Source organism: Coccinella septempunctata, chromosome 1 (genome assembly GCF_907165205.1).
Source record: "Coccinella septempunctata chromosome 1, icCocSept1.1, whole genome shotgun sequence".
Classification (NCBI taxonomy): Eukaryota; Metazoa; Arthropoda; class Insecta; order Coleoptera; family Coccinellidae; genus Coccinella; species Coccinella septempunctata.
In genome coordinates this window covers 5,618,864-5,738,472 of record NC_058189.1, presented here as the reverse complement: position 1 = coordinate 5,738,472, position 119,609 = coordinate 5,618,864, and the positions used below count along the sequence as shown (strand labels likewise).

Here is a 119,609-nt window from a genome sequence, read left to right as displayed (position 1 = left end):
AGATTGAATTTATTTTCCATTTAATGTGTCTTGTTTCGTTCAAAACCTTCCCGAGAGAACATAAAAAATAAGTTATAAAGGCAATGTAGAGTTAACTTTTTCAGAATGTGCGTTAATTTTTTTGCGCAGTGTAGATAAATTTGTCGAATTTCACAGAAAAGGATTTGTTTTATTTGCCTAGTCCTGAAGCCACAAACCAATCATTCCAATATAAATCATTACTTTATCGAAGAACACGAAGAAGACAACACACGTAATGATTTACACTTTTTTCTAGCACAATGGAGTAAATCCTGATAATAAATAATGATTGTGAGTGTTGAATTCAAACGTTACTTTTCTGCCAGTACAATGAAACCGAAGTGAAACTTATATAGCTATTTCCGCTACCAAAATTATTATGTATAACAGTTTCTAACTACTTCCTACTTTAAAATTTTCTCCAAGTTCCCCGAAACTTTGCACTTCCCCACTTTTCCTCATATTCGAATCGATTCCGAAACAAACTTCGAACGTTTCGTGCTGAAATTTTTGCGTGCTATATGCAAAGGTTGCGAGCTTGCGCCCAACAAACCCCAACAGTTGTTATCGGACTCCCGTTATGCCTCAGACGCTGAATTTCTGAGTTGATCAGTTGTTATCAGTACGCGATCGCGAGGACTGCCTGTATCGTTGTCAGATGTATCAGGAAGTAGACTGTCTCGATGACATCACGTCCGTGTTTGACAAATGATGGTCTATGACGTTTGCCACGTGGCTCTGATGATGGTGGGATTAAGGAGAAACGTTGTTTTGGTCCTGATGTTGGGCGCCTTCTGCGTTCAAATTTTAGGCGAATTTGTCACAGACGCAGATGGTGAGTTGTGTACTCGTAGCTCTGTTCGAGGTTTTTCATTCATACATGGATGTACACAAAGATTAGAGAGTTAGATTAGAGAGTTAACTCTCTAATCTTTGGATGTACATAGATAGGTGCTCGCCAAATTGTCAATTCTCAGTGATAAAATAGAATTTTACTCATCCTAACCTATGCTGACCTTTCTTCGATTTGTGTTTCTGAGTTTTGGAGGTTTTGTTGTAGAAATTGGGTTTGGGTATACGTTGTCGAAAAACATACAGTGTGAAGGATATTATCACAATGAATGGTAGATAATATATAATGAATATTATAAGCTTATCTTTAAGAGAAGATGATTATCAACTATAAGAAGAATGAAGTGCTCTCCGGAATCGAAAAAATATATTCGAATATCATTAAAATTTTACAGCATTAACGAAATATACTTGAATGTCAGCCTAATGATTTTTCTAGTAGATAGAAACAGACTGAAGGTTTTTTCCTTCTCAATTACTTTAATCGACAATTTACATCCTTCATATCTCTTTATTCTTAGTTCAGGACTTTTTATTTATTATTATTTAGTGTTTATTTCTTCATCATTGTTTTCATGATATTAAGCTTCAATCTATAATAGTCTGTGCATAACAACATAAATCAGATTAGACAATAATTATTGTTTTAATTGTATCAAATGCTACCTGAACGAAGTTATTTGAATTTAAATTGAGATGAATCTCCATTTAACTACCTGGACCAAGATATTCAAATTTAAGTTAAAATCAATGGCCAAAAATGGGAGCTCTCTACCCTGTTAGTGTTATCAACCGATTTCGACTAATTATTATTTTCAGTGATGAAAAAAAGTAGGTTAGTAAGATCAAATCAGATTTCCTGAATTATTGGACCTTATTATATTGGTTCAAATAGCTTCTTCGAACCTTGTGTGGTCCATTTGCAGGTCTCAAAACTTGTTGAGTACATAAATCTTGTGCGGTGAAAGACTTTTTCATCGAATGTTCATAATAACAGTTGAATTGAGCCTTGATCTGGAAAAATTTCCTAAGTATTCGTTTCAACAATTGTTCCAAGAGGAACAGGATATTATTGAATCAATTGTATTCATGCGTTCTTGAGTCTTGATCTGAAAGTCCGATTGATGAAGTGTTATATGTTAAATTTCTACTTTATTATGGAAGGGAGACAAGGGCACTACAGATTTATGAAAAGAAGATGGAAGCTCTACAGTTTACTACTATGAAATGATTCTGTCTAATCCATTCATTCTGAAACAGCCTGTATATGATATTCTATAGTCTGCAAACTCACTTAAAACATACTGAACTTAAAACAAGCTAAGAGGGGATTGTTTCTTTAGATATGGGTTGCTTAAAAAGAGTCTGAACCCAGAATATTATTGTGCACACTGCACACACTTTTACCTTTACTATATTAAAAAAAATTTCATGAAAGAGACACGCATTCTGGTTGTTGTTGAATGATAGTTTCACAGAGACGAACTAAAAAAATTCGAGCCTTTTAAGCATCGCAAAAGTGAACAATTCAATTTGTAACGTGGACCTGAAAAATATATTTTGATAATTGCTTGTATAGGTGCACTCATGCTTCCATAATTTCAACTCAAAGAGGAATTGGTTGAATCAACTTTTATGTGATCAACATCAGTCGCTCAGAGTCCCTGATCGATAATATAAATTTATATAGAAGTAATTAGTTTTATTTGTATTGCGTTATATTGCCAATGATATTATCTCATATTTCATCACAAAATATTTTGTTCTTTTTACTATCTACCCGTTCTCCGAAAGACCAAAATTTGATTTTCAATAGTAGGACAAATTGTCCCTGTGCAACGGTGCAGCATGAAACTTTGTATCACGAAAAAAATACGGAATTGATATGTATAGACTGAATAATTAGTATGGATCATAAAATCGATGAAATGTATGTGTATAAAAACATATATAATCATTTTTTTCTCCTCCAATTCAAGAAAGGTTCATAATTACACATTCAATTAAACAAAATAAATCAATGTAGTAGGAGGAATTTTCTTCCTTTACTATAACTATTTCGCAATCCAATTAACAAGTTCCGATTCTGTAAAATTAGAGTTGTCCGGGGGACCTCATTATGGAAAATATTGTGAAATTTCGCGAGATATCTGCCATATATAAAGATAAAAATGAAACTGTATTATTTAGGGAATGTAAGTATTATAATTGTTTCAACAATAATATATATGTATAGTCGGTTTAAAAATACTTTCCAATAGTGGTCCACGGGACATCAGGTCAGATTTGGGCTGTTTTTCAGTAAAATTCACTTATTTTTTTGAAGAAAAAGCTCTGCTCTATACAGAATCGTAAACAGTAGAAAATTATCAGTTTTCTATAAAAATAAATTTCAAATGGAATCTATTTGGGGAATCGAAGTTATAACAGCATTAAACCAACCAATATTCTTCTGATCCCTCACGAACCAACGTAATAGAAACGAATTAAACCGAGGGCTGCCATTAGCAAACAGAATGACATCAATAACAAGGCAAGCCGACCTAATTAGAACGAATGTAGGGCTATATTCCGTAGAATTTAGCACGAAAATGCCCATTTCAGCAGTACAGTGCTGAATATAAAAAGTTGAAAGAGTTCATCGGCGTCATCGCCAGCTTTTTCATTCCAATAAGAAAAATAGATGCATTATTTTCAGTACCTTGTGACAAATTCAAACTTCCAAGCATTCTTTTTCAGATTTCACCCTTCTATTTTTCGATGTTTTGTAAGCAAAATATTTTATGGCTAGACTTCCTTTCCTAGAGTATATAGGATACCTACCAAACACATACAAATTGTAGAGGGCCTTTATAGATTGTAACTCGTCAATTTTGAAATTCTTTGATATTTAGTTCAAGTCCCGTAAAAAAACTTTAGCACCACGAAATAATTCAAAACGATGAAAATGCAGAGAAATCAATTTTTACGGCTAAAGATAGGTTAGAGCATAAACTTAAGATAAGCCCGCTAAACTTAGGTTTATTATCGAGGATCGGCTAAAGTTCTATAAAATTTTCATCTGCGTCAGGGCATTTCATCTTTAGCCGGCTAAGGTGCACATTACCCAAGACGGAACGGCTAAAAATGTATTCGATGGACACGCGGACATGTGATGTGTCATGAATGGTCGGATAGGAGAGGACGAACGCACAAGGCCACTTTTTTCTTTGAATTTTTAGAATTGAAATATGCAAAAGAGCATCTAATGTATCATCTAATGTAAGGGTTGTATTACATAACGCCCATGGGTTTTCAATTTAACATTTAACAATTTATATTCATGTGTTTAGGAGATTAATGCTCTTCAAATCGAGCCTAATTTGTGAAAAACCATAATATGACCCCACAAGTAAATGAGATATTATACATAGAAACTTTTTTCTGTGAACAAAAGTATATTTTCCCTACCATTCAATAATTGGGTTTATGGAAAAATTACGAAATAGTTTCTAACGTTGCAATTTCTTTCCAACTAATTCTTTCGCAAAAAAGAACAAAAAAAGCCATGAACATGAACATAGTTGAAAACACTTTCTCTAGCTGATTTTGTTAAAAATTTCTTCCCGAGTCATTGAACATACGGGTTCCACAATACGGCCTGTCGCCACTCTTGATGAATCATCCCGGGGGATACAAGTGCATTCATATTCATCGTAAAGCTTATCAGCCAAATAGTCCGGTTAACAAACAAAATTATATTTTCCCAGAATTTGACCTTCGGTATTTTGATGAAGAGATTCGCGGCATCATTCTTGTCTTCATTATCTCCTTTTGCTCATTCAATTCCCCACAAATTATGAATAATAACAAGATGAAAAATAATCATTAACACTACAGTTTTCCCTCACACTCAAAATAGCATGTCTCGAATTTTGTCATCAAGCGTTTAGATTTTTAGATTCGTCAATAAGAATTCGTCGAGACACAGTTGAAACAAATATATGTTCATTCTTCAATTTCTCAACTGCTTGACAGAATTGTTTTCTGCTATTAAAAAATGTTAAATTCATACAAAAATGGGATGTGGATACACTTAAGTTTAGCCGGCTTAAGATAGAAGAAACAGGCACATGTTGTAACATCCATTTGACTGACCGCAGCATTTTATTGTATATTATGACTAGCTGACCCGGCAAACGTTGTTTTGCCATATAAATAATTTCCTTTTGTATGTTGTATTATGTATGTATCATAAAAAAATAGAAATTAAAAATTTTGTCTAAAAAATAAAATAAAAAATTTAGGGGTGGACTACCCCTAACATTTAGGGGGATGAAAAATAGATGTTGGCCGATTCTCATAGATACCGGATAAGCACAAAAAATTTCATCAAAATCGGTCAAGCCGTTTCGGAGGAGTATGGCAACGAAAACTGTGACACGAGAATTTTATATATTAGATTGTAATCACCTGAGAAAAAACCAAGCTTAATAAATTCGGAGACTTTTTTGGCTCCGCCTCTCCGTCTATTAGAGAAAAACGCTAATAAAAAACCCTTTCCCCCCGTGAGTGTAGTGGATTGTAAGAGATGAAACTGTTTACAAAATAAGCTGAAATATTTCATAATGAAGAGCATCTCGCACTGCAAAAATTGATGCTTTCCTGGAAGAAAATGAAAATCCAGGGAGTCTTTTCCAAGTTATGAGAAAATTTTATCTGAAATAAAGAAACGAAAGCAGAAAAATGTGAGATAATAAATTAAATTTTACATATCAAATTCACCCAAAATTCACAACCCAATTGAAAAAAGATTTGGAAACTGCCTGAATAGCTCTAAGACCATCCTGGAATTTATAAATCGGATAATGATTAATCAAATGATTTATGGTTTATTCTGGTTCCCCACATTCACAACTAGGGCTTTCAACATAATTCCACCTGAAGCATACTATAGGTCCTTTCTTTTGCATAAAAAGTGTAGCACCTTTTTGCACTCGATTTGATTACCACTGTAGAGGAATTGTAGTTTATCTACACATAGTCAAAAGGAGATATAGATAAACTATACCTCCTCTACACTGGTGTAAATTCAATCAGCAAACGAATACTGAAATCGAGCGTAGAAAAGTGCTACACTTTTTATGCAAACGAGAAGACCTTATTGCAACGTCCGTGACCTGTTCTTTTATACGATTCAAAATACACAAAAATTTTCTGGGAAGATCAAAACCAGGAACTCTATTCGAGGGATCACTAACTAATTCTTTGTTGAAAATAGTGCACGTATTCCATTCGGAATGCCAAATGTCCTTGTCACCCACTTCATCCAGTTTTCTCATTATGATATTTATGATATTACGTACCATAAAAATACCAAAAATTAAAAGAACCCAACTCTTGAAACTAAGTTGGACGCTATCTAATGAATATTTGAACGTTTCGTAAATTAGAAGTATGTATTCCCCATATTTCCTCGTTTAATGCGCCGTTTTCTAGTAATTTGAGGTCCCAAAATTAAAAAGTATCTCTGAAATTTTAAAAATTGGGTTCTTTTAGGCTGAATACAACTTTGTTTAAAAGATGCACAGATATGTAGTGTCATACATTTAGCTTGTTATTCTGAAGGGAATCTTGTTTCTTCAGGGATGGCATAGATCATTATGGAAACTTAAAATGGCTATTTATTTTTATTAAGGCCGAATCGGAAAAAATGCTACAGGAAGAAAATGTCCGTCTTGACCTCAAGAATCTACTGTTGAAATATTTGTACGAGTCAAAGACTCACCCTGTATGACTCGACACCTCAAAAAATTGTCCGACACTATACCAGGAAATATTTCTAAATAATTCAAAAGCTCAACTGTCTGCGACGCGAATTTAAGTGATAACACGAAATTGCTACCCCTCAAGCGAAAGCTGAAAAAAAGTTCGACTCATTAAAGGGAAGATCGCATCTATATGATTTCCTGCGTTCGTCGCCGATAAAAAAACAGCAGCTTTACGTTTCCGCTGTTGACTACCCGGGCATGGTCCAGTTTTTCCGGTTTCCGGTCCAATTTTCTTCACAATTTTTTCATTTGGGAATATGAAGAGTTGGCGTTTTTAAGTATACTTCATTCAAATTTATTTTAGCAGTCGGTTGGCCATGAAATAATTTTCTCAAGTTTTCGTAACTAGAACGAAGTTAGGTTGGCACTCATGAAATTTCGTTAATATCGCCGTTGCCATAACTAATATCAATTTTTATTACGAGAATGCCCAAAGTGATTGAAAAAAGAGACAGGGTTTCAGGAAGTGCTATTTAGAATTCAGGTCCGCTCATTTAAATAATTATACCCTGATATTCTAAAATCCACAATACGTCAGACGGTCAGACGGTAGCGAACATATTCAATGTAAGAGAATTTATATACTGTTTCATCTGAATCTAAACGACATATATTTCAGCTGGATATTTTCACAATCAGAATGATTGTGAATGAAGAGGATGACAAAGAATTTTCTTCTATTGAGAGACCCAAAGAAGTGGTGGCATTTGAGAATTTTATGTTTGAGTGAATTAATGCGAAAAGTTTACTACAGGATTTTCGATAAATGTCATCGGAGAATAAGTTCCCTCTAAAATGGATTTTTCTATTTTTCATTTGACTTGTCCTTTACAATGTAAATGTCTTAAGGTACTAATAAATACCTATAATTATTATTATTACATCAATGTATTAAGATGAATAGCCACAAATACGCGCAAGTTGCCCTGTTACTTGTTTATTCATGTGAAATTTTTATTCAAAGGTGAAGTTCATCTTAACTTGAAACTTCCTTCAATTCCTTTTACTTATATTAATGCAAGATGATTTTTGTTGAAGAATTCAACATTGTTGTAATTATCTGTTTATTCCATTCCACTGCATCATATGCATTTCATCTTCGGATTAATATTTTTGAAATCTACAAATGATGTAAGCCAAAGAAAATAACGAACATTAACTCTCCTCAAGCTAGTGCATATTATGATATTATACTGATCTCTTGTATTTTCCATGCAAATAACTGGATTTGGTATGACTTCAATCAGTTTGTATAAACTTCAATTATGTTCGTCACATATTTTCCGAAGAGATTCGACATTGTGATAAAATACGTAATAACAGAAACTTTTACGTAGAACGTGCAACATAGCGTTGATTTAAAACCCAAAAATGTTTTGACAAGCTTCATAACCCCACATTTTCGTACTATACAGAGTGAAATGTGTCAAATTTCCATGGCCAACCGACTGCTAAAATAAAAGTGAATGAAGTATAGTTCTATAGATTTTTTCAATGCTTTTGTTACTCGCGTAAGCTATTTTTTGTCATTGATATATTACACTTCGAAGATGTATGGAAGTTATCTCGAGAATTGTGAGTTTGTGGTAAATTTCCTCAGGCAAAATTCATTTATGCAAATTGAATCAACCTCAGTTGAGGCATTTCAGGAACGGACTGATATAGCATGTATAGAATTTCTGGAATTCCAACCTGAACATATAGGTGTCTGATACAGTGTAATAGGTTCCTATTTCCAATTTGATGTGGAACAAAATTCCATTGGAAATTCAAAATATTTCGAATCCTTTCAGATGTAGAATTGATTTATTGAACTAAAAACAGAATAACATGATATTCACAAGGGTGTTTTCAGACACTACACGTGGAGGAAAATTGCTGATATGATCGCCCCCTGAGATTTATTTCCGTTGGCGCTCATGGTTTTACGCAATTCATTTGACGAATTTGAACGGAAAAACAACGGATATCAAAGTTATTTATTGCATTGTCAACGTTCGCAAGTTTAATGGGCTTATGCAACATAATTTATTCTCCACGATTCAGAGTTTTCCTCATTTCCTGCTGTCGAAATTCGCAAACGGCTATACGTTTTCCACGCAACTATTCAATTGTATTTTCACTTCAGAGCGAAACTGATGTTAATTCACGGGTAGAATACCTTCGAGAAATAATAATGGTTGCATACTGGGGGCTGGTCTAAAATCAAATCTATACTTCATTCACTTTTATTTTAGCAGTCGGTTGGCCATGGAAATTTGACACATTTCACTCTGTATAGTACGAAAATGTGGGGTTATGAAGCTTGTCAAAACATTTTTGGGTTTTAAATCAACGCTATGTTGCCCGTTCTACGTAAAAGTTTCTGTTATTACGTAGTTTATCACAATGTCGAATCTCTTCGGAAAATATGTGACGAACATAATTGAAGTTTATACAAACTGATTGAAGGCATACCAAATCCAGTTATTTGTTAATGTTCGTTATCTTCTTTGGCTAACATCATTTGTAGATTTCAAAAATATTAACCCGAAGATGAAATGCATATGATGCAGTGGTTGAGAATGGGTATCTCCCGAAGGAATTAACAGATAACAAGAATGTTAAATTCTTCGACAAAAATCATCTTGCATTAATATGAGTAAAAGGAATTTAAGTTAAGATGAACTTCACCTTTGAACATAAATTTGAAAAATTTCACATGAATAATCAATTAACAGGACAACTGGCGCGTATTTGTGGCTATTCATCTTGATACATTGATACAATTATAATAATTAGGTATTTATTGGTACCTTAAGACATTTACAATGTATAGGACAAATCAAATGAAAAATAGAAAAATCCATTTTAGGAAACTTATTCTCCTATGACATTTATCGAAAATCCTATAGTAAACTTTTCGCATTAATTCACTCAAACATAAAATTCTCAAATGCCACCACGTTTTTGGGTCTTCCAATAGAAGGAAATTCTTCGTCATCCTCTTCATTCACAATCTCTCTGATTGTGGAAATATTGAGCTGAAATATAAGTCGTTCAGATTCAGATGAAACATTATATAAATTCTCTTACATTGAATAATGTTCGCTACCGTCTGACGTATTGTGGATTTTAGAATATCAGGGTATAACTATTTGAATGAGCGGACCTGACTTCTAAATAGCACTTCCTGAAACCCTGTCTCTTTTTTCAATCACTTTCGGCATTTTCGTAATAAAAATTTATATTAGTTGTGGCAATGGCGTTATGACATTAACGACATTTCATGAGTGCCAACCTAACTTCGTTCTAGTTACAAAAACTTGAGAAAATTATTTCATGGCCAACCGACTGCTAAAATAAATTTGAATGAAGTATAGATAATCTAAGAAAACAACAGCTTGCGATCTCTTCGCAAGACGAATTTTCTTTATTTCTCTCACTTTTTCCAAGATGGCGGCGGGATGATGGGGGGTTAAGAAGTAAAATGCAGACTTCCTTGGAGATACTTCTCTCCAACAGACAAGCTCCCATAGAAATCGGTTGCAGACAGATAGACAGAAATTTTAAGAACAGTTTATTAGGTTCAAATAACCGAAAACTAAAAAGAGGCAGATATTCGAAAATTATAGACAGTAGAATTGTATCATTGGTATAAAATAATTAAGAGTACAAAAGCAAATTGGAGAATGCGCTTCAATGGACAAGTTCCGAAACGTTTGCCAACCTTGTAAATATTCGACTACACTCTTATAATGGAAATTATATTTGTGCCTAAAGCAACCGAACTTTAAGCATTTTACAATCCTTGGAATGTCGCCCGCTCTCAAATCCAAGGGATATGAAGGATAATTTCAAGGAGATATAGGAATATCTCCTTGGGATAATTTATATTGTATTTTCAAGGTAAGTTTTGAAATTATTCAGACGTTTTTTTCGTGTTTCGTGCATTATATTTATGGTTTCATCCATATACTAATAATTTATTCATTATTAGAATATGATTTCATCACAGAACACATTAGTAGTTTAGGCGTTCTGTGATGAAACATAGTCAATAACTAAATGACGTAGATCTACGATAAATTATTTATCAGTCTATCGATGAAACCATAAGTATAATGCAGGAAACACGAAAAAAACCTGAATAATGTAACCTTGAGAATACTTGCAACCGAAAGGAACACATAATTTTTCCGCCGACCTCTTCATAATAGCACTGTTTAACGTACACGGAATTAGCCGTTAATGAACCCTTTTAATGGCTAATTTCCTATTATTGTTATGGGCATTATTGTCATGGGCAATCGAACATAGAAGTGTTTAGCAGCTACCCAAATAATTCTTTTATTTGTATGTCGCATTGATTTTCGTAGTAGCTAGCGGGTGAATTGAGAAGAGATGAATTGTGGAGGTTGCTGAAAAATAATTATGGTTAGAGAGTAATCAATATATCTATGTACTACAACTCCAGCTTCCACCAGCTCCACACATTCTTCACCAGATATTTTATATTATAGAAAATTTAATAAAGTGTCAAATTGGACTAGGTGTCGGTAGAAAATTTTTGCAATCAAGAATTCACATTCAATTCAAAATGTGGTCGAAAAATCTTGTAATCAACTCGTTTATTAATTGAGCGATTAATGATCTCGAACTCTAACGTGCTCCCTTCAATCGCACGTTAAAATATCTCAATCATTAATCGCTGTCATTAATAACCTAGTTGATTAAATAACTATTAAAAAAATACGCTTCCATTGTAAGAGTGTAGACGAATAATAACAAGGTTGACAAATGTCAAACGTTTCTGAACTCGTCCATTGTCTTGATTTTTATTAACTTCGTTTATAACTCAAAAGTAAAATGTGTTCTTTTCAAAACACCGTTCGTTGTTAATTTATGTTTAATTCGGGTTTTTTTCAATTCATGAAAAGTATGCCTTCGAATTCGAATATCAGAAAAATGTTATGTGCTCTGTGGCTGAATGTTCTTTTCACGTGAATTATTTCTGCTGTGACATTATAATTTATTGTCGTTCAACTTTAACATTCTGTATGTTTTTTCCACAGCAAAAGCTTTTCAAGGCATATTTGTTCCTATAGCTATATTTCTATCCTTAGTGTCCCAATAGTTATGAATCAACATGTTTATTACCAATGAATGCTAACTAACAATATTTCCTCAAAAATGATGCGAATAACGAACCCTGGAAAATGAGAATGAGAATTCAATTTATTGAAGGCTCCAAAACGCAAGATCCCTATTGGTTAAATCATATTATTAGTTGTTTAGGCCACAGCTGCTTCACTCTTCACTTTGCGATTTATTCAGTTTTCAGTAGGGCTTTTCACTTATTTGGAAGCTAATGATTCAAGAATATTATGAAAAAAATATAATTTGACAGTTTCAGCAAGCCGAAACAATAAAAATTGGCTGTATAGGTCACAAAAATGAGTTTTTTTGAATTATCTCCTCTCCTGGGCTTCAAATTGTTTTCGCATTCATTATAATAGTTGTAGGGCATGACATTTTCTACAAATTTTGTCCGAAGGAATTTTTTCTACGTTTGAACGTTTTTGAGATATTTGGCGATGAAGACTGGTTTTATACATTGACCTTGGCCTTAAGCATGACTGGCTAAGCTTCTCCCCCTTATCGCCCTCTAACTCGGAAACGGTTAAGAGTATGTAATATTACTTCAGACGAAAGTATGGAATTTTATTATCTACTACTTTCATAATTACATTACATTAATACAGACACGATTAGAGGTACGGGAAGGGAGATATTTGAAAAAAAATTCCCTGTTGTCATCTTCAAACTGTCAGATTAAGAAAACCTGACTGATTGGTGACAGATTAATGGATTAACACGTCTGCAACACCGAGATTAACCATTTATATGAAAATCTGACACGCTCGAGTATGTACAAGTAACGACTTTTTTGTATTTTCAAAGGACCGCTGTGACCTTGCGTCACGTCCGAATTATCAGTCTCTTGAAATGTAGCTTCCTTTGGGTCCAATCAACATATCCTCTGAAAATCTGCCACGCTCGAAAAAATTTTTTTTACCATTTTCAAATCTTTCCTACGGCCAGCCCCATCACGCAAACTGTCAGATTAAAATGAATTCATTATCAGAGACACGTAGGCAGTACACTGAGAAAAATCTTGAGGTTACAATGTGAAATTACCCACATATTAGCTGGACAGGTTACAGTTACACGGTTGGATTATTTTTTTCACAACTAATATCTGGATGTTTCTACAAGGGTGTTGCGAAATTTCATGAAAAATGTAAAACTATCATGTATATTTACAGTGAATATGAAATTTACAGAAAATATGTGTTAATTCTCTGTGATATCACAAGGGTTGTAATATTCACCTGAAAAATTACAACTGCAATGCAATATTACAATAAATTTGCGAATTTCAACATGAAACGGTAATTTCACAACATTATTGTGATCTAAATTTTTTTGAATCACAATAATTTTGTGAATTATCACATGAAAATGTGATTTCACAACGTTATTTCACAAAGTTATTGTGATTTGAGAATTTTTCTTGTGAATTTGCGAAGAAAAAAATGTTGTGTTGTAGAATTACAATGCAGAACCCTTTTAATTTTTAAATTCCTTCACAAATGTGCTTATACAATGTGTTATTATGGCGGTTGTGAAATTACCACGAAAAAATATAATTGTACAACATGATATAGCGGCACAATTTCCTTCAAGGATAGAACACTTTTTATTTACATGTCTACAGCAAGAGAAAAATCTTACGCGAAATTGTTGAAATTTATTATGGTCAAAATATTTCTCTCGAATATGAAAACAGAATAAAAAAAATAGATCAATCGGTTTCCATTAGAGCGTTCCAAAGATGCCGCTTGAAATTTAATAAACAACTGATGATCTTACGGCCAAAATTCTTTTTCCGATCTACGAAGAGTCTCATCTGAAGCTGACTTTTCAGAAGCTCATCTAGTGGCAGCTCCAGGAGCTTTCCGGTGTAGATCGGTGAAGGAAAGAATTTTTTTGTTGTTATAACTATTATGTGCATGTCTAGGAGTTTGTGTACAGGATTTTTTTTTTAATGCTTCCTCCCCTCCTCATTTTGGACTGCTGCCTTATATTGATCTGTGTCCACACACCCCAATGCCTGTACCTCTTTCTAATTTTGATCCATCAGTACAACATAGAGTCCATACAGATAACTTTTTGTCTAATTTATTCATCGCATTGAGACAGTCCACAATGACGTTTTTTGTAGAAATTTTTTTCTCGACTTGTTCTTTATATGAATAAATTTCTGGAGATATAAATAAAATATATTTTATTCTATTCTTTGTATAATTCATATAGGAGATTAAAGGTTCCTGCATTCCTCCTCAACCATAATCGAAAAACAAATTCTGTCACTTGGTCAGAAAATATTTTGAGTAGGTACCTACTGCTGACAAAACTCGTAAGTCTGGGTATTTTTGTAAAATATCTATTTTAAAAATGTGTTAAACACATTCATAGCTTGAGCGTAATATTACAATATGATTGCAAATATCAAGTCATTTTCCACCTATGCGGTACGTGACGTCGCTCGGCTGGATCCGAATTCACAGCTTCAATGGAATTTCATAATGCAATTGTAAAATCACAACTTTTATCTCCTTCTAGATTCATTCCGTGGCCAATCAAAACCTTTCCTGCAACTGGCACCTGCTCGTTGCCCAATCCCATATCCTATCGTAGATACTAACTAACTTACCCCATAACCCAATTCATTCTGGAATGATCCACTGTGTCTTCAAGAACTCTGAAGTGCGAAGAGTTATACATGGTTCAATTTTTTGTTTAATATGATTTAGTTCTTTCAAGTTCTAAGTATTTCTGCCTTCCAAGTTCCTTCAAGGTTTCAAGTGTGTGACAAAAGAAATATATACTGGAATACTGGTAAGTAGATAGTTCACATTTTTTGAAAGCGATGATTATTTTTTCGATTTGTGGTTTTCCTTTGGCAGATACTAATGAAAAAAATTGAACACCGCATGCATACAACTTATTATTCATTTATTCTGTATCGAAATATTGCCTATTGGATTCCTACTTATTTAATTTTTTTTTTCAGGAATAAACCACCGATACGAATTCTTTATGGAAAAACGATATGTGTTTACAACCTATATATTCAGGGAGGCCCTCAATTTAATCTATGAAGATGTTCCGAAGGATGCATTTCAAAATTCATCCGGATTCTGGAAGTAAGTCAAGCACGACAAAAGCAAGTTTTATAGAAAACAAATTCATAAATTTATCTATTCCAGAAGATTGTGTCTTTTTTGTTGGAAAAAGACTAGGTATACTTTGTTTTTGAATTTTAATTTTATACTCTTATGATATGAACCGCTAAATAAGCGCATACTTATATCAATATTTTCAGAAGCTGATATTTCACAGTTGAATGCTTCACAATTATGTTGATTTTTTTTAATATTTTGAAAAAATTGTTTAATCATTTTAGATAATATTTGTGGTTGTTGTTTTTGTTTGATGTAATGTTTCATATTGTTTTTTATATTGAAGATTATATTAATTTCATGTTGTGGTTGTTTTTTAACTGATATAATGTTTCATATCTGTTGTTTTCCATATTGATGACTATATTTTATGTTGTAGTTGTTATTTTTAATTAATTTAATGTTTTTTTTTCCATATTGATGTATATTTTAGGCAGTGATTGTGCCAAATTTAGTTCTGTACAACTACTTTGATCAATTACAAAATAAAGACAATTATCCAGTAATTTTCATGGTTATTTCACGAAGTAATTTTAAAAGGGTGTGGGGTATTTCTACAATGAATTCTGGAATTTTAACAAATACTTGAAATTTACAATTAAATTCTGTGAATCTGCTCTGTTTATTCACAACATTATAGTATTTTACGGTCTAATTGATGCTAAATTTCACGATGTATTTTCGCGAGAACAAGAGGTGATTCTACAATGAATCCTGTAATTTTCCAAAATTTTTTAATTTTACAATTTATTTCTGTAAAAATCCTTTGTGAATTCACAGAATAAATGTAATTTTACAGTTGATACCATAAAATTCCATTGTGATTTCACAATGAGTATTCACAGGTTTAGTTTCTAGAAAAATCATTAGAAAAAATTTCATGTGAAATCACAACCAACTTGTGATTTATATTTTCTGTGATTTTACAAGGTTTTCGTTTCAAAATATTCCTTGTGAAATTCCAGTGATTATCGTTGGTCACAAATAACCCAAGATTTTCACTGTAATTTCACTATTTCGTTCTCTCAGTGTACCTATCTTAATCTTACACGCTCGAGTATGTGCACCTGACGATTTTTTTCTACATCTTTGAGAACCTGCAGACGCTTTCCCCACCGCTGAAAGTGCATACATCATAGAACCTTTTTTCTTTCTACCATCTAATCTTCAAAATCCACTTGGTCTCGACGACGGTCGAGTAAATCCCGATTTAGCTATTTAGCATCGTCTGCTTCCCAACTACAGCAATCTACGATTGGTTTCGTCATGAAATGAGTTGACTTCGACGTAAAAGTCGTCCGTTCGATTTCTGATAATGTTATGATTCATTTTCATTATAAATTCCGAAGTTAATCTCCAGTGGATCATTGATAAGATCTAGACAGTTGAGAATTCTAAAGGAAACCCATAGCCAAACTTCCATTTTCCGACATAGAAGAGGTAATGATGCCGAAACCCAATTCCTCCGTAATGAAAGGAGCCCACTGAAAAGTTGAAGTCAGATGAAACTTTCTCTAGATGCCACGACGTTTGGAAGGTACGTTTCGCAGCTATTCAACTGTAATCATTCACACTTCTGCAATCAACCATTGGCCTTTATTGTGTTTTGTTTCGCCTGACGCATTCTGAACAGAGAAATCTGAAGATCGGAGTGAAACAATTCTCCCGCTGTGTGTGAGGAAACTTTTGAGTAATTAGGGTTGTTGTTTTCGCGAAACTTTTACGCCTGTCCATCCATCAGGAATTCCATTACGCTGACTAAATAACGTATGTGATAAACTCTGTACACTCTGAAAGTTATGCCTGTTTCTCGCATGATGCTTCATTGGACTGGGAAATTGAGAGAAATTTAATTGTTTGTAGGTATTTTGGAAGTTAAATGTCATTGGAACAGCAGTAGTTATGAAACCTTGTGCAGAAGATAAGAAAATTAATGAAAATGTTTCAGAGGAAAAAATCCACATAGTGATATAATAAATTATAACTTCAGAATTCAATCATATCTATATCATAATTTGATATAGAGCATTTCTCAAAGTGCACTTAATATTAAACAAATCCCGACGAAAATGAATTGTTAAGGGAGCTCAAAGAATTACCGGTAGATTCGGTTGACTTGGGACAATTACCCCCCCTTGCAGATTTCTTTGTTTCTTACCATTTATGAGTGAAGGGACAAACTTATAAGATTGTGTAGCGTCTATTCGTTTAGTTTAATAATTAATTTCTGTTGAGTTTGCCGTGACCAGAGCGTTTGAATTGACAGGAAAAATTAACGAATTCAAGAGAGTAAAACCGCGTTTTTTATGGCCCTTTTACTTTCTAGTGTCCTGTACTTGGGATTCACTTTGTGCATATGTAATTTTTTTCTGGATACGTGGGATATTGGGATATTAGATATGTCATGAAAGAAGGTTGTTTACAAATCAAACGGCAACATGGATCTCATTCATTTATTTTTTTTTTTTCATAGGGTGACTTGGGACAATGCCGAATAGATACAAGCGGCGCATTGGCAGCAGGAAATATGCTGATTTTTCGCAGGATATTATTATTTACGTTATTTCCACAAAGAAATCACCAAAGAATGAAAGAAATCAAAGTTCCCTTTTTTTGCTTAGTTTTTCTACATTTGAGTTGCAATATATTTACTTTCGCCTCAATAGGGGTTTATCATTCAATTACCTTACCGAATTTCAACTACAATCACAAATTCCAATTTTTCAAAACTACACACCGTCCCAAGTCACCTATTTCATTTGAGAGTTGAGGAATCGATGGATTTTAACTTGTGTCCCAAGTATATTTTTTTTTTTTGAAAATTTATATCCGAATTCCGAAGCATGGTATATCCTAATCAATAGTCTCTGAGTCATTTAGCATATTTGAACCTCTTTTTCACATGAAAATAGGTCACCGTTTTTTAAATTTGACGACGACGAGTAGAATTTCAAAATCGTCCCAAGTCACCCGAATCTACGGTATACTTTTGATCTGAAATTTCTCTAGATTCAGAAACTGAACAACATTAGTTTAACTAGACTAGAACAAGGACTTATTTTTAAACATAACCCGAGTTTTGCTATCACAAAGCATCTTCAGGTGGGTGGAAGTAGTGCCTAAATAATTCATCCTAGGGAAAATTATGTACTTAATTGAGTTTCTAGTTTCATTATGGGTTTTTATCAAATATCGGCCACATCTATCCGATATATGAAATTTTTCTGAACTCCCTACATATCAAAATGCATATTGTTGTGATAATTTACAAAATGAGACAGTCCAGATGCATAGAATGCAGATGAAGTGGCCGTTATTCAGATCTGTTCTTTTCCATCAGAGACCAGACATAGGGTAATTAATTACATTCCATCTTGTGGAAATTTGAAAATATTTTTATTAATACTTCGGAGTTTTCTCATAAAATGGAGAAAGACTTTCGAACTTACAAAAGAAATCACCTTCTGTCGAACAAAGTTAGTCAGGAGGTTTTCATTATGCTCAAAAATAAAATAAAAACATCAGGATGCTCTTGATAGATAGTTGAATTCCAGTTTGTGCATTCTAAACGTCGAAAAAGAACACTATACAGGACGTGGGCAAAATTTGTGATACCTGAACTACAACTTTTTCAATCCTACGAGATAGAGGACAATTCATGGCACATTACGGTTGTCTTTTTTCGAGAAACTAATAATGCCATCAACTGCATTGCTCTATCTTCTTTTGTTTTCGAGTTATAGGTCAAAATTAAAATTTCAACTTTGGTCTTTATCTCCGTTTCTGTTCAAGCTAGGATGTTGAAATGATTGCATCATACAGATACTTTTTTTATAGCAATTCTGTGGCGTAGTATGATTTTTCCAACATGTATATATTGCTGAGCTATATCAGTTGTGTTTTTTCTTATGAAAACAGTAGTTTTAAATGACTTAGAAAGACCGAGGGCGATGTATTATATATTTCTGAAACGGTAATAAAATGACTTAGAAAGAATCGCCAGAAAAAACACAACTTTATGTTTTAGCTCAGCAAATAAACCTTTAGGAAAAAATCATAGTACACCACTAGATTGCTATCAAAAAAGTGTCTGTATACTGTTTTCATTTCAACATCCTAGCACAAACAGAAACGGAGATAACGACCAAAGAGGAAATAGCCCAAATTTTGGCCTAATCAAAATTAGATGAAAAAATTTAATACCCAAGTGAGCCCTGTTATGATATTTGAAATTTACTATAGGTTGAAATTAAACTTATGTTTTATGTTTGATACATAGGGTGAGTCTTTAACAGTATATTTACTGTATACTGTCGTTTTCGAGTAATTTGATGTTAAAAAATAAAAAATATCTGGGATACTCAGAAAATTGGGTATTTTGGCTGAATGCAATTCTTTTTAAAAGATCCACAGATGTGTAGTATCGAAGATTTAGCTGGTTATTCTGAAGGATATTTTATTCTTCCAGGGGTGGCACAGCTCATTAAGAAAACCCCTTTTTATCAGGACCAAATCGGAAAAAATGGTATGAGAAAAAATTGGTTCTTTTGACCTCAAGAATCTACTGTTAAAATATTTGTACAAGTCGAAGACTCACCCTGTATAGTCACGAACGTGAGCGCTTCCGGATATCTGCGTATATTCTCCAGTGTGCAGACAAGAACAGCATACAGTTCAGCCTGCAACATGGAACAATCCTGTCCTAAGGGTATGGACAGGTTGAAACTGGAAAACATGCAACTACGCCAGTGTTCATCGAACTCACGTATATAATTAAATAATATTGAATTTGATGTGGCTGAAACTTGATGAAAATCCATAATTAAACCACGAACTGAATTACATTATTTTCATCAGGTTGAGCTATTTGATCACTATGAATACACGTACCCGCGTTTCCCAGTCCCAGTACTCAATTCAGTTTATAGTAGAATGAAATAACACAGCCACATTACAAGTTTGAAGGTAAAGATCATCCTCAAGGGTGACCTAAGTTACAGAAGTTGAAATAGTTTTAGAGGATTACACTCGGTCATGAACAAAGCTCCGTATTTGCATATAAATCAGAAATAGTCAACCTCATCAAGTTGCCAGCAATTTATGCGATTCTCGTTGAAAATACATATGAAGTGTCTTGTGCCGAATGAGTAATAGAGCCATTATTTTGTCGGGTGAAAATATTTGATACACATAATGAATAAAATCTGGCAGTCTATCCTCTGGGGGGAAAAAGTAGAGGAACATGTTTGACTTTGAATTTTCTGATTGGTTCACTGATCTATTATTATTATTTTCATACTGATAACATTTTGGAAGTGCCTGAATCAAATTATTCCAGGGGTGCACAATTTTTTTTATCTAGTCTAGAGCAACTGCTCGTTGTACATTTTACTATGGAGTAAAACATGAAAGTTCAAAGCCGACTAAGGCCCGGTACTTTCACTTGCGAATAAATAAATTTATTCGCATTTATTAAGTCTTATTCGTAAGATTAGTAAAAATCCAGTCTTTTCACTTTCAGATAGTGTTATTCATCGAATAAATCTGTCATTGAAACTTAATTAGAAGAGTTTATTTGTCATAGATCGAATGTCGGTACGTCATTATTCGTTGAATAAAATTTATTCGAAGGTGAAAGTACCGGGCCTGAGATATTTAATGAATTTCTTCTGGATTCTCTCAATCCTTTCTATACAGCATGTATTTGAAGGTGATGCTTTTTTTCAACAGAAGGTAGAACTAGTCAAAACGAAGCTTTTCACCAAAAATCACCTATACAAAACTTTCAAAATGACAAACTTGAAAAAAAAATTGAAAATGATTACTGAAATAGATCCTTATACAACCCTAGACCGTTTTTTAGCTGTATTATCGCAAAACAGTGGGAAGACACTTATCTCCCACTCAAAAAAATTGGAATTGCCTGTAAAATGAAATCCTGTTACATAAAAACTACTTTTGTAACAGAAACTGGAAACATACTGTCGACCTAACATTTCGATTCCTGTCAAACTGCAGTATGTTGTGTGAACAGGAAGAAATGAAGGGTTTGCAGGAACTTAAACTTTGGTATTCTCTATAATGGATTCCTGTTATAGGGAAACATTATTTTGTTGATGCAGCTAGACTGAAATGTGATCATTACAGGAACTGTTGTAATAACAAAGCGTTCTGCTTTTGCGCTACACTTTTGTTAGAGAAACTGGAAACATACTGTCGACCTAACATTTCGATTCCTGTTAAACTGGATTGAGTATGTCGTGTGAACAGGAAGAAATGTACGGTTTGCAGGAACCAAAGCTTTGGTATTCGCTAGAATGGATTCCTGTTATAGGGAAATAATATTTTGGATATCGATTGAAATTTATTCTGGGAGGATTCTGCATTTCTTCATAAACTTTTTAGGGTTTTCACTACCAATCTCTGAAACAAAATCAATTAAAAATGAAATCAACGATTTGCTCCTGCGTAAATTTTTGCACTAATTTGTCAGGAGCAAATTAACTAGAAAAAATTGTTGCCTGACAATGAACTGAAAATAAATAACGTTGATCTTCTGAATTGTGGCTTTTGTTTGACATTAATTGTCAATACATAGAAACAGAGACTGCATAGAAACGTTGATTCATTTAATTTCAAAATTAAATTTTACTTATAATAGTAATGAATATTTTATAAAAAATATCTTATTTTTATTTTTGCCCGATTGAATATTTTTCATTACCCATGAAAAATATGCTACATTCAATAAAATGACAACAAATTCCAGGAAATTAAACAGAAAGTACGTTGAATGGTAGAGGAAAGTCCTGGTTCATATAACAATAATTTCCTTTCAAATTCAAAAGAACGAACTGTCATAAAAGAAGTTTTACATTATGAAGCATAACTACATATTCCAGTGTAGCCTGAGCTTTCATTTGCATTCACAGGAATATTTTGTTGTATAAAACGAATAATACTGTGAATTCAGTTCAGTAGGTACGTTTGAATTTACAAGAATTAATTCCTGTACTTTGTAAAAGAATGAATTCCTGTATCTGCAAAAATTGATTTCCATTGTAACAGGAACTGTTCATCCTACAGGAATTGAGGTTTGAGGTACTGTTAACGTTTATTGAACATAACAGGAAATTACTTCTGTGCCTATTTATATTAGAATTTCCTGTTCTCTTTACTGTATTTTTGTAATGGTTACAGGATTATTTTTTTGAGTGCCTGATTCGGCCATGTGGTTTCTTTTAGTATATTGGCTCATTCGATATTTACGTGGTAATGAAAATGGAAAGTTAGGATTGCCGAATTGTTCTCATAATCTTTTAGTACCTTACACGAGTTTATGAAATGGCACATTTCGATACCAACTGACAGAAGAGACTTAGGACTCAAGTGTAAAAAATAGAATCATACTTCAAAATTCGTCTAAATTATTCACGAATTTTTTCACAATGGGCATTACAATCTTCTTGTTCGAACATTCCAACATTCGTCGTAAAACTGGGATGAAATGGGTGAACATCATAGCACTTTTTCAACATAACTAACATAAGCGCTTTCAAGAAACTGACAAGCTTTCGGCCATTTACATGGCCATCCTCAGGGCACTAAAAAAACAGTAGAATGTAAAATAAATCAATGAAAATCAATGAAATCTCACATTCAAACTGAACATAATAGAGTAATGAACAAGCAGAACAACACCGCAATAAATACATCTAAACATCACAAACTCTCAGTTAAAAAACATTAAAATCTTTGACAAAGGGCAGAATAAATTCATCTCATCGAGGACAGACATAACTCAGATTACAACCGGAATGCGAGAACTCAAAAAAAAAAAAAATTAAAAATGAATTTCGACAGTGTGGAAGTTTTGAGGAGCAATGGTAACAGATATAAACGTATGTTCTTGGAGTCCCTTGAGAATCTCGCCAAGGAGTCACAGGAGATTAATTCAATTTATTGTAACATCGTTAATATAATAATGGGTACGGATGGAGTTACGTACGACCCTGGTATAGGTTCTACTTTGAGTGGCCGAAAGCTTGGCAGTATTGAATGAAGAACCGTGACCAAGACCAAACTGACTTTTTACCCGATAATTTTTTCATTCTATTTGAATAAAAAAGTCGATATATTTTCCATGTAACAATTATGATTCTCTCAAAAGTGACCTGATGCATCTAATCCGGTGAACTTGGGTTGTATCTCAGCCATCCTGGATATTTTATATAGACAATTTTTGGTTAAACGACTTATTTTGATGAGTTCTACCTTCTGTCAAAAAAAGCCTCACCTTTGAACACCCTGTATACTTGTAATAGAAATTTGTGTAGGAGTTGCATACTCCAAATTACTCCTCACAAGTGAGAAGTAAAGAAACCTGCGAGTGGCAGCACTATACTACTTCATAATGAGCTATACCACCCCTGGAAAAACAAAATTCAGAATAACAAGCTAAATTTATGGAAACTACCATTGAACTATTCACTATATTCATGAATCATGGATCTTTTAAACTGCATTCAACTAAAGTACCCAATTTTTCGAATGACACAAAAAAAAATTTACTTTTGAATATAAAATTACTAGAAAACGGCGTATTATAACAGAAAATATGAAGATTTCTATTATTTTCCAAGATGGGTGCAGATATTCGTTAGTGAGCATTCAACTCTGTGAATTTCTGGTAATTTTGTGGTGTGTTATGATCAACACGAAGATACTGGATGATTTGCGAAGAAGAAGTTTGATGATGAAGTATACTCCGAAAATAATATCTTCCGATAAAATCGTGTCTGAGAAAAAACTCAAAAATGCTTTTTTTATGGATTTTCAGCAGTCTCTATATTTTCAACCCAGCTGAATTGGAAAGAATGGTAAGGGAAAAAAGGGTTGCTTTTGACCTCAGGAATCTTCTGTTAAAATATTCATATGTACAAGTCAAAGACTAATCCTGTTTATGTCCACGTGCAGACGTCAGTGGATTCCCAGAAAACTGAGAAAAAAAGCTTCAAAAATTTAAAATTTTGGACGTTTACCAAACTCGAATGTAAAAAATCTACATCAGTCGTCAGTTTGATGAAACTGATAAAAGTGAGGTTAGCACTGATCACAGACAGGGGTGGGTATCCCATCGATAGAGAAAAGTGATGTTTTTAGACTTGGTGTACATGAAGTTCTCTTTATTAAGGTTTTTCAAATCAAACTGGCCCGAAAAAATGCATCTCCTGGCCTGCTAGTTACAACCCTATCGTGAAACTTCATCGAGTTTATGCTCCATCAGGGATAAAAAAGGAGATCCTTTATGATCCTTAATCTCCAGCCATTTTCATCGAATGAACCGCACTCATTCTTCCTAAATGGAACTCTACTCCAATACTTCTGACAATGTGGGATTTATAGCGGTCCGTATATAGCGCACAACCACAACTACAACAATTAAACTTTGTAGCTTTTCCGGTAGTAAATCATCAGATGAATAATTGTTTACTCGATTTCACCTATTTAGTCCATAATTACAGTAGGTAAATTACTTCGAGTTTGATTTGGAGAGGAGTAATTTTGTTATTCGAACATAGGGTTGGTCGACTGAAGTTAGATTTTGGTTTCCTTTTAAGATAATCGAAAAAATTTTGTTCGCATCCTTGTATATTATTATACACGTTGGTATTCAAATCAATAAAACCTCTTAGAATCTCTATTTCACTTTCAAAATTAGGAAGAGACAATCCTTCTACATAGTAAAATGGATAAAATAGGACATATTTCCAAATGAAAAGTATATAATGGAGGAATATACCAAGTAGAAAAGAAAAATGTATATTTTTTAAAATAAATTGTGTTATTTAAGAAAAAACACGATTGTATTATTATTTTTGTGGTCCTTGATATAGCAGGTTAAAGAATGCGTTAGACTGACATAATAAGTTTTTTCGTCGAGTACTTTTCGTCCTGATTCTCTTTTCGTACTGATTTACTTCTCGTCCGGAGCTATGTGAAGCTGGCACCACCAAATGCGAATTTTGAAACAAAACTTTCAGCGTCGTTTGTCCATCGTAGGTCCATGTTTGTCCACTCTTTTTGTTCATTTGTCCAGGTACCGTTCTAGAGAACCCCCAAATTGCAAAAACTTATTTTTGATGGTACAGATCGTTTGTCCAATGTGAGTCCACTTTTGTCCACCAAACTTTTTCATTTGTCCACTCACAGAACCATAGAAATCAATCTTTTGAAAATTTTTGAACCAAAATTTCAGGATCGTTTGTCCATCGTAGGTCCCTGTTTGTCCACCTTTTATTTTTATTTGTCCAGGCACCGTTTGAGAGATATGTAAAAAGAAATTGTTTCGGTGCATTTTCTGGAGCAGCACCCCCAAATTGCAGAAATGTATATTTAATGGTATCTATACAATTAAAGCGATCTACGTTTGTCCAACGTAAATCCACTTTTGTCCACCCAATTTTTTCATTTGTCCATCTACATCCACAGAACCGTAGAAATCCATCTATGCAAATTTTTATCTGAACCCAATTTTTTCAGAATTTTTCGAAGGTCAGATTTCGAGTCGTTTATCTCCCAATAAAAGTAACCGTAGATGTAAATGTGATACATATTCTGAAAGAGCAACTCTTCTAGTAATAAATCTGAGAACGTCATCCATCTCGGCACAACCGTTCGGTCTTGACGAATTTTTAACTGAAACCATCTTTTCAGAATATTTCGAAGGTCAGCTTTCGAGTCTTTCATCTCTCAATAAAATTAACCGTAGATGGAAATGTGATACATATTCTGAAAGAGCAACTCCTTTTGTAATAAATCCACAGATTACAGAGTGAATAAATCTGAGAATTGCATCTATCTAGGTGCAACCATTCAGTTTTGAGGAATTTTTAACTGAGTCCAGTTTTTTCAGGATTTTTCGAAGATCAGCTTTCGAGTCGTTTATCTCCCAATAAAAGTAACCATGGATGTAAATGTGATACATATTCTGAAAGAGCAACACTTCTAGTAATAAATCTGAGAATTTTATCCATCTAGTCTCGACGAATTTTTAACTGAACACACCTTTTTCAGGATTTTTCGAAGGTCAGCTTTCGAGTCGTTTATCTCTCAATAAATGTAACTGTAGATGGAAGATGGAAATGTGATACATATTCTGTTTATTATACCATATTCTAACCATTACAGATTAATATATCACAAGAACCTTTTTCTTCAATAATTTCAACCTCAATATTTCTAATCCCACAATATAATCACAGCTGTACGTTTTGATAAATATACCTCGTTCTTGCCTTGTTCGCAATCCGGTATCATCATCTAATCCCTCGTATATACGAGGGATTAGTTCCTAATTCTATCGGAGCATTTCAAGCCACTTTTTGCCTTGGTTCGGACATCCCAACATATTACTCACATAATGCGTAGTCGGTAAAAACAACTGGAACTAAAACTTCCGCGAGGCGTGAGAAAATAATTGAAACATTAATTATACAAAGTTGAGAACGTAGTGCAATCGGATATAACAGGGTTTTTGTTATATACAACTCCTACATGGAGTTTGGGAGCCATTATTAATAGGATAAGATGGCCGAATGATACGTGGCTTGAGTTATGTCCTACAAATGCCGTGGTTCGTGTAATTGGTCATGTGATTTCCATGAGTCAGATATGAGATATGACTAAGTTAGCCATTTATATGCAGCCCCAAACTCAGGACTCAAAATTATACACTAGGCTCCGTTGTTTGAGCGATGAAATGGTTTTTGACGAAAATTTTGCAGTAATTTTAAGTAATGATCACTAAGTGTACTATGTTTGAGACATAGAACACACTCATCTTCATCATAAGAATATAAGACTGCTCTTCATTTTCCGTTAAATTCAACTTAGCGCAGCAACAATAATAAAAATAATAATCAATGAGCTTGGAGGAGATTTCAGAACTCTTGACGATATTCACGAAGAACCGCTTCAAATCACAACTCGGAAGAAAACGAACACTCCTCAAATACTGTTTCAATAATTCCACCTAGAACTAACTTCAACTTTAATTTACTTTAGTTTTTCTCTAGCTACTTCTTTCCCTATATACGATTTCTACTTAAAAACTACTGGACATTTCTACTCTCTACTTCTTCTGAACTTCTATGAGTGGACCGAGCTTCCTATATACTTTTCCGTTATCTACTTATGGTTTTTCTTCTACTTCGTGAAAACCTCTTCATTCTAAGTCCCTATACATATATATACATATTTTACTGACTGACTGACTGGCTTCTACAAGATTTTTCAGCAACTTCAAATCCTGAGAACCGATTTCATCTCAGGGTCTCTAGACTAATAATATAAGATAAGTAGCAAGACACATACTGTGCTGTGTCGACAAAAAATGCTGAAGCAGAAAGAACTGATTCGAAATATTTTTTATGGCACAACTCGTAAAAAAAATTTCCAGCATATGCATGATAAATAGACTACTGTAACATCCTTTGGAAGAGGTATCACATAACATATACAGGTTGTATTTGAAGGTGAGGCTTTTTTTTTCAACAGAAGGTAGAACTGGTCAAAATGAAGCGTTTCACCAAAAATCACAAAACTTTCAAAATGACAAAGTTGAAAAAAATTGAAAATGATTACAGAAATAGATCCTTATACGAACCTAGACCGTCTGTTAGCTGATTTATCGCAAAGCAGTTGAAAAAAACTTATCTCCTGATTCGACCATGTGGTTTCGTTTACTATATTGAGTCGTATGCATAAAGAAAAGTTTTTGCTTTTACTATAATACTATCTTTGTCAGTTGCTTATAAAATGTATAATTTCCTTTCAATAAACTAGAGTGAAAGCATTTACTACTTCTTTATGCATATGGCCCATTGGCTCTTTCGATATTTATGAGGTAATGAAAATGGAAACTTAGGATTGCCGAATTGTTCTCATTATTTTATGAAATGACTCATTTCGATACCAACTGACAGAAGATACTTAGGACACAAGTGTAAAAAATAGAATAATGCTTCAAAATCTCACCAATAAAATTCGTCTAAATTATTCGCGAATTTTTTTCAAAATGGGCATCACAATCTTTTTGTTCGAACATTCCAACAATCGTCGTAAAAATGCGATGAAATGGGGAAACATCATAGCATTTTTTCAACATAACTAACATAAGCACTTTTAAAAACTGCCTCGATTTTCCAAATTTTTTTTTCACCCTAAATTGCACGATACAACAATTATGATTCTCTCAAAAGTGACCTGATGCATCTAATCGGATGAACCACCCTTTGTCAATATGTTTATGTTTTGTTTCGTTTTTGCGATGTTGGAGTCACCTTTCCGCAGTCCCGTACTTGGAAGTTCAATGAAATTTTGTTGAACTTCTAGGGGTTGTATCTCAGCCATTTTGGATATTTTATACAATAGAAAATTTTTGTTTAAACGATTTATTTTGATTAGTTCTACCCTCTGTAAAGAAGAGCCCCACCTTTGAAAACACCCTGTATTCTTATTCAAAAAAACATTGTGACATTGCCACGGTTACACCAATAACATACTACTCAAATATTCCTACAAAGTTGAAAACCAAATTTTTAATAAATAAATAAAGAACTCCTTTACTCATTTATTATAACTCCCAGACATTAATTCCACATCATGATTCAAATATTTCAGAGTTTTCCTCGAAATTCAATGAATATGAAGAAATTAAAAACTATCTTCCAACTCCCATGTACCCACTATCAGAAATAAAGATCTAGTAAGTACTAAGTGGTCACAAGTATTGAAGACGTAACGAATCCAATGGGGAATTCTCCTCAATTTGGGTTATCACAGCATATGAAAATTTAAACTGAATAATCATGAGTTTCATTCATGAATTTTTAAATACACTGCGCAAACTATGCAAAATCATTCTTCAAATATGAGGTTTTAAAATTTAAATCGCTAAGTTTCTATAGTTTACGATTTGGCAACAGAGCGCCTACTAGAAAATAAAAAGAACAATAGCTTGTTTATAAAATAACAGCTGTTGATTTACGGCCATCATAAAGCGCGTACTCACTGGAGAGCCTCAACAGCAACCGGCCATAAAAATCCCATAAAATTTTACGACCTTCCTCGTTCGTCGCAGACTTCATAGACAGCCATTTCTGTTTATCTCATCAAGATAGTGTATTTGTTGTCCTTTATTATCAACGCATATTTCAGTCGATGTTGCCAACTTGTGCAATAGAAACGAAACGCTTCAAATTTCAAATACGTACCAATTTTTATTTTTTGTTTTTAGGTACTTGAAATAATTTTTTTAGGAAACGATTGAAATGGTTCTTTCAAAATGTGACGTCTCAAAGATATTTCATAAAAAATCATTTTCGTCAAAAGGAGTATTACCTATTTTTTAATAATATGCGCCAAATGGCGAATGCACTGGGAACGCAAAAGTTATTTGAGACATGCATTGAATTTTATATTTTCCCTCGTATGCGTTTTCCTTCGTAAATTAGGGTATTTGGGACAATTACTTCAGTTATGAAATCAGTGTGTACGCAAAGCTTGATTAGTAATCATTTCTGTCAAAACACATTTACCCAACACGAGCAGCACCATCCGCAATTCATGTAGGGTATGTATGTAATAATTATCATCATATATGAATAAACAACGAAAAATCTGAATTGGGGATGCCGCATACATCTACCAAATGTGTCCCCTAATAGGCTGTGTTATTGCTGAATTTATTAGGGCCCCTCTTCATCCCGAGGCCAATGTTCTACTTTTGTTCGTTATGCGTGTACGCAAACATGGTTACAACTGAAGCGAAATGTTCGTTTAGACGAATTTGAATATTTCATTCGTTATCCTTTCGTTCCATCCCAAAAGGTCCAATGTTTTTCGTGATCATTGTTCCACCTTTATATATATTTTCAGCTTCCATCATGAAATACTTTTCAATAGGTATAGTGGGTACATACACAAAAGAAGCATCGATTGATGGTAGGTGAATTCATGGCAATAATATGGGTCTGCTTTACCGAAATGAAATACCTTTGAAGAACCTTTCGAATCGCTGTTCAAAATTGGTGTCACGATTTTTCAAAAAAAGAGTAGTGGACTGTAATACCAGATAATTTAGTTTGAGATGGTATTGTAAAAACATTTATTGTATATCATTCACAATCATAAAATGAATATAAATCACCTGCATGAAACTAATACAGTAATGAAAATTGATATTAACAACATAATAAGACTCAGAGAAACATTATTAAACTAAAAACAAAGACAATCCAGAGTAGTTTAAATGAAAAGTTACTTGAGGTCAGACATAGACTTTGAGAAAATTCAATAAATTCTAAATAAACACAACATTATTATTCCATCAGAAAAACAGAAGGTTAGAATGATGAATTTTAATGAGAAGACAGAGTTGTAATAGTGAAATAGGCCAAAAGGCTAAACTAAATCGTCTAAGTCTGGTCATCAATGAGGGATCAGTACATTAAATGTGAGTCGAGCAATAATTATAATTTAAATATGAGCAGAGCAAGTATATTATAATTAATATGAGAAGAATATTATAATTAATTTGAGTAGAGCAAGAATATTATAATTGATATGAGTAACATTGGTCTTGAAGAGTGCAAAAATTCATCAATGAATACAACAACTTCAGAGACGGACTGCTTACAAGTAAGCACAATTAGAACGTCCATCAGAAAAATAGAAGATACAATTGATAAATTATGAGAGGTACAAAACGAGAGTACTAATGGGGGAAACCACTAATCGTTGGTTTCGAGAAGAGCAGAAGGCTTGAAAACTAACATGTATATCGAGCATGATGGATGAATTTGAGAATATATCAATGAGAACACAAATTATGATGAGTAGATCATATCAATTGAGAGTGTATACGATTACTAGAGCAGACCTTCCAGGGTGGATCCAGGACGATAGACTGTCAACCACTGACCATTGAACTATATTTGAGAAGTTCACATCGTGTTCTGAAGGAAAACAACTAAATCCAGAGTTCACCCTATAAAACATGAGGATTCATTCATCTGAAACTCGACAACAGTAATTAGTCACAATGTAATTGAGCGGTTAAAAGAGTTGGCTGAGAAATGAAATAAACTGATTCAAATAAAGAGATGAGCACGAGAAGACAATAAATCAGTATTCATTATCAATGAGAAAGACGTGAGAAGAATTCAATTCTGATGCTACATACCCATTTCCATGTGAGAAAATCTAGAGAGGTTTTAAAATCTATATAAATTATACAATATCATAAAATATATATTCCTCAGACTCCGAAATGTTACTATACATAATTATAATTTCTTTCGTTCTTTTTTTCAGTTCATTGTCAGACAACAATTTTTTCTACTTTATTTGCTCCTGACAAATTAGTGCAAGAATTTACGCAGGAGCAAATCGGGTATTTAAATTTTTGAATTGATTTTTTTCCAGAGATTGGGAGTGAAAACAATGAACAGTTTTAGAAGATGCAGAATCCTCCCAGATTAAATTTCAATCGATTTTTGAACGCACGTTACATAATTTTTTTTTTCTCATTTATTCTTTTTAAAATAGAAACTGTTGCTGAAATGATTTATTTCGATTTCTACCACCTGTTAAAAATAATGTTGAATTCTATGAAGAGTAACACTCAATTAATCATTTATTCTTATGTTCTGGCCTAATTAAAAACAACCCTTAAATTATTTTCCTTTGTTTCAGAGAATGTTGAGGAGGATACATCAAGTTCATGTCAACCACCTCAACTTGCTCTAAACGGGAGTGAGACAGAGACAGGGGAGGAACGAATCAGAAAAGAATATACCCACATCAGAGAGGTTAAATTTTCCGGTTCGATTGGACCTTTGGGAGAACGTCGTCTATGCAAAATTAAATGCATTGGAGGACAATGGGTGGGTCCTCTCTGTGTGGATCAACATGGTAAATAATAATATATATTGCTTTCGTTTGAATGTTTATTCTTCCTTGACAGCTATAACGAGGTGGATTATTTCGATGAAATAATATTATTAAGAAATACTCATTCAATTATTGAAAAGTAACAAACATTGACCAATAAAAGACCAGAGTTCTATCTATCTCTCTATTTAAAACCTATTACCCAATAGGTTCCAGGACTCCAATTATTCTTTAAAATTTGGAAAGAGAAATTTGGATATAAGCCGAGGTTAGACGTAAACTAAGGAAAAAAACTTGCTGAGTTATGTGGATTACGCATCTTGACTTCAGTTAAAATGGGGTGTCTCTGTGTTTTGTGGTTGCGCTCCTTATTTCCCTTCATAGACAAAGTCGATGTTAATGCTAGAAAGAGTTTGTTTGAATTTTGATATGAGTTCAAGTTTTTATTCATTTATTTATTTATTTATTTTTCAAATAGAAGATCTACGGGTATGAACACAATTTAATGATCTCAGATTACATGATTATAGGATACCAAAAAAGATAATTACTTCCTCAATATGAAAAAAGAACCAAAAAAAAGTAAGAAAGCTGAAAATAAAAATAAAATCGCAATATTACAAGAAATTAACAAATTTAATCACAGTTAAACGAAGTTACCATTTTTGGTGAAATTGTCCCTTAGTTTAGCTAAGCATCAAGGATATTATATGGAGGCTCCGTTTCACAGTATCCAGAGAGTTTATGTTTATTGAAACTAATCATATAAAATAACAATAGCATTAATTGGAAAACCACAACTGAGAAAAAGTCTATTTACTATTTTTATTTGTTACTTGATAATGAAAACAGTAGTTTGATTGAACTGTTAGATAGTGTCAACATTCCCATGAGACAAGATAAGAGAAGTCAGATTTTTTCATTATAATCACAAAACATTTTTCACTTTCATTAATTCTTCTGATAATAATAAATTCTGGAATAATATGGGGTTTATACGAGGATATATTGAAAATTCTTAGCCTACTATAGAACCAAACAAAATTTCAATGTCAAAATATTTTATTACTCAACATATTCTCCTCTTAATTGGATACATTTATTACAGCGAATTGCAACGTCTCTAGAACTTTCAAAAAAAAAATGTTTCTTCTTGCTCTGCAAACCAGACCGCCACAGCTTTTATTACTTCCTCGTTGGAAGAAAATTTACGAACTTTTAAACTTTTTTTCAGTTGAGGAAAGAGATGATAGTCGGATGTAGCCAAATTTGGTGAATAAGGGGGGTGTTCTAGTAATTCAAACCCTAAATCACGAATTTTTTGCATGGCAACATGAGATTTGTGTTCAGGGGAATTGTCCTGCAAAAACAAAACACCTCTGGATAGCTTTCCTCGTCTTTTCTCTTTAATTTTTTCCCGTAGAGTGGTCAGTAATGTCGAATAGTAATCTCCGGGTTATTGTTCTACCCTTATCCAAAAAATTAATCATGATTACTGCATGGCAATCCCAGAAAACTGAAGCAAGAACTTTTCCAGCAGGTTTTTGGACACGAAGTTTCTTAGGTCTTGGAGAACCAGAGTGTCGCCATTCCATCGATTGTTTTATGTAACGTCGAAATGACGTCATATATATTGATGTCAAAATGGCGTCATCTGCTGACGTGAAGATGACGTTACACTGGTTACACTGTGAAGTGATAATGACATTAATGACAATGTCATCTGACCATCATTTAGATGTCCAATAATAGTTGTTCATCAACTAATTCATTATCTCGCACATTAATTAAAATGTCTCAATCATCAATCGTTTAATCATTGAATGGAAATAGGGAATTCTTGATTGCAAAAAAATTTGACATGACATATCGGAATATTGATATTTATGCGGCCGATCGAACAATTCGAGAACTTCATAGAGGGCATGATATATTCGACGTGTGCCATTTTGAGTAAATCACATTGATATCGTTCCCTACGATATCTGTGGAGGAATAGATATATTGATTACTCTCTAACCATTATAATTTTTTTTACAACCTATACATTCATCTGTTCTCAATTCACCCGCTACTCCGAAAATCAATGCGACATACAAATAAAACAATAATTGGGGTGGCTGCTGAATACTTCGGTTGCTCATAAAAATTATGCATCAATAAGCAATATACCAATAAAAGGGTTCACTAATGGGTTATTTCGTGTACGTTGAACAGAGCTATTTTTATGAGTGCTGCGAAATATTCAGATAAAATTCGAAAAACAGAATGTTTCATAGTTTCATCACATTCTGCTCTACGGGGAATTCACTACAAAGGATCAATATCGTAAATATTGAAGAACCATTGGAGTGTATCATTTCCGAATTCTTCGAACGAGTGCTTGCCTGGTAAAGCAAAAAATAAACTTTAATATACATGCGAACACCAATAATTTGAAAATGGAATTCATGTCCTTATGATGCGAGTGGAGATATTTCCAAAAATATCGTCAAAATTCTGTCTCGCTTTGAATTCGAACAAACTTAGTCGAATGATGAATAGAAATATTCAGTTGAAAAATTCAATATGACTGCCATAAGAAAATAAAATTGAAAGTCATTTGTTGCAATTTATAGGAGGCCGATTTCAATAAAAATTTTGTGATTTCGTCAAGTGATGTTAAAATTTCATGGGAATAGTTCGTAAAAGAAAAAAGCATGAGCAATTTTATTAAAGACTACATTATCTCAGAGGGAAATTTCTTCTTTTAATTCATCAAAATGCTTTCGAATGTCAGGAAAATGTGCTGTGTGGCTAAACGTTATTTCATTAGGTAAATTATTTTTGCTTCGACATTATAATCTATTGTCTTTCAACTTTAGCATCCTGTATGTTATTCCCACAGCAAAAGCTTTTCAAGGCATATTTGGTGTTATCGCTATATTTCTATATCTATTGGGTTTATGTCCCGACAGTTATGAATCACCATGTATATGATCATTGAATGCTTACTATAACAATGTTTCCTCAAAAATATTGAGAATAACTCTCGTGATAATCACTATTTGCGTAGGTTATAGGTAATAATATACATAAATATATAAATATACGAGGATATATTGAAAAATTCTTAGCCTACTATAGAAACGAACAAAATTTCAGTGTCAAATATTTTATTACTCAACATATTTTCCTCTTAATTGGATACATTTATTACAACGAACCTGCAACGTCTCTAGACCTTTCAAAATGAATGTTTCTTCTTGCTCTGCAAACCAGACCTCCACAGCTTTTATTACCTCCTCGTTGGAAGAAAATTTACGTCCTTTTAAACTTTTTTTCAGTTAAGGAAAGAGATGATAGTCGGATGGAGCCAAATCTGGTGAATAAGGGGGGTGTTCTAGTAATTCAAACCCTAAATCGGGATTTTTTTGCATTGCAACATGAGATTTGTGTGCAGAGGCGTTGTCCTGCAAAAACAAAACAACTTTGGATAGCTTTCCGCGTCTTTTCTCTTTAATTTTTTCTCGTGAAGTGGTCAGTAATGTCGAATACTAATCTCCGGTTATTGTTCTACTCTTATAAAAAAATCAATCAAGATTACTCCATGGCCATCCCAAAAAACTGAAGCAAGAACTTTTCCAGCAGATTTTTGGACACGAAACTTCTTAGGTCTTGGAGAACCAGAGTGTCGCCATTCCATCGATTGTTGCTTTGTTTCTGGATCGTAGAAATGTACCCAAGTCTCATCCATAGTAACAATTCGGTTTAAGAAGTCGTCTGTATCGTTTTCCAATCGAGCACAGATCGAACGCGATGCTTCTACCCTTGCACGCTTTTGGTCAACATTCAAACATTTGGGGATCCATTTTGCAGCAATTTTTCTCATGTGCAAATTGACGTGAACATTATGATGAACGCGTTCGTATGAAATATTCAGATATCCGTTTTAGCCCAATTCAACGGTCTGATAAAATCATGTCATGAACTACATCGATATTTTCGGACACTGACACAGAAACTGGCCTTCCCGATCGGTCATCATCTTCAATGGAAAATTTACCTCTTTTGAACCTTGCAGTCCAATTTTTCACGGTCGCATACGAAGGACATTGATCACCAAGGGTATTTAGCATATCTGCTTACCTCTTAACCCTTTTAAATACAGGTACATGATGATGGCTCGATCCAATTTTTCGATTTTCACAATTTCGGTGGACATCTTCTTTCTTATAATTTATTGCGTAACTCTGGTTTACTTTTTTGACCTAAAACTTCACACTTTTACACTTCTAATGAGTTATTGTTCGTTGCTATGGTAACGCAATATTTTTTTATGCATGGAACTGGTCTAGACTAACTAGATATCAATACATCCTCGTATAATACAGAAATATATGCATGAAGGGAAATAAAATAACGATTTTTTAAGGTTCTCATATAATTGTTAAGTAATGTGCTGCATTCTACTCAAACTTTTGTATGATGTATCAAAAATAGGGGGTTGCCTTTTGAATTTCTGTTTTTGGCAGGGCTAGAGCGAAGTGACCCATTCATATGGAATATTCAGTGCCTTAGAATCCCGGATGTTCATTTTAGCGCGATTTGACGGTCTTATAGAATCATCTCGTGAACTGCATAGATATTTTCGTGGACGCAGGAACTGTCCATTACGATCAGCCTTCATCTCTAATGGAAAATTTCCCTCTCTTGTAGCTTTCAATCCAATTTTATACTTTCGTATACGAAGGACATTGATCGCGAAGGTTATATAATAGCAAAGAGCACACCTTCGTAAATCTGCTTCCCTTTTTCATCCATTCGAATGCAGGTATACTTGATGATGATGGATGGATAATCAAATTTTCCGATTTTAACAACTTCGGTCGACATCCTTTTCTCAAATTTTATTTTTCAGCTCTGGTTGGAATATTTGAGATTATAATTTACACTGACGCTTCTATAATGAAATAACATTCATTGCTAATAATGCAGCTTCTTTCGTAGTGAACGAAGTGATCTACCTATGTAACTAAAATCAGACAGTTATCGGTTTAAGCGATCGTTCTTTCGTTTTCAATCAGTTTCCAATTCCACAACTCAAAAGTGATTGTATACTCCATTCACTTTTATTGAAGCATTCGGTTGGCCATGCAAATTTGACACATTCCACTCTGTATATTACGAAAATGTGAGGTTATGACGACCGAGTGCTAAAATAAAAGTGAAACTAGTAAAATAACCTCGAAATATGACAAAACGACAGGCACAAATTCTAGATAACGTGTTTATGGCGATGATCAAAGTGAGCGCATACTTTCTAGCATTCAGTCAAAGAATGTGCTCTGATTGCGAAATCACTTATGTGATTTACGAATCACATTACATAACACATTACATATTCAATATACATATACATATTATTAATCCATAGTAGTTGGGGAGCCGACTATGCTGAATCGGGATGTACTCGAGCTTCGTGGAGACCTAGTGGATTTTGAAGATTAGATTGTAGAAAAAAAAAGGTTCTATGATGTATGCACTTTCAACGGAGGGGAAAGCGTCTGGAGGTGTTCAAAGATGTAAGAAAAAATCGTCAGGTGTACATATTCTTTGAAAATGCAAAAAAGTCGTTACTTGTACATAATCGAGCATGTCAGATTTTCATACAGATGGTTAATCTCGGTGTTGCAGAAGTGTTTATCCATTAATCTGACACTTATCAGGGGGGTTTTCTCAATTTGATAATTTAAAGATGATAACAAGGCCTTTTTTTTAAATATCCCCCTTCCTATACCTCTGAATGTTTCTGTATTCACCAGGCGCGTACCCAGGGGGGGCTATTGGGGCTCTAGCCCCCCCCCAAGGCTTTTGCAAAAGGTCCCTCATGATCATTCAGCACATAGAACTTTCAAGTGGATGTTAGCTGAGCCCCCCCCAACACACCTTTCTGGGTACGAGCCTGGTATTCATTATGAAAGTTGTAGATAATAAAATTCTATGCAACTTTTGTCTCAAGCAATTTTACATACGCTTAACCGTTTTCGAGTTAGAGGGCGATAAGGGCAAGGAGCTTAGCCACAGATGCGAAAGGCCAAGGTCAATGTAGAATCCCAGTCTAATGTACATTCATCGCCATATATCTCAAAAACGTTCAATTGTAGAAAACATTGCTTCGGACAAACTTCGTAGAAAATGTTATGCTCTACAACTTTTATAATCAATGCGAAAAAGATTTGAAGCCCAGGGGAGGAGATAATTCAAAAAAACTGATTTTTTGACCTTTATGGCCAATTTTTATTGTTTCGACCTGCTGAAACAGTCAGATTATATTTTATTCATTATTCTTGAATCATTAGCTTCGAAATAAGGAAAAAGCCACCACGCTCGAGAATGTACACGTGACATTTTTTTTTGCAAGTTTGGCTCTCTCCCTCACATTTTCGTCAAGCTTAAATTGTCAGATCAAGAGGATATATATTTTTTAACATGTAATTAACCACATATATCTCAATCTGTAAGGCTTGAGTATGTACAATGATCGTTTTTTTTTTCTACTATTCTGACAGGCTGCCCTAGACAATTACATCTATATATAGGTCTAATTTTTGGTAAAGATACTCTACTTACAGGGTCCAAGGTCCCTTATATTGATCTGACACGCTCGAGCAGTAAAGCCCGAATTTCCATCTTGAGCTCCCCAACTATGGGGAGAGATGGTCTAGGCTAACTAGATATCATTACCTTCCAACTTTCAGAAAATAATCCAACAGATAAAATCAATTGAATCATAAAACCTCCCTGACTCATCTTCAAAGATTCTTCAATTTCAAGGAATAGATAGGTATAACTTTATTTTCAAATATATGTACAGAACATAAAATAAACTCAGTGAATCAAAGACCCAGTTTTTTCGTTGTAAATTATGCTCGGTGCTCTTGATGTTTTACAGCTTTTCCCAATTTTCAGATATGTCATCGAAAAATATGAAATGATTTGAAAATGACGTAATGATTCACCTCAATGAAATAAGGTCCTTTCGTTTGCATAAAAAGTGTAGCACTTTTCTACACTCGATTTTAGTATTCGTTTGCTGATTGAATTTACACCAGTGTAGATAAACTACACTTCCTCTACACTGGTGTAAATCAATTCAAGTGTAGAAAAGTGCTACACTTTTTATGCAAACGAAAGGTCCTATAGATATTTGTTAAAAGTTAAGTACGTCATTTTTTCCGATTCTTCAAGAAACGTTGTTTCTCACAAAACGACACATAAATATCATCGCTAATTTGTGCTCCATACGATGCTATTTCATGAAGTTCTGATGAATCAGCCTTGATCAGGAAATATTACTCGATTTCCTGAGAAATGCGGTTGGACAATCAACAATTCCTCAAACCCCAAGGTGTAGTGGCAGCTCTATTCGTTCTATTGAGCTATTGTTTATGATGTTTTGTCATTGTCAGTAGTCGGTAGTAGTCCAAGAGGTGATATCGAGTTATTATGACCTTAGCTTTGCGGCTTTCACACTCCTCTCCAGATGAACATTCACTTATTCCAGATATCTCAGATATCAAACGGATTAAGCTCTGTTGGAGTCCTCTTCCTGTTTTCAGGCTGATTGTTGTGGTCGGATACAGGCTGCTCCTCGGCCCCCTGATGTCGATCGGGTTCAGTTTCCTTTTCGTCTCATTGATCTCAGTTCGATCCCTGATCCCCCCCACACTTCTTGTCGAAGTGGATGGTGTTCTTTCCCATATTCTTCTGCACTTCTGTATTTGCGTATCGTTCTAGCCATCCCCAGCAGTATACCCCTTTTTGCATGACTATACAGGGTTTTTCACGAGGAACCTCACCCATATTTATACGGGAAACTACTGAACGTATTTTCATGAAATTCAGCACTTATAAGTATTTCACGATGCTGATGAAATCTAAAATATTTTCAAGGCATGAGCACCTCCGGTTTTTCCGGAAATGACGTCAACTTCCGTTTTTCAAATTAGAACACCATTTTTTTATTGCAGAAATAGATTCCTTAGAAAATTTCAAGTTATTTTGATATAACATTTTTCAGTTTTGGTTGGAAAATTCTCTCTGAGCGGGAAAATTCGAAAAAAAAATCGTAAATAGAGCTCCGCTGAAACAAGAATAACTTCGAGGTTTTTGAATGGAAAATTTTCATTTTTGGGATTTTTCAAGATGTAAGATTGATGTATCCACTTTGAAAATCGAAATCGCGATTCATGATACAGGGGGTGAAAAAATTGCTTTCAAAGTTAGGGATGACAAAATCGTGAAAAATCAATTTTTTCAAATTAGAACCCCATTTTTTCATGGCAGATATTGAATCTACGTTAAGAAATAATGTGAGTGTATGCATCACACCCTTGCCCTAAAGTGGATATTTTCTGAGTTATTCACAAAAAACTGTTTTTCGTCTTGAATTTTCAGCTATTTCTTTTCCCTTCGCGCCAAAAAGATGAAATTTTCAGGAACTGTTACTTAAACCATGTTTTAGATTTTACTACCCTAATATGCAAGAGAAAAAAGTTACAGGTTGTTCCTAAATAGATGGCGAATTTTGATTCGAATTTGTATCGGAAACCTCTTTATTTCAACTAATCGGCCATCGGTTTTCTCTCCAGTGATAAATAAATAATTCCTTATGAACCATATGCAAAAACTTACCATGTTTTACATTCTTTTTTTTTAATGATAGATATCATTAATTACATCTGCCAAATTCCTCTTTATTCAGTAGCATTTTGTGTTTACTATTAATTTGGTGATAATAGAACGAGTCAGAAATGCGTTCAGGTTTGTTTAGATTTTTAGATTCATAGTTTTGAAACTCAATTTGGTTTTTAAACACTTTTGCAGATCTCTTCCTCCCGATGAAATAAGAAGAGCAACGCACGAAGCATTCCTGAGACGTATAAATAAATGTCTAGAAATTAACGGTCAAAACTTTGAGCATCTTCTCTAGTTATAACTGCGAGAGTTTGCCATGGTTCTCCTAATAGTAACTTGAAGTCGTTTTCAAGAAGGGGTGAAAAATCTACAGCATGGTTCAAATAACAGTTCCTGAAAATTTCATCTTTTTGGCGTGAAGGGAAAAGAAATAGCTGAAAATTCAAGACGAAAAACAGTTTTTTGTGAATAACTCAGAAAATATCCACTTTAGGGCAAGGGTGTGATGCATACACTCACATTATTATATTACGTAGATTCAATATCTGCCATAAAAAATTGGGTTCTAATTTGAAAAAATTGATTTTTCACGATTTTGTCATCCCTAACTTTGAAAGCAATTTTTTCACCCCCTGTATCATGAATCGCGATTTCGATTTTCAAAGTGGATACATCAATCTTACATCTTGAAAAATCCCAAAAATGAAAATTTTCCATTCAAAAACCTCGAAGTTATTCTTGTTTCAGCGGAGCTCTATTTACGATTTTTTTTTCGAATTTTCCCGCTCAGAGAGAATTTTCCAACCAAAACTGAAAAATGTTACATCAAAATAACTTGAAATTTTCTAGGGAATCTATTTCTGCAATAAAAAAATGGTGTTCTAATTTGAAAAACGGAAGTTTTCCGGAAAACCGGAGGTGCTCATGCCTTGAAAATATTTTAGATTTCATCAGCATCGTGAAATACTTATAAGTGCTGAATTTCATGAAAATACGTTCAGTAGTTTCCCGTATAAATATGGGTGAGGTTCCTCGTGAAAGACCCTGTATATATGCAGATTATAATATATAGTTTCGTTCAACTGAGTTGTTTCAAATTATCTGTTAGTTTCTTCGGTATCAGGCCAGTTTACGAAATGGCAATAAAGATAATTTTATATCTTGCAGCTTTCATTGTCTCCTGGTTTGTTCCTCGAGGTCTCTGTATTTCGAAATGTTTATCTATCTAGTAGGTTGTTTTTATTTGAAATCGCCACGTCAATGAACAGTGCTCTGTTCTCATCTTTATTCAGTAATTTATTTATTCATACACTATGGGGCAACAAAAGAACTCTCTTTGATATAGAGAATTTATTGCAAGTCAGAGACTCGCACCATATATAGAGAGATCATCTGATAGGTACATATTCGCCACCTTCCAATGTCATTTTATCTTATTAGCATTCGGAAGCTCGTGTCACCCGGCTCAGCGATTAACACGATTTAATCGAATCATACTGAAAAACTGAATCAGTAATCCCGGGATATCTGACCGAACAAATTCATTGACAGCTGTCAGAGTGGCAGCCGTCCTCCGTTGGATTAAAGTAAAGCGAAATCACAAGGGGTAGTCAAAGTGCCTTTAACTTCCCTTTGACTTGACGGGAAAATTCACGATTGAGTTCGTGTCAAAGAATCCTAAATATTTAACGGACGAGTACAGAGGGGAGATTGGAATTGATTTTCTACATTTGCGAGACGGTGGGGAAATACTGCCGAAATCGTTAAAGTTTTCAGGTCTACACGAGCGATTTAGGTTCATGTGAAGCATTGGGACAAGAGTCGCACTTGGCATAATCTGGCTAAGAATTTTACATTTAATTATTGTTTCCGGAAACTCTCATTCAAATATTAAATTGATGAGGCCGGTACTTGATGAATATCCGTAATTGGATAGGGCTGAAAACAGAATTAGCTGATTTTCAATTGCATGAGTTGTTTATAACAACGCCTGTTTATCTTTACTCTCCTGGAAAATGCTACTATGATATAGCCAAACATATGTAGTGGATAACTGATAACTCATATTAGTGAAATGCATAGAATTCTATATTTGTTATTTCATTCAAATGTTCACCTAACTGTTTCTACAACATTTCAGACTATATCAAAAGTTTTATGAACTAAGCGAGTGGGCTAACATTCAGGTTTTATTTTATTCAATGAAGTTTCTGAAGTTTTTGAATTTCTTCCTCTTTTTTTCCTATTTTCTAATGAATAACCACTGAAATATCTATGGGTGATGATTCCTCAACATATAGGTCCTGCAGCTTTCCTCGAACAACTGAAGGTATTTTTAACGACGAGACTGATCTTTCACCGAAACCAAAAAGGGATTTTTGAAACAGGGATGACATTCTTCACAGTGCAATTGGAGAAAAAGTTATGTACCTACCTATCATTAATAATTTTTCAATAGTTATCATCAAGTAATGGAATGAGTTTGATAAGGGTTTTTCATTATTATTCTGCTATGTTCTCGCCCATGGTATACAGGGTGAATTTGAAGGTGAGGCTTTTTTTTCAACAGAAGGTAGAACTGGTCAAAAATCACCTATAGGTACAAAACTCTCAAAATGACAAAGTTGGAAAAAAATTGAAAATGATTACTGAAATAGATCCTAATACTACCCTAGACCGTTTGTTAGCTGAATTATCGCAAAGCAGTGCAAGAAAACTTATCTTTTGATTCGACCATGTGGTTTCGTTTACGATATTGGCTCGTTCGATATTTACGTAGTAATGAAAATGGAAACTTAGGATTGCCGAATTGTTCTCATTATTTTTCAGTAACTTATACTATTTTATGAAATGGCTCATTTCGATACCAAATGTCAGAAGAGACTTAGGACACAAGCTTAAAAAATTGAATAATACTTAAATATCTCACCAATGAAATTCGTCTAAGTTATTCACGAATTATTTCACAATGGGCATCACAATCTTCTTGTTCGAACATTCCAAAAATCGTCGTAAAAATGGGATGAAATAGGGTAACACTCGGGGGTAACATCATAGCACTTTTTCAACATAACTAACATAAGCACTTTCAAGAAACTGCCTCGATTCTCTACATTTTTTCACCGTAAATTGCACGATACAACAATTATGTTTCTCTCAAAAGTGGCCGAATGCATCTAATCCGATGAACTTGGTACTGAACCATTCATTGTCCAGACATATGTTTATGTTTTGTTTCGTTTTCGAAATGCCGGAAATTCAATGAAATTTTGTCGAACTTTTAGAGGTTGTATCTCTGCCATCTTGGATATTTTATAGAGACAATTCGTGGTTAAACGACTTATTTTGATAAGTTCTACCTTCTGTAAAAAAAGCCTCACTAATAAAATTCGTTAAAATTATTCACGAATTTTTTCACAATGGGCATCACGATCTTCTTGTTCGAACATTCCAGTAATCGTCGTAAAAATGGGATGAAATGGGGAAACATCAAAGCATTTTTTCAACATAACTGGTGACCTGATGCATCTAATCTGATGAACTTGGTACTGAACCATTCATTGTCCAGCCATTTGTTAATGTTTTGTTTCGTTTTTGCGATGCCGGAGTCACCTTCCATAGTCCTGTACTTGAAATTCAATGAAATTCTGTCGAACTTCTAGGAGTTGTATCTCAGCCATCTTGGATATTTTATATTGACAATTTTTGGTTAAATGACTTATTTTGATGAGTTCTACCTTTTATCAAAAAAAAGCTTCACCTTTGAGCACTCAAACATACGACTTTTAGTGTCAAAATTCCATAGCCTACTTGAGGCTTGTATCGATGAAAGCTCATTACGTACTCGCTTTCATTAGAGATCCCTTGTGGGCGCCATCCATTTGCACTCTTCAACAAACAGCAATCCAGATATAAATTACGATTTTCTCCAGTATAACGTATATTCCGCCAAATTGTCCGCAATTTCACTCGTCCGTGAAACACTAAGCACGTTACCGAGCTAACAGCGATGCAATGTCAGCTTTTTGCATCGAAAAAACTTGCATTAACTTTTTGAATTATAACTCCGTTTGCAGTTTCTTTTCGCCCCCATTTTATAAATTACACAAGTTTTCTCGCAGCGGGAAGCAGGAAAATCCAACTTTGTCGTCGCGGTCCAGCTATATCGCAAAAACGCGAGTAGAAAGAAGAAGAAGTTGGTTATCTGCTCGTTATACTCGCAACACTTAAGTTTACTCCAAAGTTGAAATTATGTCTTTCTCTAGTAGAAAATATCGCTAATGAAGTGTGAATAGCAAATTAAAGTTTCAATGGATTCGTGGATTAAGTCTGTTTGTCCGCTGACGGCTAGTAACAACTGTTTTTGTTAAGCTGTTTGTAATTCGATAATGAAGAAACGTTCTACAGTGTGATCCACCGAAAACTTGTTACCTCGACTTTCCGGCTTTAAAATGAAAATGTGTAAAATCGTAGGGACCAGTCATTTCCTGATTCGAGGGGGAACAACTTTCCCACATTTTAGGGGTGAGCACAACCCCTTGATTTTGAATAGGGATGAGGGGTGCTGCGATATCTCATGTTGAGGATCTTATTGTGTACTATCTGATCCTGAAATTTCGTATCAAAATTTTCATCGATAACGAAATGACAGGTAAAATACTGGAAGAGTACCTACTTTTTATGATTAGTTTATTAAATGCTGGAAATGGTCACCATTCACTTCCATGATGGTCTTCTGCATTCTTCAATACTTGCACCAGTGCTGAATAAATAGCGTTCTCAAATAGATCTGAATCAATTTGGAAGTGTTTATTCTACGTTCAAGCTTTGTAAGACCAGGCACAAAAATGTTTCAGTCCAGCCCTGTCGGTCCCAAAAATTCTGGCTACTTTACAAGCACTTGGGCTGAAGAAAACAGATTTCTTCTACAATAAAATGCCCCAAAATTTCTCGACTGACTCAGCATCATATACTTCTCTTAATATCCAATAGGCACCGCCACTTTACGGCGGTAAAGTTTCGGCTTCAATATAATGAACTGGGTTGTTCCTCTAGGGGGGTTAATACTCAAGGCTAGTACTAAAGGTCGGATTCAGTGCTACATGACCTAAGACAGCCACGTCCCTCGCTTCGTCTCTTTCATGCACCTCCTTTTTGTTTCCAACTGAACCAATCGCGTTCAACCAAAAATTTTCTACATAAAATATCCAAGATGGCTGAGATGCAACCCCTAGTAAATCGACAAAATTTCATTGAATTTCAAGTAGGTACGGGACTGTGGTCGGTGACTTCGGTATTGCAAAAACGGAACAAAACATAAACATATAGATGGACAATGTAAGGTACAGTACCAAGTTCATCGGATAAGAAGCATCAGGTGACTTTTGAGAGAATCATAATTGTTGTATCGTGCAATTTAGGGTGAAAAACATTGTAGAAAATCGAGACAGTTTCTTGAAGGTGCTCATGTTAGTTATGTTGAAAAAGTGCTATGATGTTTCCCCATTTCATCCCATTTTTACGACGATTGTTGAAACGTTCGAGTAAGAAGATTGTGATGCCCATTGTGAAAAAATTCGTGAATAATTTAGACGAATTTTATTGGTGAGATGTTGAAGTATTATTCTAGTTTTTACACTTGTGTCCTAAGTCTCTTCTGTCAGTTGGTATCGAAATGGGCCATTTCATAAAATCGTGTAAGTTACTGAAAAATAATGAGAACAATTCGGCAATCCTAAGTTACCATCTTCCGAGCCATCTTCATTGCCACGTAAATATCGAACGAGCCAATATCCTAAACGAAACCACATGGTTTCCACTTAGCTCCTGATTAGGAGCTAAGTTTTTTTCCACTGCTTTGCGATGATTCAGCTAACAAATGGTCTAGGGTCGTATTAGGATCTATTTCAGTATTCATTTTCAATTTTTTTTCAACTTTGTCATTTTCAAAGTTTCGTATTAGGTGATTTTTGGTGAAACACTTCATTTTGACCAGTTCTACCAAAAAAAAAACCTCACCTTCAAATATATCCCGTATAGCGTGTCCCAAATTTCAGATATGAAGTCATCGTTAATTTTTTCAAATGGAACATCCTAATTTATGGCTATTTTGAAAAAGTATGGGAAGTTACACATGCGTACCAAACATCCAATAATTATTTCTTGTCGTTGAAATAATATTCAACAATTATCAACCAATTCGAAAAGAAAGAGTCTACTTCAAGATTTGACTCAATGAAATGAGTTGAGGTAACTCTATTAGATTATTATTGTAAGTCGAGAAAAGTATCGATTGTATCGAAATTTTGCAAGAGACTCATTTTTCTCCAGAATTGAATGGAAAACCATAAAATAATTTATAATAAGTTTTCGAAAATCTATCCCACAAAAAAAATTTTTGAAGGAAAATCATTATTTTCAACCCCTAATAATAAAGTTATGGAATCTGAAAAAATATATGTGAGTAACATCTACTTAGTACTTCATATTATGTATAGTTTTATGACTGAAAGTTTTTTAGAACCCGTAAAAAAATTTAAAAACTGTCAACTCGCCATCGGCTTCCAAAAGCTGTATCTTGGAAGGGAGGTAGATTTTGAAAAAAATTTATAGTAATTATCCCTGCTTATTTTCATCGAGGAATCATCTCCCCAAGTTCTTCGCATTTGTTCACAGCCTTGTATATGTAGCACAAAAAATGCTATATAAGTATTTCATGCTTTATTGACTGTTCCATTTCAGTAGAGTTATAATAAATGTAGAATTCCTACCCTTGCCAAGCTTTTATAGTTCGAGATAGTAATCAATGATTTATTGCATTTTCTTACATGTTTTCAACGAAAATTGAACATGAAAGCTTGTACCGAGGCAAACCTCATCAAATAATAATGTTGAAGACCTACAACATCGGATCAATTCATCGTTCAGTAAAACGATACCGGAATCACGCAAACAAGATAAAATAAATTGGGTTCCATTAAAGGCCGATCTTCTCAGTTTTCCAACGGGATTATAAGAAATTCATCCATATTACGATGCTGCGTACATATTCGACCCTAGTACCCCAATAAAACACTTCTTATTCGCATTTAATCCGATTTATTTCTTTTTCAGAGGACGGGAGGTTTCATCCATTATTCAGAAACTGTAAATTAGAATACATCAATCCTCATTTGGTGGTTACGTTCCGGAATACTTCTATCCACGTAAGTTCGCCTTTTTAGCTGCTAAAAGTACAGGTTGTGCCAAGTAGAAACACCCTCTTTATATACTAAGCGACATAGAAAAAATAACAGAAATAATGAATTTATCAGAAAGATTTTTGAGGAACATATTTTTGATTAGGTCAGGATGAAAAACAGGATCATAAAAATTAACCACAAATATGTGGTTTAAACTCGCATTTTTGTGAAATTCGTATTGTTTGTTATAGTTGAGGAGCCCAAGAGGAAAATTAGGGATTTAATCGAGCGTGTCAGATTTATATAAGGGGAGATACTTTGGACCCTGTATAGTACCTCTATCAAAAATTAGACCTGTATATAGGGGGAATTGTCTAGGAGAGCCTGTCAGTATAATAAAAAAACAATCATTGTACATACTCGAGCGTGTCAGATTAAGATAAATGTGGTTAATTCAAAGTTGAAAAGTTTGCATTCTCTTAATCTGACTCCGACACTTTAAGCTTGTGAGAGGGAGCAAAACTTGCGAAAAAAACGTCACGTGTAGGTATATTCTCGAGCACGGTGTTTTTCTCATTTTGAAGCTAATGCAGGAATAACAGAAAAAATATAATGTTACGTTTCAGCAAGCCGAAATATAAAAATTGGGCATAAAGGTTACAAAATTTTTTTTTTCGAAATATCTCTTCTCCTGGGTTTCAAATTGTTTTCGCATTCATTATAAAAGCTGTAGAGCACAACATTTTTCACAAATTTTGTCCGAAGCAATTTTTTCTACGTTTGAATGTTTTCGAGATATATGGCGATGAATGTGCATTAGACTGAGATTCTACATTGACCTTGCCCTTTCGCATGTGTGGCTAAGCTCCTCGCCCTCATCGCCCTCTAACTCGAAAACGGTTAGAAGTAGATATATAAAATTGATTCAGACAAAAGTTGTATAGAATTTTATTATCTTCAACTTTCATAATGAATACAGAAATGATTAGAGGAGATATGGAGATATTTAAAAAAAATCCTTGTTATCATCTTCAAACTGTCAGATTAAGACAATCCCCCGTGATTGGTGTTAGATTAATGGGTCAACACGTCTGCAACGCCGAGTTTAACCCTCTGTATGAAAATCTGACACTCTCGAGTATGTACAATTTTCGATTTTTTTTGCATTTTCAGAGGACCGCTGTGATCTTGGGTCACGTCCGAATTGTCAATCTCTTTAAACTTAGCTTCCTTCGGGTCCAATTAACATATCCTCTAAAAATCTGACACTCGAAAGAAAAATTTTTATCAACTCTTCCGCACGGCCAGCCCCACCACGCAAACTGTCAGATTAACATGAATTTATTATCAGAGACAAGTAGGGCATATACAGTATGTTAATCTGACACGTTCGATCATGTACACTTGACGATTTTTTTACATCTTTGAAAACCTGCAGACGCTTTCCCCACTGCTGAAAGTGCATACATCATAGAACTTTTTTTTCTTTTTACCATATTATAATCTTATCAAAATGCACTAGGTCTCCACGACTCCCGATTTAGCATCATGGGCTCCCCAACTATTAACTTCAATCATGAATTTTCATCAAGTAATTCTGACAACTGCTATGTATATGCTTCCAATTCAACTTGATTCATGTGGTTTGTGAGATGATCGTTGTCTGTAGACCACCATTTTGTAGCCCATCCAAAATTCTTATTCTTAACTTTTACCTACTGAGACCGGAAAATAATGACAACTTTGTTTCACAAAACCAAATATTTCTTCGCTGACGCAACCTACCAAATATAGGGGGAGTCTGGTAGACTTGCTCAGGTAGGAGACTTGAACCACCTCAAATGTTTCAATTCAAATTTCGCGCTACCGGTATCGTAAATAGCTTGCGACATACTCGTAACAAGACACAACTAGTGGCGGCTCCATGTTGTTAGGAAGTAAGAAATTGAAAAATTTTTGTTTTGTTTAATAGGTCGTTGTTTTATTTAGTTTTATTGATTTCATTGATTAATATTGTTTCACAACCGATGAGCCTTTTTAATAATAGTTGTAAAAGTTTCAAGAAAACATCTGTTGAATTGACTAAAAGTGAGTGCGGGAGACTTGACCCAGGCTATGGTCGGAAGACATAATCAGTGGTCCAAGTTTCCCGCACTGAGCTTAGATAATAGTTGTTTCAAAAAAAGGAAATTGAATTATAGAACTAAATATAAAAAATATACAAAAGTTCAAAAAGGTGAAAAACGTCTCGGAAATAAGTCAGAGTGACTCTGCAATAGAAAATATGTATTTCATACGTTGATACATTTGATGATGAAAACCTTGTCATAGACAATCATTGGTCATTGAAAATTGTTTTCTCTCAATGTTTTTCCTGAAAAACAAACTTATGGCCAAGTCTCTCTCGCCCCCTGTTCTACTCTTCCATGGGTTAGGGGACATGAGCCATTTTTCGGTTACTAAAAAAAGAATTGTTGTACTTAAAATGTTCATCTCACCATCTCTCTACTATTATCTATTGTTACCTATTCGGACATGGTATCTTCAAGCAAAAAAAGAGTTGCTACCATTTACAGATACAACTTAAATGGCTTCAGAGTGAAAAGGGATTCAACTCTCCTGGACTCCCCATAGTTCGTTGATTGACATCTGTTGGCATTCTTCCCTTATGCAACGATCCTGGATCCTGAAGACCGAAAAGTGGCCATAATAAAAATAAAGTTTAAGATATTTTTCTTCTAGAGCGCCGGATGGGTATTTCCTCATGGAGCAAAACTGCAGCTGCGATGCCGAGAACTGGGCCTTTACAAACTTGTTGGGACAGCATCACCACGATGCGAAAACGGCGTTTGGTCATCCCGACTTCCGTCTTGCGTCCCAACGACGATGCTAACGAATTTCACAGGTAATTAAATGCATAAGCATTCGTCTCGCCCATATTTTGAGTGAGAGAATTTGCATTTTTGTACTTACAAAGTTATTCAGTTGTTAAAACAAATACTCCATTCACTTTTATTTTAGCACTCGGTTGGCCATGGAAATTTGACACATTCCACTCTGTAAAGTACGAATTTGTGGGGTTATGACGCTTGTCAAAACATTTTTGGGTTATAAATCAGCCCTATGTTGTCCGTTCTACGTAAAAGTCTCAGCAATTACGTATTTTATCACAATGTCGAATCACTTCGGAAAATATGAATTCGAAAATATGTGACGAACATAATTGACGTTCAAACAAACTGATTATCCAAATCTAGTTATTTGCATAGAAAATACCAAAGATCAGTTTTTTGCTATGGAAGAAAATTGAATGATTGATACATAATATGCATTAGCTTCAGGAGAGTTAATGTTGTTTATCTTCTTTGGCTAAAGTTTGAATACATTACATAAGTTGTAGATTTGAAAAAAATCAACCAGAAGATGAAACACATATAATGAAGTGGTTGGGTATGGGTACCTCTCGAAAGAAATAACGTATAATTAGGTACAAGAATGTTAAATTTGTCTACAAAAATCATCTTGCATCAATAGAAGTCGAAAGAATTAAAAGAAGTTTTAAGGATGAGGAACTTCACCTTGAAACAAAAATTTCACATGAGTTAACAATTAACAAGACAACTTGCTCATATTTATGGCTGTTTATTTTCAATACTTTGATATAATAATAATGATTACATATTTATTGATCCCTTGAGACGTTTACAATGTATAGGAAAATCAAATGAAAAATAGAAAAATTAAATTTCTGGAACTTATTCTACGATAACATTCATCGAGAATCCTGTAGTAAATCTTCTCATTCGTTCACCCTAAAATAAAATTCACAGATGCCACCAATTTTTTGGGTCTTCCAGTAAAAGGAAATTCTTTGTCATCCTCGTCATTTACAATCTCTCTGATTGTGGAACCATTCATCTAAAATATAAGTCGTTTAGATGCAACTGAAACATTATATGAATTCACTTACATTGAATATGTTCGCTACCGTCTGATATATTGTACCTAAACATTAGAATATCAGAAAGCTCATTTCAATGAGCGAACCTGAATTCTAAATAGCACTTCCTGAAACCCTGTCTTCTCCTTTTTTCAATAACTTTCGGCATTTTTGTAATATTTAATTGATATTAGTTGTGGCAACGGCGTTATGACTTTAACAATTGATGAGTGCAAACCTTACTCCGTTCTAGTTACAAAAACTTGAGAAAATCATTTCATGACCAACCGAGTGCTAAAATTAAAGTGAATGGAGTATACCTACCTATAGAGGCACTTTTTCTGGTTTGAATGGAAATAACCTATGACCACTTTATCTCCTGAACGAATAACCAATTCAGCTGCTATTTGGAATAAATATAGCCCTGAGTGGGTCCAAAAATATTGGTGTAAAATATATGTCGATTTTAATGATCATATTCGAAGAATTCGCGATTTTCACAATTCCTTCGATATCTGCGTGAATTGTAGAATTTTTTTATTCAATGAGTCAGATAGCATCACATGGCTTTATCAAAGTTGTCAGGTAATGAATGTATTATTTTTCAATAAAGATGGAGAAGACACGAATATTATCGAAGAACACTGTATTTAGATAATCATAAAAAATGTAGAAACACCCAGTATTATATGAGTATTCGATAAAAAAGCAACCCTTATTTCAGAAAATGGTCTACGTCTCATAGAACACCCGGTAAAAGGTCGAAAATAATTAAAATACCGACTTTAATCTCGGAATTTTATCAAATTTACTTTCCGACTTTGAATTCGAAATTTCACTAATTATTTATATCCCCTAGTCCTCTCGTAGACGGTGCATGACAACTGCTCAATTGCTACATGAAAAGTTGCGTAATTCAAAATAAAACATTTGATAATTTTTCTACAAAATAGGAAGGTATGAATTTCTTGCGTTGCGTGAGTAAAAACTCTGGAAACAGGGCGACTCTTTGATTCGTACAAATATTTCAACAGTAGATTCTTGAGGTCGAAAGAAGCGCTTTTTTTCCTTACCATTTCTTCAGAATCGGCTCGGTTTGAAAGATACAGGCTGTGGAAAAACCGTGAAAAAATGTTATTTTTAGTTCTACCTCACAAACGGTTTTATCGAAAGAAATTAATTTCGCAATACAGTTTTTCATTTATTTGATGAATCTTTTTCGAACACAAGATATCACTCATTTCTTCCAGTTTTCTCTTTATGAATACTTGAATGTTTTGTAAAATAAAAGTACCTATTCTTCATATTTTCTCGAATACTGTTTTCGAGTAATTTGATGATCAAAAATAAAAAATATCTGTGAAATTCGAAAAATAGGTACTTTGGTCGAATGCAACTAGTTGAAAACATCCTCAGATGTATAGTGTCAAAGATTCGGCTAGTTATTCCGAAGGTAATTTTGTCTTTAAAGGGGTGGCACAGCTCATTATGAAAACTTAAAATAGCTATATCTTTTCATCAGGTCCTAATCGGAAAGAATGGTTTAGTTTCTTTTGACCTCAAGAATCTACTGTTAAAATATTTGTGCGAGTCAAAGACTTACCCTGTATGATATATGGCCCGATGAGTGCTATTATTTTTATTCCGAATGGCAGATAGTTGAGTGACTTTGTTCAGGACATAGGTATAGTGGTTTTCACAGTTGAAAGATATTCCAATATCCATATTTCACATCAACAAACGAAAATTTCAACGTGAAGTAAAATTCCAGATGATTCTCCACCTACAATTCTTATTAGAATTCCATCAGGGTCAGCCTCGGTTGAGCCTGCAGGAGAACTGGCGGTATTTCCTGGATCAACTTTACATCTAGAATGCCTGTTTGCAAGACGTCTTGGATCACCAGACTGGACTTGGACGTCACCTCTCGGACAATATCTCACAGGTTATTAAGCTTACATCTATATCTATTTCTATTTTATTCATATCCACTGTGACATGGGCGTAGCCAGGATTGAGTTTCGGGGGGGGTTTGAAATGAAATTTTTCTGATTTTGACATATAAAGTGAGACTCTTTGAAACTAATATTATGTACCTATATAGCCCCCCCCCCCTGGATACGTCCGTGCACTGTGATATTTCTTCACTCAATAGCTATAATTGACCCGAAGTCATGCTATAAAATCTGTTAGATACATCAAATCTTCAGTGTTCTACAGCTAAAGCTATGTCCGATGCCTACCGTACTTAAACTGAAAAACAAAAGTAAAGTATGTGTTGCTCATTCCAAATGAAATTATGGTGATTAAAATGCAATGCCATATTTTTTTATGAATACTCTTACAATATTGTAAGAGCTGGCCTCTATCAAAATTATGAAATTTCGGTGAAATTTCGATCTACGAGGATATATTGAAAAATTCTTAGCCTAATATAGAACTAAACAAAATTTCAAAGTCAAAATATTTTATTACTCAACATATTCTCCTCTTAATTGGATACATTTACTACAGCGAACCTGCAACGTCTCTAGACCCTTGACCTCTAAAAAAAATGTTTCTTCTTGCTCTGCAAACCAGACCTCCACAGCTTTTATTATCTCCTCGTTGGAAGAAAATTTACGACCTTTTAAACTTTTTTTTAGTTGAGGAAAGCGATGATGGTCGGATGGAGCCAAATCTGGTGAATAAGGGGGGTGTTATAGTAATTCAAACCCTAAATCACGAATTTTTTGCATGGCAATATGAGATTTGTGTGCAGGTGCGTTGTCCTGCAAAAACAAAATACCTTTGGATAGCTTTCCGCGTCTTTTCTCTTTAATTTTTTCTCGTATAGTGCACTATACGAGAAAAAATGACCATGGTCAGTGATGTCGAATAGTAATCTCGGGTTATTGTTCTATCCTTATTCAAAAAATCATTCATGATTACTCCATGGCAATCCCAAAAAACTGAAGCAAGAACTTTTCCAGCAGATTTTTCGACACGAAACTTCTTAGATCTTGGAGAACCGGAGTGTCGCCATTCCATCGATTGTTGCTTTGTTTCTGGATCGCAGAAATGTACCCATGTCTCATTCATAGTAACAATTCGGTTTAAGAAGTCTACATTGTTTTCAAATCGAGCACAGATCGAACGCTTTGCGTCTACCCATGCACGCTTTTGGTCAACATTCAAACATTTTGGGATCCAAATCACAATTTCGGTGGACATCTTCTTTCTTTCAATTTATTGCGTAACTTTGGTTTACTGTTTTGACCTCAAACTTCATACTGACACTTGTAATGAGTTATTGTTCGTTGCTATGGTAACGCATTATTTTTTTCCTGCATGGAACTGGTTAAGATGTCTAAAACACTGGTGTGTGCACTTGTAACTTTTTCCAAGCATCAACATTTCAGAAAATCGGGGATATGGGATCAGTTTCGTGGCGGCGCCACCATGTCATTTGCTTCGGTCTATCCTTGTTCTACCAAAGGAAGTCCAATGATACTCTCTCGTTTTATTTTGTTTTGCGTTGATATCGAACATCGATCAAAATTCGATTCAAAATATGAAGTGGCCCATTTTGTCAGCTGTTAAGGAATATTTGTCACTTACAGTTTAATTTTCGTTGCTAAAACAAATCTGTCAATATTTCAACACTATCGAATAAGGGTTCGAAGGAGCATTTCTATTCTTCTTCAAGATAATTTCCGTTTCACAAATAATTGAATTCGTGAGGAGTGTAATTCAATATGATTTTAATAAAACACAGTTGATTGGTCAAATGTCCAATATATTCAGTTGATGGAAAGGGAAATTTCACTATATCTACTCATGAAGAATATTTGAAGAACATACTAGAATAGATTTATGTAGGTATTTCTGTTTCTCAATACATGCCCACAATTCACATTACGTATTTCCAATACAGTTTTTTGAAATATTGCTGAAGTTGCCATAAAACTATATCCGTTCATCTGATTGGGTTCTGCCTCAAATTCCAACAACACCGAATTCTTAGCTGTAGTTCTTGATTCTCCATACAGAAAACTGAACTTACTGAACGACATGTTGAATAAATGAATGTTCTATACCCCTTTCTCGAAACATTTTCACACACACAATAATCGCTTTTAAATACAACATATTCGTAAGTCGTTGGAAAGTATTCAAATTATTTTCAAATATCAATTGACAATGCTCTGTCAAATTCTAAACAGCGCTACCTACAGTAGGAAAAACGAAACTGATCCCATATCCCCACGAAATTAAAAACAAAATCGAACCAGTGAATACACCAGAGTTTTAGACATCATGGAACTGGTCTAGGCTAACTATTATAGATATCAATACATCCTCGTATTGGGTTTCATGCATTCATCATAGAAATAAGCCAAAAAAACAACAAACAAGTAGGTCATTAGATAACGAAACAATGCCTCTGATGGAATTCAGCAGCATGTCGATACTGGTGGCAGCCAATCCCAGAATCGCCACTTCTATTCGCTCTGTAACCACCACATTAACCCACCAACCCATTAACAGGGTGCATGTTGCGTTCATCCTGCTGAACTGAACTAGGTCAACAGTGAAAAAGAATGAAGTTCCTGCAACGCGTGACTGTGGTGAGGATAGGAGCAAGGAGCCCAGCCATCTATTCGGCATGTCTGAAATGAAGTATGCCGCAACAACTTTCCTCGGAAATCCAAGGAGGCCATGAGGCGTCTAGTAGAACTTAATGAAAAGCCATTCGTTCCGACCAGACTGACTGGTGTGTATAATCATTGCTGCAATCTATACCGCCAGGGAGATACGGACTCCTGATTTCCAGCAGTTGATTTACGCCCAGGTTCAGGAGGATGTAAGGTCTCTCGAATAAATGTACGAAAAGATATAGGGGTTGTCCTGTGAATAAAGGGAACTTCTTCGATCAATCCGGTTAGGTGCAACGGAAATGAATGGAACATATTGGATGCAATCTATTGCTGTTGCTGGATTTCAACTACATAACGTGTAGTTTCGAACTCGATTCAAGCCAAGACTGGCTTCGATTAATGTTTCGATTATACGTGATATCAAAATCATACACGCCAGTGGCGGCTCGTGATCATGAGAGCTGAGGAGGCTAATAGTTTTCGAGGAGTGTTGGAACAAACTCTTATCAGTCAATAAAGTATACTTCTTCAACATAATGAAAAGTTGTCAGTTCTAAGATTAATTTTGAATGCAAGAGGATGATATATGCTCCTTTGACTTGTTATGCCTTTCGATAGATCGCGGTAAATTTTTCAAATCTGAAAACCCCGTTTTGAACCATGAAGTATATTCTGTTTGATGAGAAAATAGTAAATATGGCCAGCAAAATAATTTTTCCCGTTTGATCGATCCAGTGAACCAATCACATTTATCGTACCAAACAACACTGAAACTTCTATTCTGACGATTTTCGGTAGACTTCAGTGTAATTAAATTTGGTGGACGTCTTGTAAAGGTTTTAACAACGTGTGTTGTTGATCCGTATCAGTACTTACCCCTAACGCCCTAAGAAAACAACCTATCTTAACAAGAATATATCACAAATTTCCCGAAGTTCCAGTTCTCCACGAAGTCGTTACATTCAAATTGAAAATTGAAATCATAACAACTACCGCCGGACAACGCCCCTACCGTCGGAGATCAAGCGAATATAGTCGAAGACGGCACGAAAGAATCAATGGAGAACAGGGGAGCTGTGCCTCCTCTGGTACATTTTACGGGCGAATATGGTACAGTAAGTCAGCTGAATTCTTGTTCGGCTAGTATGTGAGTCCAGAGAACGTATGCGTGAGTTACACTATCAACGGAGGCAGCAGGCCCAACAGCCTCCGTCCGAATAGGCAGTTAGTATTGCCTATTCGGAAATATTCACATTCGACGCGGCGGACGCGTACGCAGCCGTTGGATTGTATGATTGTTATGCTGGATTTTTATGAGCGGAGGACCGAAAAATGAACTAATTTTTATCTGAATATCTTGTTCAGGTGTTCGGAAAATTTATATAGAAATTACTTTCTGAAAATGAGGACATGCTTGAAGTGAATGTATTTTAGATCTAAGCTTTATGAGGAGGCTTAGCCTCCCTTGCCTCCTCTGACGAGCCGCCCTTGATACACGCACAAGTGCCTCGCACTTTTGTGGTCATTCAGTGTTTATTAAATTCTTAAATTCTTTGTTGTCTGTTATGGCCTATTGTTGTTTTTTTCATTACTTAATAAACATTATTATTATTATTATTATATCAAAAGATCGATCAAAAACATTCATTCGGTAAATGCAGAAAACGTCATGATGTGATATGGTGAGGCATCTGTATTAAAATAATCAATTAATTGATTGAAATCAAAAGAAGTGTGGGGTCGCAAACAAAAAATAAGATTTCTTTTTGCATCTCCCAAAAATAAATGCAATGCGTTTTGAACGTTTTGAATATAATTCAGTATGTACCTATACATATGGTGACTTATGGGAGATTTGAGGTACAATAATCGCAGCTCTTTATTATCGATTGGACTAGAACATTTTAAACCTTTTAAAATTGTGTGTTGATGAATATACAGGGTGAGTCTTTAACTCCTACAAAATCCGAATCGGCTCGGTTTAAAATATTTAGCAATATCCTACGGGGGAGGGGGTGGTAAAGAGGGTAATTACCCCCCAGAGCCCACAACGAATTCGATTTTTTAAATTTTATTTATGAAAAACTAAGAAAAAACAATATTATATAATGAAATGAAAAGAAGAGATTCCTTGTACAATTTTAAGAAAAAAATATTGGACTGCAATTGCTACCTAGAGATATTATTTAAAGTCTCAATTTGAAATTTGAATAAAAACACCAAAAATTGAAAGAACCCAACTCTTGTATCTAAGTTGGAAGCTATCTATTGAATATTTGAGCGTTTTGTAAAATAAAAGTATGTAAACTTCATAGTTTCTCGTATTTTTCGAGTTTTCGAGTAGGTATTATTATTATTATTATTTGAACCATGGTCGTTGTGGCACTATTAACCTTTCGGGAACTGCGATCATGTAGATCTTTTGTTCTCTACCCTACTCATTCATAGGAACCCAAGGAGGTCGTCAATAGGGTTGATAAAACTGACAACATCATTATAGGGGCCTTAGCCGTAACCTCGTGAGTATCCAGGACCAGTTTTCCCATATGAGTGGATCTTTAGGTCCGCCAGCTCTGGACACTTGCATACCATGTGTTCAGCTGTTTTTGTTTCTGACCCACAGAGCCTACAAATCTCATCTGCTGACTGACCCATACGGTGCAAATGATATTTGTACCACAGTGCCCTATCAGCAGTCCCACCATCACCCGAACCTCAGCTCGTGACAGCTTTAGCAGTTTTCTGGTGTAGGTCGGTGAAGTCATCACGAATTTCTTTGATTGAGTAAGTCCAGGAGTGTTTCTCCAGAGGGTTAGTCTGTTGTTCAACTCCCATTGTTGGACCCCATTTGAATTGGTACTTTCCGAGCCCACAGAAAGGCTCAGGTCCAGCAGGTATTAACCTTGATGCTCTTTTTGCAAGTTCATCGCGGCTTTCTCGTTTCCTTCAACACCACAGTGCCCTGGTACCCACAGTAAAGTCACTTTGTTGTCTCTGGCCATTTGCTTTATGGTATTACGGCACTCCCATGTCAGCAGAGATCTCTGACAGTGTGATTCCAGGTACCTCAGCGTGGCCTGGCTGTCCATGGTGATATCCTTCTCAAACACATTAATCAAAAGTTCTGCCAAAAATTTGCTCAAATTATAAAGGGGAGAACCCACGTAACTTACTATTCTAACAGTAGATTCTTTAGATCAAAATAAGAACCTTTTTCTGATACCATTTTTTCTGATTCGTCCCTGATAAAAAGATATAGCCATTTTGAGTCATAATGAGCTGTTTCAACCCTGGAAAATCTAAATTCGCTTCAGAATAGTTAGCTAAATCTATGACACAACACATTTGTGGATCTTTTAAACAGAGTTGTGTTCAGCCAAAGTACCCAATGTTCCGAATATCACAGATATTTTTAATTTTTGAACATCAAATTACTCGAAATCGGCGCATTATACGAGAAAATATGAAGAATTTTTTTTTCACAAAACGTTCAATTACCTATTCGTTAGAAAGGTACAGACAGCATCTTTGTCGATTATTACTTTCAATTACTCTCTTTTCTATGTAAAAAAATGTTATACAGCTTGTTCCACATAAGAACATCGATAATTTTCTTCGAATCAGAATAGGTACTAATTTTTTTAAGGCCACTTAGATAGGATATATCAAGATACACGTGTGTACCGAATAGCACATTCGTATTCCTTGTCGTTAAAGAGATTCGAACAATAAATTCGAAAATGAAACGCCTAATACAGGCAGGGAATTTTGCTTCTAAGGCAAGATTTCGAACTATTCGCCTGTCATCTGATTGATCAGCAATCATTTTTTCACAATTGTACATGACATAGAGAACATAACATGAAGAGGTTCTCCCCATTGGGAGAATCTCTTAATATTCCATTATTCCATTAGGTCAGTTGACCATTCCCTTTGCAGTCTCCCACTTCGTTGTCTTGTGTTAAGTGTTGTAGAAGGATATTTGTGTGTACTTCCAATCTAGAGTGGTGGTTTCTACTTCTTGTTTTTATGACATCCTGGACAAAGGGTATTTTCAGATCATCATGGAGTGTTTGGTTGGTGACATACCATGGTGCATTTGCTATCATTCGCAATATCTTGGACTGGCATCTTTGAATGATGGCTAAATTTGACTTGCTTGCGCATCCCCAAATTTCAAGTCCATAGGCCCAAATCGGAATTATAATTGTTTTGTACAAAAGAATTTTATTTTCCAATGATAGTTTTGACTTTCTTGCCAATTAGCCAATAGATTTCCTTGGTTTTAAAATCTACTGGTTTTCTCTTCTTTTTAATATGTTCTTTCCAAGTAAGTCTGGTATCTAAGTGGAATCCCAGATACTTGACTGTTTCAGCTTGTGGTATTGCTTTACCATTGAGATGGATTGGAGGACATCGTTCTCTTCTCAGGGTGATATCTACTTTTTTTGTTTCATTAATTTTTATTTTCCATTTGTTGGCCCAGGATTCTACTAGTTTCAGATGTTCTTGTAAAAGTTTGGTTGCTGTTATGGGATCTTCGTGGCATGCTATTATGGTTGTATCGTCTGCAAAAGTTCCAGTTGTTGTGTTATTGCATGCTGGCAGATCAGAAGTGTACAGCACATAAAGGATCGGACCCAATACACTTCCTTGAGGAACCCCTGCTTCAATTGGATAATTTTTAGATATTTCCTCTCCTACTTTTGTTCTGATTTCTCGATCGGTAAGATATGATTTCAAGATGCTGAAGTACTTTATAGGGAGAATAGTTTTGATTTTATATAGTAACCCAGCATGCCAGACTTTGTCAAAAGCTTGACTTACATCTAAAAATACTGAGGTGCAGTGCTGCTTTTTTTCAAAAGCTTCATTGATGACTCTGGTTATTCGGTGAGTTTATTGAACCGTTGAGTGTTCTTGTCTGAATCCAAATTGGTGGTAGGGAATCCAGTCGTTATTGGAAATGTCTGTTTCAATCCTGTGTAGTAAGAGTCTTTCAAGCACTTCGGAGATCGTTGGTAGTAGGCTTATTGGTCTGTACGACGAAACTTCATTTGGTGTTTTACCTGGTTTTAATACCATGATTATTTCCGCTGTCTTGAGCATTTTTGGCCAGTGATTCAGAATTATTATTGCATTGAATATAGATGTTAATAATTGTACTGCTTTTTTAGGAAGTTCTTTGATCATTTTTGGTGTTACCATGTCTACGCCAGGAGCTTTTCGGGTGTTCAGATAACTGATTTCTGTTTGAACTCCTCTCACTTTGAATTGTTCTATTTTGGGTATATCAGGAAGATTATTGGAAATAACTTTTTCTATTTCTTCATCAGTTCTTTGGTCGTTTGGTGTGAATACTTTAGCAAGATGAAAAGTAAATCAGTACGAAAAGTGAATCAGGACGAAAAGTTATCGCCTTCAAAAATAGTCGACTTTTCGTTGGTAAATTAGTAGGTAAAATGTCATTTTTTGTTCAGGTCGACGAAAAAAGAATTTTATTGCTAGCGATCAGCCCCAAATTTATTTTTCGGATAAAATTTTCCTGGAAATTAATGAAAAAACGATATAAAGTGATAGGAATTATTACGAAACTAGACATCATAATATTCGAAGGAGACTTCAGCACGAAATCGAGTATATCCAGAACTCGGCTGACCCCAAATTCCTCTCAGTCACTTCAATTTCGACGCTCGCCTGCACAAAGCAACAGCTTCCTTGAAATAGATAGTCGTTACCAATGTTACCACCATCCCATGTTGTTTATCCTTCCATTTCCGATGACAGAATGATTATTTGGTTATTCTGCCCGTGACAAGACAAATAATAGGATTGTAGACTTGGAATTACGGCATATCTATTTCGTTTCAAACCCTCCCTTGGTTTGGCCAAAGAGTATCAAGTTGATACTCTCTGGTCTGGCTTTGCGGTTTTTCGTTTTGATATTCGGGATAGAGTAGTGAGCATAGTCATGAATTCAATGAGACCGAGTCTTTGCAGAACTGAAGGATGTTTTTTATCTTGCAAACGCAGCGTATGGATCCTCCGTAAGGTTAATAATAATAATGTTACGACGAACATGTTAATTTTTTATTCTGGAGAAGATTTGAGATGCTTTCCGATATAGCGGACCACAATCGCAAAACTCGTCCGCCATCTTAGTTTCAAAATTGATATGTAGGAGTTTCGAGGTTCTGTGAGGAGTACGACAAATTTTATTTTTATCATAGATAAACAATATGATTTTTATGGCCTGATTCGATTGAAAAGGATGTGTGGGAAACTTTGAGGTCGAATACATTATGAATTTTTATTCACATTCCATAAATTCAACATAGCAGCTCCAATATTGCAGACGAGTGAAAGTTTTATGATTATAGATCCAATTCGATTTGAATTTGGAATGTCGAGATTTTCAGGGTTGGTTATAACAAAGCTCTATAAGTGTAGGCATTTTTCACTCAAAAATTTTTCTAGTGTTGTAAGAGTTTGTATTTAGTTTCCATGAAATTGATTGAATAAAGACCTTTATTATTATTATTATTAAAATATTGTTGCTACACTCCCAAACAATAACATTATGCTGGGCTTGCATAGCTTATAATAAAATTACCATATATTGCCTTGCATGCACAGGGTGATTATAAGAATCCCCTCCCATTAACTTTTTTGTGTCGAAAAAAAGGGTAGAAAAAAAATTTCATGATCAATTTTTAAAAAACTTTTCTCCATTTGTACAATGTGCTTCATAAAGCCTGAGCCTTCTTCCTTATTACTTTATTTCAAATACGTTCCTTCTATATCTTTTTATTCGCTTTTTTTATTCTCCTGAAAACTTCTATATAATAGTTTTCATCTGACGTCTTTAAGTTTGACTCATAAAAAGAAATTGACATGGAAATAGAAAAAGAAAAAAGGAAAAACTTTTGAAGAATAATGAATATTATTATGCTTAACAAATCTAAAGGGTCTCAAAGGTTTTACATTTCAAAAATTTGGTAATGAACTTCTTATACCTGAGATAACTTAATATTCTTCTTCGCTTCGGTTTTGGAAAGATATTACAATTAGTTTTGCATTTCAATTAACATAAAGCAAGTTTCTCGTTTCTGATTTTCCAAATTCAACGGATGATAGGTAAATATATCCAAATTATAGGATAAATATGTTGTTAGACTGTTAAACATACATATCACAATAAATTGCAATTGTAGTAACAGTTATCAGATGAAAAAGATTCACATTTTTTAAGAGAATGAAATGATCAAATCAAATATAATATACCGCCTTTGAAATAAGGAAGTGGAACTAGTAGAAGTATGAAAACCGCCTATTTGAAATAAGGAAGTAGAACTAGTAGAAGTATGAAAACTGCCTAATTGAAATGGGGAAGTAGAACTAGTAGAAGTATAAATAAAAAAAAGTTTTTTTTTTGAAAATTCATTTTGACTCATATCATGAAATATGTGCCTACAAAATATTTTCTCAAAAATAAGCATAGGAAATACATTTATAATCAACTAGCCAGTACACAAAATGTAGGGTAGCAGAACATGACGTTTTCGTGCAAGTTTCGTATATGATTCGAAGCTCTTCGCTGCTAGGCACAAAAATCTTCGAAAATTTTCGACATTTAGAGATCTTAGCATTGTAGATGAGTTTTAATAATCTTGATGAAATTTTAATTCAATACAGTCAGAAATTCCGTTGTATGTTGCATTCATTCTGTATATTTAGATGAAGCTCCTGAAGATGTCTTGGTAGGGCGAAACATGTAGAACCAATTTTTAAATAAGCATCCAATCTATACAATACTTGTAAATTATGGTCGATTGGGATTGGTAATTTGTAGAAAAAAAAATATTATTGAAGAAAAAACAGAAAATATTTAGCTCCATAAGGCGCTGATGAAGACTAACAACCCGGTCTGTCTGCTAGTGGTTCGAAGGATGCTGGATGACAGTATATTTCATTGTAGTTCAATAATTTTCACCATTCCATTCTCATTATAATTGCAGTAGGTATATCAAACCCAAACCAATCATTGGTATTATCATAAAGTTTTAAATGATCGTGAAAAATCTCCCGGAAAGCTTTTATATCATATAAAATTGTATAATGAAAAAGATTGATGGATTTATTTCAAAGTTCATTTTATTTTCTTTAGAATACTTGACTGAAAGTTTGTTTTAGTTTTTGTTTTCTTTGCTTAAATCTACACTGCGCAAAACAATTAACGCACATTCTGAAAATCTCAATTTTAATGAAAGTTAACTCTACATTGACTTTATAACTTATTTTTTATGTTCTCTCGGGAAGGTTTTGAACGAAACAAGACACATTAAATGGAAGAAAAATTCAGGATTTCACCGAATCTTATGTGAAAGAAGAGAAATGAACAATTTTCAAAATACTGAAATGCTGATAAGTGATTTAATATTTGGTATTTCCATCCCTTGCGTTAATTACAGATCGGCAACGACGGTTCATACTCAAAATGAGTGATCTTAAAATGTTCTGATCTAATCCTTCCCAGATTTCTCCGAGTTGGATTCCTAAGTCATTAAGAGTAGCTGGATGATTTTCTGAACTTCTCAGCCTTCTATTGAGGTTGTCTCAAACCTGCTCAATCGGATTGAGATCTGGAATTCTTGCTGGCCATTCCATTCGAGAGACTTCAACCTCTTCAAGGTACTCCTGAACGATGCGCGCACGATGGGGTCTGGCATTATCGTCCATGGTCCATAAAAATGAAATTTTCACCAATGTATGGGGCAAATGGCACTACATGCTCTTCAATAATGTTCCTTATATACTTATCAGCATTCATAGCTCCATTATCAACGACCACTAGGTCTGTGCGAGCTGTCAAAGATATTCCACCCTATACCATAATCGATCCTCCCCCGAAACCAGTAGTATTCAGGAAATTGCACTGAGCATATCTTTCATGTGGACGTCTGTATACAAGGGAACGTCGATCACAATGGTAGAGGCAGAATCTAGACTCATCTGTGAAGAGAACTCTTTCCCAATCGTCCTCTTCCCAATGGATATGCTCTCTCGCAAAATCCAAACGCGCCCTTCGATGGGCTGGGGTAAGAGCTGGGCCTCTTGCCACGACACGAGGCCTTAAATCATATTCTCTGAGGCGATTTCTTATTGTCTGAGTGCTAATTTGTACCTCATGAGTTTGCTCAAGCTGAATTTGAAGGAGGCGAGCGGTTGCAAACCGTTGTCTCAACGAAGATACTCTCAAGTAACGTTCTTGAATGGCAGTTGTTACCCGTGGTCTACCCTGTCCTGGTCTTCGGACATTCATACCTGTCTCCCTGAATCGCTGCAACATTCTGGACACACTTGTATGGGAAACTCCAAACCTTTCTGCAATTCTTGTGTATGTCCACCCTTCCTCTCGCAAAACTACCGCTTGGGCACATTCCTCTTGGGTCAAATTGCGTGTTTCGCGTTGCAGAGCGATCGAGTGTACAAAATCAAACGAAAGAAAAACTATTGATCACTAGAATTGATCGAGAACAACTGATTTTAGAATGGAGCCAATACATTCAAAATCTGATAATATCATCTTTTTTTATTCCTGCTGGAAAAAACATCTGTATTGAAAAAAACCGTTGAAAGTGGATAACATATGCATGCATAATTCTGATAAAAATAATTATCATTGAGAACACCTTCAGTTGTAGAATAAATTTGAGATTTCCATAATGTGCGTTAATTTTTTTGCGCAGTGTACTTTCATCCGTTTAACCTGCAAATTTCGAACAGGTCTTATTCGAAATGGAATATTTGAAATATTCCCCAACAATTTAGAAAAAATTGTGACTCAAGAAAGCTTTCATTGTAGGATTTCTGCATCACGAGACCTAACAGAGTTTGGAAAAAAAGTTAATTAGGTACCCAATTAGTAGGAGCACTGAACTCATGCAGCTCATAGTATTAAATTAAGTATTATCAGAGTTCCTCTTTGGTATTATAGCGGAAATTGACGCCGTAAAATTGGCACTCAATTTCAATATTCAAGCCTAATAAAATAAACTGTGAATACATCAGTTAACCACAACTTTTTTCTCATTTCATTGTTGGAATTAAATTGAACGAAAAATCTTCGTCCACTTATCTACCTTTTTGCTCAAAGCCAAACACAATACCGTAATCAATATCGCCACAACTTCCCGATCAACTTGCCCCCAAGGCCGGAAAGGCCGATCTGAAATATTGATATCGCTCACATGGAAGACACTCCTTCGAGAGTAAACATAATTATTCTGTTGTAGGATGGGCCATCGCTTCCGAGGAACGGAACTTCAAGTATAGACTATCGATTTATTATGCCAAAATGCAGGATTCCGGCACGTTCACTTGTGCTACACCGAGAGGGAATACCAACAGCATCACGCTCAAAGTAGCAGGTAAGTGCCCTGCTGTTCGTGTTTTTGTATTCGAATGGACTCTGCACTGCAGGGAATAAGAAATGTGGAAAAATGCAAGGATGACAAATCAGTTACGAGGCCAACATAGAATTGATTTAAATTTTGTTTCAAATCCAGTAATATTTTTCTTCGAATCTCTAAGAAACCCTACAACATAATTTGCCTATTGAAAGAATAATAACGTCTCAACAGGGAGGCAATGAATACAACAATTCAGATGCATACCACCCGCCGATATGAATATCAACAAGTGTCACGATCTGAATTGAACTTACCAATTTGCCATCGTTAGGACAACTAAATGGAGAACGTTCCACCCAAAGATTATAGAGTTAGGTTAGCTAACTCTATCAGAGTTGTCTCTGAACTCTTTAATCTTTGGTTCCACCAAAGAAGAGAAGATGCTGATCATGGTTCCGGTCTCATTTGTTAGAGCAACACAACTCCTTCTCCGATGAAAAACGCTTGGAATTGACGGACCCTAATTGAATACTGGTAGTAGCTCCTGAGTATTATCTAGTAGTACTCTAGCGCCATCCAATATGAAACAGGCAGTTCAGAAAAATGAATAAAAACGCTCAAGATTTCACAAGAAGACTCATTATTTCTAGAAATATCCTTACTCTTTTACTTATACAGGGTGATGGCCTACAATAATTGTGTGCTGAAAATTTGTATGTTGGGGTTTTCGACAAGGAACTTTTTTCCTAAAATATTTTCAAACCTCTGCAATTACCGGTTATACACCGTCCTACTACTTTATTATTTCGAATGCCACACCCAGTATATCGTTTCATTCTGAGATAGCTGATTTGATGGCAATTCCCTCAGTATATCGCACCTTCGGTGAAACTCAACGGTTATTGGGATTCTTATGAAAAAAAATGGTGAAAATGTGAATGTGGAATATTTCTATACTGGGGATGTTCTAAAAAAAATCTTGTCATGTGATATTATAACTCTGTTTACTGTTTGGATCCTGAATGTACAGGGTTTTTATGAGAAGATCATCAAGTGAACAAATTTAATTCATCAAAACTCAAGATTTTCAAATTACAACCCATATTTCAATCGATACGACGTAAAAGAAGAGGGGGTTTCCTAAGTGTACCCCATACCCCATACCTCAAATGGAAACTTGAAATAAGGGAAAATTACATAATTTTAAGGAACAAGTGATTAACCAAATATCGATTGAAATTCAATCTGGGGGGATTCTGCATTTTCTTAAACTTTTTAGGGTTCTCACTGCTAATCTCTGGAACAGAAAAATTGAAATAACCGATGTGATCCTGCGTAAATTCTTGCACTAATTTTTCAGGAGCAATTCAAGTAGAAAAAATTGTTGCCTGGCAATGAACTGAAAAAAGAAACAAAATTATAATTATATATAGTAACGTTTCGGAGTCTATATAATCTGCTTATGTCATTAAAATTTAGTGTTATTCTAATCCATCCTGTGGTCTCCTGTATTAGAACAAACATGATCTGCGATCTGTGATCTGTGATCTAATTTCTCCATTATTAATATTATTCTTTTGTTCGCCTTTCATTATTTCTAGAGGTCTAGACGTTTCACCTGCATAAGTTTCACCACAAATACAGGGAATGTTATAAATACAATTTTTATTAATTTATTAACATAAGGAATTACGTTCAATAAATTTAGATCATGTTCTTTCTAAATTCAATATTGTTTTTTCAATACAATCTGTCGGTTATTGATTTTTCGTAGGGAATTTTTTAATAAAGTCAATTTCTAATTTCGGGTGTAGATGAAATCAAATTAGCTCTATCATAAAGTGTTTTAATAATACCTCTTTTGACACTTTGCTTGGTGATAGGAATAAGAATTCAAATATCTCCTTATCAGTATGTGTCTTTTTTCGGTATACGCTCGTAACAAAATAATTTGAAAACTTTTTTATTGAAACATCCAGGAATGACATTTTATTATCCTGCTATAATTACATTATGAATTTTATTGTAGGTTCTTTATTGTTAATATGATAAAAAAAAATTTTTTTCATCTGTACCATGTTGGCAAATTACAAAAATATCATATAACTTATCGCCACAAAGACTTTGGTTTTAGTAAAAAGCTGTCTATATATTTTTGTTCCAGAGATTGGGAGTGAAAACGCTAAAAATGCTCTACCAAATGTTTGAGCATCTTTTCTTGTTCATATCTCAAATCCTGAATAAATAAATATTTCAATATGCCCCTTGATGATAACATATTATTATGTAATTGAATGATTTTTTTTTCATCAAAATTTCCAGCCGTTCACTGTGAACCAATAACGGTGAAAGGTCCTCATCTCACAGTACGAGTTGAAGGGACCAAATTAGGACACTCTGCCATATTCCAGTGTCCTATGGGATATTATGTCAGTGGATCGTCCAATCTAACTTGTCAAGCTTCAGGTAATCTAAGTTCAAATTTAGTTGAGTCAGATTTATGTGTTAAATTGGAATTGAATCATCCTACAATTATTCTCTTCACATGATAAAAATAGAACACGTATTACTAGACCCAATCTAGAAAATTATAACAAATATTTTTCATTGTACTGTATTAATTTTTTTGATTGTATCTATAAGCCTATTCGTCAGCGTTAGAGCAAGCTGCTCTCAATTGTCTTGATGAGGACCTGTACATTGACAATTCCTCCTCAAATCTCTTTCAGATCGGCTGGCATTTTCGTTAAAGTCTCAGACTGTGACAAAAAATTAACCTATTTTCAAATTCGACCCTTGCATTTTGGAATACTCCAACATGAATTTCATGACATGCTGTGCGTACTCTCATTTTCAATTCTTCTACATTTCTACTGTAAATATCTCCCAGAGAAAAAAAATCTAAAGGTGTCAAGTCTGTGGAACGCACAGGCCATCAATTGGCCCTCCCCTACCAATCCATTTCTAAAGTAAACTTCAAGCTTCGTAAAATTCAATAAAGTTCAAATGGTGTCTCTGTTAGTTGGTGAAGTTGAGTGAAATTCTCACATCTCACTTTTGTATAAGTTTTTCGAAAATTTTGCATCTCAGGTAAATGGTCCGCCGTCATACCAAGATGTGAAGCAGTGAAATGTCCACCTTTGGATGGACCTGGTGAGCTAGAAGAACCCCATTTGCATCTTGAAGAACACAATAATACGTATGGAGGTAGGGCAGTTTTCGTGTGTGCTTGGGGATACAGACTGCTTGGGCCACCAGGGATCGAATGCGAATTGTCTGGCAATTGGTCAGGACCACTACCGAAGTGCATTCGTAAGTGAAAAATTATATTACAAAATGAAATACAAAAAAATGAGTACTGTACAGAGAAAGTGAGGTTTGGTTCAGTCTCTGCGTGACAGATGGCGTCTGTGATGAGAATATCTCAAAACAGCGCTCCGAGATCGCTAAAGACTACCATCCTCCATTCGGAAGATTCAATGCCATACTATACTGTATTGACGGTCTACAGTTGCACTTGGATTTTTCGACTTCGCTGGGACCTCCTAGGCTCCTATAGTAGTTATTCACGAAATTCAGAAATTGCTTCAATCGCCTCGGGATCTAATATATTGCTTAGTGACAAAAGCCGGACAAAAAGTGAATCAGGACGAAAAGTACTCGCCTTCAAAAATAGTCGACTTTTCGTGCAGAAAAAACCTATAAAATGTCATTTTTTGTTCAGGTCGACGAAAAATAACATATTTTCACGATACTAGAATGTCAGTTTTGTATCAGATGTAGAAGATGTTTCGTATTTTTAGGGAGAAAACTAGTCGATTGGTATAGTACACTAGTACAGGACAAAATTGAACGAAATGTCAATGTGGGGTGTTGAATTCTTGCTGGACAAATAAAAGAAATCAGAAAGTTAATATTGTGGTTTGTGAAAAATTGACTTAGGCCTTAGGCTCAACGATGATAAAACTGAGGGGGTAGTTTTCTATTTGGGAGATCTAGAAATTGACTGGTATACCTACTGCCAAATATATTTGTTGAGTCTGTCATCTATTTCTAGGCAAAAAAATTGGTTTCAAATATCAATTATTAAGCGCAGAGAAAAAATCCATAGTGCTGTTTTTTTGACCTGACAGTTCAGAAAAATGATTTATTTTATAGTCCATTCAAGAATGATTGACATCCCAGTAAGACTTGAAAGTCCAGACGCAGCTTAATTCTGATCATAAAAGATCTTCAATAATTTCTGGAGTTTCAATCACAGAAGTGGAATTTTCAAATATAACCTAGAAGAGTATTTGAAAAGAAGAAATATTCAAATTCAGAGCATATTAATCAACAATCAAAATTGATACAATTATGTTTCCAATTTGTTGGATTATATTAAGAATGTAAACAGCTCTACAAAACTCAAATTACCTTCGGTCAGTGCATAGATTCACAATAATTGGTCTGTGGATCGACGTTTATTCACAATACCAACCTGAATTCCGCAACACAAAATCTGAACTTTTAGAATATTACCAACTTAAATTCGATTTTCCATAGCCACCCGAGATGTCAATCATTCTTGAAAGGACTATAAGAGATCGTTTGAAAATCTGCGTCTAGGGACCGAAAGCACCTAAAACTGCCATTGGACATTGTTGTAGGTCATTTGCCGGAAATAGAAGACGGTTGTGCTAAAAGTTAAACTGTCCCATTCTTACAAAATCGTAACGACAGACGTTCAAATAAATATGTATGGTTCGTCAATACTGTTTAATCAATAAAGTTTCAAAACGCATTAATTATGTATGTATAGGTATTTGATAGTTCAATGTGTATAATTCATTTTTTACAGCAATTCAGTGTCCTCCACCATCCATACCAGCCAATGCTCATCTTATCCAATCAGAGTCCGCCGGAATGGACGGTGGTCGATATGCCGTAGGTAGTTTGGTGCAGTTCGCTTGTAGCGGTGCCCATCAGCTCGAAGGTGAAGCCAGCATAATCTGTACTGAGACAGGGTTCTGGTCACATCCCCCACCACTTTGTAAGTTGTTAGTGGTACAACAATAGGTGTAAACACCAAAATATTCGATTCTTCTACATAATCTACAATAAAAAATAAAATACCAACAATATTCTGATTAAATACGAGTAATGAAGTAAAACGTTAAAAGTATAAATAACAGGAGATATCGCAGATTGAAATTTGCAATTTGAAAAATGCCAAAGGAAGGTGGGCTTTCGAAATTTCGAGTCGCGTATCTTCCAGGAAAATTATCGTAGATCTTATTGTGATACATATTCTGAAGGAGCAACTCTTCTTGCAATAAATTTCAAGATTTCATCTATCTTGGCACAACCGTTCGGTCTTAAGGAAGCTATAACTTTTTGGAGTCCACTGATTTGATGGATTTGTGTAGTTTTCAAATAAGTCACTAATCGTGGCAGATTATTGTCAAGGATAAATTAGAATATGAAATAAACTAATAAAAAAATTATTTTTAAGGTCGGCCGAGATGTCCCTATTTAGGAGATCCTGACAACGGCGTAATAGCACCAATAAAATACGCATATGAACCGGGTGATGAATTGCAGATAACTTGCAGTCCTGGATACGAGGCCCGACTGGAAAACAGGCCAAAATGCCTATCCGACGGAAAATGGTCTACTCCGTTACCTAATTGTACCAACTACTCTCAAATATAAACCTAAATGGAAGAGACTTTATTGTACATATTAAAATCTGTGGTGTGGATATTTTAAACAGAGTTGCATTCAGCCAAAGTACCCAAGTTTCCGAATATCACTGATTTTTTTTTTATTTGAACCTCAAATGACGAAAATGACAAACATTTTGGAACACTTTTGTTTTAGAAAACGTTCAAATATTCGTTAGATAGCGTCTAATTTAGTTTCAAGAGTTGGGTTCTTTGAATTTATGGCATTTTTATGGTACGTAATGGTCATTATGAGAAAACTGGAAGACGTGAGTGATATCTTGTGTTCGAAGAAGAAGAAGAATTTTTTTTATGGTTTTTCAACAGCCTGTATCTTTTAAACCGAGCCGATTCAGAACAAAGGAAAAAGTAAAAAGTGTTTCTTTTGGCCACAAGAGTCTACTGTTTAAATATTCGTACGAGTCAAATACTCACACTGTATATTTTTTATCAACCATATTAATGTTTATTATTCACGAGGATGACGGTTACCAAAGGATGCGAAGTCGAGTTTGGTAAATCATCCAAGTGAATAATGGCCATAATACACGAGTGAAATATCTACCAATTCGACATCCCCTACGGAAACTTCTCTGACATTTCAATATTGCTATATGGCAATACCTCACACAGAGAGATGACTGGTAAAATCACAAGTGATTAACGAATGTTCGATAGAAAATCAGTGAATAATGGTTCATTATTCACAAGTGATTTATAAATTTCACAATGCTCAAGGAAATGCACAGATTTGATCACTTTATGCATCGATTTATATTTCTGAGATACGGAATACCTTCATTGTAAAATTAACTTTGTGTGCGAAGGAGAGCAAACAAATTTGTACCTCCAGAAATCAAAACGTGAACGGATGTCTGGGAAAGTAGGTATTAGGTACTCTCGTATAGTCATCCATCAAATTAATAGGTACCTAAAGGATTTTACGATATCAAATGTATCTAATATTTCCATACTAAAGAGAGTGCACATATGTAACTTGTATAAGATATACTTGGTGTTGTGCTGGGATGTACATAAAAGATTGATGTATTTTTTAGCTAACTCACATTAGGTTATGAAAAAGAGATCACCAAGATGTGGTAAATGACAAATATTGGATATTGTATTATAACGGTGATTTTGTATAGGTTGTCTTTTATACATTGTTAATAAATTATAGGAATTGTAAAAACTGACACCTCATCTACCAGACAGTAAATTATTTGAGGTCAGAAAACATATTATTAAAATTCATGATACAATGCAAATCTGTATATTCATCTGTACAATGAGAGAAGTCACGATTATATCTATTTATCTATGTAGGTATGTAACTATGTTACTGAAATAATGAATATCATATATATGTGAAATAATTCAACCATTATTTTAATGTTGACAAAATAAACTCTTTATAAGTTAATATTTGTTTTATAAAGAAGATGGATATATTCTGGTTTATGTTATTTTAAGGTGATCGATCCACCGCTACTTATCGGAGTGTTTTACAGTGCCGGACTGGCCCATTCTCCAATTGAGTCCAAGATTGATTCGGAAATGAATGTTTTGTCAAACATTGTTCGACTTATTTTCTCGTAAAATACAGGGTATTAGGTGAACATGCGGCAAAAATTCGAGAGGTTATTCTTTGGACTATTTTAAGGATATTGTATCCTTTGATTATTTTCGAAAAAATGCTTTGTTGCGAAGATATAGGACGAAAAAGAAGGAAGACTCACCGTCGGCCTCAGTTTCTGGAGGATACAGTTTTTTTTTCAATTCGAACAAGTGGTTTTCAAAGAGCGAACCAAAAACTATGTAGTTCGTCCAGGCTTTTTATCCGCAACTGCTCGGGATAAGTTAGTTTAAAAATCTATAATAATTTCTTTGTTTCAGTCGATTTATTTCCATCTAAAATTTCATCTTCGAATAAAAAAGTTGCCTGTGAATGTTTTTTACAGCTTCTAGAACAGTGATGAATTTCGAAATTTTTATTTGAGCTGCAAAAAAACTTATACATCTCTAGAAATAGTCGAAACACAATATAAAACAGATAGTAAAAGAAAAAAATTCAACACTGATAACAAGTTTTCGGGAAAACTTTTCTTCTATACCTACATATTGAGGTAGGTACCTACACATAATACATATTTGGTCAATATTATATCAGTCAAATTCCATATTTAGATACAATTTACTCATGATTATCTATCTTTTGTCTACTCAGAAGTTTAATAGACTTTCAGATCATTAAAAAAAATTATATCATCAGATAAGTAGGGTCGATAGAATTTTCACAATTCCTAAACAATATAATTATGCTCAATTAAAAAGTAATCAAATAAAATACCTATGTATAAAAAATATGGCATCAATTTTCATTCGGTTTGTTTTGTTGCGTTCCAAGATTGTAAAATTCGGTGATGTCAGTTTTCCTTTTCTGGACACTGTTTATTTTTCATGCATTTTTCAATGGATATATTTCGGTGAGTAACACGTATTTCGAAATTTTCACTGACAACAATGAATTGAAGATATTGAATTGAGTATACGGTCCAACAAAAGCTTAACACTTCTTTTTGAAAATGTGAAAAATTGCTTGGACCCATCAATTTCTGATTCAAGGGGGAACAACTTTTCAGCTCTTTGCATCCCCGTACCCGCAACCCCCTATCAGGGGTGAACACGACCCCTTTATTTTGAATAGGGATGAGAGGTGTTACCTATATAGTACTATCTTAATCTGATCCTGAAATTTCTATCAATAGCGAAATGACAGGTAAAGTAGAGGATGAGTACTTACTTTTGCGATTAGTTCATTAAATGCTGGAAAAGGTTCCATTCACTTCCATGCAATAATATGAGTTTTTCTGAAAACGTTCACGTACATTCCTCAAGATTTCTGGAGTAATTTGATGGCATTCCGTAATGATCCGAGTTCGCAAATCATGCAGTGGTGGGTTTCGTAAATCTTGGATTTCAGGTGACCCCATAAAAGAGTCCAGTGAGACCAGATCAAGTTATCTAGATGGCTACCCTATATGTCCCCTTCTTCCAATCCAGACGAGAAGAAAATTGGTTGAACGAAATGAATTGGTGCGCCATCTTGTTGGAAAATGATCGCTGGATTGATATAATAGCGTTCTTCAATAGATCTAAATAAATTTGACCAATGAGATTAATTTGTCCAAACATTTAATTTTCGGGGAAGCTGAGTATGCACATCACGAAATAATCTTGGAAAGTTATCTTGAAAGTCGGAAAATCGAGGTGTTAAGTTTTCGTTGGACCACCCTGTATTAAAGAACTAAATACATCTGTTGAGAAATTTTCGCTTTGCATTTTCGTATTGAAATATTAATGAATACCTCTGCTTCGAATGGACCTTTTTCTGATATAAAAAAGAGCTTTTTAATTTCTTGGAATAATTTTACACCCATATGAATTAAGGAAAACTATAGGATTGAAAATTGTTTCAACTGTATTTTTCATTATTTTACTTTGCAATAGCAAAAGAGCAAAAATTACTTTGATGTTATTGGCAATAATTTTCAAAAATCCGGGACTGGAATAGGAAAAATTTAAATAATTATAGGTATGCATAAAATTTCAATCTTTTTTTTCAGGCAATTAAGGAACTCAAAATGGAAATCGAAAGCATCACAGTTTGTCCAGGAAATGATAAGATGAGGTATCCGATACGTGATCTAAGTTTCAATAGAATGAACGAAACACACTCGGTTCTGAGCTTCAAAGTAGATTATTTGGACGATATAGGAGAAAATATTTGGGTAAAAATGAAAAAAGTTTCTATTTATTTCAAATGTGTACGAGGTTATATTGAAAAATTCTTAGCCTGCTATAGAACAAAACAAAATTTCAATGTCAATGTCAAAATATTATATTACTCAACATATTTTCTTCTCCATTTATTACAGCGAACCTGCAAGGGCAACGTCTCTATAGACCTTTAAAAAAAATGTTTTTCTTGCTCTGCAAACCAGACCTCCACAGCTTTTATTACCTCCTCGTTGGAAGAAAATTTACGACCTTTTAAACATTTTTTCAGTTGAGGAAAGAGATAATAGTCGGATGGAGCCAAATCTGGTGAATAAGGGAGGTGTTCTAGTAATTCAAACCCTAAATCACGAATTGTTTGCATGGCAACATGAGATTTGTGTGCAAGGGCGCGTTGTCCTGCAAAAACAAAACACCTTTGGCTAACTTTCCGCTTCTTTTCTCTTAAATTTTTTCCCGTAGAGTGGTCAGTAATGTCGAATAGTAATCTCCGGTTATTGTTCTCTACCCTTATCCAAAAAATCAATCATGATTACTCCATGACCATCCCAAAAAACTGAAGTAAGAACTTTTTCAGCAGATTTTTGGTCACGAACCTTCTTAGGTCTTGGAGAACCGGAGTGTCGCCATTCCATCGATTGTTGCTTTGTTTCTGGATCGTAGAAATGTACCCAAGTCTCATCCATAGTAACAATTCGGTTTAAGAAGTCATAATAATCATAACATCGTTTTCAAATCGAGCACAGAACGAACGCGATGCTTCTACCCTTGCAAGCTTTTGGTCAACATTCAAACATTTGGGAATCCATTTAGCAGAGCAATTTTTCTCATATCCAAATTGATGTGAACTATATGATGAACGCGTTCGTATGAAATATTCAGTGCTTCAGATATCCGTTTTAGCCAAATTCGACGTCTGATAAAATCATGTCTTGAACTGCATCGATATTTTTGGGGACTGACTCAGAAACTGGCCTTCCCGATCGGTCATCATCTTCAATGGAAAATTTACCTCTTTTGAAGTTTGCAGTCCAATTTTTCACGGTCGCATACGTAGGACATAGCAAGGGTATTAAGCATATCTTCGTAAATCTGCTTACCTCTCAACCCTTTTAAATACAGGTACTTGATGATAGCTCGATTTATTGAGTAACTCTGGTTTACTATTTTGACCTCAAACTTCACACTTCTATCGAGTTCTTGTTCGTTGCTATATGGTAACGCAATATTTTTTTATGCTATGCATGAAACACTGGCATTTAGTTCAGTTTAGTTTAGTTTAGCCAGAAACTATAGTTTCTGGGATTCAGAATATTTTTGTGATTTTTTTTATATCTGGTGAGGTTTTCTCATTAAATTTGGTACAAGAATTCGTATATGAGTACTTCGCAACAAGTTACTGAATTTTTGAATAGGTAATTATGTTAATAGGTTCTAATTGAAAAATTGTTTCACAAAGGGTAGGTATTATAACTACAAAACCATGTGGATTTTGCCAATAAACTAACTTGACCGGCGAGTTCGTGCCCGGAGAAATTTTGGTGTGCTTTTTCGAGTTTCCGGCTCAATTTCATTTGCTTCAAAGCATAAAGATATCACACTTATCTTTGGACAATTAGCTCGTTTTCAGCAAAAATACATGACACTAAATTGCTTCCACCAAATACACATTATCATTTCCATTTTGGACAATATGCACTTGTTGAATAATTTCTCATTTCTTGTGCAAGTTCTTCTCAATCTTCTAAGTGAGGTAATCATTATGCAAAAGGGAGAAACTCATAATTTTAGTATTTTAATGCTTGAAATTTTCGGTTGCAATTACCTATACTATTTTCCAGACTCAGATCGAATTGGAAAGATGGGCCAATGGAGGATGGGTGAGCGTTCCTTTTATAACGCAGAAAAATCCGTGTAAGATGGGCCTTAACTACTTTCCGGAAATCTGGGTTACCTTTCTTAAGGCCATGAAAGTTGAAGAACCCGATAAATGTCCAATTCCAAAGGTATATTTCAACTACATAATTTAATTTTATGGATATTCACAGCTGAGATAAAACGTCTTTTATTTCAGGGGAGCTATTCTCTACAGAATTTCCTTATTCCAATACAAACTGTAAAAATTCCACTTTGGACAGGTAGATTTCGTCTGAAGAATATTTGGACTGGGTCTAAGAAATCGAAGGATTACTACTATTGCCTAGAAGTGGGATTAACTTGCGAAGAAAAGTTATGATTTGATTTCGGAAGCAGCATGTGATTAACTCTGGAATTTGAACATACCAATTGGGTTGAATTAAAAGACATATTTATTTGATTTTTCATTGTTTTATTCTATTCATTATTTCTCAAAGCAATCCCCTCTCATTTTTGATATAAAACAGAAAAAACCTTCACATCCTTGTGAAGTGAGTTTCGCAACAATTGCAATATCCTCAATAACTCGTGAATTGCTATACCAAGAAATGGATTATGGTGTAGAGGAATTTTTATACATTTTGATGTAGGTAACTGATGCAACAAAAATTTTGAAATTTAGTGAAATGTAAAAATGTATCCGCATAGTGGAAAAATGAAAGGTATGTACCTACATTTTTAGATATATGTATATATGTTAAATCTGGCAACGCCTCCCCTATCGACAACTTTGCGAACCTCAGAGTTGGTGGGGTTCTGTCAGTACCGAAAAGTCGAGAAAGTTTAGAAACGAGTGGGGATGAAGGGATAAAATGAGCGGATTCGGACAGAAAGGGTCTCTTCCACATTACGACGAAAACGAGTGAGTACTGTTTTGAATTAGATTTAACTGTATATTTCCTGTGTGTGAATAAAAATCTAGACTGTAGTGAAAGTGCTCATCTCTCTTTTACCAACCCACAAAATTACCTGTCCGAGATCGAATATTCCGATAAATTCCTATTCCGAAATTCAACATCTGGCGACCGTGACAGGACTTAGTGTAGGAATTCGGAGGTAATTTTTGTTCGAAAATGGATCAAAGGAAGAGGACGATCAGTCGCATCTCCTTCACGAAGGCACTTAGATCCCTGAACGCCTTGATGGATCAAGAAAAATCAAGTACGGTGGAGATTAAATCGGCCTTTGAAGGACTAGAGAGAAGACACCAGGAGCTTGAAGAAATTTCCAAGAAGATCCTAGAAGAAATGTTCATCGCTGAAGATATTGAGGATGAAGATTTAGAAAAGACTTCCGAGGAAAACTTAAGGTACGAGAGCCAATTCTTGACAGCGAGATGCATGTTCGAAGAAAGGATGGCTTCGATTCAAAAAAAGGCTCAAAGTGTCAGCAGCAGTGGAAATTCTACGTCCAGAGCGAGGTGCAATCTTCCAAAAGTGGAACTGGCCAAATTCAGCGGAGATATTCGTGAGTGGCTGAAATTTTGGAGTCTTTTCAGCAAGATTCACGAGGACACTGGACTACGCGATGAGGACAAGTTCCAGTATCTGATGCAGTCAATGGTACCAGGATCCAGAGCAGCAGATCTAGTGAATAGTTACCCTCCGGTCGGGGAAAACTATCAAAAGGCCATCGAAGGTCTGACAAAACGTTTCGGGCGCGAGGATTTGCAAATTGAGGTGTATGTGAGAGAGCTATTGCAATTGGTTCTGGAAAATGCCGTAGCGATGAAAAAAGGGATCCTCGCTTCGCTTTATGACAGAATCGAGTCATATATTCGGGCGTTAGAAACTCTAGGCGTTACGACAGATAAGTGTGCGGCTATGCTTTATCCGTTGGTTGAATCCTCGTTACCAGAAGACTTATTACGAGTGTGGCAGCGGTCTAACAGTGCAGCTGAAAATGGTAACGTTGGAAAGGCGTCGAATGTGTCAAAAACGCGACTCGATGGACTTATAAGATTCTTGGAATCCGAGGTTCAAAACGAACTGAGAATCTCTATGGCCGTAAAGGGATTCGACATAGGCGGTAAACCGGAACGGGAGCGAAAAGCAGAAAAGAACTTGCCGAGTGCGCGGAATCTGCTTGCTTCGGTAGTGAAAGAGGACAAGTGTGTTTTTTGTGAAAAAACGAACCACATGAGTGAACAGTGCTTCAAAGCGGAAAAAATGCCGCTATCGGAAAAACAAGAAGCGGCAAAAATTAAGCGCGTTTGTTTCGGTTGCTTGAAAAGCGGACATTTAAAGAAGCATTGTAGATCGAAATTGAAATGTTCAAAATGCGGCAAGAGACACGTGGACATAATGTGCCCGGGACGAAGAAGTCGTCCGAGTTCGCGGTCCGATTCAGAAAGCTCGGTAAGTGCAGTTAACATTCCGAAAGAATGCGCTTTAGCTTCATCGGCCGAAATTCCCGCGACTTTCATGCAGACTCTAAGGGTGCGAGTGCGAAATGAAGTGAAGGATGTTGTCGTTCGTGCGTTGATCGACACCGGGTCGCAAAACTCGTATGTGTTGAGTAAACTTGCTGAAAAATTGGATTATAAACCGCATGGACAGCAAGATATGGTGCATTTACTTTTCGGCGGAAGTAAATCGGATGTCGCGACGCACCAGAAGTTCCAAGTGCGTGTCGGGAATCTCGATGGAACATACTGGTGCAATTTTGAAGCGCTCGGCGATAAAGTGATTTGCTCGAATGTACCATGTGTAAAAAGAGGTGCGTGGTTGGAAGAGCTGAAAAAACGGGACGTTATAATGAGCGATGTCGATAGTGAAGAAGAGTGCGTATCCATCCTCATTGGCGCCGATATAGCGGGAAAGTTGCTGACAGGGCGGTTACACCAAACAGAAAGTGGATTAACAGCGGTAGAAACACATCTGGGATGGACATTGATGGGTAAAATGCCGCCAAAGGAGAACAACGCTGAAAATAAAGAAAACTTGGCCGTTTTGTCTATCTCCATGTTGACAAAAGATGTGGATATAAAAGATTTATGGTCATTAGATGTTATAGGAATAGACGATCCTATAGATCATAAATCACGTAAGGATCATAACATTCAAGTTGAGCAGAACTTCAAGGAATCTATTGCGAAAAACCCCGAAGGTCGTTATGAGGTAAAACTACCATGGCTGGATTATCACCCCGAGCTCAAGGACAACAAGAGCATGGCCATGCAACGATTGGAAAAAATGGTCAAGAAACTACGAGAGATGCAGAAATTCCAGGAATATGATGGGATATTCCGAGAATGGCTCCACGAGGGGATAATAGAGCAGGTACCAGCACAAGAATTGGACAACTGGGGTGTTTATTTGCCACATCGCCCGGTTTTCAAAGAAGAAGCTACAACAAAGACGAGGCCAATATTCGATGCGTCAGCAGGCAGCCCATCCCTAAATAGCTGTCTGGAAAAGGGACCGAATCTTATCGAAGAAGTCGTGGACATTTTATTGAGGTTTAGAGAAGGTAAAATTGGTGTGATTTCTGATATCAAAAAAGCGTTTCTTCAAATAAGTATTGATCCCGAAGATAGGGATTTTTTGAGATTTCTTTGGTATGACGCGCAGGGCAATCTGATAATGTTCAGACACTGTAGGGTAGTTTTTGGTGTTTGTAGCAGTCCATTTATGTTAGGGGCGACCATCAGTCTACATTTAGAAAATTATTTAAAATCAATTGAAGGTGAACGCGGTATATTTGTCTCTGAATACTTTTACATCTCGAAGCTCAAACGTAGTTTTTATGTGGATAATTGTGTAGCGAGTGTGGATAACTTCGAACAATTAGCCGACTTCAAATATAAAGCAAAAGCTGTGATGGAGACAGGTCTTTTTGATTTACGTGGATGGGAATATACTCATGACAATTTGAATAATGTTTGCGGAGTACTTGGCTTGAAATGGGATAAAGAGAACGACACGCTAGCGCTAAATATTTCGAATATTGAGAAAGTCGCGGTTGACAAGATAACTAAAAGGGTAATTTTATCGGTAGCACATCGCATTTTCGATCCGCTAGGCTTTGTATGCCCAATATCACTCGGTCCCAAAATTTTGTTACAGGAAGCGTGGGCAGCTAAAATTGGTTGGGATGAAGAAGTGAACGAAAGTATTAAGAAACGTTTTTTGGTTTGGATCAAAGAATTAACAAAATTGTCGGAAGTAAAGATACCGCGTTGCATGTTAGGCGTCAAGCAATCGGAAACGGACGTAGAAGTAAGTTTACATACCTTTGTCGATGCCAGCAAATTAGCATATGCTGTGGTAATTTTTTTAAGAATTCAAAAGGGTTGGGACGTGCAGCTTCGTTTTGTACAAGCAAAGACTAAAGTTACGCCTGCCAAAAAAGGTGACACGGGTAATTCTATAAGTATACCACGATTGGAATTATTAGCGGCAACGATCGGTGCAAGACTAACTAGGCATATTTTGAACGCCATGGATTTTAAAATAGATAAAGTATTTTACTGGTCAGACTCGTCAACGGTTATCACGTGGATCAATAGGGAAGATAATTGGAGCGTTTTTGTCGCGAATCGGATCAAAGAAATAAGAAATATTTCGGAAGTTAAGCAATGGCGGCATATTCCGGGCAATATGAATCCTGCTGACTTGCCATCACGAGGATGTACGGTTGATCAGTTATTAGAATCTCGGTGGTGGGAGGGTCCGGATTGGCTCAAAAAGAATGAAGAAAGTTGGCCTAATTTTCCCGATCAAAATATAGACGAAACAGAAGTACTGTCGGAATTGAAGAGATCAAAAATTCAAAATTCCGCCTTAATCGCATTAGCAAGCAGTGATAGAGAAAATATGTTCAGTAGATATTCTAGTTTCTCGAAAGCGACAAAAGTAATGGGCTGGATCAAGAGATTTATTTTTAATTGTGAAAATTCTGCGTTGCGTAGGGAAGAAAACTTTTTGACGGCGAAAGAGTGTCGTGAAGCTGAAAGGAGTCTGCTAAAAATGATTCAAAGAGAAAAATTCAATGGCGTAACGGATGAGAAAATAAAAGAACTCATGCCTTTTATGGATTGCGACGGCGTTATTAGAACAAGATCGAAAATTTCATTTCGTGAGGATAATTTCGATTTCCGTTGTCCAATTATTCTTCCTGAAAAAGATCACCTCATAGAATGCTTGATTAGGGAAAAGCATATAGATCTCAAGCATGCGGGAGTTACAATCACGTTAGCGGTGTTGCGGGAGAAATTTTGGATTATAAAAGGTCGGAAAGTCGTAAGGAAAGTCATACAAAAATGTGTAGATTGTCGCAGACACGACGCTAAAGCAATTGAGACGAATACTCCGCCATTACCACTCAACAGAGTCAGGGAAGCTGCGATATTTGAGGTGATAGGTGTAGATTTTGCAGGCCCGATTTTTCTTAGAGATGGAATAAAGGCTTGGATTTGTATTTTTACGTGTGCAGTTTACAGAGCGGTTCATTTAGAATTAGTGAACTCACTTAATGTAGCTTCCTTTTTAATGGCTTTACGACGACACATAGCGAGACGCGGCAGACCGAGCGTGATTTATAGCGATAACGGGACGAATTTCGTCGGACTCAGCAATAGATTGAACACTTTTGATTATAATTCAATCGCGAAAACTCTTGCAATAGAACAAATTGAATGGAAATTTAATCCGCCATCGGCGCCGTGGTGGGGAGGATTCTGGGAAAGGTTAATCGGTATTCTTAAGAGATTGTTGAAACGTACCCTTAGAAAAACGTGTTTGAATTATGAGGAAATGCTCACAACATTGATAGATTGTGAGGCTATCATAAATTCTCGGCCTATCACCTATTTTTCGGAAAAACAGGGTGAAATTGTACCATTATCTCCTTCTATGTTTTTGCAAGAAGTGAGGGAAACCGGAGTAATAGATTTAGACAGAGTCGAAAGAGTCGTTATGAATAAGCGTTTTGCATACAGGCAAAAGATAAAACGGGACCTGCGCCAAAGGTTTCGAAATGAATACTTGGGAGCCTTAAGTTATCCTAAGCGAAAAAATAGAATTGACGAGAAAATACAAGTCGGAGACGTTGTTCTGGTAGGGAGCGATAATTCCAAACGAATGGATTGGCCATTAGGCAGAGTGAAAAAGTTGTTTAAGGGAACGGACGGTAATATGCGGGTTGCAAAACTGGTAACAGCTTCCGGGGAAATAACACGTCCTGTTCAGCGTCTATATCAGCTCGAATTGAATTCGTCGTTTGGGGATGAAAATGGTCTCAAGAACGCGTCGGTCGAAATAAGGAAAGATGAAAGACCTAATTGGAAAAATATTAATGTAAAAAACGTCAAGGAAGACAAACAAATTAGAACTAGAAGCGGGCGTATTTCCAAAGAACCCAGACGCCTTGATTTGTGAATATATTTTAGGCTTTTTTTTGTTGTTTTGTTATTGTTCATATTTCTTTTTGTATTTTCTAATGTTATTTTTGTATTCTAATGTGATGTTTCGAAAGTGTTTGTACTCGTTTTCACTCAGATTGTTCGTGCTTATGTATTGTTTGTGTTGTTTTTCTTAATGTTAACACCCAATGTCAATGTCCGAATCTTGCAAAGTTGTGAAGTCCTCACTCTTTTCTCGTGTGGGAGGATGTTAAATCTGGCAACGCCTCCCCTATCGACAACTTTGCGAACCTCAGAGTTGGTGGGGTTCTGTCAGTACCGAAAAGTCGAGAAAGTTTAGAAACGAGTGGGGATGAAGGGATAAAATGAGCGGATTCGGACAGAAAGGGTCTCTTCATAGATTAAGGTAGTGTAGATAGGAAACTCTCACAATATTTTGAAACATTGTTCACCGCGACCTCTGGTGGACTGGGGTGAAGCTTGAGTAGATCTGGTTTTGAAAAAAAAGCTGTGTGTTGTCAAACAAAAAGAACGAGTATAATTTCTGTGTTTTCAGTATATTCTCCATACATTGCAGGAAATTCGAGTTGTCCATGTGAACGCAAGAAAACTACTTGACAATTTATTAGTATCAAATAATATAAACACCAATGTACTGGTATTTAGTTCATATGAAATATCAGTAGTTTAGTATTTTTATGGTACGAATAAATCACCGCAGTAGTATTCTTTCATTCGCATAATTTTCAAAGTGAAAAACCGATTAATGCAAAGGAAAAAATAAGGATAATATGGCATTCTTTATTGTATTATTTTATTAATTGCATGGATCAACAAGCAATAAAATATACTCTATAAAGGTTTATTTTTTCGTTTATACCAGGACTCCAGTCTTAAATTCGAACCATTTTAGTAGGTATAGGAAAGTTTTTCCTGATAAGCTATTTCACAGTCGCCACAATCGTAACTTTCACGTAGAATTACGCCTTCTCCAGCACGGGAATGAATTTTTTTTTCTAATCGGATATCCGGAAATATAGTTTGATATTTTCCCTTTTGATATTTACTCTCTCCGATACCTTATTGATCAATAGTTGAAAAATATTAAAATTGAGTCATTTCATAAGTGAGTAAAATTGGTAGTATCGTTCGTTACAACTCCAATGTATCGAATGTTAACAAGTCCATTTGAAAATGCATAATTCAATAGGTAAAAATAAAACAGTTGACTAAAAATGTTCTTCGCATTACCTGAAGGGGATGAAAAAACCTCACAAAATCATGGGAATAATAACTCGCTGCCTAAACTAGGATATATAAAATATTTTCAAACATTTCAATTCAAAAAGATTAATCTTCAAAATTTCAAATGACAGAACACAAATCTCTCCTTGCCCTGTGAATGAAGTTGAAGGTTGAAGGAAATCTACTTTTTCCAGCGTCATCTATTAATTGTATATTGAAAGAAACACCCATTAATTCACCCCAGGTTAAGAGAGGGCGCAAAAAAACGGTTTCGTCTCGTAGTATGGAAGTTTCCAATCTACATAACTCTAATCTATGGGTCTCTTCCACATTACGACGAAAACGAGTGAGTACTGTTTTGAATTAGATTTAACTGTATATTTCCTGTGTGTGAATAAAAATCTAGACTGTAGTGAAAGTGCTCATCTCTCTTTTACCAACCCACAAAATTACCTGTCCGAGATCGAATATTCCGATAAATTCCTATTCCGAAATTCAACAATATAGGTATATTAACGTATTAATTAATGCAGAACCTGTGGAATCTACCCGAGATCAATTAGAATATCGAAAAAGTATTGCCTTGGGCTCTACTTTTAATCACTCCCCATTCAAATTTTAATGCCATTTTACTCCCGCCTAAGATATATTGATATAAGTATATTTTGTGGTATTCAAGTATAGGTATGTTTCATGAAAAATATAATTTTCTCAGAAAAAACCTAAATTAGGCTTTGCACCGATACTTCATCCATTTCAAGACTTTTCGAACAAATATAGTCAAATAAAAATGAACAGTTAAATCAGCAGAACGAATATTCGAAATTGAAATTCCCCACTCTCTTTTTTGTGTATTATGTGTAGTATACCTCTCGTTTATTTCAGTGAAAATTTGCACGTTCTGGCAACATCAACTATGGAAATATTTTCCCAAAAGCGGAAATTTCAGGTTCTGTATTTTCGACCTACAGAATGGAAACATATTCAGTATGTTTCAGAGAAACTGATTCCAATGCTACCTACCGTAGGATCATGTTCCTATATACAAAAAGTTTCAACAATCTCAGACAAAACAGTGAATGATTCAATACTTCACTTTAATTAACGCTATGCTAAGCATTTATGTTTGAGAATAATATAAACCTTCAAAATTCTGCCGAAATTAGATCTTATAATTTCAAAAAATATTTCAGTTCAAAGGGTCAAATCACCTGAATATAACTGTTTCATATGTGTTACATTTTTTTTTCTCCTTTCAAGCTGTTGAGTTTGTTCAATATTGTATATCAGGAAAAGTAACTGATTTCACTTTAGGAAAAAGCAAAGAAATTTTCGACATTCAAATGAAGTTTTTTTCCATAATATAGGCCCAAAATTCGCCGCATTAAATATTAGCATGTCTAAAGGACAACCTGTATATTTTTTTTCCACCCATGTTCTGAAATGATTTGAATATTTTTCTTATTTTCAACTACACCCAATTACATAATTCTATTTCCAAGTTAAGTAAAAGTTAACTTGTCAATGAAAAGATCAATTTTAAGAGGAAAGGAACTAACAACAAGAACTTCCACAGTTTTGTGTATGCAATATAATTTATTGATAAATAATAAATTGCAAAAATGACCTCACAATGTTAAAAGCTACTTGTTAAGAGATGTTTTCCATTTCATCAAGATATCAGAAGCTTTTTGTATATTTTCATCTTTTTTGATGAAACAGTATCTGGCATAATCTTCTGCTAGGTGCTTGTTTGGAACACTGTAAAAGGCACTAGAAGGTATTGCTTGCAAACCTAGTTTTTTGGTCATCCACTTTGTAAATCTGTAATCTTTATATTTATCCTTCTCACTATTAAGATCAACATGCTGAGAAACTGGCGACCAATCTGTTAACATGAAATAACCTCCCTCAGGTATAACAGGCTTCATGCCTGCTTCCTTGAGGGCTTTAGCCATCATGTTCCTCTTAGCTTCCAATTCTTTTGGTAACTGAACAAAGTAACATTCATCTGATCCTAGACGTGAAATCTCTTTTTCAAATGATATAGCAACAGCCTCTTGTATAGGGGTTGTACCAGTGTATACACAATTTTGGTGCACCATCTGCAAGTTCACCATAAGATCGGCAGGTCCATATGCCCAACCTAGCTTCCACCCTGTAACGCTGAATGTTTTACCTGCAGATCCAATTGTAATTGTTCGTTCCCACATGCCAGGTAATGTTGCCATACGAATATGTTTATTTGGTTTATATACAATCCATTCATAAACTTCATCACATACACACAAGACATTCCATTTTTTACATAAATCAGCAATCATAACAAGTTCAGCCAGTGTGAATACTTTGCCCAGAGGATTATTAGGAGTATTGAGAATAAACATTTTAGTTTTCTCATTGAACATACTTTCAAGTTCTTTGGGGTCTAATACCCAATCTGCTGAACATGAAACATCATCATCAATATTCTTTCTGGGTCGCAGAGGAATGAATTTACATTCTCCACCAGACATCTTAACCATTGGTTCATAACAATCAAAAAATGGCTCAACAATTATCACCTCATCACCTTCATCAACATGTCCTACAATTGTTGAATACAATGCTTCATATGCTCCGGAAGTGGTGAGAATTTCGGTATTAGAATTGAGTTCACGATCCAGTAGCTTCGAATATAACTTTGCAATTGCATTTACCAATCTAGGATGTCCAAAACCTCTGGTATATTGATGTAGAAGGCAATTGTCCCCATTAGCTACTTGTGCTAAAGCATCAGTCACATATTTTGGTGGAGGATAATCGGGGAAACCTTGGCCTAAGTTGCATGCTGGTTTATAATCAAGGGCTAACTGAATATATTCTACCCATACACTTTTCTCACTACCTTGATATCTTTTTGGAAGACCAAATTTATGTCCTAAACCAGTAGTCATTGTGGCTTCTGGAGAACTAAAGGATGCCTTAACAGACGGGCTTTCTAAAATAGTATCTTTAATTAGAATATCTGCCACTTTGCCCTTTCCACTCAATGAACGACTGCTAATATAACTTCTACTACTGATAAGGGACAGCAGAAATTTGCGAGAACCTTTAAAAATTGTCATGAATGATAGATGATGAAAATTAAACTTTCAGCAAGATATATTATATATCTACCCAGAGTTGTCTCTGTATCAAAGATTAACTCTTCATTGCTCTGTACCAAATATATGTCTTATCTATGATATATAGATAATTATATATGTATATATGATTATATATTTACAAAACTATATTATAATATATCTGCATATAGCTAATATTTATTTATTCATCATCAATCAGTTGATGATGTATGTTGACATTACAGATAACAGTGATAACACAGAACCAGAACACGTAAGATAACAACACAGATAACAAATAATAAGGCAAGGCGTACACGCTCAGATCAATAAATTTTATTGATCTGAACTTACACGCCACACGGGTCATCGGCAATGTTTCAAAAAAAGGTGAACCCGTCTCTAGCATAGGTAGAAAACTGGAAAACGGGGGTTTGCTTAGTGAAAACCAAAGATTATAGATCTATAATCTTTGGTGAAAACTTTTCGTAATTCCATCCATAAAGGCGTTTTACGGTTGTCTCTGGGTTATACCACCACATTTCTGACGTGTGACCTTATAAGGTATGTATAAGATATAAGCATATCTCTGGATATAAGTGGTTTTAATTCATTGTGGAATAAAATAATGAAATCTTCCTTTTTTCATTTCTGAAAATCTGGCTACCCTAACACCAACGGAGCAGTAAGAAAACGTTGATATCTGGGGGTTCACCCCTACTTGAAGAGAAATTATCATTGGAGACTATTTATAGTATTTATAGCAGCACAAGTGATGGCAAATAAAAAATTAAATTATATTAAAAGATTTTCGTCCACAAGTAAGACACAAACATGCGAGAATGCGTCGGTTCTGAAGAAGAGAGTATGGAGGGTACAATGAAAAGATTAAAATTTTTTATTCTATCGTAGGTATTGTAGGTAAACTTTGATATATATACAAAGATTAACTCTTCTCTTCCTCTTTGATATATATTACCAAAGATAAGGTTCCTCTTTGATATTACCATCAAAGATGGTAATCATAATCATCTCTTGTCTCTGATGGTAATCTTTGATTAGAAACACAGAACACTAATATCAATTACCAAAAAGAAGTTCGGTTGACCTTTTGTGGACACTTGTGTTCTGTGCTCTTTAATAACAGCTGTTGGTAGATCCAAAGAACTTAACCTTTTAGTAGTTCCTGTAGTGTAGTGGAGTAGTTCATTTGGTAGGACTGTAACCACAGAAATTATGACTTACAAGTTAGGTTAGGTTGGTATATCTATGACTGTAACAACAAGAAGTGAATACGTTTATCGTCGAAAAAACCGAAATTTGAATCAAAATAGTGCTTAGGACCTGAACTTTTCATGATAGCCGCCTTGGCAATAAACAGCAAGATCCTGTCTAGAGACTATGCCTCGGTCCTGTCTTTGTTTAGTGGTTGATTGAAGTACTTCAATCAACGGTTTAGTGTTTCGTTATTGCATCAATGAGAAGTAGGTTAATTTAGTTTCTGAGTATTTCGGCTTCGAATGAAAAGATTTAAGATGTTATTCGCTTGCAAATGATTCTTTATACCATGTCCGTTGAGGTTTTTTGAATTTCTGTTATCTTCATTGACAATTTTGATTATGCCCAAATCTTGCTCGGCTAAGGGATGCACAGTCAGGTTTATAAAGGGCGCGAATTTAAAATTTCATAAGTGAGTGGAAAGTTATTACATATTTTCATATATAACGAAACTAAATCACAGGTATCCAAAAAATGAAGATCTGAGAAAAAAATGGGTAGAAGCGGTTAATCGTGAGAATTTCCAACCCTCTGAAGCGGCTAAGCTTTGTAGCAAGCACTTCCAGCCAGATGACTATTATATTAATGTTCATGGTAATAAATGTTTGAAGAAGGAAGCAATACCTTCAGTTTTTCCGGATCGTCCTTGGAAAAAAAATGATGCAGCTGCAAGTGAGTTTATATTTTCTCTATCTATAAATATAATTCCCAACCTATAAATTTAAATAATTTTCTTTCCTGTAGTGCTGGGATGTAATACTATTTTGAACCTAAATAAATCATAAATCAAGCAGTGTAGTTTATTCATTTTGTCAAAACGATTATTAGATATCAAGTATACATTACACCACTCAAGGGGAGAGAAGGGAAGAGCTCATATCTTATTATGTCCAATTTCGATATCTAAGAATGTAGTGCTGGTATTCAAATTATCATATAATTTAATCCATTCATTGTCTTTCCAATGTTTAATTGCATAAATATTTGACTTCTTTTACTTATTCAACTTCCGTATCAGTTGAATTTGTGTGATTTTATTTTCCAGACTCATGTCATTGCTAATTCAATAAATAAGATGAAATAGGTGTTACTGAGACATTTCATTTTCATTACTATTTCAATAAAAATAGAGTTATTTTAATGAGTCTGACATCAAAATAGTTGTTTTGAAGAATAAAAAGTAAATTTAATTATTTTTTAGATACTAAAAATATAGGGTTGCAATAATATATTTCATTCCATTTTGATGTTTAAAGATAACACAAGAGTTATAAACGTTAATTCATTCGAAGAACCAAACCTACTCCCCCTTTGGGCTTGTAGGTTAAACTTTCTTCTCATGAATTAACATTAGCCTAACCCTCCCGTTGTATAAGTAACTATTAAAATATTCCTTATGACTGAAGGAAAAAGTAAAAATGATCCTTAAATTAATTTTTCTAGATAATAAAGAAGGAAGTGAATTCAAACTAAAAAGGGAATCTGACAAAAAATCTAATACTGTTAAGCCAATAAACGGAATTACATCTGAAAATGAACCTGCTAAAGTTCCATATCCAGCACACCACGTAACCAAGGAAGGAGGTATTGTTGCCAACAAATGTGTATGCCTAAAGAAATCTAGCTCTTTTGAAAATAATGCCTCTAATAGTGTTGACGAGAATCTAAAACGAATAAATTCAAACTTGGGTTTATATTCAGGCCTAGAGAAGAAAATAGGAACGGGGAGCAGAACTATAAATGATACCACTATACATTTGAATGATTTGGAAGACGAGAACTATTATTGGCTTCAAATACCTAAAGTAAAAGTACCAGAGGTGCGGAAGTTGGGTTACCAATTTGGGAAATTAGTTGAAGAAGTGAAATATATGAAGTTGCCCAATTCTGAATGGAGAATAATAATAATAGTTCAAAACCAGAAAATGGTGTCTGTGAGTTTTCTAAAAAAACCATATCCAGAAAAAGTTGTTACAATTAATGGAAAAAGTTCCGTTTGTGATATAATTATAGATCGTAAAAATATTGTTCTCCTAGGTTCACCTGTTTACATATATTCAATTGAAGACTTGGAAATAATGTTGGACATTGTGAATGAACTTGAACCTAATGATCCGATAGTTGGCTACATAGACTCATAATTATTTGATAGCCAAGATTGAGATGTGTAAAATAATATTTATGGGTAAAAAATTATCATGTGAAAAGTGTATCTTCCCCAAAATTGACTCGCATCGAGAATTATTTCAACTTTTTACTATCCAGATGAGTATGAATAATTTTGTTGAATATTTTATATACAAACTTGTGATCAATTATTATAGATGTTGCGCTTTTACTAATGTTGAAATAATAATATATTTTTTTAAGCTGCCTATTTTGTATTGCACTCCACGAGTCCTAGTCACAAAGTTGAATCTAAGACTCCAATACCATTAGTGATTTCCAATCGTTTGGGTTCTCTCGTACTTCAGTTGAGCAATGTACATTTAACTATGAAACACTCTGTATATTTTTAGTCCTAACCTAAATCTCTGCTAGTCCAATTCCTTTGTAAATGTATATTATATACTACACAAATAGTGCAGGCCCATTTCACAGGACGAATATTCTTTACTCTGATTATATTTTTCATGTAAGTTTGTGAACGCAACCTTGGAGAATTCTCATTCCAAAAGTCACGTGACGTTGCAGTCCCAGGTCTATTTTATTTCTTGCCCAAATTTGCATTTCTTGCAACATGCCATATCTCGTGAAATATTCTTTGGATCTTTTCTAGAGTCTTCAGCGTCGGCCATAAAATCCTCTAATCAACGGCTTCATTCACTGTTTACGAAAAATTCATATTTCTTGTCATGTCTCAACTCAGTTCAGTGGGTGGCGCAATAGCAGATCGGAAGTACTCGGGGCCATTCGAATGTTGCCGCACGTTACGTCACACTAGCGCGCATTAGCGTAGCTATCATAAAATTAGGCCGTGAGGGGACTATTTTAATTCATTTTCAGAGACATCAATGTCCGTAGATACAAAGAGTTGTTACTCTTTGGTAGATATCTACCAAAGATTAACTCTTTGTATCTACGTAATTTGCAGAGTTAACTTACAATCTTTGATAATTATTAGTCTATGCACTTGACTTGACGGCATCTCAAGGTCACATGTGGATTCTGCAGGTTTAAAATCAAAAATTCAAATTGGTTTCTTTCATCTTTACTGTATATTCTGCAGAAATGCCCCACTACGATGATAACTATGAAAAGAATTCCGGAATTTGATTAATTTCACATTTTAATTATCATTTATTATGCTTATCACTTAACCAATCTCTTCTCATGGTCAACATGTCATAAAGGTCAAAAAGCTTCGAAATTTGTCGTCGTAGATAGCATAGCATTCTCCCTATCTCTTTAAGGCAACGATGACATCAAATTGGGATGTAAAATTCGCGCTACCGAAAAGGTACAAAGGAAGTGAAAAAAGTGTTTGGGTTGAATATATACAATTAGCACTTGATTACAAACCAATATGTAATCTGGGACAAGGTTTTCCGGATTATCCACCACCAAAGTATGTAACTGAAGCGTTAGCCCAAGTAGCTAGTAGCAAAAACTGTTTATTACATCAATACACAAGAGGTTTTGGTCATCCCCGATTGGTAAATGCTATTGCAAAATTATACTCGAAACTGGTAGGACGCAATTTGAATCCGAATACGGAAGTTTTAATAACCGCTGGTGCATGTGAAGCTTTATATTCCACTATAGTGGGCCATGTAGATGAAGGGGATGAAGTTATCATTGTTGAACCATTTTACGACTGCTATGAGGCAATGGTTAAATCATCAGGGGGTGTATGTCGATTTATTCCTTTAAGATCCAAACATAATGACACAAGTTTATCTACATCCGCAGATTGGGTTTTTGATCCAGAAGAACTTAAAAATATGTTCAATGAAAAAACAAAATTGTTCATTTTGAATAATCCCAATAATCCTCTAGGTAAAGTATACAAAAGAGAGGAACTAGAAATGATTGCTGATTTATGTAAAAAGTGGAATGTCCTATGTGTATCTGATGAAGTGTATGAGTGGATAGTTTATAAACCTAACCAACATATTCGCATAGCAACTCTACCTGGAATGTGGGAACGAACAATCACAATTGGTTCAGCTGGTAAAACCTTTAGCGTAACAGGATGGAAACTTGGTTGGGCATATGGACCTGCAAATCTTATGTTAAATTTACAGATGGTCCATCAAAATTGCGTTTACACAGGGACAACACCAATTCAAGAAGCTGTTGCAATTTCATTTGAAAAAGAACTGCCTCGCTTGGATTCAGATGAATGTTTCTTCAATTATTTACCAAAAGAATTGGAAAGTAAGAGAGATTTGATGATAAGTGCTCTTATTGAAGCTGATATGAAGCCTGTGATACCAGAGGGTGGTTACTTCATGGTGACTGATTGGTCTCCCATTGCAACAAAAGTGAATCTCAATAGTGAACAGGATAAATATCCAGATTATAGATTCACAAAGTGGATGACAAAGAATCTCGGACTACAAGGAATTCCAGTTACAGCCTTTTACAGTGAACCCCACAAACATCTTGCCAAAAACTTTGTGAGATATTGTTTCATAAAAAGAGATGATAATATCAAGAAGGCAGCAGATATTTTGAGAAAATGGAAAGCCACTTTGAAATCACATCTGTGATCACCTCTGGGGTGTATAAATTATTTTTGAAAAATAAAGACTTTCCCTTTTATGACCTTATTTCAATTAAAACTAAGTTTGTATATCAGATTGTTCACATAATAAACGTCTGATACAGGTGTCCAAATTAGAATTCCTTATCTATGTAATATTTTCATTATCCCTGAATTGAAGATTCTAGGAAAAACAGAACTGTATAGAAACCCAGAATATGAGCAAATTAACAAAATTTGTGATTTACCAAGATTTACTCAGGTACTTATCTGAAATGAATTATTTAGCTCTTCATTAATTATATTATTTGGACCACTGAAATCCATATTAGTTGATGAGTTTAGAATAAAATCACTTGTCTTATGACTTAATAATATATATTAATGGTCAAATTAAAGGACTTTCAATATTACTCCTGTGATCAGATGAAATTTTGAAAATCTTCATTGACCTTTTATAATTCCTCAGGTAGAAGGGTACATTTAATCAATAATCATTTAATATAGAAGCAAACATTTTCTGCTTTGCTAAATAATTGTTTTATGTATATAAACTTCATGCTAAGGATATAATTTCTTCAATCTTCACCAGCAGGCAAAGCATCTTCAAGTTTCCTAATGAACTTTACTCTTATTTCAGTACACTGATCGCCTTTCAGCTGGTCTTGAATAATCCAACTCTGAACATCTAATTGCACCATTTCCAAAGCTCCCCTTATAGCCCCACATATTACATTACAATACTTCAAATTTTTTAGTTCCTCTGGTAATTCAACTAGATCAGTGAGTGGGTTGCAGTCTAATAAAAAAGAAAATTCATCTCCTGCAGGACTCCAATTCGCAACATTTGGTTGTAAACCTAAATACATCTTGAAAGCACTCTGAATTTTATCGGCTGTGTCCTTCAAATCAATACATCTGCCTGTTCCTGTTTTAGCAAGGAAATCTTCTATCAATCGTACGCCCATATTATAACCTAATCGTTCTAACTGTTTTCCGACATCATCAGTATTTTCTGCATCTTTTACCATCTGAGCAACAAGAGCCCCATAAGTAAGAGTAACAAGTTCTGAATTAACCTTTTTCGAATCGAATCGAGTTGAAGCTCGTGACATTTTTTTAAAATAATTCTATAATCATTTAATTTAGTAATAGAATAATAATCTGATATTATTGATGAGTATTATTATTATCATTCAAATACACACAAAGTTTGTGTCACAAACTTGTCACTTGTCATAGAAAAACATATAAATAATACCATAGAATATTGCCATTGGTGATGCTCTTTTTCCGATTAGTTTCATCAGAGACCCCCTTTCTCTATGAGTTTCATAGAAACAGTAGAAAGCACAGAACACTAACTACCAAATTAATTTTATATTCTATGCTCCAATCGAATGTCTCATTTGATGATTATTTACTGTTTTTTTACTTATAGTTTAGAATAACAAATATTACTCTTTTACAATAATAAGTGTTAACAACAAAGAAAGTTATCTGAATCTTTTCAAATACAGAAAAATAATTAACAATTTTTTTTTCCTTTTATTTCACGTTCAAAAGTTAAGAAAATTTGGTGATGTATCGACAAAACTGTACAAAAATATAAGCGATGTCATCATATTTGTGCATAATATGTCATTAATTTCGCGAAAGCAATAATTTTTCTCCAACTTGAAATAAAGCGAAATGTTTATGATTCCCTGGGCATGACTTTTACAGCGTTGTCAATTTACCTGCGCGATGGAAGTGTTATTGCCCAGATATTAAATTCATGTATTTGTTGATAATTTATTGTGAACTAGTGAAAGTCACTTGTTTTATGAATATTCGAAATTAGTTTTGAAAAGTATTAATTTACGATTACTTTCAACTATGGAAGACAAGCCATTATGGGACCCTAATAGAAAGGGTCAAATTTTGCGAGCTCCCCGAACGGTATCAAACGTAGCATCGAACAATGATAATCAAAAGAGTTCTGTTTCCTCAACTTCAATAGTTCCCCCTGAAAAATCAAAATTGAATGCTGCAGCTGCCGAATTTATCCCCAAATGTTTTTATGACAACTCAAATACAGTTATGTCAAAACCTCCCCAATTGTCTGTACAAAATAGACTGAAAATTCACAAAGATCAAGAATTACAGAGAAATCAGGCTTCAAGAGATGGCCCAATTAATGCAAGATTGTATTCCCAAGGTGATAATAATTTTCGGTATGCTAATAATTCTTTGGATGATCGAAGGTTGAAACAGTTGATCAATACTCTTACATGTGATCCTGGACAATTTGATAGTCTTTTGGATATCTTCAGACAAACTCTCAAACCTTACTTCGAAGATATCATAGCCCTTGCTAGTGTTACAGACTTGCTTGTCAGTCAAGTACGTAAAAGCCCTCACTAGAGTGAATTATTTCTTATTACTTTGATTTCAGGCGATAAATCATCAGAGTTTTCGTTATACAGCAGCCAGGCTCTGCTATAGTGTAGAACAGGAATCTCCCACATTCAGAGCACAACTGCATCTTACCTGTGAACGAGAACTAAATTCGAATTCGAACAAGCAAGGAATTGTTCTTTTTGTTGCTGAACTGTATACACAGTTGCACCACGAAAATATTTATGGAAGGTTCTTGTTAAATGCTTTTAAACAACTTTTACTGGAAAGTGGTGATAATAATATAAAATGTGTGTGCCAGGCTTTGAAGGTGAGAAATATTTGTATATATTTTATCCTCCTCCCCATAGTGATGTCTTGAAGAGCTTATAAAAGTACATACTCCTATGGCCCTTTGCGCACTGTTTCAGTAAACAATGATTAGATTGAATTGTATTTATTTCACAGAAATTCTATGCTTAAATGTGCTTGAAGAATTAAATCAGCATTAATGCAGCTGAAACGCTGCAAAACAATATAAGCATTTTTTTTGCTTGTGAGTTCTATGGAGCTTTTCTACCATGAGAATCTCTTAGTTTGAATTATATTGTGGGCGAATATATTTCATTTCACTTCTCAAATTTATTCAATAGATACAGTTACACGTTGATGTCTTTGAGATATTTTCATTTGTTTTCGGAATTTACATGTCTGAACGCATAAAATGAAATTTTCAGAGAGTTCATTTGAGTTTTGACATGACAAGTTACCGTAGATCCAAAAAAGTAATCAAATGACTGATGTGTAGGTTTCATAAGAAAATATTGGGAGTTTGGCATTTTATCACTTTTCAGCTCACTGGAACAGCGCTGGAATTATATGATAAGGAAGCACTAGATGATATAATGGACATGTTGAATAATAGTAGACAATATGCATCTGGCACAGCCCTGTGTCTGGTGGATATTGTTATGAAATTAAGGAATGTAAAGTGGGGCTACAACAGTCAGGAATCAAGTGGCAGGTATTTAAAATTTCTAGGCGATGTACAAATTCTGCAAAAACAAATATTATTTTTCCTCCAGTAACAGTGAACAAGAAGCTTACTGGGATGACGACGTTAACACAGTTTTCTATAACTCGGATGGTAACATGTTGTCCAATGAAGAAACAGAATTTTTAGCGGCTAATCTTCAATCAACAGATGAATATTTTCTGTAAGTACAATTTATTCCCACTAATAAATATGCTCACAATTATCTAGCCCCTCGTCCACACCGGAGTTCGAATTCCAACGAATTAATAGAGATTCGGATACGTTGGATTCTGTTTCCATTTTAAAACGATTTAAACAATTTAAAAAAAAGAAGTGGACCATAATTTCGAATCGCTTAAAATCCTGACGATCTCCAACACTAATTGACGCATTAAAAAATGATACATTTGTTGGCGTTCGAGCAAGAACCAAGAAGAAAAGAGGCGCAATTCAGTTCATCGCCTGTTGGAAGGATGATGGAAAGGAAAAAAACATAATAATTTGTACACTAGCGTTTTACAATAATACTACTCCAGCGAAGCCGCGGGTTCAAGCTAATTTTATAATATAATTATTGTCTTACCTTTATATAAAAAATAATTAGAGTTTCAAATTTTTTTAGGGATCCTTCAGAAGATCCTGATGAACTTTGTGATCCTGAACCTGAGATGGATGAAGAGATACAAGCTGCTTTCAAAGAATTCGTCAAACTTGGTAGACGGTAGTTTGATATATATTGACAAAGAAAATGAATAATTGTGATGTATATTTAATTATTAATTCGATAAAACTATTATAAAATTCTTGTTTGCAATCCAATAATTGTTAGTTATAGTGTTTTATATAGTAAATTTTAATTTTATTCGAAAAACAATTCATATATACAATGTATATGAAGATTTTAATTGATATGAAAAACTCATTAATCACCAAATGATCTTGAAAAGTGATCTTGTTTGGGAAGTGTATAAATAAATCATCTCTTGATAGGGAGTATGGCTTATCTTAAATTCCCAAAAAAGTAGAAGTAGCTCTTTGAATTTCGAATATAAAGACAAAATGGAGGACGGTTAAGTTTGCAAAGAGTATAAACTCTCTGGTTTTACTCATAATCATGATCGATGGACAATGATTATTGAACTGAAGGCGTTTTTCTCTACGGTAAGTATAGTATACAGCTTTCACAATTACAATCTAAAGAAATAAATTCACTGAAAACAACTTTTTCTTTTGCTGTCTTTAGACGGCTGTGCTGTAACGATCCACTCAACTAAAACCTAAATAGGGCATTACGGGAAGTATTTGAGTACCGTGGATCAATGGAGTGGACATTCTTCCTTTCCTATATATACTCGCACAGCAAAAATTTCCATTCACTTATTTTTAGTATTTATATGTCATCGGGTACTAGTGGGCTCGTATAACACGACTCGTGTTCATTGAATGAAGTTTTCTCACCTTTCACGAACCAGTCAAGAGCCGAACCAAGCTTAAAGGCATAGACAGACAAACTTAAAGGTGCCTACAGATTACTCTGACGTGACGTGGACCCGCGTCATAATGCGCACGATTCAAAAATCTAAGAGGATTTTGGATTTTGCGCGGAAGCTGACTTACATGGGAATGACATTCCCGGAATATTAGATTTTTGAATCATGCGCTTTATGACATGGGCCCCCATCACGTCAGAGCAATCTCTGAACTCAATAAACTTTATTATTTATTAAGTTCAATGAGTACAATCAAATATCAATTTTCTCTTTGGTGTAATTGATCTAATCTCTACCTCTACAAAGAGGATAATATTTGCTATTTATGCCTACAGTTAAAGAGATTAACCTCTTGTGCACTGAAATGAACTCTCATCAAAGATAACAGTGTATTATTTTTACTTATTATACTTTTTAATTTTTTATTAATTTAATAACTCTTTTGTTTCTGCCCTGGTTTTCTTCGTCTTTGATCAGAGGAAAGGAAGGTTAATCTTCGATATAATCTATGCAGTAGTTTTGAACAACCATAGCGCTGAAGTTCGTAAATTAAGAATGTCAATGAAAAAGGAGTAGTGGAAAAACAATTTTGAGTTTGTTGACTTCTAATTTGTAAACCTGGTTTTAGTACTAGACATCTATTTTTTTTTGTCTTGTATTCGAGATGACGTGCGTTGACTGATTTCTGATTTCTTATTGCATCGTGGCGCATCTTGCCTTGAACGTCACGTCCGATAGTGGAGCCCGATCAGTGGAGGTGGTTTTATTTGAATTTCGGGCAACTTATTCAACTCAAGTATATTGAAGAAATTGGTTGAAGTGACGTGAGCTTATCGGTAAGCAATATTTAAATATTTGAGACTGAAATGATGCACGAACCTTCTTATATTGTTATTATTACTTGAACTATTTTCTTCTCAGCAATGTCTGAAGAAAAAGGGATAAAAAATATCTGCTGCTTGGGAGCTGGATATGTTGGTGGACCTACTTGCAGCATAATAGCTTTGAAATGTCCTGAAATAAAGGTTACTGTGGTTGATCTTAGTAAAGAGAGAATAGCCCAATGGAACTCCGATAAATTACCCATTTATGAGGTAGGTGGATATTTCATATACTGAATAATGAGTATCAACTAAAATGTCAGATCTGGAACTATTTCATATTGGTCAAGCTTTTGAGTGGACCGGCCTCACCTTTAGGTATTTGTACAAAATAAAAGGTCTCGAAATAATTGTTAATGAATCCTAAGAAATCATCAGGACAACTAGTGCACATTTCTATTCATTGTTTTCATTTATCTTGAGATTTGAGAGTCTAGCAGAGAAGTTATCGTCTTTACTTCCCACAATACTGCTAGAAGTTATTGAGAGCAAAAAACAATTATTGTATCTGATATCCAGGCTTCTTTTTATTGAAAGCTAAAAATTTTGCTAGAAGTCAATTTCATGTAGTTTTAATATATAAAGGTAAGGTTTCAATGAAACGAGGTCTGCCACACTTATAATTGTTTTATTGTATAGGATGCTTTGCAATTCGACAAATGAACCTATTGTCGAAGAATCAAATGTGTTCCCATTCTCAAATGATTCATTGGAAAAGGGATGATGTCTGACATTGAAAATTTCATTATATAACTTGAATATAATTCAAGAGGATTGAAAAAGGATAATGATTTGCGTAGATGTTTTTATTGTGTTTGGAGTAACTCTGAAACAATGATATAAAATCTGGCAATATTAACAATGTAAATATTGATCTGTTTCTAAATAAACAGTTTGGGACCACCAGACGGGTCTGCTTCAATGTTACTCGTCTGATCATCAAATTCCGAATTCTTATAATGCATTTAATTGATTTCAGAGCCGAAATCATTCCTAAAAATAAATCTTCCGAACCAGGAAAGACTATAACTGCCCTAAAACTTTTACGATTTTTGTTTTGAAACTTATTCCTCTAAATGAATAAAAAATGATCCTTCCATCGAAGCTTTTCATTGAGAAAGCACTAACAAGTCAGAAGCTTTTGTGCGCTTGTTCAAATTCAATACCTATATACTATTGCTTATTGTAATTGAGTTTCGCCTAATTTTGCTCCGGATTCGGTAGAAAAGATCGAATTGGTAGAAAATAATTAAATTGGGATGCCCTCCCCACCAAAGATCTTCTTTGCTATAACCAAAGATTCCTCGCTATAACTCCTAAACATTTAGGCATATTTTGCCCATGCAGACTTACTAATGAATCAAGAACTAAGACCTTGAACAAGGATTCGCCTTTTTGACAAATTGACTGCATGAACCCACCATTGAGTGTGCAGGATACATATTTTTTAATATATCTTAGTTATACGATCACCGCGAAATTATAACTATATATATATAATCTTTGAGTAAAAACTCATACAATACTGCTCGAAATATTGAAACCATAGAAATATTAAATAATAATAAATCTATGGTTGAAACTTTAATGGGAAGCTTTTCAACTAATGATTTCCCCAACAAAACTCATACACGAAGAGTACTTTTAATCAATGGCCTGTAGTTAAGCGACAATCGGTCTATATTCTAAACTCATTATAGAGAAAAGTGGCATTACTATAAAAAATTACGAAAAATCGAAAAAATGTTGTTATTTGCTATTGAAATGTATTCTCAGTTATCTCTAGTTCATTCCACAAATTAAACATTTCAATAACGAGCTGGCCTCAGTTTTATGATGGAAATTATCGATAGGTGATAATTTTTGCGTTGTAAATTACTAAATTCGCCTTAATTTTCTGTCTTAGTAGTCAACTACGAATAATCTTTTGAAAGACCTTTTTATTATTAGTTTTTTCAACTGTGAAAATACGCTCCATTTTTATTATTTACCACCTTTGAGGAATTAGCTCAATGCTACTGCTCATTATGCGATTATTGAAATTAATGATTAGCAGACTTAACTGTAAATATCTTCCAATTGCAAACACCTTTTTTCGATAAAATTTTTAGATAGTTATGCTGCTTTAATCGGCCTATTCTTGCCTAATCGCACGCAACTGATTAAAACGGCTTTGAGCGTAGTTAGTCTCGTTGAATGCACCGACTTTTATGTAGAATGAAATTTTTTGAGAAACCATTAATGAAAGTTTCCCATATTGTTCTAACATTGGATAATATGTAATAATTTAATGATATGCGGTATCGGCACAAGATAAAACGACCCAATTTCAATTCCTGGAACAACACTGGAACGGAAAGGCTCTTGAGGATAGTTCCCAATTGGAATTGTCCGCCGTCTCATTTTGATTTATTTGGACCCGGAAGTCGGCAATGGGCTCTTGAAATTTTTTTCTCCGAGTCTTATAGTTCTCGTGATGCTCTCAGTAAGCATCGAATTTGGGAGTTTTGGGACACTCCATACATAAATTGTGGCAATTTCCACTACTGATTTTTTTCCATTATCAATACATATAAATGGTTTTAACGTTATTTTTGAACTTTTTTTCGGAACGTTGACTTTTATGGAACAATTCAACCATTTGAACACTCTAATATTTCTTGGAACACAACTTGTCTATAAATGTCAGACATAATAACACTTCTTTATTTTCAAAAATATCCAGTAAGTCATCTACGTCTCATTAAATAAATGATCAAAATTGAAATACTTCTACTTCCCTTGAAACTTTGATCCTTCACAAGATAACATCCAGACAAAGAAACCTTGTCGAAAAAATCATTGCAATGTGTTATTCACCCTCTACATAGTATGGTCAAAACTGGGGACATTTTAAATTGCTGCCGTTTGTTGTTTCCATGTGGTCGCAATGTGTTCCATTTATATTACCCCCAGCTGCTTTAGATTAAGGAATTTAGACCTGGAAGTCTAATGGGGAAACTGGAGTCCTGCAATACCTCTTGAAAACCCGTTTATAAAAACGGTGAATTGTTCAAAAAAACATTCTTGGAGTGATGATATTTGTATCCATGTAACTCAATAAGATTTGCACCTCCATATTCTTTGAGAAGGTGTGAATATTACAAATTTGCTGCCCCCTTGGATGCTTCTTAAACCTAATCCTAGCTGGTGTATGACCCATGATAATTCAGATTGAAAAATTTTTTCGTACATAACTGTCAAACACATTAAAATGTAACTATGGGTTTAAGGAGGGTTAGAAATGTTCCTTAATTAGTTGTTTTAATTGGAAGTATCAGTATCATAGTACTCAAAGAGATACCTGTTAAAAACAATAATAAGGATTAATTCAGATGCATACCATTAATCCTTATGATTGTATTCATTGCCTCCTCGTTTAGGCGTGATTCTTGCCTATTTAAAACGTTTTCCTGAGTACCGATGTTCATATCTTATCATAAATGGCTGAATGTGCAAACTTCTTGCCTTTTTACTTTCTCTAATCCGTTTTGACGATTGGAAAAAGCATGGTTGTGGTAAATTCATCAATATTTGATTCATAATCGTATCTGAACCGCTGAAGGAACGTCAAAAATCTTTCACTTACAAATCTCCATTATCTATGTAGCTCTTCTCAACTTAAATGAATAAATACATTTTTGAATCATATACATATAGAAAACTTAATGCTTCTATATTGTGTCAGATCATATGAGAGACTTTGAAGATTCAGTGTGGATGAAAAAAAAATTCTAATATGGAATAAGTTCTGAAACCCTTTCGACAGATATGTAATCTATATTGTAGTTCGTTTTACCTGGACTAAAATATGGCACGTGTGGTGCTTAAATAACTCTTGTAAGTGAAAATCTTGCAATTCACTTCTTAGTTTGATTATGGACTTCCATCGAGTAGGTATCAGCCAAATCAATTCAATATTAAAAGAATATATTTTTAATCCCCCCTGAAGTTTTCGTTTTGAGACGTGCATCATATTTCAAAAATAGTTTTTTCACCTTTACCTCTTCTGTAAAATGTGCAGTACATTATCAATTGGTTTTCTGAAATATGTCGTGCGTCTTAATACGTTTACTAGTATGAATATCTCTTTAAAAGGAATACAAGGCAAGGAGAGATATGAAAATTATAAATCGATGTGTAAAATTGGCAATTTTTTTCAGATCGCATTCCATATAATGTATGCCAAGCTCTGTTTTAAATCCCTTTATCTTCAACTCACAATAGAAAGCTTCAGATATGTTTGAGATAAATATTGGGAGATAGCGCAGTCAACTATAAAGTTAGGAGGAATTTCGGAGAAGTCAATCTCTTTGATTGAGTGTAGATTGAGTACATTGTGCAACTGTCAACGATTAGTTTATATAAAATATGTGTAATATCGGTTGTGATAAGCCGAAGTCTAATGTTTATTGCAGGACTCTTAAGAACATAGAACTGAGAAAGGAAGTTATCAAATTGGCAGATGGAAATATGTTCTTTACAAGGGCCACCTACGACTTGAATTAGTCGAATCCCACCGGTATAGAGTAGAGCTTCGGATGTGAAATGGCTCTATACGACTGTACAGGGTGGGCAAAATTCGTTGTCTACTGAGAGGATCTCGAGAACTATAGCAGCTAGAAGAAAACGGATGACACATTTCCCAGCTCCTTTTCGGAGAAACAAAGAATGATTGAAACCGCAGCCTCCTACGATACTTCGTTCTCATAACTTTTTTGTCTTTAAAGTTACAAATCTGAAACTTGAACCTTCCACAGGCATCTTTTTACGTAGAATCCACTGATGAGTTCAAAATATTTTTTCATTTCTAATCATTAGGTGAACTTTCATTTATTTAAATACAAACTTTTATTGAGTTTGTTATTTTTGAATTGAAAATAAATCTTTTTTCAGTAGATTATACGTATAAAAGTACCTAAGAAGGTTTAAGTTACAGACGTGTAACTTCAAAGACAAAAAAATTATGAGAACTTTTCAGAATCGTCAAAATCTCAATTTTTGTTTATAACTCGAAATCTAAAAATGCAAGGCCGATTCTGTTTTCAGATTTGAATTAGTCATGAAAAAAGAGTTCGAGAATATGTCATCCGTTTTCTTCTAGCTGCTTTAGTTCTCGAGTTCCCCTCAGTAGACAGCGAATTTTGCCCAGCCTGTATTTTTTGCTCCTTTTACACAATCGCGTATTTAGGTCTGACCTACGTGATATGCCAGTTAGGTCTGTTTAGGTGTTAGTTCTTAGGAACTCTGCATAAACCCACCCATCCATTGCGTATACCAAGATATGGTCCTATAAAGAACCACCAAGGAACTAAGTGTCATTGGTTAACCTTCCCTGGGGGGCACAAACATAAAAATTGAAAAATGTTGAAGTGATATTCATTTTACAGATCACAGATCGTGAATTCAAAAATGCAAACAAAGTTCTTACGAGAAGTTTTGAAATTAAAACAAATATATTCCTGGGAAAAAAGAAAGGACAAGCAATTTTTTATTTTCATCAAGTTGTCAGTTGCTTCTTATCATAGTAACGTCCAGTTTCATAATCAAATTTAAAGTCACTTTAAGCTTAAAGCTTCCTTTAGTGTCATTTTTAGTAGGGTTAAAGGAAGCTTCAAAATTAAAGCGACTTTGGTTGAGTTCGGCTTAGCGACTTTTCGACTCTGAGCATGTCAATCGCGTTCGACTTCGATCTCTGAGTATTCCCTTTTCTGTTCGGGTCGAGACGGAGCATGTTCTCCGATCACGCTCGCACTTCCCCGAGTTTGCTGATAGAGAACGATGGGGATCTGTCAAGTGTGAAGTTGTGACTGCCGTCAGTGACAAAAACTAACGAGTACCTCTTTGAAAAACTGCCTCTGCCGCAGTAATAGAAAACAAAATGATTTTTTCGGACGGTTCAACGAATATGAAGCAAAAATCTCGAAGTTATTGATATTGGAATGATGCCCTATTTGAGAAAATTTGAAGATGTTTTTCAGATTTCAGAAAAATTTTCAGCGGAATCATTGAAGCAATGTAGAATTCAATCTGATATTGAAGAAAGTTGATACCATTTCAGGTGCCTTTACTTTCCTCTTCCTCATAGTCCAAAAAGAGTTCAACACCAAATCTTATAATAGCATGGTTCAAATTCATTTCGCACTTTCAAATATCAGATAAACTTTCAAACAAACAAAAATCAAATAGTACAAATAATACCATATAAATGAATGACTAGGATATTACTATTTATTTCTTGGTACATAATTGAATATTGAATCACACAAGCTAGCAGCACCTCTAGTCAATGGTGACGGCAAACTGAGCTCAGCACAATGAGGTCAGTACCCAGTACCAAATTTCTGTTAAACGTTGGTCGTTGTTTTTTTGAGCTCCGAGGAACTGCGGGAATCTTGAAAGCACCCAAAACAATTTTCAAATCTTCTCATTCTTACATATGTCGTGTTCTACCATATTTCGAAATGATCACTAATTGTTTTTACACATTGACTTATCGAATGCATATTATGCATATTACGTCGTTGGTTTTCACCAATATTTCTATAAAATTATTTTCGGAGTGCCAAAATAGGACGCGGCAAAAAGTTGTCAACTCGTCTTGACAACCATTTGAAACTCCTAGGTGATGTCGACAGGGAACTCCCAATACGTTCGGGTTTGAAAATGACCGGGAACGAGATCTAATAATGACGTCACGTTCCCCGTGCTCTCTCCGTTCGATCTGTAGAACTTCAAGCCGAACTCAGCCTTTAGGTTTGATTATGAAACCGGCCGTTAATGAGCCACTTTTTGTTTGATGGTTGAATTTTTTGTTTCTTTCAATACTGACACCGAACTGTCATACATACTTTGCAAACAAAATTACATTCTTTTCTACTTTTGGAAAAAGTATTCGAAACCGTTATTAAAAAAAAAAACAGTATTCAACCCAGAGGCCACATTCTGTAAAAACTGGTTGGAACTAATTTTCTAATAAACCGATAACATTATCTTCAGGAAACGCTGAAATTAACTTCCAACCCGTTACGTATTCTCGTAATAATAATAAAAAAAATTTTCAGCCTGGTTTGGACGAAGTTGTCGGTCAATGTAGGGGCAAGAATTTGTTCTTCTCGAACGACGTGGAGGGTGCAATACTCGAAGCAGATCTGATCTTCATTTCGGTAAATACCCCCACAAAGACGTTGGGAAACGGAAAGGTGAGTAGAATACGAATTTGACTTCAGCTATTAGAGACATTTCGTTCGGCATTTTTATTACTTCTTTTACATGACAACCTTGATAACAAAATTCACAATGTTGAAAAAAAATTTCGACTGAAATCTCAAGAATAGGACTCGTTCCCTATTTTTCTGTCGCAGGACTGCGATCTCTGAATTAATTCTACTACACCTATACAGGGTGAGTCGGGAAGAACGCACCAAACCCAAGGTGAGTATTGTACACGTGAAAATAATTTAAAAAAACTCATATGTTTTTATACGATTCTTATTTGTTTTCAAATTATAGCACAATTTAAATGTTTTAAATGGTTAACCGCTTCTTATCACAACAGCGGCAGTGTTTTTCAAAGAAAGACATAAATCACTCAAAGAAGCAATAAGAGCCCTTCGCAGACGAAGTATAATGTGTTTGAGATTAATAGTGATAATTTTGAACATTTTAATAATTACACTATATTTTGAAAACTAATGAGAATCGTATAAAAACATATATATTTTTTTTTTAATTGTTTTCACGTGTATAATACACACCTGGAGTTTGGTGCGTTCCTCCCGACTCACCCTGTATATGTTACTTGCAAGAGTAGGTAAATGCCGTGACGATAGTATGAAGCTCTGCATGTTTCATAAAAGATATTCTTCAGATAAATCCTATTTAGATTGAAAATTCGGACTAAAGCACTAATATGTAGCCTGTAGGCTTGGAGTTAATATTCTAAAAAATGGACCTTTGTAATAGGACAAAAAAATTATTTCACCTCTCCCAACCGGCCAAAAAAAATATTTTTTCGACTTTTTGTTGTGGGGTGAGGTACATGAAGGACATGAATATATGAAATTTGGTTGTCATCTTCTCTTCCAACTTCTGGGATTGCATTCAATCTATATATAGACACTGCTCAAAAATTGAAGTCTGTCTACATGTAATAATAATATGAAATCAATTTTTTTTTATGTACTGATTTATTAAGTTATGTGTCTACATTCTTTAAAATTCTATTGAATTATAACATTCGTCTATTCGATTTTTGAATTCAAAAAGCTATTCGTTGAGCTTAATTTGGATGCATAATTTCTGCGAATATGCTAAGATCTCTTGATTCGTATAATTTTATAATATTTTTGTTTCATCATGATTTCAAAATGTTACCTGTTTGAAATTACTATACTATACCTATTCTTCATACTGGATGGATTTTTTATATTCATTCCAAATTTTATCGAATTGCTTCCAGTAGTTTTGAGAAAAAAGCCTGGAGAGCTGAAGGGGAGATTTTTATAACTTTTTTGAAATCTTAATAGATGTCCCATAACGAAATCTGAAAATTTCAGGAATTTTATTTTTTCGTTGTTCACTCCAAATTGGTAATGATGTTGTTTTTCTGTGAAATTTCCTTCCGTTGAAAATATTAAAGCTGCACTGATTGATGAGCGCCCCCTGTATACAGGGTAAGATGCAAATCTAGATCTGAACACAATCGATCTTTGAACTTTCAGGAGCTGTTTTTTATTTGAGTAATACTGAAATATTCAGGCCAAAAATTGTTGACAAAATGGGGAAAAGTGTCATCAATACTCTGAAGATTTAAAAATATTTCCCAATTTTTCAGTGAAACTACGTACTAATGACATTTTTCTTTACGTTTAAATGAAAAAAAGTGATAGTGCTTATAGTAGACGAAGCATAGTTTTTTCTCAACCTTCAATTGAAATGAATTATTACAAATTAACGTCCTACTACTCATCTAGTAGTACTTATAGGAAATATTAAATATTATTTGCCATGTACTAAATAGAATCTTAAACAAAAATTCATTTCAAATCTAAATTTATCGTCCACATTAGATTATTATTATAATATTATTTCCCAAATGCAATTAAGAATTGAGCTGCTGTTGTGTTCCTTCCACACTGATCAATAGAAAGAAGTACTTCATTACGGTACTTATGTATTGAAGAAAAAAAACCTCAATCGAATGATATCAGGTACTATGAACTATGTAGTAGCATTGAGTATTAACCCCCAATTGAATACTCAAAGCTAGTAGGTACTTCAGTCAGCGGTAGCACACGGGAAACAAAAACAAAAAAAAAACAATTGTGAATCAAAAGGTTAATGAAGCCATCATTCCTAAACTTTATGATGATTGATTATTTTTGGAATTCCTATACGGGTATGTCACGGAATGATGCAAATGAATGATGATGATGATGGTATTGCACCACCTCAACCGTCAGCTATTTCTTCATTTGATGTATACGCTCAAGGATTATTTTCAATTGTTTCAATGGCATTTGCGAGGTTTACAGATAGTATGTACCTTGAATTCATAACAGACGATGATGTATCGGGAATACCATACGAATTTGGGTCGTACGAAAAATACGATTCAAGATAATATTTTGTTTTATTTGATGTTGTAGAAATATTTGATCCCCTACGAGAAGAGCGTGAGCATGTCCGATTCATAATTAATTTAATTTAATTCATTTAATTTCGGAGCTTCCTTCAGTCCTATTTAAAAGGGAAAATAATATTTTAAAATTTATTATGAAACTGGCAGTTAGTCTTCAACACTTTTCTTTCGCTCGCAAAAAACTTAGATGAACGATACGACAAGGTAAATTACAGTTTACCTCCACCCACCTGAAGAAGCTATTGTGATATCGAAACACTTGTCGTGGTTTAAAAACTCATTTTTGTGATAATCGTAAAATCTGTTTTTAGTTATATTAATACACTGCGCAAAAAAATTAACGCACATTATGGAAATCTCAAATTTATTCTACAACTGAAGGTGTTCTCAATGATAATTATTTTTATCAGAATTATGCATGCATATGTTATCCACTTTCAACGGTTTTCTTCAATACAGTTGTTTTTTCCCAGCAGGAATAAAAAAGATGATATTATCAGATTTTGAATGTATTGGCTCCATTCTAAAATCAGTTGTTCTCGATCAATTCTAGTGATCAATAGTTTTTCTTTCGTTTGATTTTCTACACTCGATCGCTATGCAACGCGAAACACGCAATTTGACCCAAGAGGAATGTGCCCAAGCGGTAGTTTTGCGAGAAGAAGGGTGGACATACACAAGAATTGCAGAAAGGTTTGGAGTTTCCCATACAAGTGTGTCCAGAATGTTGCAGCGATTCAGGGAGACAGGTATGAATGTCCGAAGACCAGGACAGGGTAGACCAAGGGTAACAACTGCCATTCAAGAACGTTACTTGAGAGTTTCTTCGTTGAGACAACGGTTTGCAACCACTCGCCTCCTTCAAATTCAGCTTGAGCAAACTCATGAGGTGCGAATTAGCACTCAGACAATAAGAAATCGCCTCAGAGAATATGATTTAAGGCCTCGTGTCGCAACAAGAGGCCCAGCTCTTACCCCAGCCCAACGAAGGGCGCGTTTGGATTTTGCGAGAGAGCATATCCATTGGGAAGAGGCCGATTGGGTAAGAGTTCTCTTCACAGATGAGTTTAGATTCTGCCTCTACCATTGTGATCGACGTTCCCTTGTATACAGACGTCCACATGAAAGATATGCTCAGTGCAATTTCCTGAATACTACTGGTTTCGGGGGAGGATCGATTATGGTATGGGGTGGAATATCTTCGACTGCTCGCACAGACCTAGTGGTCGTTGATAATGGAGCTATGAATGCTGGTAAGTATATAAGGAACATTCTTGAAGAGCATGTAGTGCCATTTGCCCCATACATTGGTGAAAATTTCATTTTTATGGACGATAATGCCAGACCCCATCGTGCGCGCATGGTTCAGGAGTACCTTGAAGAGGTTGAAGTCTCTCGAATGGAATGGCCAGCAAGAAGTCCAGATCTCAATCCGATTGAGCAGGTTTGGGACAACCTCAATAGAAGGCTGATAAGTTCAAAAAATCATCCAGCTACTCTTAATGACTTAGGAATCCAACTCGGAGAAATCTGGGACGGATTAGATCAGAACATTTTAAGATCACTCATTTGGAGTATGAACCGTCTTTGCCAAGCTGTAATTTACGCAAGGGGTAGAAATACCAAGTATTAAACCACTTATCAGCATTTCAGTATTTTGAAAATTGTTCATTTCTCTTCTTTCACATAAGATTCGGTGAAATCCTAAATTTTTCTTCCATTTAATGTGTCTTGTTTCGTTCAAAACCTTCCCGAGAGAACATAAAAAATAAGTTATAAAGTCAATGTAGAGTTAACTTCCATTAAAATTGAGATTTTCAGAATGTGCGTTAATTTTTTTGCGCAGTGTATTTATTAGTTTGTTGAAAAAGTTATTGTTGAATTTGCACTATTCCAGGGTAGAGCTGCTGATTTGAAATATGTAGAAGGAGCAGCAAGAATGATTGCAGACATAGCACAAAGTGATAAAATAGTTGTAGAAAAAAGTACAGTACCCGTGAGAGCAGCTGAAAGTATAGCTAAGATTTTAAGCGCCAATAGGAAGCCTGGAGTTTCCTATCAAATCCTTTCCAACCCAGAGTTCCTAGCAGAAGGTGAGAGAAAATCGTCTTGAAACATGAAGGGTTCCTTAAGCATTTTAGAAAATAAAATTATGGAAATTATTGGTTTTTCTAAAATCCCAAAACTTTGAATGAATACCCGAAATTTCCGGATCTGGGATTTTCATCACTCTAAAATATTTCAGGTACGGCTGTAAGTGACCTCTTGAATGCTGATCGTGTTTTAATCGGAGGAGACGAAACTCCCGAGGGTCAATTAGCTATCGAGAAATTATGCAGCATTTATGAGCATTGGATACCAAGGAAAAAAATTTTAACCACAAACACCTGGTCTTCCGAGCTCTCAAAACTTGTGAGTATATATCTCATATTTCATTTACTTCATTATACAAGTGTTTACTTGCGAACTTTATACAAATTGACATTTTTTCAAAACTGTTTCACTTGTTACTTAACTGATTCTTTTAATGTTACAGGCAGCTAATGCTATGTTAGCACAAAGAATTTCTAGCATAAATTCACTGTCTGCTGTGTGTGAAGCTACTGGAGCAGATGTTTCAGAGGTTGCTAGAGCAGTTGGATTTGACTCCAGGATTGGGTCAAAATTTTTACAAGCTTCTATAGGTATCTATTAATTTTATTCAAAGACCACATCAAGCAACCAGTGAACCAAAATATGAATGAAAGTTTCTACATGTTTCATAGAAGTTTCCCCTAGGCTAAATGTCAGTTGTATACTTTCAAAATATGCCCTGATAATCCATTATATTTGTATATTTCCGTCAGCGAAATGAGTATCATTTGGTTCTTATTAAGCAAAATATAGGGTAAATTTCATGATAAAATCGAGTTTTTCGGTTTTTGTCCCAGTTGGACCTGATGAATGATTAAAAACAGCAGTGAAATATTATCCAGCAATAGATATCGTTTCAATATCTTCTTTTTCTATTGGTTTTGGCGGGAGCTGTTTCCAAAAGGACATCTTGAACTTGGTTTACATCTGCGAGTGTTTGAACCTACCCGAAGTGGCATCTTATTGGCAACAGGTCATCGATATGAACGAGTATCAGAAGTCCAGATTCACGGCCAAAATTGTGCAATCCTTGTTCAACACAGTAAGCGGTAAGAGAATATGCATTTTGGGATTCGCGTTCAAGAAGAATACGGGAGATACCAGGGAGAGTCCCGCCATCCATATAGCCAAAACGCTTCTCGATGAGGGCGCTTCGTTGAAGATATATGATCCTAAGGTGAGAGGTGTGACGTGAAAGATAGAGGTCTGTTATGTGTTATTTTCAGCAGAATAAGTGGGTTAATGAAAGAGTTACATTATTAGGAATTAATTTAGAATCTTCCCTTCTGAGATATGGGGTTGGTACCAAAAATGGAACTTTTAATTTCTCTATTCTTGATAAAATTGGGAGAGCAAGAGATATTTCGTCGAAAATTTTGATGTCTTGAAACTCACTCTAAAACGAAAAAATAAGGGTGTCCGCCTAGTTTTAGAGATGTTTTTAGTGGTTACCACCCCTTAAAACCTTTTTGAAACCTTGAAGTGTCTGTCAGAAAAATGTACTCTAGGTATAATGGTTCCCTAACTTATTTGGGCTAAGGCCCCCTTTCCGAAAAAATATTTACTCAATGGCTCCTGGAAATTATTATTCTTAATATGCATTTATTTGAAATATATACAGGGTGTCGCAGAATTAGTGGTATTTCGCCAGCGTATGTTATCAAAAATATTGGGGTAGTAAAATGATTTATATTTAAAAAAACCTTTCTCCATGAAGCTGCTTTCTTTCAAAGCAAAGATTTTGGTTATTTACTACAGCAGCAAAAATTATGATATTTAGTACAGGGTGTCCGAGTAAAAGTGACCCTATACTTTATTGTGATAACTAAAGGAGCTAGAAGAAAAAGTTAAATACAAAACTGTAATGGATTGAACTTTTATTTTTTATAACCCACCTTAATACAAGGTGCTCCGTTTTTTCCCTGTTGGTATCAAGTTTCTTATTTTAAATAGAACACCCTGTATATTATTGCATTTTTGAATTCCTTGTCAAATTTTAAGGTAACTTTGGTATGACAATCATGACAAAATAGCTGATACTAGTTTTCTAATGAATGTATCAAAATCAAATTTTGCCCAGCTCTTGTCAACATATTGGATCATATGTTACATCTCTATTTTTAACAATCTGATATACAGGGTTTTCAAAAATTAAATTTGAAAATTCAAATAGAAGTTCAATCAAAACTTGATTTTTTCGAATGTCAACCTAAATTTTTTTCTTTTTCATCATGTAGAGCGGGTTAAAATGAGCGAAAAATGGATCTAAACTTTTTCTGTAAAGTGAATAGTTTCAGAAATATGGAAAAAGTGCATTTTCTCTTAAGAACCCACGATAATTATTAATTAGTAGTGCTGATATATAGTTGGCTTTGATTTTTTTGATAAATTTAATTAACTAGATTGACTAATGAAAGACAAAAAGACTCTTTTACTTATAATCAGTACTCGCTCATAATAAAATTAAATAATTTCAATTTTAAAGGGAGACTCAACTAACAGATACATTTTTCTCAAAATAATCAAGTAGTTGTCTCACAACACAAAAAAAAACTCAAAAATACTCTAAAAACACAATAAGATAAGTAAGTGCTAGTTTCCATAGTTACCATATTCTATCAGCTTAATTAATTAATTATCGTTGGTTCTTACGGGAAAATGTACTTTTTCGTCTATATTTCTGAAACTATTCACTTCACACAAAAAGTTTGAAAACATTTTTTGCTCATTTCAACCTGCTCTACATGATGAACATGAAAAAAATATGGATTGTCATTTGAAAAAATTAAGTTTTGATTGAATCTCTATTTAAATTTTCAACTTTAATTTTTGAAGACCCTGTATATCAGATTCCTAAACATAGAGATGTTACGTATGATCCAATATGTTGACAAGAGCTGGGCGAAATTTGGTTTTGATACATTCATTAGAAAACTAGTATCGGCTATTTTAGTGAGCACCTACAGCTGTCAAAATTTTAGGCAAAATTCGAATATCTCAGAATCGGTGCTATATAGGACCATGGTTGTCATGCCAAAGTTACCTTAAAATTTGACAAGGAATTCAAAAATACAATAATATACAGGGTGTTCCATTTAAAATAAGAAAGTTGATACCAACAAGGAAAAATCGGGCCACCCTGCATCAAGGAGGGTCATAAAAAATAAAAGTTCAATCGATTACAGACAAGTTTTTTATTCAACTTTTTCTTCTAGCTCCTTTAGTTTCCACAATAAGGTATAGGGACACTTTAACTCGGACACCCTGTACGTCTCTTGCTATTTGGGAGCTCAAACTACTGTTGTGAAATTTCAATCAGGAGTGTATCCCACAATTAATTCTGATACTGTTCGATGATAGGAAGTTTTCAAATCAATTTTTCTCGAAAACATAGGAAAAATTTTCATTCTTGATGCTCAATATCTCGGAAGGAGGAAGGGGGGCGTTCTTTTGATCCCATGTTCCTTCAAGAAATATTTATGATTTCAGACAATTAATCAGTTTCTGAATTTTTTGCTGCATCTTCTTTGAAAACCATGAGTTTGGATATGTTTTCAACCTAATATGTTATTCATAGGTCGAATCGGAGAGAATTTATGAAGACCTTACACATCCTCTAATATGTGAAGAACCCGAGAAAGTAAGGAAGTTGGTTTCTGTGTATACAGATGCTTACTCAGCTGCTGAAGGTACACACGCACTAGTTCTTTGCACAGAGTGGGATGAATTCATTGTAAGTGTATATTATTATTACCTTCATTAAAGATAGTCTTGATTATGCAAGATCCATACTTACGTTAAACCTCAGCTACAAAAAAATAATATCATATAGAAATACGACTCCACAGTCTCATACTTGAAATTCAATGAAATTTTGTCGAACTTCTATGGGTTGTATCTCAGCCATCTTGGATATTTTATATAGGAAATTTTTGGTTTATTCGATGAGTTCTACCTTCTGTCAAAAAGAAAGCCTCACCTTGGAAAACACCCTATATAAAAGAATGTCGCCATTTTTTTAGTTACACCATTTATAATTCAAAATCCTCGCACTGTTTGTTAGGAAATTTGATTTCTTGGTTTGGTCTATGACCCAGTTATTATTCTTTAAAAAGGAAAAAAAATGATGATGAAGGAAATAATTTCTCTTGAATAAGGCTACTAGACTGGTTATTTTTCATGTAATATTTACTTGCAGACTTTGGACTATAACAAAATTTATGTGGACATGATGAAACCTGCTTATATATTCGACGGACGTAAAATTTTGGACCATCAAACATTAATAGACATTGGATTTCATGTTCAAACTATCGGTCGAAAACTTCAGAGACCGAAATCTAATAGATGCTGGAGTAGCAATCCTAGCATGAATTAAGAAGAAATATTGGAAAATTTCAACGATTTTTTTTTATATTTTCCTAAATATTATTAGTAGCAAATGTATTTCCTGTTAATTGATGTACTTAATTTTATTTTTTGAATTTACATTTTCTTCACAGTAAGTGCTAAGACCAAATTCCGATTCTCTTCATTTTTAGGCGTTTCTATTCTCTGAAAGTTTTATAATTTACTTGATTTGAAGTTCAGAAAACTTGATGAAGATGGTTTTCAAAATATGGAGTATATCTACTGTAATGTCATCATCAATGTTATCATGAGATATGATATTTGAAGCGTACATTATACAGTAATGATTGATTGAGTTTTTTCAATTTCGAAATATATTTTGGATATGAAAGCTATTTCCTTTATTTTTGAAAGTTTTGTGCTTGGAAATATTGTACTAGTTTCAAGATTATCCAGTTACAATTACTACAACGCAGTATTGCTCCTATGATTCCTAAATTAATTTTTATAATTTCCTAGCATTTTTTAAGCAAACGTTTACAGACAAAATTGAATGATAACCAAACATTGTTTGGTTAAGAATAATTGTGTGCAAATTTGCACAATAGGTTTAGTTTCCTGCATATAATATTCATTCCTACCCATTCAGGAATTATTCTGAAATTTATATTGCCATGTAGTTATACAATTTTTGAATAATCCGCATCACGCAATTTTTCCTAGTTGATAAGTTTATAATTTAATATCTCTCAATTAATGGAATAATATCGAATTGTGCCTTTTACGTATTTATAAATTTTAATGAATTGCTTTACTATTCAATATCATATTTATTTTATAATTTTATAAATTTCTTGATTGTTATGTAATAACTTTTTTCTACAAGCGCACGCGTTCGATCCTTTTCCCGCACGCCTTTCAAGTCGCAAAGAGTCACTTTGCTAAACCGTGCGAAAAACATCTGCTATTTCTTTCCGTACTCGAGTATCGTAGAGTAAAATAAATTCTATCATGTCTATGTACCAAACGACTTCCATATAATCTAATAAAATTTGTTCTGTTTCGTAAAATGGATATATTTCAAGCGCTTGTAGAAAAAATATTGTTCCTAACTCTTGCAGAAAGTGTCTTTCTTCCGCATTTGTTAGGAAAATAACTATTTTAAGCATTCCTATGCATTTTCCAGTGTTCCTTAATGATGAATTATTATATTTTTATGTCAGTGCAATATCAAATTTCAAGTATTTTATTTATGAATATTTATATTTGTATTATCAATAAAACAAAAGTATAAGTTATAACATAGATTTTTATTTCAAGCAGACAACTATTTAGGCCTTAAGAGATCATTTAGAAATAACTGTTGGGGAGACAGTATTGCTCTCGATGAAGTGGGTTAGTGAAACGGTAAAAAAACGTTTTAAGATGAGAGATTTCTATAGAAATAAACCCAAATATAGTGTATATGCTGTTCAAGAGTCTGAACAGAAATTTTACTGGCAGTTACTGCATATTTAGATTTTTTCTTACGATCTGCGCAGGTTAGACCTACATTTGGGCAGTACCGTTGATCAATGGAGAGTAGAAAAAGGACTACGCTTAAGAGGGGTCTACACGGTTTTAGTGGTCAGTTCAAGGAAAGAAAATGAATATCTTACATCAGAAACCACTAATTTATATGAGATTTTCAAAATAATTAAATTCAGTCAGTTTGCCATCTCGGAAAGTTAGAAATTTTTTTATTCGTCAAACGAAAAAAAAATTAAAAAAATTTTTCATGGAAGAACAATTATTCATTCATGTCGTTGACTTTCCGAGGTGCAATTATCTCTTCTATGAATTTCCACACGGAAAAATTTCTCGAAAAGTCTCGCCATTGGCTACAATTCGTAACCTGGTGAAATTAAAAAAAGACGTTCGTTAAGTGCTGCCATCTTTTCGTCGAAAGTGGAAACTATTGTAATATTCGTAACTTCTACTTATCGTTCAAGTATTTTGGCAACACCCCATATTCTGGTAGTCTTTTCTCCTTCACGCCTTATGCGGATGTCTTCAAAAGTCCTGTGGTATAAACTCCTCTTTAAGGGGAAGTAATACCTCAAGAATCTCCATTCAAAAACGGCATTCATTAGTTCTTAATTTCCGCTGTCAATTTTGTACATAAAGCCTTGACTTTTTTTTAAAGGACGTCTTGATGTCACCCCCTCTCTGTTTTTCCAATTTAGTTGTTTTTTATGAGGAAAAAAAAGTTGAATTTTAGTGTCTATAACACCATTACCTAGTGATTCTATACAGAGAATCAACCAACCTAAAGCAAAGCTTCAAAACCCCAAAGAATGATACGTTTCATGATTTCGGGACCATTCCGTTCTAAACTGCAGCCATGGAGATACCTACTAGTAATGACCTTTAACCTCCTCTTCGATCAAGTTTTTGTGCGAGGGGAGGCAAAAGACTATTAATACGCAGACTCTATTCTGAACGAACGAGATAAATTATGTAGTTCTCGCGCCTAACCAACTACTAGCCGAATAGGTGGATGAGAAAAATTTTGAAGGATGGTCAAGCTGCCATAAGATCTCTCATAGCGAACAAATATGCACCCGAATGCATATCTAACCTCCCTCCCTGAATTAGGTGAATGCAACAGAGTACAGGCAACTCATTGGTGTACCCGGATACTCAGGCTTCAATGTTCAGTGGCAAAGAGATATCGCTTTAGTATCGGCGCAACCGACCCAGTTTGAGCTATTCACA

At 34.6% G+C, this 119,609-nt stretch overlaps 10 protein-coding genes across 13 annotated transcripts; 8 read left to right on the top strand and 2 right to left on the bottom strand.

Annotated features, from left to right (window-relative positions):
- The first annotated feature begins 619 nt into the window (after positions 1 to 619).
- LOC123313940 (locomotion-related protein Hikaru genki) lies at positions 620 to 72,509 on the top strand. Of its 2 annotated transcripts, XM_044899052.1 has the most exons (10): positions 622 to 856; positions 31,730 to 31,948; positions 47,720 to 47,811; positions 50,530 to 50,692; positions 53,499 to 53,672; positions 66,663 to 66,797; positions 69,102 to 69,245; positions 69,870 to 70,091; positions 71,620 to 71,811; positions 72,274 to 72,509. In XM_044899052.1, exons 1-10 carry the CDS (start codon positions 730 to 732, stop codon positions 72,471 to 72,473), a joined length of 1,668 nt encoding a protein of 555 aa, XP_044754987.1. In that variant the 5' UTR covers positions 622 to 729; the 3' UTR covers positions 72,474 to 72,509. The 2 variants fall into 2 exon arrangements, with proteins under 2 accessions (XP_044754991.1, XP_044754987.1); XM_044899056.1 differs by lacking the exon at positions 53,499 to 53,672 and having other exon boundaries at positions 620 to 856.
- A 2,303-nt stretch (positions 72,510 to 74,812) lies between these two features.
- Positions 74,813 to 78,518, top strand: LOC123322555. The gene is made up of 4 exons (XM_044910501.1): positions 74,813 to 74,970; positions 76,111 to 76,275; positions 78,124 to 78,288; positions 78,357 to 78,518. The coding sequence occupies exons 1-4, from the start codon at positions 74,908 to 74,910 to the stop codon at positions 78,516 to 78,518; spliced, it is 555 nt and encodes a 184-aa protein (XP_044766436.1). The 5' UTR covers positions 74,813 to 74,907.
- A 754-nt stretch (positions 78,519 to 79,272) lies between these two features.
- Positions 79,273 to 81,890, top strand: LOC123322538. The gene is made up of 2 exons (XM_044910481.1): positions 79,273 to 81,833; positions 81,887 to 81,890. Exons 1-2 carry the CDS (start codon positions 79,273 to 79,275, stop codon positions 81,888 to 81,890), a joined length of 2,565 nt encoding a protein of 854 aa, XP_044766416.1.
- A 109-nt stretch (positions 81,891 to 81,999) lies between these two features.
- Positions 82,000 to 84,916, top strand: LOC123314573. Of its 2 annotated transcripts, none has more exons than XM_044899940.1 (2): positions 82,000 to 83,087; positions 84,574 to 84,916. In XM_044899940.1, exons 1-2 carry the CDS (start codon positions 82,021 to 82,023, stop codon positions 84,737 to 84,739), a joined length of 1,233 nt encoding a protein of 410 aa, XP_044755875.1. In that variant the 5' UTR covers positions 82,000 to 82,020; the 3' UTR covers positions 84,740 to 84,916. The 2 variants fall into 2 exon arrangements, with proteins under 2 accessions (XP_044755875.1, XP_044755865.1); XM_044899930.1 differs by having other exon boundaries at positions 82,000 to 83,250; positions 84,526 to 84,914.
- A 2,474-nt stretch (positions 84,917 to 87,390) lies between these two features.
- LOC123320127 (kynurenine aminotransferase-like) lies at positions 87,391 to 89,039 on the bottom strand. The gene has a single exon (XM_044907322.1). The coding sequence runs from the start codon at positions 88,913 to 88,915 to the stop codon at positions 87,452 to 87,454; it is 1,464 nt and encodes a 487-aa protein (XP_044763257.1). The 5' UTR covers positions 88,916 to 89,039; the 3' UTR covers positions 87,391 to 87,451.
- A 1,366-nt stretch (positions 89,040 to 90,405) lies between these two features.
- LOC123311602 lies at positions 90,406 to 92,566 on the top strand. The gene is made up of 3 exons (XM_044895656.1): positions 90,406 to 90,605; positions 90,657 to 90,865; positions 91,637 to 92,566. Exons 1-3 carry the CDS (start codon positions 90,535 to 90,537, stop codon positions 92,332 to 92,334), a joined length of 978 nt encoding a protein of 325 aa, XP_044751591.1. The 5' UTR covers positions 90,406 to 90,534; the 3' UTR covers positions 92,335 to 92,566.
- Positions 92,567 to 93,352: 786 nt separating this feature from the next.
- Positions 93,353 to 95,052, top strand: LOC123311591 (kynurenine aminotransferase-like). The gene has a single exon (XM_044895647.1). It carries the CDS (start codon positions 93,613 to 93,615, stop codon positions 94,906 to 94,908), a length of 1,296 nt encoding a protein of 431 aa, XP_044751582.1. The 5' UTR covers positions 93,353 to 93,612; the 3' UTR covers positions 94,909 to 95,052.
- A 210-nt stretch (positions 95,053 to 95,262) lies between these two features.
- Positions 95,263 to 96,144, bottom strand: LOC123311612 (trafficking protein particle complex subunit 3). Its single transcript, XM_044895668.1, has one exon. The coding sequence runs from the start codon at positions 96,014 to 96,016 to the stop codon at positions 95,480 to 95,482; it is 537 nt and encodes a 178-aa protein (XP_044751603.1). The 5' UTR covers positions 96,017 to 96,144; the 3' UTR covers positions 95,263 to 95,479.
- Positions 96,145 to 96,367: 223 nt separating this feature from the next.
- On the top strand, positions 96,368 to 99,309 carry LOC123312075 (polyadenylate-binding protein-interacting protein 1). The gene is made up of 5 exons (XM_044896294.1): positions 96,368 to 97,286; positions 97,339 to 97,611; positions 98,135 to 98,304; positions 98,366 to 98,497; positions 98,939 to 99,309. Exons 1-5 carry the CDS (start codon positions 96,780 to 96,782, stop codon positions 99,039 to 99,041), a joined length of 1,185 nt encoding a protein of 394 aa, XP_044752229.1. The 5' UTR covers positions 96,368 to 96,779; the 3' UTR covers positions 99,042 to 99,309.
- Positions 99,310 to 100,481: 1,172 nt separating this feature from the next.
- On the top strand, positions 100,482 to 117,140 carry LOC123312070 (UDP-glucose 6-dehydrogenase). Of its 2 annotated transcripts, none has more exons than XM_044896279.1 (9): positions 100,482 to 100,642; positions 100,728 to 100,900; positions 107,791 to 107,928; positions 112,267 to 112,462; positions 112,615 to 112,781; positions 112,906 to 113,053; positions 113,387 to 113,679; positions 116,080 to 116,235; positions 116,701 to 117,140. In XM_044896279.1, the coding sequence occupies exons 2-9, from the start codon at positions 100,730 to 100,732 to the stop codon at positions 116,878 to 116,880; spliced, it is 1,449 nt and encodes a 482-aa protein (XP_044752214.1). In that variant the 5' UTR covers positions 100,482 to 100,642; positions 100,728 to 100,729; the 3' UTR covers positions 116,881 to 117,140. The 2 variants fall into 2 exon arrangements, with proteins under 2 accessions (XP_044752214.1, XP_044752204.1); XM_044896269.1 differs by having other exon boundaries at positions 113,381 to 113,679.
- Positions 117,141 to 119,609: the final 2,469 nt, after the last annotated feature.

Bases quoted from the DNA above. Each gene is read 5' to 3' on its own strand.
- LOC123312070 (XM_044896269.1), top strand. From the start codon at position 100,730: ATGTCTGAAGAAAAAGGGATAAAAAATATCTGCTGCTTGGGAGCTGGA. The intron at 107,929-112,266 runs GTGAGTAGAATA...GCACTATTCCAG, and splicing joins AGACGTTGGGAAACGGAAAG to GGTAGAGCTGCTGATTTGAA. The intron at 116,236-116,700 runs GTAAGTGTATAT...ATTTACTTGCAG, and splicing joins CAGAGTGGGATGAATTCATT to ACTTTGGACTATAACAAAAT.
- LOC123311612 (XM_044895668.1), bottom strand. From the start codon at position 96,016: ATGTCACGAGCTTCAACTCGATTCGATTCGAAAAAGGTTAATTCAGAA.
- LOC123320127 (XM_044907322.1), bottom strand. From the start codon at position 88,915: ATGACAATTTTTAAAGGTTCTCGCAAATTTCTGCTGTCCCTTATCAGT.
- LOC123312075 (XM_044896294.1), top strand. From the start codon at position 96,780: ATGGAAGACAAGCCATTATGGGACCCTAATAGAAAGGGTCAAATTTTG. The intron at 97,612-98,134 runs GTGAGAAATATT...ATCACTTTTCAG, and splicing joins GTGTGTGCCAGGCTTTGAAG to CTCACTGGAACAGCGCTGGA. The intron at 98,498-98,938 runs GTAAGTACAATT...AAATTTTTTTAG, and splicing joins TCAACAGATGAATATTTTCT to GGATCCTTCAGAAGATCCTG.
- LOC123313940 (XM_044899052.1), top strand. From the start codon at position 730: ATGATGGTCTATGACGTTTGCCACGTGGCTCTGATGATGGTGGGATTA. The intron at 50,693-53,498 runs GTAATTAAATGC...GTAAAATTCCAG, and splicing joins GATGCTAACGAATTTCACAG to ATGATTCTCCACCTACAATT. The intron at 66,798-69,101 runs GTAAGTGCCCTG...CAAAATTTCCAG, and splicing joins CATCACGCTCAAAGTAGCAG to CCGTTCACTGTGAACCAATA.
- LOC123311591 (XM_044895647.1), top strand. From the start codon at position 93,613: ATGACATCAAATTGGGATGTAAAATTCGCGCTACCGAAAAGGTACAAA.
- LOC123311602 (XM_044895656.1), top strand. From the start codon at position 90,535: ATGCCCAAATCTTGCTCGGCTAAGGGATGCACAGTCAGGTTTATAAAG. The intron at 90,606-90,656 runs GTGAGTGGAAAG...ACTAAATCACAG, and splicing joins GCGAATTTAAAATTTCATAA to GTATCCAAAAAATGAAGATC. The intron at 90,866-91,636 runs GTGAGTTTATAT...TAATTTTTCTAG, and splicing joins AAAAAATGATGCAGCTGCAA to ATAATAAAGAAGGAAGTGAA.
- LOC123322538 (XM_044910481.1), top strand. From the start codon at position 79,273: ATGGATCAAAGGAAGAGGACGATCAGTCGCATCTCCTTCACGAAGGCA.
- LOC123314573 (XM_044899930.1), top strand. From the start codon at position 82,021: ATGGAGACAGGTCTTTTTGATTTACGTGGATGGGAATATACTCATGAC. The intron at 83,251-84,525 runs ATTAGAACAAGA...GAAGACAAACAA, and splicing joins TTATGGATTGCGACGGCGTT to ATTAGAACTAGAAGCGGGCG.
- LOC123322555 (XM_044910501.1), top strand. From the start codon at position 74,908: ATGTCAGTTTTCCTTTTCTGGACACTGTTTATTTTTCATGCATTTTTC. The intron at 74,971-76,110 runs GTGAGTAACACG...CTTTTTTTTCAG, and splicing joins TTTTCAATGGATATATTTCG to GCAATTAAGGAACTCAAAAT. The intron at 76,276-78,123 runs GTAAAAATGAAA...ACTATTTTCCAG, and splicing joins ATATAGGAGAAAATATTTGG to ACTCAGATCGAATTGGAAAG.